Source organism: Antechinus flavipes, chromosome 4 (genome assembly GCF_016432865.1).
Source record: "Antechinus flavipes isolate AdamAnt ecotype Samford, QLD, Australia chromosome 4, AdamAnt_v2, whole genome shotgun sequence".
Classification (NCBI taxonomy): Eukaryota; Metazoa; Chordata; class Mammalia; order Dasyuromorphia; family Dasyuridae; genus Antechinus; species Antechinus flavipes.
Genome location: NC_067401.1, coordinates 41,188,774 through 41,296,159, shown reverse-complemented (window position 1 = coordinate 41,296,159; position 107,386 = coordinate 41,188,774). Strand labels below are relative to the sequence as shown.

Below are 107,386 nucleotides of genomic sequence, written 5' to 3'. Positions count from 1 at the left end.
ATCCTAGGGAGTAGGGTCTGCAAGACTCCGGCTCTGCCTTGGGGGGCTCTGAACTCCTGGACTTGCCCGCCGTGAGTTCTACTGTGCCCCCCTTTTCCCCATCCACCCCCACCTCCAAGTTCTTGTTCAGGGTCCGGCCGAGGACCCGAAACCTTGGAGCAAAAAGTTTGGTGCTGGGGGCGGGACTTACCAGCTCCGGCTCTAGGGATGGGGGAGGGGGCCCCGGGGCTCCGGGCGTGGGACCGGAAGGTGGGGTAGCCAGAGAGGGTAATCAACTGCGGTCCCGCACTCCCGCGCTCCCCTCCGCTCGGATTGGGTCCGGCAGTTCGGACACCGTGCAAGGAAGCTCAGTCCGGTCCTAGATTCCGGCCGGGGCCGCCTCCTTGCCGCCCCCCTCCGGGGCAAACCCGTCCGGGCCCGGGAGAGGGGGCGGTGCTGAAGGCGGACCCCGAGGCCGGGCGAGGAGGGGGGGGGGGGATTAACCCCTTCTATTGACAAATCGAGAGTTAAATCTAGGAGTCTTGAGCCTGGGGTGTAGACGTTCTCCTCTTCCCTATCTCTTCCTCCCCTAAAACTCCCATCCCTTCGAGCTTCGTGGAAGGAGAATGATGAAGACTTGAAAACTGGGGTGGAGGCGAGGGTGCGCATCAAGTACAGCAAAGGTCACCTAAAAAAGCTCGGGAAAGTCCCCATCCTCACACCTCCAGGCCATCCCACCTTCGGCTCCGCACACAGGGTTACTTACCTCGGTTACAATGTATCAGTGGACTCACCAGCTTCCTAAAAGCTCAGTTCTAGAGCCGGAAGCCACATTCTAATCCTACCACTTCATTTTACAGATAAGGAAACTGAGACCCAGGGAGGCTATGACTTGCCCAGACTAACAGATATAGGAAGTCTCGGAGGCATCATTTGTGCCCCGTGCGGCCAAAGCCCCGTGTTGTTTTCTAGATAGCCCCATGCCCATCCTACTGAAACCCTTCCTGAAAAGAAGCCCAGAAAGCTTTAATTATAGGGGTACCTTGACTGCCCCTCCCCCGAATACATACCTTTCCGAGGTACTCACACTTCTTGAAGGATGGAGGAGGTGAGGTGAATGTAGGGAAAACTTAAACTAGTTGGGACCTCCCCATCCTCTCTTGCTTCCCAGGAGGCTCTTCTTGACAGACAGATGTCACTAACTAGCTTCTTTCCTTATTGAAGCCTGTTTCTGACTTGACAAATAATTTATGGGCAGCCCTAAAAATTAGGTGGCTGGCTCTGTCAGCTACCTCAGTCTAAAGGCCATCTTTGATGACCATGTATTCACATCATAGGTGGACAGGAGTAGTAGTCCTTCTAGTATAGGACTGTAGAATTTCAAAGCTACAGAATTCACCCAGGCCAACTCCATATAGTTTATCCCAAAGAAGGATTTTTCCTAGCCACCATGTGGGATGCAAAGGAGTATCCTAGAGTTGATCTCCCTGTGGTGAAGGTTCGTTGGAAAGTCAGGCTGGATTTGGAATCAGAGGACCTGAGTCTATTCTGTTCTATCTCTCTCACCATTGTGTGATCTTAGTGAATCAATTTATCTCTCTGGGCCCCAGTTTCCTCATCTGTTAGATGAAGTTGACCTATTTGTCCCCTAAAAATCCTTCCACTGAATCATGCTCTATTCTGACATGCCCACCTCCACTCCCCCATAGGAGGGTAAGATAGACTGAGGACAGTCTAGCTCACTAGGTTCTGGAACAAGTTTTCTATAAAGATAGGTGGTACAGTGGATAAAGTGATGGGCCTAGAGCCAGGACAACCTGAGTTCAAATTCTGCCTCACATATTTACTAAGTGACCTTGGGCAACTAAGTCTCTTCACCTCTCTCTGCTTCAGTGTCCCCATCTGGAAAATGGGGCTGGTGATAAAGGCATTTCCCTCTCAGGGTTGTTGTGGGGATAAAATGAGACAATATTTCCAAAGTGTTTTATAAACCTTAAAGCACCATGTAAGTGCTATTGTTAATAAATTTTGTGTGGTACCTAACACATTATGTGTTAGCCCTGAGGAAGTCCTCCTCCCTTTCCAGATTTTCAGGTTGCTTCCTTTTGATTCAATCCAATCTAGCCAGCCAGACTCAAACACCTCATAAACAGAGTCATGTCCTGCTGCTTCTTTCAAGGTAATTTGTCTCCAATTCACTGTTTTGAATCCAAGATCTCACATTCACCCCCAGTACAGACAACACTTTAATAACAATCAGCCAAGCAGACAGGGTGAGGACTGGGATTACTGTGCCTTCCATTGAGGAAAAAGTTTATTTATAAAATGAATTCCAGCATCCAAAAATCTTAGATGTTTATTTTAAAATAAAATGGTATTTTAGGGTTTGGGATGTGGGGAGGACTACCAGCCATCCTCCTTTCCTCAAATCCCTGTATCCTGGTCCAAGCTTTCCAGAAACCCTAGAGGTTTGATTTCTATTACCAGAGCTCTTCCTGATTCAGTCTATAAACCTTGTTCAGACCCACGCCTCTAAAAAAAAAAAAAAAAAAAAAAAAAACTTTTACCTTGCTTCAGTTTTTTCTCCTTTTCATTTGAACTCAGGACATATAATGATGAATAAAAAACAAGCTCAAGCGCAATAGGAGAAATTCTATCGGGATGATCACAAGTGAGCAGGACCTATAGGACATTCTCCTTAGAGATGTTTTACCTATCTTTCCCACTCCTCCATTCTATCCTTCCTTCCCATTCCCCCATGGCTTAAAGCACTCTCCACCCCCAACACCCGAGCTGACCTACTCATGGACCACAGGAACAGTCCCTGGGGGGCTGATCCAGATTCGCAGCTGCTCCTCCCCCATCCCAGTCCTGGAGAAAGTAGCTGAACACACCCTACACACTCCCACAGCCCTTCTCCTTCAAGTATCACCTCCCCATTCTCCTCTCCCACTCTCTTACACACACACACACACACACACACACACACACCCTCTGTCATCTCCCATATGGAAATGTTTAAACCTGAAGCTTACCAGCCAAAGTACAGGCAAATGAGTTCTGTTCAGCAACACATCAATCCCCATTCCCCAACACATGCCAGCCACTGTCTTCACACACCCCACCTCCTCTTGGGATTCATGTGCCCCAAAGGCCTTTGGGGATTGTGTAAAGTGGATTTGGAGGAGACAGGCTGCAAAGATTCCTTCACTGTCAACCAAAGCCCTACTTAACCCATCAGATGATAGACCTGGGCTTGTGTTTTTATTGTTATAAGAAAATCCCAAGTAAGGAAACTCCTTTTACCAATAGAGAATAGAGAATAGACTTTAGAATTTAAGTGAATTGTCTGAAGTCCATATGACTGGTATTCAGAGACAGATCTTAAACCCATAATTTGGATTCAAGGCCAGCTCTTTATCCCCTATCATGTGCCTCCATTAGAGTTTGAAGGGACCAGTGTTGGGGCTGTCAGACCAACCTCCAAGGCTACAGGGGCCATACTCTCACTCAGCCAAATGGTAGCTTTGGGGGGGGGGTACACAGGAGGAAGTAGTACAAGTCTTTATAAAATAAAAGAAGCTCCATTGTCTTAGCTGAAAAAAGAACTGGTGGGGGATAGGAGAGCTGTCTACACTTCACTCTGGTTGGAACAGAAGCTAGTTCTCTACCTTGATGTCTTTCCACACTAGACAAAAAGCACATCGTGACTCAGTGGCCTTAAGGAAGAGAAGATACTGTAGTTATCTCCATATGAAAGTGTTGGCAAGAGAGTCACATCAATGACCTCACCTAGGGGGAGAAGTCATTTGTGGCTAATCCCAAAGGAGCTAGGAAATGCATGTCTACCCTGGCCCCAGACCAAAGAAGCAATGATAGAGAACACCATACTGCCTCCTGCTTTATTTCCCACAAAGCTGGTTTCTTCCATGCTTTTATTCTGGATCCATTCTTTCATCCAAGGTCTAACTTCTCAGATCTGAGGTTCTTCATGTCAGAGAAGTCCAGCTCATATCAGTGCTATGGGCCAGCCCCACCACCACCACACCATGTCCATGGTTCTGGCTTCTGATGCTGCCCTTGCCCTCTGGAAAAAAAAAAAAAAAAGGAGAGAACATTAAGAAGGAAACACACATTCTAGCCTTCTCAATCCCCTACTTCAATGCTCAGAGGAGACCCCTTTATGTATGAACTGGGATAACTAGGTGGCCCAGTGGATAGAGTGCTGGGCCTGAATTCAGGAAGATTCATCTTCTTAAGTTCCAACCTGGTCTCAGACACTTACTAGCTGTATGTCATTGGGCAAGTCATTTAACCCTGTTTGTTTCCTCATTTGTAAAGAGTCAGAGAAGGAAATGGGGAACCATTCTTGCATCTTTGCCAAGACAACCCCAAATGGGGTCACAGAGAGTCAGACATGACTAAACAATAACAATGTATAGGAACTGGAAAGGGGAGACTACCTTGTTTAGGGGCAGAGAAAGGAAAGAGGTGACCTTGGGATGAAAAAGGAGTTGGGGGAAATGTGAAACTCTGGCAGTCTTAGATTATACCATGGGAAATAGCACTGCCCCCTTTAATTACCACCAGCCTCCTTTTACTGACCATGTGTTTATACTAACCCCTTCACTACTACTACCCTAGATGACATCTTGAACTCTTACTCCACAATTAGCCACCCCCTCCTATTATCTCCACTAATCCAGCCTCAGGGCTGCCATCAATCTCAATCACAGATTGGGAAGAGGAGGGGAACCTCCTTCATCTCAATTTCCAAACTCTCTTCCCCTAATTCCAGCTCCTTTTCTCCCTATATCCTCATCATTATTACTAAAACTCACTGAAGAGAAGTCTCATATCCAGCATCATCCATGCGAACTCACTCCTGCATCTTGAGAATCCGTAGAAGTATCTTGTATACATCCTGTTCCATATAGCCCTGTGCACATAAAGAAAATGGGAGAAATTAAAAGAGCTGAAGGGGAGGAGGCAGATTAAATAAGGAAAGGGGCAGCTGACTTCATCCTTCCCAGAAGTCAGGCCCAATATCTCCTAACAGGTTTAAAACTGGTTCCAGTTAGCACTGAAACAGACAGGGGAAGGGACTAAAGGAAGAGCAAAGAACCAAAAAACTTGTTTCAAAATCTTAAAAGAGGATGATTCATAGAAAAATATTTCTCTTAAACACACCCAGATGCACACAACATAAACAACCAAGTACCCCCCATATGGAGATAGATGAGAGAGGGGTTCCCCAATACAGAATCCTGACCAGTCCGTATCCTTACCTGAGCAGCATTAAGTAGATGGTTCCTGTAGGTGGAAATGATTTCCTGATGGTTCTTCTGGGAATCCTGGGAATGAGCATCAATCAATTGAATCTTTCATCCTTACCTTCATAGTCCTCAGAAGCACAGAGTAGGAATCTTTTTCAAAGCAATTCATCTCAAACACATACTTTTTTAGCAAACACTCACTACTTGCAAAGAGCTGTATCAAGAACTGGGAGTTCTGTTAACAAAGTACTTGTCCTCATGGCATTTATAGTCTTAAATAGGGAAAGGAATTCAACACAACCCCCCACTAATAACCATCATGCAAAATAATACTCCTACATACATAAGAGACATGCAAAAAAAAATTTATATGAGATCATGGGCCAGCCCACACCAATTCCCCGGGGATAATTAAGGCTCTTCAGACCTATCATTGGCTCTGCCCATGGTCCTGCCAATCCCTGGCAAATATTTCACTCAACCTTCCTCACCACACTTTCTAGCCAGATTCTCCAGGATAAGACCAACCTGCAACTGTAGCCTAAGCCAGGTATTTTCCCCACGAACAGCAAGGACTTCAGCTGACATTTGTTCCAGTTTCTTCAGCAGCTCCCTGATCTGGGATCAGAGGTAGAAGAGGGAGCCAAGGTAATCAATCAACCTCAAAGTCCTGTTACCTCCATATTTTACTCCCCTCCCCACATACACATACAGGGCATCAGATGGCTGCTTAATACCAACTATAAGCCTTGATAGACAACATCAATTAGGTGAGGGCCAAAATACATGATGAGGACACTAGGATACTTTCTCCTCCAGTCCAGTTCATCAATTGTGTCCCCTCTCTTCCTTGAAAGCCTGGCTCAAAACTTGCAGGAAGCCTTCTGGGATAAACCTCACCCCATTTTGATCATTCTTTTACACTTATGCACTCTGTGGTAATATTAATTTACACTTGTTTGTATGTTATTTTCCTAAACTCTAAATTTATTTCCTGAACTGATCAAATAGGATTATAGTAGCTCTTTTAAAATGGCCTAGATTTGTTTTTTTCATTATACAAAAGGTTATGAACTTAGTAAGGGAAGTACTTCAAAGTTTGTAAGTCAGTTGTTTGGAATTCAGAACACATTTCCCCTTAAAAACAATGCTATAAACGATGGTTAGGTTCCCAGAGCCAACCCACAAAAACCCATAATGTCAAAATTATTTTAACCATACAGAGAGCTAGAGCTGGATTTCAGAGGTTAGTAAATTCAAGTTATTCATTTTTCTGAAGAAAAAACTGAGGTCCAGAGAGAATGTTATGTGTGTAAGGTAATCCTACAAGGCCAGGACATTTTCCACTATGGTCCTAATAGCATCCTTAAACCACAAATCCCTACAGATGCCACACTCACAATTCCCTCTCCCAGCAGTACCAGGATAGGGACAAATTCTTCAGTTTCCCTGCCCCAAAACTTCTTAAACTGTGGGTTGCAACCTCATATAGAGTCACATAACTCAATGTGGAAGATGTGGAATTATGATTTATTACATTATCATATGGTAATAATCATATTGTTACAATAAATGTTTCATTTGTATGCTTATTTTATATAATACATACAAATAGCTATATGTAAATATATGATTAATGTTATATATTGTGTTATGTATTATACATAATATGTAACTATCATATATTATGTTACACATAATATATATTAAATATATCCTATAGCTATAGCAGGGATCATGTAAAATTTCTCGGGAGAAAAAGGGTCTCGAGTGGGAAAAGGTTTAAGAAGCCTTGCTCTCCCCCAGCCATGACCCCCTGCAAGGACTCGGTCCCAGCCATCCCCGGCATTAAATGCCTCTTTTATTAGGAGAAGTGGGGGGAGGGCCGCTGCTGTCGGGGGTCTGTCCTTAGCTCATGCTCCCGGCAGCCCGCATTCCCGCTAGGTCTTCTTACCTTGGCCTCCTTTTCCCTGCAGGCCCCGATCAACTGCTCCATCTTCTCCTTCAACATCTCGCCGGCCCTCTCGAATTGCTCGGAGCGGCCCCTCATCTCACTGGCCCTGCGCTCCTGCTCGGCCGCCCGGGCGGCCAGCTCGCGGCTCCTCCGCCGCTCCTCGGCCACCACCTCCCGCAGCTGCCCGGTCTCCCTGCACGCGCCGTTGTACTTCTCCAGCAGAGCCTTGAGCTCCTGGCCCCAGGTCTGCGCCTGGGCCACCAGCGACGCGCGGCTCTTCTCCTGCTGCTTCAGGTTGGCCGCTTCCCGCGCGCGAAGCTCGGCCACCTCCTCGGTGGCCTGGTACAGCAGATGCTTCAGCTTGCCGATCTCCTGGCTCTTGCCGCCCATGGTGGCCTGCACGGCCCGCAGCTCCTCCTCCAGCTTGCCCAGGTCTTGCTCCAGGGCAGCTACCTGGGGGACGGCCCGGGAGGCCACGGCCTCCCGGCCGTTGCCCTTCAGCCGCCGGTTCTCGCCCTCCAGCTTGGCCAGCTCCCGCTGCGCCTCGTTGTATTTGGCCACCAGGGCGCCCACGCAGCCCTGCAGCTCCTCCAGGGGGTCCGGGGCCGGGCCCTGGGGGCTGCCTCCGCCCACCAGGTTGGGAGGCAGGCACTGGCGCAGCCCCTGCAGGCCGGTGCTCTGGGCGGCCAGGCGGCGCCGCAGCTGCTCCGCGGCTTCCTTCTCGGCCGCCAGCTCCTCGGCCAGCAGCCCCACGCTGCTTTGCAGCTGCTGCAGCTGGCCCTGGGCCTCGGGCCTGGGCATGTATTCCTTCTGCAGCCTCTGGCCCAGGGCTTGCAGCTCTCCCTGCAGCCGCTGCCGCTCCCGGCCCAGCTCGCTCAGCTCCTCCAGGAGGTTGCTGTTACTCAGCCTCAGGGCCGACACCTCCTTCTCCAGCTGTCCCTTCGCCCCAGTCCCTTCTGGGCTCTGCCCCGCTCCGGGAGCTCCGAGAGGCTCCCCCCGAGCTTCGTGGGCCCTCTCCTCCTTTGCCTTGCCTTCTCTGGCAGGGCTCGTCATCACGGTAATGGCTTTGGCTTGGGGGAGGGGGGCACCCTCTGGGGATCCCAGGACAGGAGGAACGGCCTCCACGTTCAGCCCGGCCTTCGCGCGATCCAGCCTGGCCAGCACCTGCTCTAAGCGAGCCTCCATCTTCTCCCAGGCAGCTGCTGCCGCCTCAGCCTGGGATGCCCCCCACACCCTGTTTCCGGCTGGTCTGCCCAGGACCCCTCGGGCAGCATCCTTGTCCCTCCACACGGCAGTCAGCTCCTCCCTCAGCTGCAGCAGGAGCTGGCCCAAGGCAACCATGCCCGCCGGCTCTGCACCCAGAGCCTTCCCTCTCTCCTCTTTGAGGGGAAGCACTGGGTCTCCTCTTCCCTGGCTGGACACAACTCCTCCCACATTCACCACCTTCTCTCCCTTGGCCTTCCGTGGGGCCTTCCCCGCTGGGCTCTGCGGCTGGGCCCTCTGCTTCTCCGCTGTCCCCTGGCTTTCCCCCTGGGGCCCTCGAGGCTCTGATCCTTGCGGCGCCATCGCCTCTTTCTGTCTCTTCAGTTCTTGTACCTGCTCGGCCAACAGGTCCAGAACACAGCCCTGCTCCATGCCGTCCCCCCCAGGCCGTGGACTGGAACCTTGTCCACCCGGGCCTCTAGACTCCCTGGCCAAGAGCACTCCCAGCTCTTGGACCTGCTCTCGCACCCGGCTCTCCAGACCCTGGCAGGCACTCTCCTGGGCCTTACACTCCTGGGCCTTTTTTATCAGCTCCTGCTGCAGCTGGGAGACTTTCTTTTTCTCTGCTTCATACTTCTTCCTCCACTCTTGAGGGCTGCATAGATCCTCACCCTCTTCCTCCTTTTCATCCTCCTCCTCCTCTGCCTCAGCTCTTCTTGGGCTCTTAGGAGGGGAGCCCTAGAATAAAAACAGAGCAATGCAAAGCTCTGAAAAGAATGGCACCCCAAGAGAAGCCCTTCTTTCCCAAGCTCAGCCCTGGACACATTCCCACCCTTTGGTGGGAAATAATGGTTGTTACAATATAGTAAGGTTGGAGTGTGGGGTTGAAGAGAATGGGGCAGAGATATGCAGAGGGAAAGGATTTGACTTTTTACCTGAGATGCTGAGTCAGGTTGTTGAGCCGGCTCTTGACCTGCCAGAAAACAGTGTCATTTAACACCTTTAGTTTATAGACTTTAACAAAGAATTTTAGGTGCATTGCCATATTTCATTCCATGGAGTTAGGTAAGACAAATGTTATGATCATCCCCATTTTACTACAGAAACTTAAAACATTAAGTGAAATTTGCTCCAATTAACATAGGTTGGAAGTAACAGACTTGGAATCTGAAACCCTTCTTTAAGAGGCATTGCCTTTCACTTAGTATCTATTAATAATAACAACTTTATATAGTGTGTTTTAAGGTTTAGAAAGCACATTCTCTCAGTTGATCCTCATAATAACTGAGATAAATGGCATTATTATCACCTTTTATAGATGAGGGAATTGAGACTTACTCAGAGTCACACAGCTAGCATATATACAAAACAGAATTTGAATCCAGATCTTCCTGATAGTGTTTTTTAAGGTTTAGAAAGCATATTATCTCAGTTGATCCTCATAATAACTCTTTGAGATAGGTAATATTATCACCTTTTATAGATGAGGGAATTGAAACTTACCCAGAGTCACACAGCTAGTACATATACAAGACAATTTGAATTCAGGTCTTTCTTCTAACATTTTATTCATTATACCATCTAGCTGCCTCAAACCAGAGATGTATTGTAATTCTCCAGCTAACAGGACTGTTCTAGGAACCAAGACCAAAGCTGCCTTAGGGTTAAACCTTTATTGGTTCAACATTTTGGCCAGAGATGGTCTTAGTCATTACTGCCCCTAGTGAAAGTCAGAATTGTATCAAATAATTTGCAGCCTTGTCCTTTGGACTTTGGAGCATTCACTGTTCATCATCAGAAAAAAATAGAATAAAATGAAAATTAAAATAATAAATAAAAATAAATCATAAATAATGATATAATAAATCATAAATATATTCCTAAGGCCTTGAGGAAGAAGAGTGTTTCTAAAAGGAATCTCCAAGGCTACCTACAATAGATAAGAGAGAGGCCCTTAAAGTCACAAAAGTTTAGGAAGAATTAGTTTGAGGATGGAGATGGGATGGGGGAAAGCTGGGCACAACTTGTCTCACCTCCGCGCTGGCGGCGGTTCAGAGCCTGGCGAAGCAGCCTCCATAGTTCCTTGTCTTGGGTACGCAGGGCATAGTATAAGGCATCATGGCCCATGCTGTCCACAGTCCCTACGTCTGCCCCATGACTCAGGAGCAGCTCTGCTACTTCGGCACTCCCCTTCTCACAGGCCAGGATCAGAGCGGATCTGTGGATATGTTACGCAATTGACTTTTTGGAGCCCTGATATGCTTTATTATTATCAGGAAATTTCCCTGGCTTCCTTCAAGTTAAATCTTTAACCTTTCTTAATCCTTAATCTTAGTGCCTTCCCTCTGAGATTACCCCCAACTTATGATATATACTATATAGAGATATATAGCTATATACACTCTATATAGAATTATCTTGTTTGTATATAATTGCTTGTCTGTCTTCTCCACTATTAGTTCCTTGGAAACAGATTTTTTTTTTTGGCCTTTTTCTGTATGTCCAGACCCTAGCACAGTGTCTGGCATATGTTGTTTTTTCAGTCATTTCACAATCTCCATGACCCCATTGGGGATTTCCTTGACAAAAATAGTGGAATGGTTTGCCATTTCATTTTCTACCTCATTTTACAGATGAGGAAACTGAGGCAAACAAGATTAAGTGATTTGACCCGAATTATATAGCTAGTAAGTGTCTGAGGCTGGATTGGAACTCATGAAGATGAGTCTTTATGAGCTGAACAAAAGATTCGGAGATAATGTGTCATAGAACACGTAAGAATCAACAAGTAAAAGAAATAAAGCTACAAGGCATCAGTCTCCCTAAGCAGAGACCAGGAAAGGGGGAAAGCACGGCTCAGCCATGAAAATGAAGAGGAATCATTTCACGTACATACATGCTTGCATATACACCCGCCCCATTCCCCATCATTCCTTCTATCTATATGAGACAAAGGAGGCTGGAATCTGGATTGGAGAAAAATAAGGAAATCTCACTTGTCTTCCTTGTCTGTGACATTAACCCTGGCACCTCTCTGCAAGAGCTGGGAACAAATGGCTGCATGACCACCCAGTGATGCAATCATCAGGGGAGTCCGTCCATCCTGTACAGGTGGGGAATGAGTATAGCTGAGGGAGCCGGGAAACACAAAAGATCTGCCCTATCCCCTCCTCCTGCCAACATTCCTGCTACAAGCAACCTGAAGGAGACAGACTTAAGAACTTCATACCCATTTCTCCCACACTGCAAATGTGGACCCATAGCTTTTCCCCTGTATTGCCTGGAGTCCTGACCCCTTAGAGAGGAACAAACAACTCCAAGACACTGAGAGTGGCTTCTTTATCCCCCAAACTAACAGTGCTCCGAGACAGCAGCCCCTTTCTTGGAGGCGTTGCCCCGGCTCCAGGGCGACACTCACATTATCGAGGACATCCAGAAAAGCTTCATGATCACACAGGAGCAAAACGCTGGAGGCGCAGCCAGATGAAGCTAGTACATGTGGGATTGAAGGAGAGTCAGAAGCAAGAGGAGAACCTCTTGGGATAAAGACCAACAACCCTATTTAGCCCAAGTTCCTCCAAGGATCCTCTACTTCTGCTGTGTCCACACCAGGCATTACCACCTCCCCCCACACCCCCCACTCCTGTATTTCAGAACCCCCAAAACTCACCAGCCCAGTGCAAGGGGCTTCGATTTTCTCCATCCACTGCATCCTCGTTGGCGCCATGCTAGGAAGAGTCAATACAGAACCAGCACGAACCCTGAGACATCCCTCCCAACTATTGCCACCATCCCTCACCTCACTCATCCACGTCACAGCATAATCTCATTGGACAAAGTACAGACCGGTGAGTGGAGGGAACAAAACTCTTAGAAACCAATTATGAAGAGTAGTTTGTTATAATCCGGAGAGAGACTAGGTTGTAACAAAAATTTTAGCACTCAGGGGTCCATGGCCATCACTGGCACGCCGGGAAGGGACTTTGAAGGGACAAGATAAACATTTTCCAGTGGTCAATGGTCTGTTTTGATTCTTCTGAGGTTGTTTTATAGATTGTTCTAATACGCTTTTCATGTTTTAGCTCCCCAGCTAGATTATGCCTTTTCAAAGGTCACCAACAAACTCCTAATCACCGGACAGAATTACCATTCTTCAATCAGTCATCTTCTTTGGCTTCTTTGCAGCACTTGACATTGTGAACCCCTACTTTCCTCATGAATACTCTCGTCTCTCTTGGCTTCAGGAATAGCATTCTCTTCTGACTCTCTTCCTTTTTCTACCTCTTTGATATGTTTCCGCTACCCCAGCTGCCCACTATGACAATTTAATAGGTATTCGATAAATGCTTATTTATTCATACTGCACTACTACCCCCATGAAACCCTACCTACATCACAGAAATTTACCTAGTCTGTATGATGGTGACTGTCCCAGGAGATAATTGGGAATTTGGTAGAATAGTCCTACAAGGACTTTCCCATACTCCATTATCTCCACATGCAAACTTACACTTTCTACCCCAGTATGATGGGGTTTTCTCATACCTGCAGGAGGACCTTGACACACTGGGGCTGGCAGGATATAGTAGCCAAGTGCAGGGCGGTGCTTCCTGCAAAGAGAGATGGGGAGGGGGACCCACACAGCTGTGGTGACTCACAGGGAGGGAGAGCAAAGACGCACAGATAATCAGAGGGAGATTAGACAAAACAGCTTACAGTGACACAAGGCCAGAAATTCCTGTTCACCCAGTGACTGGGTCCTTGCTGTGGGGTGAGAGTGAGACACACCCAGATTTATGGGGAGAGCCCCTGTAGGGACGTTGGGTAAGCAATGGAAGAGAGACATAACCATGGAGCCCACGGTCAGAAACCCTTGTTCTTCATCCTTTATGGGTTCTGGAAATACTCCACTGCCTTCTGCCAAGGAGAAAGGGAGTTGGAAAAATCAATCGGTTACTCACCATCTTCGTTCTTGCTGTTGATCTCGGCCCCATTAGCCAGTAGTACACTCAGACACTCTGTCAACCCCTTGGACGCTGCTAGGTGGAACCTGGCCATGCAGAAATAAGAGAAAGATAAGGTGGGAAGAGGGAGCCAGCCAAGAAATGGGTCATTCTTGATAAACTATCAGCCCCCACACCACACCCCCAAACCTATCACTAAGAGTGCTCTGGAACTAAACTGATTGCTCCAGAAAAGTATTTGCCAATTTGCCAAGGAGTCACATTAAAAAAGAGAGAGAGAGATGATAGAGACAAAAAGAGAAGCCAGGACTCCTATCCCCTAGTCAGGGGATGAAAGGGAAAGTGAACTTATTGCTTCCTACTTAATTGAGCATAGGAGAAATCCAGAGATCCACAGGTTTGCTTCTAGATGTACAAGCAACTAGAGGAATAAGCAAGTCAGAAATCTGAAGGTAATATGGAAAGAGGAGGGCAATCCTAACCTATCCCACTGCTGCAAATTTCATTGCATCTGAATTTGTAAATCCTAGGATTTTCTTACTCCACTCCTCAAATCCATTCACCCTTCTATTTGTTAGAATGAACAAACACCATGTTCTAGTTAATTGGTGTTTATATAGCAGTTTATTTTTAAAAAATTTTTTTGTATTTTATTTATATAGTAGTCATTATGCCCTTTATGCATCAGTCTGTCAATTTCCAATCTCTTAGAATAGTATTCCCTGATAGTCAGGAGCCATAATTATTGAACTCATACTCCAGTATGAGGAATATAGATAGATAGAAATAGATATAGATATGTATACATTTATATACATATAGATATATGTCTACACATGTATCTGCAAATATGGCACATAATATACATCCAGGTATATATGCATGTGTATATCGTGTATAGTACATGTATGTATCTATATATACATATACATACATGCACATGTACGTATCACCGGCTTTGGAGGGGAGCAAGAAAGCCTGGAGGGGCAGGAGGACTTACTTACGGGGACTGGCCGTGGGAGTCTAATTTGGTGGGACGGGCATTCTTCCTGGAGGCTAGGGCAGCCACCCGACTCACGTCTCCCCGCTGCACAGCTTCCAGGAGTTTCTGATCACGGCGGTTCCATTTCTCTACCTGTTCCAGAATCATAACATGAAAGTGGGGATGGAATTGGGGAAGAAGGAGGAAGACGAAAGGGGAAAAGAAATGGCAGAGTAGGGATAGAGTGCCAATTATAAAAATTCTGCCAATATAAGATAATTGCCAGGGCCAGCCCTTGACAAAATTATGAAGGATGTGGTTTGTGTTTTATAATAATAATAATCACTACCTCTGCCCCATTTTTCTCCATGTCACTGTAGACACAGAACTGAGAACTAATATGTTTGTACCTATCTATTTGATGTAGCTTACATGGCTGCATAATTTTAAGGTGTAAAGCTGTTTATTTATGTGATCCGATTGATGTGGGATCCCTAATGTTGGTATTCTCATTTTACAGAAGAGGAAACTCAGGCAAAGAGGTGATAGGACTTGGTAAAATCATTTCACTAGGAAGTGGCCGGCCCAGGACTCCAAGGGAGGCCTTCTGACTACACACGAAGCTCTCTCCATTACATAAGACTTTGGGGCCCCACCTCTCCCCTAATGACCTTGGTAAAATTTTACCCACTAAGAGTTGGACATATCCCCAGGTGCTGGCTTCCTAAGGAGGTATAATCATTCCTTTCCTTGATTGCCTTCCCTTCCTCTGGGTGGAAGCCTACCAGTCCTTATCTTTTCCTGTGCCCAAATTGTGCCCAACTAACCTGATGTATTAATGGAAGGAAGCTGGGAATCCCTCTTCAGCGCCTCAGGCAATACCTGAGAATTTGAAGACAATCTCTGGAAACAATGTCCCATTTTTTTTATTATTTAACAAGATCTGGAAACATACCTGACCACACAGGAGAGGAAAGGATGCTGTTGAGCAAGCTAATATAGGACCAGGCTGGGCTTCAAGGGGCCTGCAGTCAGGAATTTCTGAATTCAAATCCAGCCTCAGGTACTTACTAACAGTGTGACTCTGGGCCGGTCATTTAATCCTGTTTGCCTCAGTTTCCTCAAATGTAAAATAGGCATAATAGTATTTGTCTTCCACAGTTGTTGTAAGACACAAATGAGATTAATATCTATAAAGTGCTAAGCAAGCTTATTCCCTTTCTCCCAAAGTGTTTTGCAAACCTTAAAGTGCTATATAAATGCTGTTATAATTATTATTATTATTATTACCAAGAGCTGTGAGCAACATCTTGAGATGAAAAGTATGTGAGAGTTGATTCCAAAATTTTAACTGTATTTTTGGGGGGGGTAGATTTTTAAATTTAATTTGTACTTTGTTGGTTGAATGTTCAATCCCAGAGCAAGCCTCTTGCTATACCTGTCAGACCTTTCAGAGACAAACTGGGACAACCTGCCTAAATGCTTGGTCTGGCTCCACTCTGGTTTTGTGCCAGTTTCCTGGTTTGTTCCAGTACTTGTTTGTACTGTCAGTTCTCAGAAAGGTAAACTGAGGCACAATAACTCACGCAAGTTCACAACTTATTACTGATGCTCAAAGCTCTGGTTCTGGCTCAGATTTTATTATTCACGATCTTTAATCATTCTGTATTTCAGAGCTAGGGAAGGAAGTTCCAATTGTGTTTCTACTCTATCCCTGGGCCATTCTACCTCCCTCACCCCTACCCCACCTTGGTACCTTAGGAACAACAAACAAAAGGCAGGGATAGGTTCTTGGCTAAGTCTGGCAGGTGACTGGAAGCTCAGCACTCAGCTGTCCCAGACCACAGCCACACCTGGCCATGCATTGTTCTTCCACAAGAACTTTGGTGGAAATTATCATGGGAAGTAGCAACAGGGCGGGGATTGCAGAATTGGGTAAGAACACCCAGGGTGGCAAGCAAGAAGGAGCCTCCTCTGACATGAGAGGCAGATTTATGTATGGTTTCCATCTGTCTGGAGAAATTCACTTACAGAGGAATTTTTCAGCTGTTTCTGCCATCAACTTTTCAGTATGAAAGATGCCCTGATCATGCAAAGCATTCAGAATGTGTGAATCTAAATTAATACTACATTACCTTAATTTATGTCTATTATATTCTTTTGAAAAAAAAGAGATATATTTTATTTTTACATTGCATAAATTTCTCCTCCCAGAGAGTCAATTCACAAAACACTTTTTTTTAAAGAAAAAAAGATGAAGGGGGTAAGAAATCAGCAAAATTGAACAATACATAGAAAAAAAATTGACAATATCATTCAGTGTTCCACACTTGTGGACTCCCCATTCTGCAAAGTGGCCTTCGCTACATTTTTCACCTGATGCCTAATCTTAGCACTAAGGTAATCGGGGTTCCTAAAGGCTCTGCCAGAGAAGCACAAGCTCTAGCAAGTCCTATCAAGCTGGAGAGGCAAGGACTAGCAACAGTCTATCCTCAGAGGAACAGCCTCCCCAAGTTTGGCTGCCAAGTGAGGAAGGAGAAATACATGTCTTTTGTTTATTTTTTTTTCTCTTTTGCTTCTTCAGTTCATGGAAAGCTTGGAGGTTTAAAATCAGCATAAATAGGGAGGGGGAAAAAAGGACCAGTGCTGATAAAAATACAGATCTTTTGACGTGTTGAAAGAAGACTGGAGTGACATACAAATCAACATATTTAATTTTTTAAAACTACTTTCCCACCTCCTGCTCAGTTTCCCAACCACCCTCTGAAAAGATAGCAAGAGATAATGATACCTGCCCTAACAGATGGGTAAACACTCACTGAGTGGTGGTGACTTACCAATTCTTCATTTTGGATGATATGAAAATTTCCCTTTCCTCCAACTCCCAGTGGTGAACAGACTCCCCCTGGGACTAGACTCTAGGTTTCTAACTTCAAATCATTGGACCATACTAATTTTCTATTACGTAATTATGATAAAGGGTTAATTTTGGAGTCACCCAGACCTACTTGGATAATTTCCTTTCTAGGAAGACCCTTAAGAAAAAGGAAATCTTCGAGGTATCATGGTGCAGATTTTTAGAGATATCATGGTCCAGTGGAAAATGTGCTGACTTTTTTTCAGAGGGCCTTTGGGATCAAATCCCAGACTTACACTTTTCTAAATGACCTTACTTCTTTGGGCTTCGATGTCCTCATCTTTAATACTAAAACAGAGATGTCAGAGTCAGATTAAAATGTAACTGGGAAATATTTAACAAAATAAATAAAAATGCAATTAATCATACATAACAATACATTTTAAAACAATGTCAGTGGAGACTCTCAGGGATGCTTATTGATTGGTTTAGCTGCCAGGTTTCTCTTTGAATTTGACACCATTGCACTATATAGTCCCTTTAACATATTTTCTAGACCTACAGGCTGTTCATTAAACAGATTGGCTCTCAGAGGCAAAATAACTCAAACAAAAGCTAAGCCTTGATTCTCTTAGGCAATGATGGCAGGAATACATTATTAACTATCCTCAAGGGCTAGGACATCCATAGGAAAGGAACTAGGGAAAGTCCCTACCATGAAGTACTCCCTACAGCTGATCACAACTTGAAATTTTCCAAGGGAAGTTGCTTCCCAGCCTCTATTGGATATACATGAATTAATGCACGTGCAGTGCATTATAAACTTAAAATATATAATATTAATGTAATCTATCATGATTTTGATTGGCATTTGTTGAGGATTCTATAATTCTGGCCAGAAAGATTGGGTCAGGCCATTCACTGGAAAGGAGTTAGAAATGTTCGTTTAAAAAAATAATTCAGCCTGGCTGTGTCCATGGTAACGATGAATAAACTCCTTCTTAGCAGTTATCCAACCAAACTAACCCTTTATTCACTTCCTAGTTTCAGTTCTCATTTGTTTCCTTTAATTTCCCTGTACTCAAATTCACTATGTGTTAAAATTCTTTTTTCCTTCGCTATTTTGCCAAGGGTGGGTATTACCTTATCAGGCATCTAAAATAAGATTGTTACTAGGAAAAGCTTGGGTTTTTTTTTTTTCCTATGTTCATAATGCCTTTATCTGTTTTCACACAGAGAACATTTTCCCAAAGATCCTTTCCTTCGAGTCAAAGGGAAAAAACTGAACCTGATTTCAAGTGCTGCTACTTTCTTGGCTTTTTCTTCTCTCTTTACATGAACCTTGGGCTCCCTGAAATTTTTATCAGTTTCCTAATTCAGGAAGTTGTGGAAATTAATAAATTGGAGTCAGGTAAACTTATTTTCCTAATTTTAAATCTTGCCTTAGGCACTTACTAGCTGTGTGACCTTAACTTAACTCAACTCTTTGCCTCAATTTCCTCGTCTATAAAATGAGAAAGAAATGGCAAACCACACCAGTATTTTTGCCAAAGAAAATTCAAATGGGGTTATGAAGAGTTAGACATGACTGAACCCTAACAAATCAGTACTTTTTAATATTTCTATTTTCAGGCATCCTTGAACATTTATTAATTCATCGTGTCAAACTGCCAGGGCAGCATAGTGCAGCAGCAGGTATATTGTAACTCGCGTTCTGTAAACCTGGGTTCAAATTTCAGCTTTGTCATATACTATCTTGTGACCATGGCTCAGTCATTTTACTTCTCTGGGCTTCAGTTTCCTTGTCTGGAAAATGGGGAAAGATTAGATGAAATATTTTCTGAGGTCCATTCTAACTCTAAATCTGAGAATTTGAATCATGACATATCTCTAGACCAGGAAAGTAGTGGAAAGTACTTAGGAAAGCAACAGGAGTCCAAGATCCTGCTCCATTGCCCTTTTTAAAAAAATTTTTTAATAACTTTTTTATCGACAGAACCCATGCCAGAGTAATTTTTTTTTACAATATTATCCCTTGCATTCACTTCTGTTCCGACTTTTCCCCTCCCTCCCTCCACCCCCTCCCCAAGATGGCAAGCAGCCCTATACATGTTAAATATGGCACAGTATATTCTAGATACAATATATGTGCGCAGAACTGAACAGTTTTCTTGTTGCACAGGGAGAATTGGATTCAGAAGGTAAAAATAACCTGGGACCCATTGCCTTTTGTCAGCAATTCAGTAATTCAGTACCTGGATTGGCCCCATTAGAGTAGACATTTCTTCCACCCAGGAGGATCATAAAATATCTACTTTTTGTGAAATCCATGCCCAAGCTTTCCTATACGTTAAAGAGATCTCTAACTGATTTGGTCAAAACACTTCCCTCTGGTTCTCTTAATACTTTGTGGGTACCAGTATAGCATTTGGGTCATCCAACTATTAGCATTCACTCTCACTGGTCACTGATTGATCAATCTATTTCCATTTATGTCATCCTTGATAATTTCTTTTTACAAAACTTTTCTCATTCAAGCCAATGTTGGGAATGAATTTCATCCAACTTCTGCCCACCAAGTTTCTTTCCATTGCTCTTAAGGAGACTTGTAAAAGCCTGTAGGAAGCACCAAAAACTGTCACCAAAGCCCCAAGAGAGCACACGCCTGCCACAATAAGGGAGTTAAAGTTTGGGTCTTCCCATTCCAGATTCACTAGAATTGTCTGCACCCTCTCCTTATCTGCCTATCCATGACATCCTAATGAAGTGTCCTGGCAGGTAGAAAGTAGGTCTCACTGTCCCTGACAGGTTAAGATGGGAAGGAATGGATGAGCTAGCATTAGATTTCAAGAGTCCTTTCCTTTTAACCTTAAAACGATTGAGAACTAATGTAAATTTTAATCTAATCTGAGGTCAAAGGGGTTCTAAACTGAATTCCTGGCTCTTTTTATATAGTAAGTTCAGTAAATTATTTATAGGTCAGAGTGAGATATGCCAAAAGGCACCACACCTGGTTGACTGAAACCAAGTCACGTTTTTTCCTTTCTTTCTTTCTTTCTTTTTCTTTTCCTTTTTTTTTTTTTTTTTTTTTTTTTTTTTTTTTTTTTTTTTTTTTACTATCCTCCCTCCCTTTCAAAAAAAAAAGTTTAGAGTTTCTTAGATTATCTTCATGATGGTTTCTGCTTATGCAGTAGCCTTTTCCTCCAGGTAAAGAAGTGAGCTAGACCTGGATTCAAGGAGTAGGAGTGGGAAAGGGTAGCTCCTAAAATCTTTGGCATGACTAGGAAATCAAGCTCTGGGAGGGGCCAGGGAAGTTGTTACTCTATTTTCCTGACAATTGGGTCCAGAGCGGTTGGCCACCCATTGGGTGGAGGAATTTATGATGAGAAAGGTGTGGGGGAGTTTCATGAGGAAACCAACCTGGAGCTGAAACTGATCTGGTTTCCACCTTTCTGGTTCCCAGGCTTGACCAAGGACCCTGAGAAAATTTCTGGGACTGGAATGGAGTGGAGGAAACAGTTATCCTCCGTGCCCTGGACTAGAGGTTTCCCATATCTAAAGTGGATGTGAGACCACCGTTCTTCATGGAAAGGAAGACTTAGTGACCAGAGAATAGGCAGTGTTATCAACAATTAAGGAAACTAGAATCTAATCTCCTTGAAGGCAGGTATCACATCCACCCGTTCTCTACACTGGCAGTCTTTATCACAGAGATTCCAGTAAAACTAAAGCTTTACCTTTTGACTGAAATAGGAAGTTGCATAGAGAAGTCACTGTGAGAGGATTAAGAACATACCTCAGTAGACTTCTTAGTATTTTCATTTGATTCAATTACATTGAACAGATATTGATTAAACACCTACTATGTGTCAGGCTGGAGAAGAAAAGGACAAATCATTCCAGTATCTTAGCCAGGAAAACCCAAAATTAGTTCATGAAGAGTGAGATGTGACTGAACAAAAACAACAAAGTACCTACTATGTTCTGGCATTGTACTAAGCACTGGAGATTAAAAAAAAAAAAAAATAGTCCCTGCTCTTGAAGAGCTAACAGTCAAATGGGAGGAAACAATATATTAATATCTAGGAACAAATAAGCTATATACAAAATAAATTAGAGATGATGAGCAGAGGGAAGGCATGAGGATCGAGGGTCATTCATTGAGAAAGGTTTTGAGACGTGAAATCATGGAAGCTAGGACTTGGAGATGAAAATCAAGAACATTCTAGGGATGGGGGACAACTAATAGAAATGCCAGGTCCCTTCCAGCTATGAATCTATGGTCCTAATTATCTGGGCATTTCTCAGACTTGCTGATGGATAAATACCTCCAGGTCAGCTTAGGCAATTAATCACTTTACAAGTGACAAATTCACTTCTGAATTATTTGGATCAGTAACAGGACTCCTGTGACTAGAGTAGAACAAATTTTGAACAGTAGTTCCAATAACTGCACAATTTCATTCCCAAATGGAGATCTCTCCTGTTGGAGATCTTCCCAGGAGGAAATGCTATATCTTCTTTGTCAACCTTTTCTGGGGCCTTCTATTTCAAATTCTGCACAAGAAAAGAAGGAAGGATTTATCAGAGTGGAAATATCCTGACCTCAAACTCCCTTAGTCATTTCAACTTAAATTCAAATCAATGTTACAGGGGATAATAGATCCAAGAAGATACATAAGGGTTTGGGAAAGGGGAGGGAGTCAAGGAGGGAACATATAGAAGGCCTGCAGAGGTCTGGGGACCAGCCTCAGAGCCAAAGGCTGCAGGGAGATGTTTGGAGGAATATGCCGCAAGCAACTCATCCTTTACCTGGGCAGCAGCCAGGTAGACTGCTCCTCCTCTGGCACTGCCAGTTGGGCTGGCCAAACAGCAAGGTGAACCTGCAGAGAACTAGTGTAAAGAGGTGCAAGATACTGGGCGAAAGAGTGAGAGACTGGGGAGAAACAGACATCGAGAAGGCGATGGAGGGAGAGGGCACCCGGGGGACAGGGATCCTGGAGGAGAAAAAGAGGAAGAGAAAGGACCAAAGAGTCACTCGCTCCCCAGCGATGCCTGCAGTTACCGCGCTGCGCAGAGCACTAGGCATTTCCGACCCTTGACCCCTGTCTTGGGGATGTCCTCACCCCTATCCCCAAACCCCCTTCTCTACCCGGCAGCATCCACGGGATACCTACCGCCACCTGCGAACTGGAGCAGGAGAAGATCCGCTTCATGGCCGGGGCTGGGGCCGGAGCCGCCGGGGGAGCGGGGCGGGGGAGACGCGCAGGGAGCCGGGCCGGGCGGACCGAACCCACAGACTCAGCGGCTGCGGCCGCAGCCCAAATTGTCAGAGGCAGGAGGCGGAGCCCCGCCCCCATAAGTCCCAACCTATGGTAGGACGGCATCCCGCGGCACCTGGCGCGGGGCCCCGCCCATCTCCCTGGCTGACCCGGGAGGCCGGCGGGGCTCAGGCTGTCGACCTGACCCACAAGTTGTCTGGTTTCGTCTCGGATGAGACTGGCTAGGTCCGAGAAAACTCGGTTATAACGCCCGGTGTGCCCATGCAGATTGGATGCCCGATTATAACGCCCGGTGTGCCCATGCAGAGTGTATGCCCGATTATAACGCCCGGTGTGCCCATGCTGAGTGTATGCCCCATTATAACACCCGGTGTGCCCATGCAGAGTGTATGCCCGATTATAATGCCTGGTGTGCCCATTCAGATTGTGTGCTCTATCATAGCGCCCAGTGCCCACGCAGAGTGTATGCCCGATTATAGCACCCGGTGTGCCCACGCAGAGTGTATGCCCGATTATAACGCCCGGTGTGCCCATTCAGATTGTGTGCTCGATCATAACACCCGGTATGCCCATGCAGAGTGTATGCCCGATTATAGCACCCGGTGTGCCCATGCTGAGTGTATGCCCCATTATAACACCCTGTGTGCCCATGCAGAGTGTATGCCCGATTATAACACCCGGTGTGCCCATGCAGAGTGTATGCCCGATTATAGCACCCGGTGTGCCCATGCAGAGTAGATGCTCGATTATAATACTCAGGACTGTGAGCGCAGCAAACTGACGCAAGACTGAGCGTTGAGAGCATTTGAGGAGAGTAGAAAATTGAGGAGAAACCTGTGTCCCGTGGCAGAGAGTTTGAGGATATACAGAACAAGTGTATAGGTGGCAAATAGCAAAACTCACAAACCTAAGAGAAAAGAACAGAACTAGTAGCTAGAGCACTGGAATTGGACTCAGGAAGATGAATTCAAATTCTGTCTCAATCACCTAGCTGTATAGACTTGGGCAAATTATTTAATTTCTCTCAGACTCTGATTTCTCTTCAGTAAAATGGGAATAATAATAATAAGGCTGTTGTTCGGAGCCAATTAAATAATTCATCAAAGCGCTTCTCAAACATTAAAACACTAAGTAGATGCTAATTGCTGTGGTTGTGGTGATAGTGGAGCAAGAAGAGGAGAAATCTAGAACCAAAGAAAGAAAGGACAGAAATGAAAAGACAGAAAGAAGAAAGTGTCCTTGATGTCAACCTGAGAAAAATACTGGCTTGCTATCCATCATGCTGATATTCTTTTTCTTTGAAAGCTCATTTTTAATCTTTGACTTCCCCCTCCCCCTCTTACTTGTGGACTGTTCTTTCTCTATATTTGCTCTTGCTAAGTTTGGCGACTGTGTTTGGAGATCTCTCCAAAGTCTGGAACCAGAGATCTGAAGCTGGAAAGGATCTCAGAAACCAGCTAGTTTTACTCCCTCATCTTACAGATAAGGAAAATGAGGCTAGGGAAAGTTAAACTTGGCAGAGGAAACATATTTCATGTCAATGTACCCAATCTTGGTAAAGGAAACCAATGGGATGATCTGTGAAACAACAAAAAGAGCATGACTGATGACAGGCAATTTAAGTTCAAATTCTCCCTCTATTCCAGTGGAACCCCAAAGTAAAGAATTCACGTGAAAGAGTTTTTATAAAATCTGAGTTAGAAAATATATCAGGCATCATCTAGTCCAACTCATAGCTAACTTAGAGACTCTTCCATGATATTCTGGACAAATGTTCCTCAAAAACCTCTAATGTAGGAGAAAACTACTAGACCCTAAAGGAGTCATCCTACTTTTTCTCCAAGCTTTGTGATATTTGAGATTTTAATAAGTATGTTATGGCTATGAATTCTTAGTTTTATCCAAATCACTGATTAAAAAAAAATTATACAGTACAAAGTCAAGGACAGATGGGGGTGCACTTCACTGGAAACCTTCCTACAGGTTAACTTTGAACCATTAATAACTACTCTAGGTCTAGTCATTCAACCAGTTTTGATACTACCTAGCCATATTTTCTTCTAGCCTATACATCACCATCTTATCCACAAGTTAGCATGGGAAATATTGTCAAAAACTATGTTAAAGTCTAGATAAAGCATTCCACAACATTATCCTAGTCTACCAGTTCAATAACTTTGTCAACAAAGAAAATGAGTCTAATCTGGCATGACCTGAATTGTATATTGGGGGGGGGGGTTGTTTTTGGTACTTAAATGTTTTTTTAAATTGTTTTAAAATTTTTAACATCACAAATACAAATGCCCACTTCCACATATGCAAAGGAAAAAAAAAAGAGGAGCAGCTACATGACCCAGTGGATAGAGCACCAGCCCTAAAGTCAGGAGGACCTAAGTTCAAATCTAAGCCTCAGACACTTAACACTTCCTATCTGTGTGATGCTGGGCAAGTCACTTAACTCCAATTGCCTCAGCAAAAAGAAAAATGAGATTTTTTTCTAAAACCACATCTTTATTTTGGACATTTATTTTGAAAAGAACATGATTAATTCAATATGTGAGTTTCAAAGTTTATCTCTTTATGAATTTCCTTCTGTTCTCTTCTGTGCATTCTCATAAATGTTTCAATTACCCTATTTTCTTTGTTTTCTTATTTTTTTGCCTCTATCACTAACCTCTTCCTTCCAAATTTTTTTAAAAAGTTTATCTTTGTCAAGTATGACAAATCAGTTCATTGACCATGATCAGAAATATATTCTTGATAGTAAAAAAATCAATAAGCATTTATTAAAGGCCTACTATGTGCCAAACATTGTGCTAAGTGTTGACCTCTCATAAATACCTAAAGGAAAATTCTGAGCTCTCTATAAAGGGAGGCTTGGGGAGAGTTTATTGCTTAGCCCCACCATCACAAGAAAAAGGCAACTGAGGGTGCTGAGGAGGTGTATGTAGCATTAAAGTTGAATCAGCCTCCCTGATGATGAAATATCAGGAGATGAGCTTATCCTGGGGGGTGGGAATGGAACATGATGATTGTGGAGATGAAACCAAGCAGAGACCTGTTTTTCCCTTTCCTTTTCTGGAGATTTGCTAACAGCTTTAATATTAATTACCTTTAACATCATGTTCTAGAATTTTGCTAGTGTAGCACACGCTCTGTGTCAACTCTCTCTACTATTTTAACTCCTTAAAATGGCAAATCAGCTCTTCAGAGGATGGCTACTACATGTGTGCTCATAATTCTAAGGGGTGGTCTTGAAAGCTTCCAATCCCCTACTGTTGTGATTCATCTAACAATTATTAGTTGATATCAGTTAACCAGATTTGACTTAGCTCACAGGATGTGGCATTTTTACTAAAGTGATATGGTAAGAATATTTGGCATAAAACATCCCTAGAAAATCTGTGACAGACCATTCCTCTAGCATATAGAGAGATTCCAGGAGAGAATGGACTCAAGCTTAGAGAAGAGATGTTGCTAAGGGGCAACTTATAGTTCCTAGAAGTCTTTTTTTTTTTTTTTTCCTGGAGTTAAAATATTTTCCCTTTAGATGGGGTGTACACTTTCTGATAGTTTCTTTGTAGTATCCTTGAAATTGCCTTTCCTCAGCGTGTCAGTTGTTGCTGTTCTAGAAATATTGCAAAGAAGATGAATTAGAAACCTGAATTCTTTAATCATCCAAAGTTCACAAAGTTCTCAACTGGTCAAAATAGAGGTGAGATGAAATCAAGCCTTGTTTGTCTCCTCCCCTTCAAGTGTATCACAATTGAAGTTAAGGTAAACTGAGGCACAAAATTCTGAATGTGATCAATTTATTAGCCAGCACAAATTTGCCACTTAATAGGGTGTTGATCTCTCATCAATCCCTAAAATCCAGTGGGCCTTACAAATTATTTTTATAGACAAAAGGAAAAGCATCATAGTAAAAGGGTAGCATCATAGATGGGGAAAAGAGTATGATTGGTTATCATTTTTTGTTCAGTCATTTTCAGTTGCATCCAACTAATCATGACCCCATCTGTGATTTTCTAGGTAAAGAAAAAATGAAATGGTTTGCCATTACTTTCTCCAGCTCATTTGCAGGAAACTGAGTTAAACAGGGTAAATGATTTGCCTAAGATCACACAGCTAGTAAATGCCTGAGGTTAGATTTAAAAATCAGAAAATTGAGTCTTTCTGACTCCAGGCCTGGCACTCTATCCACTGTGCCATTCAGCTGCCCCTTGGGGAAAAGAATATGATTGATTGGAGATTGGGTATATTCAGAGCTATCAACTACCATCTCATTACTGATTGATTGTTTCCACCTGCAAGGTTAATCAGTAGTACATGGATAACAAAACAGACTTCCTTGAAGGACAGAGATAACAGAGCCGACTTCCTTGAAGGACAACTGTGTGGGATAGAGATAACAAATTTCCTTGACATAAGAATAGACCATTGATTTCAGAGAAAAACTGAACTTTTAAACTTAACTTAGAGACAATGGATAATTTACAGGAAAGCTGAACTTCTAAACTCAGAGAAACAATAAAACATGTCACAGGCAATTATAAAAATGTCAGTGGTGATACTGAATAAATTATAAAGTACACTTAATTTGATTTTTTCCAAGTGTTTGGCTGGGATGCTTTCACTTGTCTATTATCAAAAAAGACACTCAATCCCAAATTAGCTAGTTGGGTTTACGTAAGGCTCACAGAATATGACTAAGTCTCCTCAACCAATTCAAATAGACTTCCTGGGCATTTTCGATCCATTTTATCCAATGGCTTTCAAAAGCTTCTCAGTGGATAAAGGATTTTAAGCCTAACATCTTTGATCAATTGATCCAGTCTTGTTCATTTTAAACCATATTTGGAACTATACCTAGTTAATACCTTTGATTCAACTGAGATATGTTTTCAAACAACTATCAAAGTTTAGACTTTATTAATTATTCCAGTTGGGGGAGGATGTTGGTGGTTGATTCATTCAAGAGACCCCCACACTCAGTCACACATTCACATACTCTCTTATACAAAGCTAGTATCACTGCAGTTTGGACACTCTAATATCATTTTTCCTCATTTTTGAAAATGAAGATATTTGTATTTTTCTAATCCTGAAGCTCTTTTCCTGTTTTCTCATGATCTTTCAAAGATCAGTTGGTAGCTCAGGTATGACATCTGCCAAATCCTTCAGTACCATGGGATGTAATTCCTCTGAGACTGGTGACTGGAGCTCATTAAAGGCACCTAGTTGTTCTCATTATTTTCTTACTTGCCTTGGGTTCCAACTATCTATCTATCATTTTTGTTTTCTCCTTTCTAGTCCCAAGATCATTTTCTTTGACAGAGAAAACAAAAATAAAATAATAAGAGAGTGCAGTAAGATAGAAAAAACTCTGGTTGGAATCAAGGAACTGGGTTAGAATTCATGTTTTTACAGCTAGTATTTTTGACAAAGGACTTATTCCTCAAATATGTAGAGAACAGAATCAAAATTTATAAAAATACAGGTCATTCCCCAATTGACAAATGGTCAAAAGATATGAACAGGAAACTTTTCAGATGAAGAAATTAAAGCCATCTGTCATCATATGAAAAAATGTTCCAGCTCTATTGATCTGAGAAATGCAAACTAAAATAACTCTGAGGTACCCATTATGGTATCAGCTGGCCAATGTGGCAGAAAAAAAATAGAGATGATATGGAAAAACTGGGATGCTAATACATTGTTGGTGGAGTTGTGAACTGATCCAACCATTCTAGAGAACAATGTGGAATTATATCCAATGGGCTATAAAACTATCCATACCCTTTCACCCAACAATACCCCTGGTAGGTCTGTACCTCAAAGAGATTAAAGGGGAAGGAGGTTGGTATCTATTTGTAGAAAAATATTTATAGCAGCTTTTTTTGTAGTGACTAAGAATTGGAAATTGAGGACACATCCATCATTTGGGGAATAGCTGCCAAGTTGTAGTATATGAATGTAATGGAATATTATTGTGCTCTAAGAAATGAAAAGCGGAAAGATTTCAGAAAAACCTGGAAAGACTCATATGAACTGATGCTGAGTGAAGTAAGCAGAACCAGGAGAACATTATATACAGTAACAGCCACATTATTTGAGGATCAACTATGATGAACTTAGCTCATTTTATAAAATAATAATCCCAAGATTCATTCTAAAAGATTTATGTTGGAGAATGCCATTCACATTCAGAGAAAGAACTATGGAATCTGAATGCAGATCAAAGTAGATTATTTTTACTTTTTTGTTGTATTTTTCTTTTTTATCGTTTTTATCCTAATTCTTCTTTTAGACTAACGTGGAGCTTTAAGATAATTGTACATGTCTAATCTATATCAGATGGATTACTGTTGTGGGAGGTGGAAAGGTAGAGAGAAAACTGTGAAGCTCAAAATCTTATAAAAATGAGTATTTAAAATTTTCTTTACATGTAATCATAAAAAATAAAAACAAGGGGAAAAAAACAATTTTCCCATCATCAGAATTTTTTCACTTGAGTCTTCAGAACATCATTCTAAAGAAGTTATCTGGGGTTGATTTCCTATATAGACTTCCCATTAGGCCATAACTTAGTAGCTCAACAGTGTGCCATAGTACTTCTCGCCACCTCCCCACCCCCCAAAAAGCTAATATGATCCTGGGCTACTAAGTTAATAAAAATAAAGTGTCTAGAGCAAAGAATTTAATATTTTTACATTCTTTTCTGGTCAGAATATAGTCAGAGAGTTTCATTTTAGATGACATGGTTAGAATGTTGTATTCAATTTTGGATATCACATTTTAGAAAAGTCACTGACAAAGTGGAACAGATCCAGTAAGGGGCAAAAGACAGTCTTCTGTCCTCAGGAAGTTTACACTCTAGTGAAGGAGACAACAAACAATATAACAAAGCAAGCTAATAGAGGATAAATGGGGCAAAAATTAATAGATAAGGTCCTAGAATTAAGAGTGCTTGGGGAAAGGCTTCTCATAGAAGATGGGATTTTAGTTTGGACTAGAAGGAAACCAGGAAATTTCCTTTCACAGACACTGCTACAGCCAAGTTTGGCCTTCTTCCTATTTCTTCAAAGTAACTACCATTGTCATCGCCCTATCTTCGCACTGGCTGTACCCTCATGCCTGGAATGCATATTTTTCCTATCTCTACCTCTTAAGGTCAGCTTACAAAGCTGCTCCCCATCATTTACCTTCTATTTATTTTATATGTGCTCACACAGGATGTTCCAAAAGTCTTACTATAGGTTCAAGCTTAATGGAGAGTTGTAGGACACCCTATGTGTAACAAGGCTCTCCAGATAAAAGCAGGGATGATCTCACTTTTGCTCTTTTATACAGCACCCAGCTCAGTGACATGGACATGTCATGTACTAAATAAATATTGATTGATTAGCAACAAAGGGAAGAACTAGTATTAATGGGTATAAGTGGCAAGGAGAACGTCACAATTCCTCACAATCACAAATTCCTAACTCTAATTCCTTCTTATCTGATCTTAAAGTCTGTCTTCAGAGTCACTTCCTTTGGGTTCATGGGTTGTAGAAAGTGGCTGCTAATTAGTTAAACTATCCCTGGATAAGGCAGGAATGGTAATGGTTTCTCTCCAGAAAGCTGCTATAAAAATGGGAGAGGAAGAAATAGAAGGGGTGATGGGGGGAGAGATCTCTTCTAGTCTGTCATTAGCACAAATTGGTTTATCGGATTAGCTGTGACCATGGAATAAGCGGAAAAGCTCCATAGAAGTACGTTTGAATGAACAGTGGGCAGTGACAAGCCTATCTTGTGGTGGCTGAGGCTCCAAGGCAGGAACGTGAGCTGTGGATGGTGGGGTCAGTCTCTGGGAGGGTACAGGGTGGCCCAGTAGCTAACGTCCTACTTCATGAATACATTTTCTAGGCACAGGGGTCCTCAGACTTTTTAAATAGGGGCCAGTTCACTGTCCCTCAAGACTGTTGGAGGGCCGGACTATAGTAAAAACAAAAACTTTGTTTTGTGGGCCTTTAAATAAACTTCATAGCCCTGGGGGAGGGGGATAATCGTCCTCAGCTGCCGCATCTGGCCTGCGGGCCATAGTTTGAGGACCCCTGTCTAGGCCTTGCCTGCCAGAGTTCATCTGCTTTCAGGATCCCCGCTCAGTTCCAAAGTCTCCACAACTTCTCTACCCCCAAAACCCCCTACACTGATCCAACCCTCCAGTAAGCCTATTCCCAAGAACAAACTGAACTGGGATTCATTTAAACACAACTTTATTGGCTTCATTCGAATGATGCTAAACACTGAGATGGTCCAGGTCAGTTGGAGAAGCAAAAACATTGACCAGGATGAAGGTCCTCTGCAGTGCTACTGGTCAAAGGAAGCAGGAAGGGGGTGGCCGTGAGGGGCAAGAAGGTGGATGAAGATGTTTCAAGATATCCAGCAGCCCTCGAGGAGACAAGCGCTACAGCTGCTGACCATCTTACTTTTCCCTTTACATCTCTAAATGGGTGGGAGAGTTGAAATGCTGTGGGGCCTGCACTAAGAGCTGATTCCACAGGTCTCCACAGCAAACAGATTCTCACTGATTAGGAGGAATCCCACCCTGACGGCTGGCTAACAATCTGAGGGCAATACAGGGAATGAAAGCTAAGTTTGGGAATCCCTAGTGGAGATCAGGAAACGGCTGGCAGACTATTTCTCACAGAGGAGCCCTCTGAGGTGCGGCCGGGGGACCAAGGGGAGAATAGCTGGGTGCCCTGGAAACATTTCCCAGGGAGAAAACTCTGCTGCACAAACAACACTCCCAGAGCAAGTGAGGGCTTGCTTCCCAGTGACTTCACTCCACCCACTTCTACTTCTCCCCGGGGTGCGGACCCCCCTCGGTCCAGTCCCGTGATGCTCCCTGCCCTCGGGGCACTGGCTTGCCAGCACCGAAAAGCCGCTGCCTCTCAGCACCCTGGATCTCGGAAGAGGGCTCCCCTAAGGGGCCTGGCAGGGATGTGACCCTCGAGCCCTGCCTCTCGCACTGCACGCTGGCCGGCCGGGAGCTGGCGATCCCCGATCCGGCCACACGGAGGCTCCTGGCCCCCACAAACCACGGTGCCTTTACCCAGGGAAAGGGGAAGTGGGCGAAGCAGGGGGCAGCACCTGAGGGCCGGCGGCTCCAGGCTGACTCGGGTTTCAGGGGGGTGCCAAGCGGCCTGTCTGAGGCTCCTCTGTTCCCCGGCCTCGCACAGAACGTCTCTTGTGGCTTCCCCCCTCCCTCCTTTCTTCCTGTTGACTCTCCCCACCGGGCTCTGAATCACCAGGCTCCACAGGAAAGCGGCAGATGTTGACTTTGCTCGGGCAAAGCCCACGTCAGCTCCTCTGCTGGTGTCGGGTAGGAAGGCCCGGAGGTGAGGGGGTGGGGACTGGGAGGAGGCTAGGCCCGGTCGTTTCCAAACAGATGGGGGTGAGGAAGAAAAAGAAGAGGAAAGAAGGAGAGAGGGGGAGAGAGAGGAGGAGAGAGGGAGGGAGGAGGTAAGGAAGGAGGAAGGGAGAAAGGGAGAGAGAGACAGAGAGAGACAGACAGAGAGAGAGAGAGAGAGGAGAGAGAGAGAGAGAGAGAGAGAGAGAGAGAGAGAGAGAGAGAGAGAGACACAAACACACAGAAAAAGAGAGAGAGAGAGAGAGAGAGAGAAGAGAGAGAGAGAGAGAGAGAGAGAGAGAGAGAGAAGGAGGAAGGGAAGGAAGAAGGGAGAGAGAGAAAGAGAGAGAAGGCCTGTCCAGGCCAGAGGGCCCCGGGACCTGAGCCCTGGGAAGGGTGGAGAAGAGGCTGCCAGGGGAAGACGGGCTGAGCGGGAGGACTGTGGAACCAATTCGTCTTGGCAGAGGCTGGCCTCCCTTCTTGAGAGAAGTATCCCTAGGACCCAGAAGTCAGACTTGAAGTTTGGAGGAGAGGGCCAGTGGGCGCCTTTTGTTCCACTGGCTCCCCTTTAAGTCTCTAGGGCCCCCTGCAGAAGAGGCATTCACAGGGTCTTCTTCCAGCTTCATTGGTCCACCTTCCCATTTCCATCTTCTTCAGGCGCTTTCTTTCGGGCAAAGAATCCAAGCTACATGGGAGAGATGACGAGGGAGCTCTCATATTCCCCAAAGCCCCCATCTAGCCACAACTCAGTGACCACAGGCTGCTTTCTCATTTTGGGGAGTGGTACAAAATACACAAGTCTACCCTTTTCCTCTGCTCTTGCTCTTTCCATTAAGCCTTAGATCCCTAGTGAGGCAGCATGGCATGGGGGAAAGAAGGCTGAATTTGGAGTAGGAGAACCTGAATTGAAATCCTGGTTTTGCCACCTGTGTGAGCCTGGCTAGTCACTTTACTTTGGAGCCTCAGTTTCCTCCTTAAGGTGAGGGAGTTGGACTAGCAACTCTAAATATGTAATCATAAGATCCCCTACATACTTAAGAACAATCCCCCCTCCCCAATGTTTCATGGAATAGTACTCACTTTCCAAAGACAGAAAACAATGAGAGCCAATAATAAAAGCCCTCCTATGACGCTGCCAACCAGGATCCACAATGAGACAGGAACATGGCGGGCCTGGATTACCTCCAGGAGGCTCTGGAGGAAAAAGACATCTTTCTTTTCTGGATCCTCCAGTTAGTCCCCTCCCCTATTCTCTCTACCACAGCCCTTTTCCCCATTCTCCCCTCCAACCCACTCAATATTTAACATGAGCCTCCCAGGTAGATCCAACAACAGAGGGATGAGAAGTCTCTCCAAAAGGGATCCCTAAGCACCCAGCAGAAGAACCCCAGAGATTTGATTCCTATGACTCATTTACTCACTGGATCAACAGGATAACACTTTGCAGTGACAAAGCTCAGCCACGCTGCACTGGGTTCAGAGCACACAGACCCTTTACCCACCTCACTCCACTGGGAGGCCTCCATCAGCTGCAGGACACTGCCTTCCTCAACCTCCAGCTTAAAGGTGCTGACCACAGTCACAGATTTGAACTTGGCCTGTGGGGACAAAAGATGTGAAAAATATTAGCGTGAGGGATCTACGGCCTGCAAATTGGGCAGGGGAGGTGTGAAGCTCCTTGAGTGACAAGAAAAGGAAAAGAGGTGGGTCCCTGGATGCCCCACAATGGAAGAATGAAGAAGAGGAGGAAGAAGAGAAATGGCATCATGGAGGGAAGGAGGAAGGGGGATGGGGCAGCTGGCCTAAATCTCTTAAAATACTGCTTTTTAGCATCTCCTTCATTTGCCTGCTCAAGACCAATGGCTTCCTCTGGGATGCTGTTACTATGTCAAAATGTATGAGCCCAGTTGTCACAGGACTCCATCGTCTACTCCATCACTCACTTTGGGTAAATGCATCTCTACACATACAACTCCAAACAAGTCATACAAACATATACATACAAATACATATACATTTCCAAACAAGACACACACACACACACACACACACACACACACACACACACACACACACACACACACTGTTCCAGACAAGGCCTTTTCTTTCTCCCACAGATGCCATTCTCACCCCTGCTTCTCTACCCCCCACCCACCCACCATCACGACCAATGCTGTCCAGGCCACCTTTAAGTCCCACTTTCTATGACCATCTTAGCTCATAGTAATCCCTCTTTTCTATGAAGTTTTATGGCCCCCACAGCCTGAACTACATAGTTTAGCACCGAACAGTCCAAGTTTTGTCTTCCCCACTAGATACTGTAAAACCCTCGAAGACAAGACCTTCTCTTATACTATTTTTCGATCTTCTAAATTACCTCCTAAGGGGTGTTGGGTCTGGAAATAAGAGAGGCTTGAGTTTGAAGCTTTCACTACACATTTGCTGTCTGACCTTGAACACTCTCTGAACTCCAGTTTCCTCATCTGTGCAATGGGGATAATTCTATCTCTAGCATTTGCCTCAGAGTTACCAGGATCAAACAAGAAAACGTAGATCGGGAATAGTCAGTGCTGGAAGAGCTGTGAAAAGGCAGCTGTTAATGTACAAACTGGTCAAGAAATTCTAGAGAGCAGCGTAGAGCTGTGGCCATCTCTAGAGGTCAGCGATAAAAAGAAAAGTCCCAAAGGCACCAACATGTTTATGCTGGAGCTTTTTATTGTAGCAAAGAACTGGAAACAAAGTAGAGCCTGCTGACTTTTCCAGTGATGCAGCAAGTTGTGCTACAGGAATGCAACAGGTGATGGTGAAGAATACTAAGTAGCCCAGAAGTCCCATCACTGATGCAAAGTAAACAGAATAAAGAACGTGACAATGACTCCCGGGTAAGTAAAAAGGAAACAAAAGTTGGAGCTGAAGGCTGTGGAATACAATGGCCTCGGGGCTCCAAGGAAGCCTGAGAGAGCTTTCTCTTAAGTGGTCAGCATGAAGGCCACCGGCTCCTGGGCCCGTTTGTGTGAGTCAGAGGGACGGCAGGTGCTCAGTGAGAGGGAGGAAGCGGCTGCTGGGGAAAGGGGCGAGTGCCGGGACGGCCGCTGCGGCCCAAGGCTGCGGGCTCACCCTTCGGAAGAAGTCATCGTGGATGAGCCTCAGGAACTGCAGTGAGCTCTGGGACCCCCGGGGCAGGCGGCCAAGGCGGCACCGCACCACTTGGCAGCGGGAGTTACTGCCATTCTGCCGGGAGAAAGGGGTCAGCCCCATGGACAAGAGGGACCTCCTTCTCCCTTCCCCAGCCCCAGCGCCCACCAGCAGCCGCCCACCAGCAGGGCCTCCAGCGCCCACCAGCAGCCGCCCACCAGCAGGGCCCCCAGCACCCCCCAGGACCTCTGTTTCTGGGTCTCCCTCCCCCAGCCCCACTGCCCACCAGCAGGGCCCCCAGCGCCCGCCAGCAACCGCCCACCAGCAGGGCCCCCAGCGCCCACCAGCAGCCGCCCACCAGCAGGGCCCCCAGCGCCCCCCAGGTTCTCTGTTTCTGGGTCTCCCTCCCCCAGCCCCACTGCCCACCAGCAGGGCCCCCAGTGCCCGCCAGGATCTCTGTTTCTGGGTCTCCCTCCCCCAGCCCCACTGCCCACCAGCAGGGCCCCCAGCGCCCACCAGCAGGGCCCCCAGCGCCCGCCAGGATCTCTGTTTCTGGGTCTCCCTCCCCAGGGCTGGGGGCTCGTACCAGGCGGCTGACGTGCCGCAGGTCCTCGGAGTGCACCGGAGCCCCAGAGGGCTCAGTCAGGTTCTGCACCATGCAGCTGGCCTGGAAGAGGTGGACGGACAAGGAGAGGTTCCCTCAGGCCAGACTGCCGACCTCAGAGGACCCTTTCCTTCCCTCCCAAACCCGGGACCATCCATTTAGAAGCATAAAGGACCCGAAGAGTCCTGCAATCCAATGCTCCCATTTTACAGATGGGGACACAGAGGCCCCTAGAGGTGAAGGGGCTAGTGGGAAGCCCCAGGGGCCGGGCAGGGTAGGAACTCCAAGGCCAGAGTCCTTTCTGCCGTCCCACGCTGCCTCCCCGGCCTAGAAAGGGTCTGCTGAGTCCTGGGCCTGATCCAAGGGGCCGGCGTTAAGGTCGCCCGCGTCCTTCACAATTCTCTCCTTATTCTGCCAAGCTCATGGGTCAGCTTCGGCCGACACATGGGGGCAGGCAGGACCCGGGGTCTGGGGCCCGGATGGAGACATTCTGGGGAGGGTCCCACAGGCATCAGGAAGGAGGCGGCCCAGAGGCAGGCAGCTCCCACTCACGTTGTCGGCGATGATCTGGGACAGGGACAGGAAGTAACTGCCCCCGTAGGCCACGGCGGGAAAGAAGGCGGAAATCAAGAGGTCGCTGATGGAATAACAACCGAGGTTCTGTACCTGATGGAGTAAACGGGGAGGGGGTGAGGGTGCCCAAGGGAAGGAGGCTGCTCCCTCTCCCCCCAGCACGGGGGGGGGGGGGGATCTGAGGAGCCCGGAAGAATCCCCTCCACCAGCCCCCCCCCCGGGTCCACCCCCTTGCCCAGCCCCCTCCTGGCTCTCACCCTGAGAGTGGTTTTGAACTCAGGGCCAGGACCCTCCGGGAGGGCCCCATAGGGGTGAACCTCATATCGATGCAGCGTGGACTCACTTCAGGGCCACCCACATGGACGCCAAACCAGGAAGCAGAGGGAGCAGAGGGAGCAGATGGTCAGCCCGGGGACACTGGAGCATGGGAGGCAGGGCCGGACAGGGGCCCAAAGATGGGGGCATCCAAGAGCCACACAGAGGGCCCGGGGGCACATGAAGCATTGGCTCACGCGAGAACTCCCTCCCAAGCCCGCCCCAACCCCCCCAGCATGTCTGGCCGCAGCCTCTCCTGGGGCGCAAAAAGGGAGAGGAAGGAGAGGGCGGCAGGCGTCCGAGGCAAAGGTGCCGGGCTATGGACCGTGGTGAGGGAGGGCGGTGAAGGTCTGGGGGCCCAAGGTCAGGGCTGACCAAAGGGCAGGCCGGGCATCGGGCCATACCTGGAGACCAGGAGCTCAGGCTCATAGCGGACGTAGGCCGAGGCCTGGACCACGTTGTCGTGCAAAGTCTCGTTGGACTCCAGGCTGTTGCTGCAGAGGAAAGGGGAGAGCCACAATCCCTAACTCCTCTGGAGAGAATTCTTCCTAAAGAAGCATCAAACCCCTCCCCCTGCAGTGAGGGCTCTTCCCCCAATCCCCCCCTCCCCCTGAGGTGAGGGCTCTTTCCCCCACCCCCACTCCCCAGGCCAGGCAGAGAAAGGAGGGCCCAGAGGCTTACCTGGTCGCTGCCAGCCTTACAAGGGCTTGGCTTAGGAGGGAAGAGCAGCTGAATTCAAACTCCAAGACGAAGGTCACCTGGGTTGGGGGAAAAGGGGGCAAAGGCCATGAGGGCCAGGACCAGCTTTCAGAGTGCTGACCTCTGCACAAATCTGAAGTGTGAGCCAAAGACTCCCCGAGAGCCACAAGGGTCCCTGGAGACTAGGGGTCTGCGGACCCTATCTCACAATCATCTTTTTAAATGCATAAAATAAAGTACAGAGGATTACAAAGGAGGCTAGAGGTTAATTAGAGACGTAATTTATTTTCCATACAAGTTCCAGGTCCCTGGGATCTCTGTTAGAGGGAGTGGGGTCTGTGGTCCCAAATGAAGAAATTGTCTTAGATGTTTTCTCCCAGAACCCCTTCATTCCCCATCTACTCCAAACTTCTACAGGACCAGCTCCCTTGACTCTCCCATCTCACACTCACGCCAGTGTCCCCCAAGCCCCCCATTCCCAGCAACGTCCTATCCAAAGGAAGAGAGCTCTGGGCCCGGAAGCAGGAAAACCTGAGTTCAAACTTCCTCACTCTGTGTGTGAGACCCCGGGCAAGTCACTTACCCTGTTTGCCTCAAGTAGGTAACAATTGTCCCTACTTCCTGGTGGTGTTGTCAGAATCAAATTTCACACACACACACACACACACACACACACACACACTCTCTCTCTCTCTCTCTCTCTCTCTCTCTCTCTCTCTCTCTGTCTTTCTCTCTCTTTCTCTCTCTGTCTGTCTGTCTGTCTGTCTCTCTCTCTCTCTCTCTCTCTCTCTCTCTCTCTCTCTGTCTCTCTCTCTCTCTGAAAGCTCTTAGCACCGAGCCCAGCACACAGTAGGTCCTTTAACGCACGTCCCACTCCCTTCCCCCAAGTCACTCCCAGCCTTCCGACTCACCTTGGCCCCGGTCTGGAAAACAGGGTGCCCTATGCTACAGAGCTGGCCATGCGTGGAAGTGGCTGCACACTCCACCTTGACAGAGGGGTCCTTCTGGGGACAGAGAGTCAGGGTGTGAAGAGGCCCCAGACAAACCACTCTCCCCCTTCCCCACCTCTTTCACTTCCTCCCCACTCCTGTAAATCCCCAGGAAGGGGGAGTGACCAGGTAGCGGCTGCTTGTTCCATTCCCCCCTCCACCCAAGGGCCACAGAAGGGCAGCAGGCCGGCCAACCAGAACTTCTAGAACTCTCCTCCTTCTCCCCTTCCCCCATCTGCTCCTACCCGAGCCCGAGCACCTGAGGCGTGAAGCTGGCCAGGTGGAGGCTCCTGGAGAAGCTGAGGCTCAGGTTAGTATTGTAGGCGTTCTCCTTTCTGTTCTCCAGAGTAGCGGACGCCAGCACCTTCTGCCGCCCCCCTCGAACCACAAACGGCTTTTTCCTGAAGACAGAGATGGGAAACCAGGAGTTGCCGACAGGGGAGCTCCAGGGGCCCCAGAAGCCCTACTAGAATCTCACTTTACAGATAAGGAAACCGAGGCCCAAAGGAACATCAAAGGCTTGGACAGATTATGTACCAATTTGCTACTTGTCATCTCTAGACTAGGCTCCTGATTTTGAATGTAGCCATTATCTAGAACTATTGCATCCTTGGGAAGAGCAAGGACGGTTCTACTTTTGTCTTTGACTCTCCAGATCTTAGCCCAGCGCCTGGTGCATAGGAGGTGCTGGACCTGGTGCAGGAAGCCCTCCATCCCAAGTCCGTCTTCAAGCACCTGAAGGCTGTGTGACCTTGAGCAAGCCCCTTTACTTTGCCTAGCCTCAGTTTCCTCACCTGTAAAAGGGAGATAATAAAAGCACCATCTTCTCAGATATTATGGAGGATAAAATTTCACATGTGTAAATATTTACATATTTAAAGAACACGGGAAATCTTAAAGTGACGAATCAATGTCAGCAATTATGCTAATGACATGCTTGTTGATTGACTGACACGCCTCTCTTTGCCCCCTTCCCCTCTCCCCATTCTGTCCATCCACTTCCCTTCCATCTGGTCCCAGTTTGCTTCTCACACCTGGAACCCCGGATGTCCATGTCTACCTGGAGTACCAGGTCGGTATGGCATTCATTATCAGGCCCACAGTCCTTTGAAAAAGGTATCTAGAAACAGGGAACAAGGTGTAAAGAAGTTTAGGGGAATATAAATGGCCCAGAAGGCAGGAGAAGTCAGGAGCAGGGAGGCAAGAAGTACGTGGAGGGCAGTGGGGATGACTGGGAAGGACTGGACACCTTGTCCCACTCTGACCACTCCCATCTCCCCCCTCTCTCTCCTGCCCTGCGAGGAGATGGATGACAGTGGGGTGCGGGGGGCGTAACACAAGGCTGGAACAGAGTGTCAGGAGCCGGGGGGGGGGGGGGGTCACTAACCAGCTTTCGAAGGGAAGTGGGCGAGTCCTCATCGAGCACCGGCCTTGGCTTTGTGGCGTTATCCAGCTCAAAGGTCACCACCAGGGCCAGCGGCCGGAGGTAGTCGGATGCATCCTGAGGGGAGGAAGACCAAATGGATCAAGGGTCCCAGAGGCCTGACTCCTTTCAGACTCCAACCTCATCCTCCCCACTGGCCCTCTGACACCTGGTCTCAGGGTCTGACACTTCCCCCGGCTGCCTGCCACCGCCAAGCCCCTTCCTCACCAGCACGTGGAAATGCAGCTGCTGACAGGTGGTGTTCCCCACGCTGACCCTTAGCCGCCGCGCAGGCAGCCTCTGGCCAAAGCCATCAAATGCCGCCCGAGCCCCGGCTGTCCACTCGTCCAGGGAGGCGCTGAATCGGACATCTAGAGAGGAGAGGTGGAGGGTGAGGGCAAGAAGAAGGGGGGTGGGCTCACTCATTGCCCCTGGAGGTGGCTTACAGAAGCGGCGGTTCCAGCGGCCCGGGGTTCGCGAGGTTACTTGGAAGCAGAGATCAGCGGTCAGGCAGGCGGCATCCTGGCCATGTCGCTGACAATCCCGCTGCACCACACTGACTGCCGGAGGGGTCACCGTCAGCGATGGGGCCAGGTGGACGATGGGGCGGGAGCTGGTGAAGTTGAGGGAGAGACCCCAGAGGTGAGAAGCACATGGGAGCAGACCCAGACTGTCTCCCCATGATCTCCAATCCAGATGACTTCCAAAGTTCCCTATAAAACCTGATAGTCTATGATTCTATGCCTCATTGTGGCTCCTCCCTTTAAATACTAAGAGAAGGAAACAGGGGAGCCCCCTCTCCCCTGGAGAAACCTGGTACTTGAGCTCTGGACCCACACCTGAGCAGTACAGCTGCCCCCTGAGCCCCCACAGCAACATCCACGAGTTCATCCCCGTCAAGGTCCAGTCGTCCATCCACACTTCGGCCAAAGTAGCTGAGTGGCTGAGGCATGGAGGCAGCTGAGATGCGCTAGAAAGAGACGGGAAACAAGAACTAAGGCTCCTTCCTGTCTCTTGGAGGAGGCCTCGCTCCTCCCGGAGCACTCTTCCTTCCTGATCTCCTCCAATCCCCTCATTAACCATTTTCAGGACCGGGGATCGCAGCAACATCTCCCGCAGTTTTCCTAGCACCATTCCCCCTGCATCCCAGCAGTATTTCCACCCCAGCTCCACTCCCCACCAGCTCCACCAGGGTCTGAAGAGGGTCTACAGCCAGAAAATCTCAGGTAAATGGGACAGATTCAGGGCTTTCAGGGGTCTCGCTGGAGATTCTGGGAGATTCTGGGCCTCAGTCTGACATTCACTAACTGTGTGACCTTAGGATCCCCAAATTTTCCTGAGCAGGGCAGGTTGCCCCCCTTTCCCGACACAATGTTCCTCTGGCCCCCCTAACCTGCGCAGGACGGGGCCGGATGCCACCCTGGGTCCCATGATAGATGTACAGAGCTCCTCTGTGTCCATCTTCCAGGGGTGCCCCCACAGCCACATCTGCAAAGCCGTCCTGGTTCAGGTCAGGCAGGGCACCCATCGCAAAGCCAAAACGGGAGTCCTGGGGGGGGTCTGGCTGCAGGGTTCTCCAGAGGATCAGTGAGGGCTGTGGGAAAGCATGATGAGCGGTCTCATTGGGGTCTCCCCCAACCTTTCCCAGGTATTACTGTCTCTGCTTTATCTCCAGTGTGTCCTAACCCTACTCACTTGGCCCACTAGGTAGACATACACTCGTCCTGTCTCCCGATACTGGGGCCCCAGATACATAGGGGCAGCCACAAGAAGAACATCGGTCACCCCATCACCATCGGTGTCCAGGGGGCAGAGCTCACTGCCAAAGTAGGAGCCGATCTATGGGGAAGGAAAAAGAATGATGCTGAACGCCCCCAAGAGTGGGAGGGGATCTAACGCCCCTTTCTGCATCGGCCCAGTCCCCCGCCCCCCCGTCCCCCGCCATGGATGGATCTCAACCCCAGGAGACTTCAGAGGTCTCTACTGGATGGCGATTCTCATTGCCCCTCACACATGCTTCCTGCCGTGTCCACACCTGTTCCCCTTGGAGGCTCTGGGCAACGTTCATAGACCCATCTTTCCTGAGCTGGAAAGCGATGACCTTCCCTCGATGTTTAAACCGAGGGGCTCCTGAGAGAAACAGGCGTCGTCCACCCAGGAGAATCAGGGAAGAAACTGAGTAACCTAGAAGTGGGGAGATAGGGTTGAAAAGAAGGAAAGCAGGGAGCGATCGTGGCGTCAGAGTAGCAGAAGACAATGGGAAATTAATAGAGGGAAGACATTTTTGGATTCAAAAGGCAATGGAGGGACCTTTAAGTAGTATATCTTCTTAGATATAATTTACCTAACTCTCTTTTCAATTTTAGGGGCATCTAGGTGGTGCAGTGGATAGAGCACCAGCCCTGAAGTCAGGAGGACCTGAGTTCAAATCTGGCCTCAGACACTTAATGTTTCCTAGCTGTGTGACCCTGGGCAAGTCACTTAATCCCAATTGTCTCAGGGGAAAAAAAAAAAACAGAAAAAAAATTCAATTTTATTTTCAGTTCTGAATTCTCTTCCCCTTTCCCTACATGAAAAAGCCCATTACCAATATGTATAGTCATACAAGATAAATTCCCACATTAGTCACATCAGAGAGACAGAAAGAAATAGAGAAAAAGCGGTAGAGAGACAGAAATATCCTCAATCTGCCCTTGGATTCACAAGCTCTCTGAGATCCACCTAACACTCACCCAGGTAGGCAGCATGATTTTGGAGAGCAGTAGGGAACTCCTCTTCCAGGGCCGTGCGGGGTGGGAAAAGGCGGTGACCTTCCTTCAGCCACAGCACTGAGCCCCCCCAGTCATAGGCCCCCACCATTCCGAACAGGATCCCATCCTGTGGGAACGGGGAAATACTGAGCAGTCATAGGGATAACTGAAGAGGCAACAGGGAATCACAGGGAGACCTCCTCTCAAAGAGGGAAAGAGTAGCTGTCATCTAGAAGCTTAGCCCTTCAAAGAGAGGGCCAAGGTCGCAGTACAGGTGAGATTAGTGGGGCTGATATCACCTGGGCCAGAGGCTACAGGGGCAGCAGCAGTAACAGAGCATCTAACCTTTAGCTGGTGGGTAGAGAAGCCAATCTGGGACATCTCTAGTCCGAAGGAGCTTTCGTTCTCCCCATGGGAACCTGGGGTAAGAAAGAATAGCAGGAGAATGCAATGAGACAGACAGGTCTAGGCCAGGATCTCCCAATTCTTTCACTTCCCGTTTCTTCTGATCCATTAAAATCATGCTTTTTGATGCTTTAAAGTTAAGGAAGCTAGCTCAGCACTGGGAACTTCCTGTTCAGAGCTGTCCAAAAATGGGATGAATGCCTTTATCAAGCCTCCCCTTGATGGTAAAGGTTTTCAGAAAAGGGCTGTACAGGGACGCTGGGGAGAGGTTCAGGCTCTCGGAGAGGCACTGAATCACAGGACCTGGGAAGAGGACTCAGCTTCCACATCCTACCCTCCAGGCCAAAGATGCGGTCTCCTAGGGCATCCACGATGTCAGTCAGTGCAGCCTCATCTGTGACGTTGAAGAAGAATCTCTCATCCGGATCACTAGCAATGGCCCTGATTTCCCGGAGGAAGGAGCTAGGATCACGTTGCCTTCGAATGTAGTGACCCAGGACCTGGGTAAGGTTACAGATCTCAGAGCTGGAGTGGTAATGGAGCTTGGGGGGCAAAGGCAGGGTTTGCAGAGGTGTGAGGTGGCATTGCCCTCCTTTTTTTCCCTAAGGAAGTCCCTATTCCTCAATATCTCCACCTTCCCGACCCTACCTCCCACTGTTACTTACAGCAATCCCGTATCGGGTCACGCTGCCAGCTTCACAGGCCCTGAGTGCTGCTGGAAGTTCCTCCCCATCATGGGATTCCCCATCTGTGACAACAACTAGCAATCGGGCAGCCTCTGGCCGGCCCCCTCGAGAGGGACTGAATCCTTCTGTGCTGGAGTAGGAGGGAAGGAAAAGGAGGGGTGAGACACTGGGGTCTTCCGCCTTATTCCTTCAACACACACACACACATTCCAACCTAGGATAAACTGGGAGAAGGAGACAGAAATGAGACTGGAGCAAAATAAGTCTAAGTCAGTGCCAAGATTTAACTCTTACCGTATGCATACCTGTGTAGCAGGCACTGTGGAGGGAACTAAGTAAGTAAGTAAGACGCAGCCCCTAGCTTTAAGGGAATTGCAATCTAGCGGGCATACAGGAGGCACACTTTACTTCAGGTTGTCCGTTTTTCTTACCTGTCATACCCAATTAGTTTCCAAGCCCTGTAGATTTTCCCTCATCTATAACTCTTCAATCTACTCCCTATTTTCTCTTCCCACTATCCTATCCTACAACAGGTCTCATTATCAACCCCTTCACATCTCCATTACTCTTTCCCTTTCATTAGCATCCTTCATACCTCATCTGATTAATATTTTTTTATGCACAAAACTATGCATAAATGCACCCAAAGGATTTCAGTGGCACTCTAAGGGCTCCTGCAGAAGGGCCATTCTGGCCCCCCAGTAATTGTCTGCTGGCTCATCTCAAAGATTCAGAATAGTGCAGTTTAATAAGAAGTGCTGAACAATCAGTGCACAAAGTCCTGTTTACCCTGTGGAGAGGCTGCTTTAGATTCTTGTGACTGGCTGAAAAATTAAATCAAGAATTTAGGGGATGAACAAACTTGATCTTGTCTCTCCACAGGGTCCCATTTGTGTAGAGGGAGGAGCCCTTTGCTCAGAGAGAGTTACAGAGAAATGTTTTACCATCCAGCCAAGGTCATGAGAACAGGCTCAGCTCCAATAAACTTACAAAGTAGTGATGGGATAAGTCAAACCTGTCTCCCATATCCTTTGCTCCCTCAGTCAGTTATAATGCTAAAAGATTTCAAAGTAAGACCCTGGGAGCAAAGATAACACCTTACTTCTCAATCACTGCCCTAGAATCCCTGGGAAGTAAGGAAAATTAGTGAAATGTTACTGATAAAAGTCACAGGTGACAATTTCTATTTTTTATAAAGAAAAAGCAGTTACTTTGTTACTGCCTACCCATGAATTGACCTGATACTGTAGTTACTCTTTCAGATAGCTTAGTTGGGGCCCACTTCAAGATAAAGGCCTGAGAATTTATAGTACTTCCTGTCGTTAGCCTTTCTTGGTTGGTTATAAGAATGTCTTTGAGTAATCATATTTGGATATTTGCCTAAGTTCTCTTTTCTTCCTTTCCTAGTAAATATGCTGATTTACAGTAGGTGGAAGAGGAGCTGGAGTCAAAATGTTGAAAATGACTTTTTTTTAAAAATTGCAATATAGAGAGGCTTTGCTGCTAAATGTAGGAAGCAAAATGATTAGAATTTGATCAATTTTCATTTTTGTTTTAATGAAAACCTTGTGGACCTAGAAAATAGCAGCAATTATCTTACTTCATAAGGTTCAAACTGCTTTCCCTAGCATCATAGGTCCTGATTGATGCGGTGCCACTGTGTATATCCATGCTAATTATATATGACTTCCTCCCACATATTCTATGTCTCAGTCAAGTTGTGTCGTATCCCTAGAACATAATTGGAATCTTCCTATCTCGATGTGTTTGCTTCTGGAATGTCTTCTTTCCCTACTCTGGGTTCTCTTCTCTTTCAATGTACTTTTTCATACTTAATAAATACTTAATGTTATTTATTTATTATTATTATTATTTGCTGAGACAATTGGGGGTAGGTAGGTGACTTGCCCAGGGTAACATAACTAGGAAGTGTTAAGTGTCTGAGATCATATTTGAATTCAGGTCCTCGTGACTTCAAGGCTGGTGCTCTATCCACTGTATCACCCAGATGCCCCTAGTTGGTAATTTTATCATCTCCAATGGATTCGATAACCAAAATTGATTCCAAAATTTACATATAAGATGATAGATTTAAAGCTGCAAGGGACCTTAGAGGTTAAGTCCAACCCTCTCATTTAACAGATGAGAAAGCTGAAGCTCAGAGTGGTTACGTGATTTATCCAGATTAATAGTAGTCAAATTCCCAAGTAAGAGTCAAAGCTGGTCTTCTTGACTCCAAGTTAGAAGTTCTCTCCATTCTGCCATATGAAGTCCTCAACTCTCTCCTAACATCATCAACCAGTTGCTGGGCATCTCTACCTTGATGTCACATAGGCATCTCAACGTCAAGGTATCCAAAACAGAACTCACTATCTTTCTCACCAAAACCACCCTCCTCCTAATTTTTCTATTTTTGTCTAGGCCACTACCAACTTTCCAGTCACCTAAAAACAAAACCTCAGATCCACCTTAACTCTTCCTTCATCCTCTACATCCAACAAATTGCCAAGAGCAGTCAATTAAACCACCAAACCTTTCTCCAATTCATCCCTTTGTCTTCAGGGATCTCTAGGATAAAATATAGATTCCTCTCTTAACCTTATTTTTTTTTAAACTTTTTATATATTAATTTAAAAAAATTTTAATCTTAAAGCCTTTCACAATCTGATACCAATATATCATTCCAGCCTCAGACAGACATTAGGTGTTCCAGTCAGATTGACCTACTTGTTCCCCATACATGGCATCCCTTATTTTTTGTCTCCAAGCCTTCACACGGGCTGATACCCATGTTTGCAATGCTGTCTTATCAGTCTCCTTTCCTGACCTCCCAAATTAGTAATGGCCTTTTACTTGAAGACCCACATAGTTTGTTGTTGTTCACCTTCCTAGTACATCTATTACATGTCTATTTTTTACATTTGTCTATATATTTCATCCCCCTCCCAGATTGAGCTTTATGAGAACAGGGACCAATTGATTTATGCTTTACATTTTCCCTACCCTAGAAGAATGCTTGACAGAAAGTACACCGTAAATATGTTTGTTGAATTGAACATTAGCCACTTGAAAAATACATTTACACAGTGTATTAACTAAAAATGCTACAGTACGTTAGTGCTGAATGCACACAAAGGGAGGGGCTCAGGAGCTGATAGTGTTGATCAAGAAAAGCTTTCTGGAAAAAGTTAGTTTTGAGCCAAAATTTGAAAGAAGGGACAGAAAACACAGATTTTTGGAGAAACAGGGAGTGGGATGAACATCTGTTTGATCAGTCTCTGGTTTATTAAATCCATCTTTTGTCCCCTTGAAAAACAGAATTCTGACACATCTCTAGCCCTCTACTTCCTCTCCCATTTGCCACAGGGCCTCAAAGATCACTGAAGACTTTTCAGCAATCTAGCAAACAATTCAACATTTCTTCCCAAGTGGATTTCTTTGACAAAGAGACCTAACTCAGTTTCAATTGATAAATGATGGACAGAAGCAGCTACACCCAAAGAAAGAACACTGGGAAACGAATGTGAACTATCTGCATTTTTGTTTTTCTTCCCGGGTTATTTAAACCTTCTGAATCCAATTCTCCCTGTGCAACAAGAGAACTGTTCGGTTCTGCACACATATATTGTATCTAGGATATACTGTAACATATTTAACATGTAAAGAACTGCTTGCCATCTGGAGGAGAGGGTGGAGGGAGGGAGGGGAAAAATCAGAACAGAAGTGAATGCAAGGGATAATGTTGTAAAAAAAATTACCCTGGCATGGGTTCTATCAATAAAAAGTTATTATAAAATAAAATTAAATTAAAAAAAAATCTCTTCCCAACCTTCTTCCAAAGTCTTATTTCTGCTGAGAGCATTGCCTTAGATCCCACACTTAAGGTTGTAGCCTTACCTTCAAGCTTCATCTCTGACTTTTCCCTCTCCATCCCCACCCCAGCTCCATAGCCAGCGAACTGGTGCATCTTGTCAATATTCTGCCTTATTCCTTTCCAAGCATCTTTCACACATAGCACCTCCTCTCTAACTAGCCCATCATCACGTTAGTTCAGACCGTGCCTGATACTCAGTTGCACTAATTATGACCATAATAGCTTCCCAATGAGCTTTCCAGCCTCTCCAATTCCCCTCAAAAACCCTCCAGAATACTCCTTCTAAGGTAGAGATCATGCATGTCATTCCCCTGCTCTACAAACTATGGTTTTAATGATCAAACTCCTTAGCCTGGCATTCAAGGTCCTCAGCCATCACCTACTTTTCACATTATCCCCCTTCAAGCACTCTACATTCCAGTCAAACTGGACTAATAGTCCTTGAACTCAGCATGCCGTGGCCAAGCCTGATGCAGTCCCCCTGGCTAGGATGTGCTTGGAATGTACCACGGATCCTCATGTTCCCTCTCTAAGATTCTCTAACTCCCTCCAAGCCTGTGGGGCTTTCCTTGGAGCCATCAGCTATCAGAACTTTTCCCTCCTTAAACACGGGTAGAGGAGATTTCTCCTGCATCAGATTCACTACCTGGAATATCCCGTTCCTTGTGTCCTTATCTGTGCCCATGAACGTAAGCTCTTCGGAAACAGGGATCTTTCGTTTTTATGACTTCCAGTTTACCTTCTATTTGCTTTTATTTCTTTCCCACCCCCACCCCCTATCAAAAAGCATGACTCAAAAGTATGAGGATGTATGCAGTTCCCCTTACTCTCTCCCAGAATGCTTCCCAAGACTATTCCTCCCCAAGGCTCCCAGGACTCCCCTCCCCTCCCTCCATCGCCTCTCCCCCACCTCACCAAGCCACCATTATGGCCTGAGCTGTATGGGTTTCTCGCCCTTCTCTTCGGCTCAGGTTCCGGGCAGCTTTCACGACCTCTTCCTTGGTCCGGAAATCTCCAAGTGACCATTCATGTACAGCAGTCTCCCCATACTGAACCAACCCCACCTGGAGAGAGAGGTATTTTGTTGATACCTCTGTCTATTCCTGCCACCCATCTCTGACTCCCACCCTCACCCCTTCTCACCTGTATCTGTTCGGGGTCAATGAACAGCCTCCCCACCAGTCTACGCAAGAAAGTCTGAACCTCAGCCCAGGGGTAGATGCTGTTGGAGCCATCCAGGACAATGACCACATCCATGTAGGTGGGGCAGCCTAGATTTTGGAGGCAGCAGAATGGGGAAGCTAAAGCACATCAGGGCAAGAGTGTGGGGGCAGCGTCAGTGGGGGGGGGGGAGGGTGGCTGAATAAGTTGGTACGTGAAAGTAATGGGTTATTGTTCTAGAAAAAATGATCAACAGGCTGCTTTTAGAAAGGCTGGGAAAGATTTACACGAACTGATGCTAAGAGAAACAAGCAGAACCAGGAACATTGTACACAATAACAGCAAGACTGTGACATGATCAATTATGAAAGGCTTAGTTCTCGGTGGTTCAGTGATCCAAGGCAATCCCAACAAACTTTGGATAGAAAACACCATCTGCACCCAGAGACAGAACTATGGACACTAAATGTAAATCAATACATGCTATGTTTACTTCTTTTCCTTTTTCTTCTGTTTTTTTTTTCTTCTTGGGGTTTTCCCCTTTTGTTCTGATATTTCTATCCCAACATGATTCACAGCAAAATGTGATTTTAAAAAATGAATGTACATGTATAACCACAAAAAAAAAAAAAAAGAAAATGAGTTGGAAAAAAAAGTGTGGGGGTAGTACAAAGAACACTGGTTCAGGAATAAGAGAATGTGGGTAAAAAAACTAGCTTTGCTTTTTATTAGCTATGTGATCATGGGTAAGTCCTTTTTATTCATTTATAAAATGAAAATAATACCTATTCACAGTGTTATTATGAGGATCAAGTGCTTAGGCACAGAGCAGGGGCTTAATAGAGAGATAGACAGATGGATTAATGAGAGGTTTCCCTTCTCCCATCCCCTCCCCACCACTCACGCTGTGCAGTAGGTGCTAAGCTCCCCCAGGGTCGAAATGAGGCATCCACTTGGGCACAGATCCCAGAACTGTACACGGAAGTACCACAGGCACGAGACCACAGAGGGGCACAGGCCTGAGGAAGAGAAATGGCGGAAACGTCATTCCCAGATCCCAGGGCAGGATCCCATTCCCCTTCTCAAGCTGTTCCCGACCTCCTACCTCCCCCATGGTGTCCATCCATTTGGTCCTTCCCTATTCTCCACGCCATTAACTTTCGGAACTGCCCCCTCAGTGGATCCCTAGCATGGACCCCCCATCATTAACCCCCTCACCATAAAGCCCCCATCCACATCAGTTTTCAGCAGTGACATCCCAAGGTGCATGTTCACAGCCGGACTCGAGGAGTTTCCCAGTGGATAGTCACCTGGAGGTGATGGTGGGTCAGGAGAGGAGAGGGAAGGAATACTCAGACAGTGTTACTAGGGGGTGGGGAGTTTGAGGAATGAGGTCAGGAACACGGGGCCCAGGGTCAGAGAGTGCAGAAGAAGGCTGAAAGGGAACGGCCTCTGCTTACCCAGGTGGCCCTTGGCACAGGAGGCGTTAGGTCGCTCCTCCACAGGACAGAGATACACATCCCCTCTCCTGTCTCCTGAAGGTCCGTCCCAAGGGGCCCCCACCAACATCCTGCGAGACCAAGCCTGTGCGTGAGCATGGTTCCCCAGAGTACAACCCTAAAGACAAGCTGAAGAGGGGTCCCAATGCCAGAACCTCAGTATGTGATCACCCCAGTTTATTCCCCACTTTAAGCAGGACCCCAGATGTCTCATCCCTTCTGAAATAAGGGCAATTATTCTCTGATTATCGATGGCTCGCGGGGGACAGATAATAGTGGTCCAAGCTAAAGTCTACCCTTCTGTTTCCCCACCGGCTTCCCCTTAACCAGCGCCACCCCAGTGCCAGCCCTTGTCCTTCCTTCTTGCTCGGGTTCCCTTTGACCATCACGATACCCCGTGTCGTCCCAGGCTTCCCTCACCATCCTCGTCCTCCCCCCACATGCTGCAAGACACTGTATCCGAACTCGGCCTCAGGTGGCCCGTGAAACAGCCGAGGATGACTGTCGTCCAAGTTGAAGGAGAGGCAGAAACCTGGGAGAAGGAGGGATGGAGGGAGGGAGGGTCAGTCACGAGGTGAAGGGCTTAGGGGAAGCCCCAGGAGGGCTTGGCTAAGGGAAGAGACCTCGAGCTAGGACATGCTGGCCGGAGCCGTCTGGCCCTCTCCTTGTCTGGCTCTAGCAGCGTTTCCATCTGCGCCTGCTGGCCCAGGGGTGTCTTCTTCTACCTTGTTTCTATCCAGATGTCCTGTTCATTCTGTCTGTGGCCCTTAGCCACAATGACATGCACAGCTGTGGATTCATTCCCGCCCCCGAAATCTCTTTCACAGAATCAATCTAAAGGGTCGGGTTACTCAGCCCCGCTTTTCCTGCCTGCCCTCACCCAACCTGGGAGGCTCAAACAAAAGTAGGGGAATGGCAGCTTTCTGTAGCACCAGAAAAAAGTCCCCAATCCCTGTGGGGTCCAGGGATTAGACCTAAGCCTGAAAAGAACAGGACACTGAAGGCCGTCTGTCTCTCACAAGTCCCCCCTCTGTTTCTCCATCTCCCCAAGTCAGTGAGTCTCATGCAGGCGCACACAGATTCCTATGTCTTCGGACTCAGCCCCGGAAACCTCAGGAGCAATTACCGGGGTGGGGCAGCCTGCCCACACACAAACTTCTCTCTGCCCCCACCACAGGGGTCCCAAAGCTTCACCACCCTTCTGCCTTCCCAGCACAGCGACATCCCACTCCCTAACTAGGCCCCTGTTCACTTCCTGAATAATTTAGTCCCCTCCCAGAGACCCCACATCATGTCCTAGCTGGTCCTTTCCTTCCTAACCCAAGCTCTCTCCAGACTCAGAACGGGTATTTTGGGAAACATAGATTATAGGGGAAAGCCAAGATCCCCTTAAACTGTGGCCAAACCACCTCCGCCTTTTAGGGTTCCCTCCCTACTTCCCAGACCATCCCTTCCCCTACTCCCTTCCTAACAAATGCCTCTTCAGAACAAAGGAGTATCTCCTATGAATCTTCAGGCCCCCTGGACACTAGGAAGCCAATGGGGGGGTGGAACTGCATGTGGTCATTGGCCAAATATGATGCCAGCCACTCTGGCCAAGGGGGACCCTGAGGATAAGGGGCCACATGGAGCATTCTGGGTGCATTAACTGCCCCATTTTCCAGAAGTCTGGGCACCAATTCCAGATAACGAAGCAAAAGCTTCCACCAGCACCATAGGAAATCGCTCCTACTATCATCCTGGGAGAGGAGGGAATAATCAGTCCACAAGTAACATGGATTCAAAGTCACTTTTCAGAGCCCTGTCCTTAGGGGTCCCAGCAGCAGGGTGTCTCCTCCCTCCACAAAGGACATTCTTACCCCTAAGGTCCCAGCCCCAAGACATCCCACACACCTGCCTCCCCGCCAAGCCCCAAATGGTTAACCTCCCTCACCTGCCAGGAGCAACACGGGGAGAGGGAGGCGAGGGCTGAGGGAGAGCTCCATGTCTGGCCGCTGTTCTCTCTCTCTGAGGAGTCCTCTGTGCTCCTGTCCTGTTCTGTTTTCTTTACTTACCCTCCTGTCCCGCCCCCCTCCCATTGGCAGCTAAAAATAAAGTCAGACTGGCCAGGAGGAGGGATGCTGGGGAGGCTGGAGGGAGCCCCATGCCAAAGCAAGGGCCGTTACAGGGAGCTTCGCAGCCTCCCCTGCTGCCCCCTGGCGGCCTCATCAGGAAGGCCTGGCGGAGATTCATCCCGCCTCTCCCTCCCTTTCTCTTTGGGGGGGTGCTTAGGCTCCCCCAAGCTGATTTTATTCATCGGGGATAGGGAAGGTAGGAGGACCACGATGCTTCCCCACCCCAAGCAGATTCACTCTGTCACAAGCTGTGGCTTCTTGGTCTGATTCCGTAGATTAATCAACTGGGAGGGCTTTAGGAGCAAGCGGTGGCTCTAAGGGGACCAGTTCTCCCTGTGGCTCGTCATCCTGTGGCTATCCCAGCTGAGGCCCTGGATGACAAACCGGTCACAGTTTCCCCCCTTCCTTCTGCATCCCTAGCACCGAGCCTGCAACCCTGTGCCCGACCAACACAGAGAGCCTGCAGGGCCAGAGCAGAGGCCACAAAGGGCCCGACTACAGAAGTGACCAAACCAAAGGCCAGTGAGCAAGACTCATCTTTAATTTGCTCCCCTTTGAGTTGGCCAGCCAGCAGGGCTTTGGCCAAAGTTATTTACAGTTTCATTGTACAGTATTTACAATAGGATGCTGAACACAGCATCACGAGAGGGAGATAAAAGAGAGCTGAGAGACAGAAGCCATTACCAAGAGCACAGGAGTGAAGACGGAAAGGGGTAAGTCAAAGGGAGGTGAGATAACAGAGGAGGGAGAAAACCCAACTGGCTAAGGTGACACCATGGGAAACGGGCCGGGAGGAGAGGCTGTTGGGACACTCTCCAACCAAAAGGAGACCAAAGCTCTCAATCTGCCCATCATCCTCTGCACGGAAAGGGAAATGGCTAAGGCATAATGGATCTCTCCTTCCCTCAAGGAAAATATAGCTAATAACTAAATACTGGATGGAGAATGAGGAGGAATTTAATGAGTTTCCAAAACAAATCTGAGACTGGAAAAACAGTAAGAAGATAACCATCAATGTTTGGAACAGTGGTTTTTTTTTTTTTTTTTTCCCCTTTCTTAATGGGGGAATGGGAGGGAGAGAAGGAGGATTTTTATTGATTGAAAAAAATAAAATTTAATTTAAAAATAGAAGACTTAAAAGACATAAAGAATCAGTACAGTAAGAAAGGAAGAGAGTTATCCCATTGAATCCAAGGGCCACCCTTTCCCCCCACTCTTCATCTGTAATTTTCCAAACTTGAGTTGTAACTAAAAGGAAAGACAGGGTGACAATGGAACAACAGAAAGAACCTGCCCCCTCTCCTCATTCCTGGCTCAGATTCTCTTCCACCCTAATATTTTGGTTTTAGGGCTTGAGTCGGAGCCAGGGACAGAGTAGAGTAAGGATAGATAAGATGGAAGACACCAGACCACAGAGCCCCACAACTCCAGGGCCACAACGCCACAGGCCCAGCTTGTCCAGTGGGATGAAGAGATCGCAAGTATTTCTGACCACATCCAGCAGGAGGGGGGGATGGCCTCGTAGCACCCGGGCGAGGAGAAGAACTCGAAGCCGAAGCTGCAGGGCCAGATGGGGCAGACTGCCTCTTGGGTCACCCCCGGATTCGCCACCTCCCAGGTTTCCTGCTGTCGACACCTTCGGTCGACGCCAACAAGCCGAAGACTCCTGCTCCATTAGTAGTCGAATCTCATAGGCATCACGGCTCAAATTCATGATGAGGGAAAATAAGTAATACCTGAAACAGAAGCACAGGATAGAAAGGATCAGTAAGATGGAGGGAAATCAGATCTCAGTGTCCCAGGGAGCAGGTAGTAAACTTCTCTTAATTTGCAAGAAAATCAAATCAGACAATTCCCTAAACATATGCCTTTTCCCCATTATGGAATGTTTTCTTTCTCTTTCAGTACTAATTCAAGTTCCTCTCTACTTTTAAAACCTTACTCCAAATTAAGAAAACTTCAATAATAATCTCACCTAATTTGGCTCACTGCTATCAAAATTTATAGGTCTTTAACAGATGTTGACATAACTGAATTAAAAACCTTAAGGTGAAGGACTTCATCCCTTCTTGTATCTTATTCAACAGCATTTGGTACAGTGCTATATCAAAAATAGAGATTCTTACTGGCACTTCCACACTCAGTCTCTACATTGGCTAATAACTAGAAGTCTGAGAAGAGAGAAGGAATAAGGTGAAAGGGAGACATGTGGAAACAATTGAGACCAGAGATTGAGGACAGGGACAGTGAGAAATGAAAGGCAAAGGGCAATATCATAACCAAACTACACTACCCCCATTTTTTGACTCAATCTCGGATTTCATCAGTTTAAAAAAATCATTGTAGTGAAGATCAATGTAGATCTGCCTCTTCTCTACAACTTCTACCTTACAGAGCAGCCTAAGCACTGAGTGGTAACCTGCAGAGCCTGGGTCACACAACCAGTGTGTCACAGGCCACATTCATATCCAAGTTTTCCAGACTCAAGGTCACTTCGAGGTGCCATAAAACCGACTGTCTTATATTTCATAATAGTAGACATTTTAGGCATTGCCTCATATTGAAAAGAACTTTATACATATTATCTTTTTTCAATCTCATAAAAAATCCTTTTAAGTAAACAGTATTATTGTCCCTGTTTTTACAGTTGAAGAAGCTGTGGTTCAAAGAGATCCGGTGATTTGTACACAGTTGTAGTCAGTAACAGTCACAGCAGGATTTGAATCCAAGGCTTCAGACTCATGAGTCCAGTTCCCTATACCTTCCCCCTTCACACAGTGTCAGAGTAGAAGAATCGAAATGTGGTGTCTGGGGTGGCCAGCTCTTACCAAAGGCTTATTTCCCAAGGTCTTAGAGAGTCCCCAAGTGAGATGAAGTTCAAGGGCAGAGGGGTCTCTAACCTGAATGAACGTTGGGCCCACTTCTCCTGGTCCACAAGGGGTGCCAACCCAGCCTTTCCAGCCCACAAGACATTGTCACAGGCGAAGTACAGGGCTCGATTGAGATGGCTGACAGTGATGCAGAATCGAAGGACGACATCTGACAGATGCACAGCCCGTTTGGCTGACTCGAGGGCATCTGCTGAGTTACCCAGGCGAAGAACTGGATGGGAAAAGGGCAAAGGGACAGATGAGACAGGTGAGGCACATGCAGCAAATAAGGAGAGAGATGAACAAGACAGCCACGGGCAAACAAAACAAGATGGAGGACCAAGTGGGCCAGAGAGCAAGCAATGTTTAGACAAAAGCAAGGGGCAAGCAGAGGGCTGAGGCAGACAAGTTTAGTTTCTTCATCTTTGAAAACCTCAAACTCTAATGGTATCTCCATTTCCCTTTGATTAAGAGGCTTAACCCCTCCCCCATTCCTCTCCTTCCAATCTCCTGCTTGTACTTTGTTTCCTGCCACCTCGACTGTGAAACAAGAACAAGGGAGCAAAGCTATGGCTAGAAGAGCATTTTTAATCAAACAAGGGAGAAAGGTGATCATAAAAGTTAAAGTAGGTCATTCCAATTACATAAAACTTAAAAGTTTTTGCATGAACAATATTGCTAAAAGTAGAAGAGAAGCTACTGACTGGAATAAAAAAATCTTTGCAATACAAAGCTCTGATACAAGTAGCATACAGGAGATAAATAGGGAATTGATATAAATACAGAAGAACATTACCCAACAAATAAGTGGTCAAAGGATATGAAGAGGCAGTTATAAAAGAAGAAATTCAAATTATCAACAAGAATATATGTATTCCAAATCTTTAGTAAGAGAAAGAAGGACTAATTAAAAAATAGGGTCATCTCACAATCAGAGTGGCAAAGGTGACAAAAGACAAAAATGGTAAATCGTTTGTAAAAAGACAGGCACACAAGTCTACTGTTGGTAGAGCTCTGAACTGGTCTGTGTGAGAAAACAATTTGGTATTCTAGCAAACAAGTCACTAACTCGTATGTGCCCTTTAATCCAGTGATACCAGGACTAGATATACATACCAAAGAGGTCAAAGTCAGAGGGAAGACTCCATTCATACAAAAATATTTATAACAGCACTTTTTTGTAGCAGCAAAAAAAAAAATGGAAGAAAATGAGACTGCTGATGAGAGAATAGCTGAACTCAACGTTAAGAATGTAATACTTCAAAAAAGCATTACTTTACTGTAACAAAATCAAAGATGAAGAATTTAGACAAACTTGGGAAGACTCCCATGAACTGAGACAGTATAAAGTCAGGTCACTGACATGATATTTGATGAGGTCTTGAGTAACTAGGTGGGGTTGGCAGAGAGAGCCCTAAGTACTGATAAGAGCACTCCCTAAGGCAAGCAGAGAAGGGCACTGACCGGGAGCACCTCAACCTTACAGAGCCACTCCCCCATAAATCTGCCCTTGGCCTAGGCCATCTCCGCCTAACCCCGTTGGTATCTTTCCCCTATAGCTAACTACCTCTTTTGGGATGCTAAATACTCTTTACGAATTTAGGCTGCCCCCCAACAGCATATCCCCTTGGGGCATATTCCCTTTCTCCAGGTTATCTGAGTTCCCCTGGGGAATTTATCTTTTCCATGGTCACGGTTAAAAACCCTTCCTTGCTGACTATAAGCTCTCCCAAATCTATTTCATCTCTTCATTTTGTCCGTAATCTCTTATCACAAAACTACCTGTTGGCAACGAGAGCGGCCGCTGTGATTTGACCGAACCCCAACAACTGGTGCCTACACTCCTCAACATTTGGTATCTACATCAACCTCATCCATATTGTACAGAACAGCTTAAAACTCTAATCAGGGACTGACAGGAGCCCGCCTGATTCTGAGCGAGGGTGGAATGGAATAAAACGGAAGGTGATGGTTTGTTTTGCTTGGTCAAGGAAATCGTATGAAAAATTCACTTAGGGACAAAGATTTTTTTTTTTAAGTCTCAATAAAACATTTAAAAAGAGATCATGGGTGAAAACACCGGGAGGGGCTGAGAAGGGAAGTCGGTAGCAGTCCCCCTGTCCCGAGGAGGGCACGGGCCACTCACGCTTTCGGCCCAGGCTCAGATGGCCCTCCAACTGCCGGATTTGCTTCTGGAGCTCAGGACTTGCCCCGTGTTTCTGCAGCGCGTGGCCGAGGAGGGAACAGGCATACTGGGCAGCCCTAGGGGAAGGAGAAAGGGGCAGGGGTGGGGAGAGGCTGGCGGGCAACTCCGACCCGCTTCCCGGTTCTGCCCCGCAGGGCGCAGACGAGAGGGGGGTGGGGCTGGGGACTGGAGAAGGTTACAGGGAAGGGGGTGGAGAGCTGGTCGCGAAGAAGGAAATGGACACTGGAAGCAGGGCGTGGGAGGGATAGCCCGCTTCCAATGGAGAGGTGCAGGGGAGTGCTCAGCCCGCGGGCGGAGAGAGCAGTAGCACTGGGGACTCCCGGGGGCGGGGCGGGACTGCGGCGCCCTCCTCCCACGACCCGAGCCGAAGCCCGCTCCGCCCCTTGCGCAGCGGCCGAGCCGGCTCCTTTCTTCCTCCCCGCCCCCAACTCCTCCAGAATCACATGGGCACGAGACCACCTCCCCCCTCCCTCCCCCCAGGCCCAGCAGCGAACAGTAGGACCGGTAGCGAACAGGCAGTTCCGAATGGAAGCCCGCCGCGCAGCCACCCATACACACGCACACATACAGACACCACACACACACACACAACGAGCAGGGTCCGAGCCCCCCACGGAGGGGAGCCTGGTTATCGGAATCTCCACCCGTCTCTGTCCTCCCCTCAACCCATGCCTCAGTTTCCCCATCTGTCCTGCGGGCGGAAACGACTCATCCCCTCACAACTCGCCCCGCGCACTCGCTTAGGGGTCGGTCTCTCCCGGCCTCCGTACCCGGGGCTGACCCTTTCTGACCCCCGTAGCCCGAGCTGACCGCAAAGCTGTCTGCCCCCGCTCGCGCCACCGGATCCCGCTCGCACCTGCACAGGCGCTCCCGGGCTTGGCTCTGAGCACTGAAGCGGACCCAGCCGTCCATCCCAGCGGCACCAAGGTCCACTAACTGGCTCTGTGGCCTCGTCCTGCCCGGTTGGGCCCAGGATCCTTTCCCCTTCCCACGCCCACCTCCGCAGAGCCCGACGGCACCGCGCGAGGGACAAACTGGGGAGCGAAGCAAAGCGCGCGGAGGCCCCGCCCCTCGGAGCTGATGCCGGGCGGGGACCTGCCGGGGCCCGGCATCTCCGCCCTCACTTCGGCTGCTCCCCGAGAGTCAAGCACGACAGGAGTCACAGTCATTCCCACAGATTCTCCCGCGCCACTGGGACGGGAACGACTCCCAGAGCGATTCCGGGGGCCCCTGCAGCAGCCGCAGCCTTTAAATGTACTGCTCCCAGGAAGGGAGGGGCGGGACCGAGGGGGCGGGGGCTGGATGGGGGCGGGGCCTCGAGAGGCTGGCGCGCTGAACAGCAGCCGCAGTGACCTCCAGCAGTGGAGCGGGCGCTGTACAGCTGCATTCCCGGGACTGGATATCGGAGAGCCTCTGGGTCAGCCCGTCCTGGCCGCGGAGCCGGGAAGCCCCTTGCGGGTCGGACAAGTGGACCCTGAGTTCTGGAAAGCTGGGTGGCGCGAGACACGCGACAACTCCCTGGGGCAAAGATGGAAAGGGTCCCGGAGGCTGACCACGGATGCCGTCGGAGACCATGATGACCGGCATCAGCCCCTGGCCTGGAAGGGATGGGCTGCGCGAGTTGGCGGCTTTCCCCCTACAGCTATGTCCACGGGCAATGACACAGGCTGGGGCTCTTCTGTGGGAGAGGAGGCCTGGGCGGGGACGGGGGTCGAGGTGGAGGAGTCTGCGCTTCCCACCTTCTCAACCGCGGCCAAGGTCCGAGTAGGAGTGACCGCTGCCCTGTTCCTGTCATCGGCTGCAGGGAATCTGGCGGTGCTGTGGTCCGTGACACGGCCGAGATCCAGTCGACTCCGCCCCTCTCCGGTCCGCCGACTTTTTGGCCACTTAGCCGCTGCAGACTTACTGGTCACTTTCGTGGTCATGCCGCTGGACGCTGCGTGGAATGCCACGGTCCAGTGGCTCGCCGGAGATGTTGCTTGCCGAATACTCATGTTCCTGAAACTGCTGGCCATGTACGCCGCTGCTTTTCTGCCTGTGGTCATTGGACTTGACCGCCAGGCTGCTGTGCTCCATCCTCTTGGACCCCGAGGGGGTGGGCGAAAGCTGCTGGGGACGGCCTGGGGGCTTAGTTTTCTGCTTGCACTGCCCCAGGTGAGTGACCAAAGGAGTCCAGGTATTAATCTACCTCGGGAACTCGCGGAAAAGATCTCTTACCGCCTCTTTGCTCCGCAGCTTTTATTTACACACAATTTGCATAAAATTGACACGCAGAGTTGCCCCGCCCACCTCTTGAAAGTCTATCAGCTCAAGTCGGTTTATCATTTTTCTCTCACCTTCGCGTGAGTTCAGGAAACCCGTTTTTTCTCCTCTCACTTTCCCTCTAGCTCCGCCGGTAACGAGGAGCGGCTATAGCAGCTAGAAATAAGAAAGTGAAGTGAAGGAAGGAAGCTAATTGAAATCTTGATACGCAAATTTATGGTGCATAGCTGAACCTGAATGCTTCAGACCCTTCTGAAGATATCTTAAATCAACTTGGGAGCTTTAAAATTTTAGGGGGAGGGGGAAAACTAAACAAAGCAAAAAGACCCTTTAGCTAAAATAAATAAAATTAGTTAACCAGCTTCTACTTGCGGACAGACCAGAAAAAAGTTAGGATTCTTCATTTTGGAAGTAGTCTGAAGGAAAAAAAAACCTCATTTACAATTACTGCACTTTAAGATTAAGAGAATACTTTATATACTTATTTGAATCTCACAACAGCACTGAGTTAGGTGGTGAATTTGATGTTTATTAATAAATGCATGCTAAATGAATCTTCCCATTTTACAAGAAGGGAAAGTAACGCTCACAAGTATTAAGTTGATTTCCTCTAGTTCACACAGCCAATAAATGAAAAGCCTGAACAAACATCCAAGTTTTCTGATTCTAAACGTGCTATTTTTACTGCGGTAAAGGGATTTAAATCTACAAAATCATTAAAAGTCACTAATTTCCAAAATCTAGAAACTAGGTGGCATCTCAGATCTTGCAAGGATAATGGGAATACTGAAAGCAATTCTAATTATGGCTTTAAGACAAGTACTTTACTTTTGAATAGTCAGCATTCCAAATAAATCCTTAATTGTAAAGAAACCCATTGCTACAACAGGAGCAGTGTTTTTTCTTTTTTATAAAGTCAAACTTATGTACTGTAATTATCGACAAATCAATCATAGTAATTTTAGAGGTAGAAGTAGAATAGCAAAAAGGGATGCTTTGTCAGTTCCAAGGTACCTGGATAATTGTTAGAGGGTTTTTTTTTTTTTTTTGCTATAAGTTTTAAAGTAATTTTTAAATAAAATTTGACATTTAAAAATGTGTTGGTGTTTTAGAGTTTAATATGTATATCATGTTAAAAGTAATTAAAATGATTACTTTCTTACATTTATTAAGTTTCCAGGTGCCTGCAACATTTAGAAGGGGGTTCAGCAAAAGGGATTATGCAGGTATTGAAAGATTTCTTCTAACTTGATGTGACTTTGGGTAAGTCACTTTATCTCTGGATCTGAATTGCGTCCTCTAAAAAATGAAGGAGTCAGCCTAGTCTCTAAAGTCCCTTCCTGCTATAGGATTATATGAATCTGTTCATTGTGCAGAGGAAAGACTAAAAATCCTAGGACAGTGGGCAAATCTAGTTGCTATGGATTGCTTGGAGCCTTGATCTACTCTTAGAACATAGAGAAGGGTTAAACATGAGTTCATTCAGATTTACCCCAAATAATTTTCTACATACCCATTGGCAGCTATAGAAGAAACTAATATAGTTTGTAAAACTTGTGGGTTTTCATTTTCAACTTATTGAAGGGTTAGATCTCTGATCATTTGACTCTCCCCATTCTTTCCTCTTTTAAGGGTATTTTTTGAACTTTTTCAGAAAGCAGAATAAGAAAACTAAATGCTCAGGGGAAAAAAGAATAATCCATTTTTAGGTTTGTTTTCGCATTGATTATATAATTTAATGCCTAGAACTGTCCTGTAAATAGCCTAGGTTTTAGTTTGCTGGTCTGAGTCAACTCTTAATTTTCTTCTCAGCTATGCCATTGAGATTATGGGCAAGTGTTATTAACTTGTGCTACTTATTTCAGTTGTTTTGAGGGAAATGATTTGGTGATTTTTTAAAAAGTTGATATTACATATCCATTTACAATTTACTTTCCTTTTAAACCCCATGAGCTAGAAGGTACAGGTATTGGTCTCATTTTACATTCAACAATCTGAGAGGTTCCGATCTGTCCAAAGGTTTATATGGGCAGGAGGGGAGATGGACATACTCGTTTATAGCTATTATCATTTTACATCTGAGGCAGAGAGGTTGTGACTTGCTGGGGGCCAATTAAGTGTTAGAGGCTGGGTTAGCATTTGAACAAATTTGGATATTAACTTGTAGAGACAGAATGGAAATTCTGTCTTCTGATCCCTGGTCCAGTGTCCCATCATGACTTTAACATTTTTCTACTTCTCCATATCCAGTCAGCTCAGAATAGGTCAAAGTTCCAAGCAATTGATAACACTTCAGCTACTGACTATCCTCCTCTATGTGATATTTCCTCCCTTTCTGCTGAAACTACCTCCAAACATGACTTAAATCATTCCTTTAAGTGGCAGGTACTTTTGTTTCCAGTTGCTGGGGTGAAAGCCAACAACCCTGGAGTCTCCAAACAAAAACATGCAAATAAGCCAACACAGCATTTTTTTAAATGTCAATTTTTATTAATACTTTCAATATTTACAATAGACAAGTTCTTGCTCAAACATCTTGGTGAATAGATCAACTGTTTAAGTGGGTTTCTGAACAGCACCCTTTATACAATATTTCTTGTTCAAACAGAGTTTATTTTGTCCACACAGTGAATATTAGCACCATGGGTTGTTGGCTAGATGGCTAAAAAGAAAAAAAAAGTCTTCCTCATAGGGTCAGATGGTATTAAAATAATACAGCTAAGTTTATGCACACACAAGCCTCTTAAATAGATGGTTATACTCCAGCTAGTTTCTGTTGTGATTGGCATCATGGATATTGTTGCCCTAACCAACACTGCCCCTGTGTGGTCGGGTGAGGGGGGTGGCAGTGGGGAATCTTATGACCTAAGAAGGTGGAAGTCTCTTGTTTTGTACTCCACCCATTTCAGCTGTTCCTGTTTCATACTGTCCGCCGTGCTGGCCCAGTCCCCTTCATTCAGTGTGTCACCAAAGGAAGCTTCAAGGCCCGATGGCAAGAAATCGCCTATAACCTCTTCACCTTCTGTGGGCTCTTCCTGATACCTCTGATAGCCATGGCCATCTGCTATGGCCGGATTGTATTCAGTGTGTCCAGGCATCGAACAGGGAAAAGGGAGCATGGTGAGACTCCAATTCCTAGAGCCTGATCCTCATTTCCCAATCTCCACCATGAAAATCTCCCTGCCTTTAGCTCATAGTGAGATCCTTATCACAAAAGTACTATTTCACTCCAGCCCATTGCTATGGGGGAAATCAGTCAAGTCCAAAAAGGCCTAATTGTATCTGGTCCTTTGAAACCAAGGTCACAGGGTTTTAGCAGGTGATGATACATGTCACCCACCACCATCTCCATTGACCCTGGATAAGGGTTAGAATGGAGGGGGAAAAGATTGGGGCTGGATGGATAACTTTATATTCTAAAGCAGTACCCCATACTCTGGCCTGAAGTCCCTCCCTCAGCATGTGTCACCTCTCTAAACTCCATCTGGAAAGGTGATTCATACCCTCAGTGAGGTGTTTGTGCATGTACAAGGACAATAGTATTCATATGAGCTTCAAAAAGAACTGCAATATACATCTATCCATCTGCCTCTTTCCATCAGCTTGCCTCATGCTCACCTAGTGCCTAGAAAGGGAATTGACAATTATTCATCTCTAACTCCCCAGCCCCTGCTGGTCAGTTCGATCTTCGCCGTTCCTTTGACAATCGTCCCCGTGTTCGGCTTCGGGCCCTTCGACTATCCTTACTTGTCCTGCTGACCTTCGTTATCTGTTGGACACCTTACTACCTGCTGGGTCTGTGGTACTGGTTCTCTCCCAGCATGCTAAGCAACGTCCCTCCCAGTCTCAGCCACATTCTGTTTCTCTTTGGTCTCCTCAATGCTCCCCTGGACCCTTTACTCTATGGGGCCTTTACCCTTGGCTGTAGGAAAGGGCACCAGGAACTTGTTATAGATTCTTCCCGGGGGCAAAGGAGTTCTTGGAGAGTCCCTCAAAAAGCAGTCCAGGCACCTAGGCAGCTGGAAGTGAGCACTGAGGTTAGTGGGAAGACAGGAAAAATGGAGGAGACATCTCTATAACTCTTGCTGAGATCCTTTTTCTTCACTCTATCCCCAGGCTTCCAACCACAAAATTTTAAAAAGTTAACTTTTTTTTTTTAATCCCTACCATATCCCTATAGCCACTCCCATTCCTCAACCACCTACCCCAGCCAAACAGAAAATATGGAGGGCACAAAAGAGTCACCTGGGTGGAGAAGATTCTTCTTCCACCCCTAGTAAGGGAAAGAATAAGAACATTCTAGGCTTCAGTAATTCAATACTTGAGAGAATATCACTGATATTCCCCTAATTGTTACAGCACATTTCACTCCCTTAGCTGGAAGAATGGGTTTTTACTACTTAAAAGAGTCAGAAAAAGTCTGTGTTGCCTCCCTAGCTTTTTACCTTATATGTTTGACTCTCACATATAGAAAAGAAAACTAAACTGTTTATTCACAACGCAAAAGAAACACTTAAGGAGGCGAAGAATAAATCAGAGTCCCATCCCAGGCCCTTTACTCCAAGGCTGGATGTGGATAAACTGATCCTCTGGAGGGAACATCTGAGCAGGGCTGTCAGCGCCGCCTCCGGTCTGGACTCCTGCTTCGCCTTCGCCCACCTCTTCAAAGAAAAGGAAGGAGAGTCAGTCCATCAGGATGACTAGATAATGAACCCAATATTGTTCTACTTTTCTCATCTGCATACCTCCAACCCCTTGGTCCTTCCTTACCTCCTTTTGCCTTTGGGTGGCCCTCGAACAAAACACCAATCCACACTTATTGGCTGCCCCATCATATCCTGGCCATTGAGTCCCTCCATGGCTGCCTGGGCCTCTTTGTAAGTTTCATATTCTACTAGCGTATACCCCTTGGGGAAAGAGAAAAAACTATCAGACATCCCACAGCCACCCAAAGCACGGTGAGAAATCCCTGGCATTCTTCCTCAACCCTAAACTCGGATTAATTATCACGCACACCAGACCTGTAAGCTTCCATTTAATGAATGCACTGCATGAACTGACCCCAACTGTGTTCCTGTCGTTTGTTACACGGTCTGCTGGGCTGCCTATGACTAACTTTCAGGGATGCACCGTTTGGGGGTTGCCCAGCCCGCAGCTGCACAAACTCCCCCCTTACTTTGAGGTACCCCGTGCGCCGGTCCAGGTTGAGGTGGATATTCTTGATTTCCCCATACTCCGCAAATTTGTCGTGAATGTCTTCTTCAGTGGCCTCCTCGTGCACGCCGGTCACAAAGAGAATCCAACCCTCCACCGCTGGGGGTCAGAGCACCAAAGGGGGGAACGTCAGAGTCTAAGCTGCTCTGGGGAGGTCTGCTCCCCCAGACGCCCCGCCCCCATCCCAGGGGTTGTCCCTCCCCACCTCCTGTCACTCACAGCGCTGAGGCCCTGGCTCATCTCCATCCTGCTCCACACTGTCATAGTCCTCCCGCATTCGGGCCCGGGATCCTTCCTCTGTAAGCACAGGCAGCGCGTTTCAGAAAAACAGGTGGGCCTTCCCGCGGCCCAATGCCGACCCCGCGCCCTCCTACCCCGGCCTCACCTGAACCGAAGCCTCGACCCTTGCGTTTCTTGGCCTTTTCCTTCAGTTTGTGAATACTCTCTGGAGGGAGGGAAAAGCTGGGTCAGGGAAGGCGGACCGAGTTCCCGCCTGGGAAAGGGGCGCGGGGCCTCCCATGGCTAAGGCCGGTGGCCCGGCCCGGCCTCCCTCCCTCCGGGACTGCTAAGGAAGACAGACTTGCCTCCCAACATCTCCCCATCCGAGGCCCGGCCCCTCGCGCCCTCTGCCCATCAGCTCCGCACCGTCCCCATCCTCGTCCATAGCGAAGTCTTCGCCTCCGGCCTCATGAAGATCCAGTACGTCTGCCATCTTGAACAGTTCTCAGGCTCCTCCGAGCGGTTCTGCAGCAAGGCACGGTGGGAAACAATGGCAGGGAAAAGAAACGCCCCACGAGTTGTTGTTGACTGTTTGGATGGCCAATGAGATGACTCGAGTCTAAGATTCTCTCTTCTCTTTGGTTGAGAGGCAGCACGCTTACGTAAGTCCAGCAGCCTCCGGGGTAGAGGATTAGGAGAGGCGGGATCCGGAGGAGAGGGTTTCCGGGGAAGGAGGGCTGGAGAGCAGATCACGTGGTTGGGACGGGGATAGGCCTCGGCCGCGCCTGCGCCTGCCGATCCCTGTGCCCCGCCTCCTTCCCAGACTTCAAGTTCTTGATGGCCGGAGTTTGCCGCCTTCCGCCGCTCCAGGCACCTCCGGCTTCTTTTGCCTTTTCTGCGGTTCTTCGCTTGGTGGCGCTCTCCTTTCTTCTGTCCTGAAAGATCCAAGGGGCGTAAGAGGGCGCCCTCTTCATTTCGGAGCCCACTCTCCTGCCAACAAGCTTCTTTCTTCGCCAAAGAAAGGGGCGCACACTTCCCAGCTCCCGCGTAGTGGCGCGGCGGGGGTACCGAGGGGCCGCGGGTCTCGGTAGTCCAGGTGGGCCCCAGCGCGACTTGGAAAAGAAGCTCGCGGTCCCAGTGACTTCCTCATGTAACCTAGAACTTTCTCCTGTGGGGTACCCCTAAAGGGGTGGGTGGTGGTCTCAAACTGAAATGGACAAAGGACTGGCCTCCCCTCCCCTCCCTCAGTCTTAGGTTAAAGGGCAGAGAAAGGTCTGCTCAGCCAGATTAAAGGAGGTGTTTTGCACTTCAAAGTGCCTGCTCAACTTTGAGGGGTATCTGTTCGATAACCCTGACCTATAAACTATGTTAAACATCTGCCATTGTATCTTTTGTCCTGTAAAGTCGAGTCACTGTTTAATGTCAGAATGTAACAAGCCGAACAGAAATGCTTAATAAGGCTGTCCCTACTTCAGTTGGGCACGGAACCATGCCGGAATCCTCCTGGAGGTCCATCCTGGCCATGCACACCATGTAGGCCAGTTACAAATAAATTATTTCTGAATTATGAATTACTATGGCTGTCTTGAATTTTATTGCCTGGGCTATTTCAAAACTACTTACTTGGCCTTGGAGTCTTTTCACTTGTGATTCTACCACACTCTTTCTCCCAAGCCCAAACTTCATCCCTTTCCCTGCTCAGTTGATTCTACATTTGTTTTCCTCGATTTTCTTCTTCCTTTCGGGATTAACTCGGCTACCACACCTCTTCTTCTCAAATCCTCATCTTTGTCAACAATTTCTCCTTTGGCTCCAAATATAAACACCTCAATTCAAGTTACATATCTACTCTCGAGAGCATCTAAAAAGATAGGCCATCAAGATTTAGAATTCCTAGCATTTTGCAGATTTAAAAAAACGGAAATGACTTTTGGCAATGGAGTCCCCATCCATACTACTAAAAAGGGTCTATGATCACTATTGAGCCTCTGATAGATTTCTATTGCAATTCTTTAGCAATTGATACTTGGTATCTTCTGGCCCCTTTGTGATACTCGCTCTTTTCATTTTCCTACTTGGACTCTTTTTCCTGGGTCCTCATCCATCACCATGAATACCATCGGTCTTCATTCCCTTTTGCATCTAGCATAGGCTGTCTTTCTAATATTCTTTCCTTTGGGAATTTCATTTATTCCAATTACTTCAGTCATCTTATCCGAGCAGAAGTCTCCCAAACTATTTTCAGCCTTTCTGCTTGCTCTTCTGTCCTGTTTTTCTGTGTTCTTAGTTGATGTCTCCATTTGATTGAACTTTAGAATTGATTGTATAACATAGGAGACCATCCAGCAGAGAGCAGAATAGGTGCTGTGCTCTAGGAGCAAAGCAGAATTGAATTAGCTCAGAAGAAACTCAGAGGTTCTCCAAGTTAGAGAATCCATCTCAAATGTTCATAGGGACTGTTTGTCAGACCTGTAGCAGAGCATTCCAAGCTCTTGGTTTTTCAGTCACAGTGGACACTCTATAACAACTCTAATATAGTGATATTTTGGTCCTACTGGAGAAGGAAAGGCAAAAACCAAGCAACTAACCCACTATAGTGCAAACTTAATCTATCCAAAGTTGAACTCATCTCTTCACTTCCTAAACCTGATTCTTTTTTATTCTTAATATATATATATATACACATACACATATACACACATATTTTCCCAGTTACATGTTGAGATAATTTTTTAAAGCAGTTTGATATGTTATACATGTGCAATCATGCGAAATATTCCCATTAGTCGGGTTATAAGAGACACTGACCAAAATCCCCCCAAAAAACCCAAGCCAAAAAATAAAGTGATGTAGGCTTCAATCTGCAGTCTTAGTTCTTAATTGTCTTGAGTCATATTATTGAAATAGGTAAGCCATTTACCTATTTGTACAATATTATTGTTGCTTTAATAATATTCTTTGCATTTTACTTTGCATTACTTCATGTAAGTCTGAAATCATCCTGCTTTTCATTTCTTAAGTCACTACAGTATTTCATTACAATCAAACACTACATACAGCTTGTTCAGCCATTCCCTAATTGGTGAGAATCGCCTATTTCCAATTCTTTGCCATCACACAAAGAGCTGCTATAAATATTTTTGTTCAAATATGTCTTTACCCCACTCCTGCCCCTTTAAATCTAGGAACCTAGAAATGGTATTACTGGAACAAAGGGTATGCACAATTTTATGGCTCTTTGAGTATAGTTCTAAATTGCTTTCAAGAATGGAAGGATCAGTTTACAATTCCATCAACAATGCATTAATAATGGGTAAAGTATTCCTTGTTCTCCTAATTTGCTTATGGTATCATCCTTTATTTTATATTCTAAAATTTGGCTAAAGTTGTTAATTATTTCAACTGCATTTTTAGTTGATTGTCTGGAATTCTCTAAGTATACCATTATGTCATCTGCAAAGAATAATAGTTTTGTTTCCTAATTTCCTTTTTCTTCTCTTCTTCCTAGAATAGAATAGAAAAACAGAATAAGACAGAAAAGAAATATAAAACAAAATGAAACAAGAGAATATTGTCATGTGTGCAGTAGAACATCAGAGAGGATTCAAAATATGTAACAACAAATATTAGTTCAAGAAAATATATATAATAGTAGAAGAAATTACAAGTATTCATCTTTTCTTCCTTGTAAATTATTCTTTTGTTCTCTGCTGTGCACCTTTTTTACTTTATTATTTTGTCCCCTTTTCATCCTTTCCTCCTACACCCAAGGAAGCTATAGTTAAGGATATATTTAATATATATATATGTAGATATATATACATACACATACACACACATATATCTTTCCTATCCCTCTTGACCCTTGCCTTAATTCTGCTCCTAATTTGCCTTATTTAACCTCCTCCCATCCATGCATCCTTCCCTTGTCTTCTACCAGAATGCTTTGCTTTCCTGTCCACCCATCCCTCCCCGCTTATTTTTTAATAGATTTTGGAGGATGATATGCCATTCACAGTATGTAAATAGTGTTACCTATTTAATCCATTCCCAATGTGAGTAGGTTTACAGAACTAAGAATCTCTTCACCTCTCTAAGCCCCTATTGTTGTATTGTATTGTGTTGTATTGTATAAACCTATACTATACATTTCCCATATTACAAATATAAACAATTTGTCCATTTTGAGTTCCTTGAAATTGATCTCTGATTTCAGCTCTTATATGTTAAGTTCAGGTTTGGTTGCTAGGAAGTCTTGAAAATCTTCAAATTTGTTGAATATCCTTTTTTTCAATATTATAGATAATTTTGCTGGATATATTTTTGGCCACAGGCCTAGTTCTTTTGATTATCCATAGATGTGATTCCAGGATCTGCAACTGCTAACATTTCTAATGCATTTCTACATCTATTTCTGTTGGTTTTGTTATTGATATAATTATGCTGATAGCTTTCCTAATACTGAACCAGCCTTGTATTTTTGGTATAAATCTCACTTGATCATAGTGTATGATTCTTGTGATATTGCTGTAAACTCATTGCTAGTATTTTATAGCAATCTGTCACAAAAATAGATGCAGAATTTGATAAATATCCTATTACCTATGATATTTGATATATTTGATAAATATCCTATTTCTATGCGCAAGTCTGCATAGAAATTTTTGCATCAATATTCATTTGGAAAATTGGTCTATAGTTTTCTCTCTTTTTTCCTCCTGATTTTGATATGAGCAATATATTTGTGCCATAAAAGGAATTTGTCTATTTTCCCACATAGTTATAAACTAAGTGTTTGGTAGAATTCATTTGTGAATGGCTTGTTCAGTTTCTTTTTTTAAGATGGAGTTATTAAATATTCTACTTCATCTTCTATTAATCTGGGCAATTTTGTAAATACTTATTTCATTTAGATTTTCAAATTGCATGTAATTGGGCAAAATAGCTCCTAATAATTTAATTTTCTTTTCACTATTGCAATTCTATCTCCTTTGCCTTACCATTTTTTACATTGGTAATTTGGCTTTTTTTTAAATCAAATTAACCACTGGTTAATCTTTTTTCTTCTTCCTAAAGTCAGCTCCTAGTTCAATTGTTTTCTAACTTTCAGATTTTTTAATTTCACCTTTGATTTTCAGGATTTCCAATTTGTTATTGGAATTATAAATATGTTCCCTTTTCTGGTTGACTTTACTTGCATGCCTTTTACCTTTTGTACCTTTTAGCAAGATGTAGTTTCCTTTTTTAACTTTCTTAATTAGATTTGTTTTTGTTTTTGCTTTGTCTGAGATTATGACTGCTATCCTGTTCTCCCACTTTTTTTTTTTTTAACTTCAGCTGCAACATAATAGATTCTGTTCTAGTCTCTTGCCTTTATTCTATGTTTGTCTCTGTTCAAATGTGTTTTTTGTAAACAACATTATTATAGGATTCTGGTTTTTAATCTACTCTGTTATCTGCTTCTATTTTATGGGTGAGTTTGTCTATTTTTAAGAAATTACCAAGGTAAGCTGCCCTGATGTCCTAGAATTAGAAGATAAACTAGAAATCGAAAGAATCCACTAATCAACTCCTGAAAGAAATCCTAAAATGAAAATTCCCAGGAGTATTATAGCCAAATTTCAAAACTCCCAGGTCAAGGAGAAAATAACTGCAAATAGCCAGAAACAAACAATTCAAATATCATGGAACCATGTCAGGATTACACAGATTTAGCAGTTCCTACATTAAAGGATGAGAGGGCTTAGAATATGATAATTCTACAAGGTGAAAAAAAAGATTATTAACTAAGAATCATATACCTAGTAAAAACTAAGCATAATTCTTCAGGGGAAAAATAAATATTCAATGAAATAGAGGATTTTTCAAGCATTTCTGTTGAAAAGACCAAAGCTGAACAGAAAATTTGAATTTCAAATAGAAATTCAAGAGGCATAAAAAAGGTAAAAAGAAAATTGAAAACATAAGGGATTTAATAAACTTAAACTATAAACAATAAACATCCCTACACAGGATGATGATACTTATAACTCTTAAAAACTTTAGGGCAGTTAGAAGGAATATTATGTAGAGGGTGTGAGTATATGTTGACCTTGATAGAATGATTTCCCCAAAAAACCCAAACAAAATTAAGGGGTGAGAAAGAAGATAATACTGGCAGAAGAGGGAAGGGTGAGGATGAATGGGTAAATTATGTCACATGAAAAGGAACAAATGACCTATTATAGTGGGATGGAAAGATTGAGGGGTGGGGGGTGAAATAGGCAATATTTGAATTTTGCTCTCCTCAGAATTGGCTCAAAGGGGGCATAACATGTACAATCAAGTATAGAAAACTATCTTACCTTATCATGAAGAAAGGAGGGGCTGAGAGAAGGGGAGTCTGATAGAAGAGAGGGCACATTGGGGGAGGCTGTGGTCAGAAGCAATACACTGACAAGGAGGGCCAGGGTTAAAGGTGAAAGAGACAGAAAGAGAGACAGACACAAAGACAAATGGAAAAAATAGGATGGAGGGAAATATACAGTAATCATAACTATGAATGTGAATGGATAAATTCACCCATGAAATGTAAGCAAACAGCAGAGTGCATTAAAAACCAGAATTCTATACCATGTTCTTTACAAGAAACACATTTTAAACAGAGAGACAAACATAGAATAAAGATAAGGGGCTAGAATAGAATCTATTATGCTTTAGCTGAAGTAAAAAAAAAAAAAAAAAGCTGGAGGGATAGCCGTCATAATGAAATATCATATCCAGATTCTTTTTTTTTTCATTGTGGTCTTCAGTAGCCCAATATTTCTTTGATTTTCTCTCCTACATCTGTTTTCTAAGTTAGTTATTTTTACAAAGAGATATTTCACATTTTCTTCATTTTTTGTTGTTTTGATTTGTTTAATTCTTGATGAATATAAATATAAATGTAAAAAAGTGCTAAATTAGTCAGTATTTACTAGATTAAAGATTGTTCCCCCCAAAATGGGAAGCAAATGGGGGCTCTTTCTATATCACTGATAAAACTTATTGCTATTCTGCAACCCCTACCTACAAGAAAAAATAATCGAAAAATGTCTTTGTAGCATATCTAGAGGATACTTAATTAGAAGGATCACCTGGTAGGGATCTTTGGGTGTGGAAAAACTCCATGTAATGTCAGACATGGTTGATATATTAGTTTTGTCAAACTTTTTCCCCCTCTAATCCTTTGTTATAAGGAATGTATGTCTGTCTGGAAGGGGGAAGGATATAGTTAGAGATGTAAATGATAAAAAAATAGAAGTTATCAATAAACATTTTTATAAGTTATGTTAAGCTCCTCAGAGATGGTTTCAAGAAAGAGTCAATCTGGCTGGCTACAGAAAATTGATTTTTAATTGTATAAAAGTGTGCATACAAAATACATAGAAAGTAGTACAAAGTTATGACACATAAAACTGTAGACAGCATGAGCACTGTCTTAACCTCATTGGGATCTAACTAGTAAATGAAACAAAGACCACCAGTTGTGGCAGATCCAGGGACCAGCTCCCTATTCTTTCCCAGGGAGAAAGGAACAAGTTAAAAAGGGACTCAAATGAGGAGACAAGTAATTTGGGATTTCACCAAAAACAAACAAATAAAAAAAAAAAAAACAAGTAGAGGCATTCACACCTCTGAACTAACCCAGAGTAGGAGCTTTCTACATATGTCTATATTTGGGGGAGAAGGGAGTAGGACCTCAGGAGTGAGGATGCTCATTCATTCTAGGTGCTAGTAAAGTTGGCTATCACCTCTATTTTTGAGCCCATATACAATAGTTACCTATACAGCTCCCAAATAAAAAGAGTTTCTCATCTCACCTGAAGGAGGAAGTTGGGCCACCCTACCTAATTTTCCTAAAAGTGAAGATTATGACTGAGTAAAGATTAAATGATTATCAACCAATCACAGGGAAATAGCTATAAAACAAGCTAATTTTCCAAATCCAATTTAGAAAGTGCATTCAAAGTAATATATATTAATGTAAAGGAGGTTACGGAAACAAATCAGAAACACATCTTAGAGAAACCTCCAGGCCATAAGGATGATTCTTTAGTTCTGTTTTAGAAAATCCCTTCTATACTTTCTCAAGGGAGAATGAGGCAGGAGAATTCAATTCATAGTGAAAAGAAACAAAATTAGAATTTCACAGACAAGCAGTTGGTTCTGGATCTCTTCTCTAAACTTTTCAGAAAAGAAATCCAACCAGATCTGTGTCCAGTTCAGTTTCCTGAACAACTCATTCATATAAGTGAGAGGAAGAGAAAGACGTCTGAGTCCTGGTAAGAGATAATATGATCTAAGTGGGCAATGGCCCTGGACTTCAGACATGGATTCCAACTCCAGCTCCAACTCTAAGCCTTGGTTTCTGCATTTAAAAAAATAGGGATACTATTACTTACACTACCTGTCTTAAAGGATTTAAGGAAAATGCTTTATAAACTTTAAAGCATCATATAAATGTGTGTAACTACAACTACTATAATAACTGATCAGTAGCTTCTGTCAGTCGGTAAAACAGCAGCTATTTGAGGGAAGAAGAAAAGTCCTCCACAGGTAAAAATGTATCTTTTCTTAAGTAGCAAAGTGATGGAAGGAATAGATATCATAGGTATGTGTTTCATTCAACATACGAGTTATATTGTCTTCAGGAAGCAAAAAGGCCCTAAGCCAGCATTGGTTGTAAATTAAAAGGGAAGGGGGAAGAAGAGGAACAGAAACAGACATTTCAGAACCTACCACCCAGCTCTATAGTGTGAACTGTATCAAAAAATCTGGGTTAGAATAGGATGGTAACATCTTGGATTGGTGAAGACCGACCCCTAAATTGTATTTATGATCACTCTTCATTTCCCTTGGCCTTGTTTTCCACCAGCTTTTCAGGGGCCACTAAGTATAATTAAACATCCCTGTCTTGAGCTAGAATGCGAGGGGATCTTAAAATAAAGTGGTGTGGCAGGATATGATCGAAATGAATTTGGTCTTGAAGAGGTCCTATCCAAGGCAATCCAAAGCCAGAAGTTTCATACTCTTATGTACCCTGTTTAATTCAAAGGGGAAGCAGGAATTGGAGCTGGGGGAGGAGGACAGGGAGCTCTTACTCAAAGTTGGCTGTGTTTTTCAAAGGCAGACAGAAATCCCCGTACCAGACAAGCCAACCAGAAGCTCCAGAAACACTTTGTTCTCTTAAAGAACTTCTTTTCAGCAAAATTGAGAACCCGGTAGTATGAGAATCCATAGATGTCCATAAGCAGCCTCTAGACGCCTCAATGTAGTGAATAAGTTTCAAAGGAAGCAATTGTAGAAAAGATCAGGAAAGAAGAAAATGATTTTCCTAGACAGATAGGAAACCAGACCTAGATTTAGTATTTTTTTAAAGTGTAAAAAATGAGTAAGTCTGTACAGAAATTGTTCCAAGTCTTAGAAAATAGATGTGCAAACAGAGGCTTGGAGGTGTGGTAGGGGTGGGAGTGTCTAGCAATTAGAAGAATGCATGGTTCCCAGTTGCCCAGCGGCCAGCATGAGAATGTCCTTCTTTTCCTTGTGGAAGCGTAGCTCTTTGCCAGCCAGCCGGGCCTCGTCCAGCTCCCTCTCAGTGGATGCCAGCTCTCTGGAAAGTGCTCCTGGCACACCCTGCTCCCGGCTTACCCAGTCCAGTGCCATCTGGTGGCGGATGTCATCATCGAGGGCTCTGTGTGAGTAATGAGCCAGCACCTCCTGGGGAAAGGGAAATGGAACGGTCACATTTGTCAAGAGAGAGGTTCAGGATACCTTGATCCAACTAAGTGCATCTTTGTCATGGAATCTTTAGGAGGGATTAGAACAGACTTGAATTTTTAAATGGAACAGAAGGGGACAGCTCCCCAAAGTGGGAAGCCGAGAAGAAAAAAATCCAAGGTCAAGACTAAGAAAGAGAGATAAGGGAAGGAAGCAAGAAAGCCAGCATGGGCTTTGGCATTCCTAGTCTGGCCAAGATAAACCTGCTCAACTTCAGATCAAAAACAACAGAACATTTGAATTACAATTCTGCTAGTCCATTCTTTTCTTGTGATCTCTCCTTACCTGTCGAGAACACTGTCTCTCCCTCATGGCCTTCAGGCTGCCATTCCAATGCAATAGTTGGAAAACTGTCATCAGCTCCTGGGGGAAAGAATGGGACAAAGTAGGGAAAAGCACTTTTGTTGTATTTTTTGAAATCTCTGAGAACACAGAACCTAAAATTTCGACATATGTGAGAATGAATATAGCTGAAATGGCCTTTAAAATCTAATCAAACTATCCAAAAGCAAAGACAACTTTAGGGAGAACAATTTTTATATGTGGAAAGTTTTACAAGAGAAAAATAAAATCAACTTAAAGTTTGTTTGATGAAGTGTTGGAAGAAAGTCAAAAGTTTTGCATGGCTCATTGTTCCAAGATAATCCATCCCTAGGATGGAATCATGGTCCAACCCTGTAAGGGAGAGAGAACAGGGCTACAAAAAGAATTTTCCAGGAGACTATCTTTAGCATTTATAGCATGGGGAGTGAAGAATTGAAGAATAAGAGTAGCCTAGCTCTGAGTTAGAAATGTTATGTCATGAGTTGCTAAGTAGATAGGAAATCAGAGAAGCAAGGAACCCCTACTAAAGAAAAGGAGAGTAGAATAGTTGGATAATGAGGACCCTTGAATCCCAGAGCAGAAGTATTCTAGCTGGAGAAACAAGAGGTATTTGACAAACATGGTACCTGGAATTCCAGCATAGACTTGCCCTTGTTGGACTCAAGCATGAAGCGGAAGGCACCAATCCCTGTGTTGGGGTTGTCAGCCTCCTCTCTGTTTCCCTGATAAAAGATACATACAAAACAAGTTTGTGTTTCCAATTTACCACAGTCCTAGGTACAATGTTTTGCTAAAGATCTCAAATCTGTCTCTGATTTTAATTGCAGATAAATAACTAAAGCCTTTTTTTTTTTTAAACATTTATTAAACCTGTGTATCAGGCACTGTGCTAAGTGCTTTACAGATGCTCTCATTTGATCCTCACAACAAACCCAGAAGGTAGATGATATAATCCCCCAACTCAGACTAAGGAAGAATTAATGACTTGCCCAGGAACAAACAGGGAGTAGGTTGGATTTGAACTTCCTGACTCTGGGCCTGATTCTGGGCCATGGTACCACCTCAATGCCTTTGCTTCACAGGGGGAAAACACAAAGACAGAGGTGAAGACTTAGGCTGCCCCAAGGGCTAATAGCTTCTGACAAGTGGGCTATGAGTATGCTTGCTCTTGACAGGGGAACAACGAGGCCCCGTTTTCTGGAAGCTATCTACAATGGATATATTAAGGGCATTTGCCTGAATCTGCTGAAGTGGAAATAAGACTCAAACTAAAGAGGTAAGGCTATCTTAAGGCAACTGAGACATGCTATTCTACAAATAAGAAAAACAGCAATCCTGCCGTTTTCAGTTTGCAGGAGCAGAAAGGAAGGCCCAATCCTAGAAACATGGGAGAGTTTAAGCCCTCTTCATGGTCTTTGAAGTGGCAGGGATAAACACTATCATTCCCCACCCACTCCCCTCATCCCTGTCCCACTAATTCCTTTCTACCTCTTATAAGTAAGTAAAAAAAAAATCTTCCCTATATCCAGATTAAAAAGCAACTGGAAAGGGTAAAGGAATGGGATTATGAATGATTTGGTTAGGGCTGATGGGCCAGAAGAAGCGACCATTCCTTTCCTCCCATCATTAGATTCAGGCTCTATTGCACCTTAACTTTTACCAAACCACCTGTTGCAATCACTTCAAAGTTATCAAATTATGGTTTTTTTTTAAATCTGCAAGAGATTTTAAAATTCATCAAATTCTCTGGTTTTACAGGAGGAAAAGGAAGCATACAGAATGACTTGTCAAGGTCACACAGTTGGTACTTGTGGCAAAACTTGTGCCAAAAATAAAAGGTTATCTTATATCAGTATCTGGGGCTAATAGAAAGAATATAAATTTCAATTTTGCCTCTCTAAACAATCTGGAATTATGCCCAAAAAGTTATCAAATTGTGCATACCCTTTGATCCAACAGTGTTTCTATTGGGCTTATATCCCAAAGAAATACTAAAGAAGGGAAAGGGACCTATATGTGCCAAAATGTTTGTGGCAGCCCTATTTGTAGTGGCTAGAAACTGGAAAATGAATGGATGCCCATCAATTGGAGAATGGCTGGGTAAATTGTGGTATATGAATGTTATGGAATATTATTGTTCTGTAAGAAATGACCAGCAGGATGAATACAGAGAGGCTTGGAGAGACTTACATGAACTGATGCTAAGTAAAATGAGCAGAACCAGGAGATCACTTTACACTTCGACAACGATATTGTATGAGGATATATTCTGATGGAAGTGGATTTCTTTGATAAAGACTCAGGTTCAATTGATAAATGATGGACAGAAGCAGCTACACCCAAACGAAAGCAGCTACACTGGGAAACGAATGTGAACTATTTGCATTTTTGTTTTTCTTTCCGAGTTGTTTTTACCTTCTGAATCCAATTCTCCCTGTGTAACAAGAGAACTGCTCGGTTCTGCAAACATATATTGTATCTAGGATATACTGCAACATATCTAACATATATAGGACTGCTTGCCATCTAGGGGAGGGGGTGGAGGGAGGGAGGGGAAAAATCGGAACAGAAATGAGTGCAAGAGATAATGTTGTAAAAAAATTACCCTGGCATGGATTCTGTCAATATAAAGTTATTATAAAATAAAATAAAATATTAAAAAAAATTTTGCCTCTCTGAACTAAAAACAAATGGGAACTATAGTCTGAAGAGTGAAGTTGCTAAAGGAGATAGTAATCTATCCAATTCTTGGTTATTTGTGCTCACTGAAGGAAATGGTAGGGATGAATATGATCATTTATTTGTTGTGGGCTTCCTAATTATTTTTGTATTCCCTTAGCACACTGGGATTGAAGGAAAGTGCTATACCAAGTCACAGGGGAAAAATCTAGTGATGAAAAATGTGCCACAATTCAGACTTCATTAGAATCAATTTGGTGTTTTTTTCTTCACCTTGATCACAAAGCAATGACAAGGATGGAAAAAAACATGTTATTTCATGGCTACAAGAGAGGTAGCTAATTAATTAGAGGGGAGTAGGGTAGTATGAAAGATTGTATCTATGGTAAAGTTATCTCATAGACCAAAAAAGCTTATCTGAATCATGTTCCCTTTAAAGGATAAAAATAGACTCAATGTAGGGTCACATAAAAGGATTCCTTGTTGGAGTTGGCAAATTAAACAGGCAAGGTAGAGAGATTAAAGGGAGCAGGAAATGTCTCAAACCAAAAAAAGAAGCAAACAGAAGTTAGTTTTTGTTTTGGAATATCCCTAACATTTCATAATTCACTAGTCAACTTCAGAGGTTCTACATGCCAGACAACCAAAATAAAAGGAAAAAAGCATACAAATACAGAGCAAAAAATCTAAAAAACCACGAGACCAGACATGAATAATGAAAAACAAAAGAATAGAATGAAAGAGCAGGCAGGCAACGAAAAGAAAGCTTCTCACTCTGCTACTCTCCCAGGCCCAATCTCTTTCACTGCAATTCCAAATGCTTACATTGAAAGATGCCAGAGCCTCAGAGACACTCTTCTCAATGAAGTCATCTGTGATTCTTCGGGAGGGATGCTCGTTAAACACAGAGTTCATTAGTGCAATCTTTGCAGCACTCCGACGGGCCTCGGCTTTTGTGGGGCAAAACTGGGCAAGAAGAAAAACACAGAGTCAGTGTGTATGTGGATGCTTGAGAAAGGGAAAAACAAAGGGAGAAGGAAAGGAAAAGAAAACAAATGGATGGAATTAGTTGTGTTCAACACAATCAAGTTTTCCTTGCAAAATGGCTCTGGAGCTTGGAACCATACACAATTTTGCCTCCACATCCTGAAGTCATTAAGAGGGAGCTGGAGACTGCTGTAATCCACACCATACCGAATACAAAATAAAGGAGGCAGCTGAAGTCAGCATATAATCACTGCACATGAAAAATGCTCCTCTTCAAACTGTCAACAGAATTAATTACTCAAAAGCCAAACTCTGGCCAGCCTGTTAGGAATCTGTCTTGTTCTCTGGCTTTGAGTATGGAGATGGGGGTTGGGGATTGGAGGATATTTTATCCTCCTTCTTATTCTTTTTTTGGGTTCAAAGAATTCAAGACAAGAATAAAATCCCACCCTGAGCTAAGGATATTGTGGCAAGACTCGCTACCCTCTGGGCTCCTTTAGTCCTAAAACTGTAGGAAGGCCAAAGCTAAACAGGACTTCTAGAGCCTATAGTCTGAGATTACACATAAAATGAAGTAGAAAGGAAATAAGTGAGGTTAGTGTGTGTGTATGTGTGTAGTTTCTTCATGTGCTTCACACAAGAACCACATCCAATCTGATTTTTAAAATCCAAATAAACTCCTCTGTTTTGTAAATGGCCCTTGTACTTCAGCTCCCCAAACTGATCACAATGACTATCCAAATGTCACTTTAAAGAATCCAAATGCCATTTAAGTAAAATTTAAAATTAAGGCAAAAGAGAAGGCTATATGTCATTATAAAATATTCGAATCCTCATCAAACCATGTAAGGATGTGTAGGCGGGCAAAAGTAATACTTTGTATTTACTTTGTAAAAGAGAACACAAAAGTTAAATCTGCTGCTTAGCCTCTGTGTGTGTGTGTGTGTGTGTGTGTGTGTGTGTGTGTGTGTGTTTCCTTCTCTGAAATAATTAAGAACGGGGTGGGAGGTGGGAAAGAAGGAAAGTATACTTAATAATCTAATATGAATTATGAATTTACATATTCTTTTAAGACTTTATATTTGAAGCTAGAATTGAGTTTGTTGGGGTTATGCAAATCATTAAACACAGAACAAAGATATGTTTTCTGACAACTCTCACCCAAATTCCTTATCCACAACAAAGAGCCACTTACAAGGCTGTCTGCTTCAAAGCAGGTATAAGCAAGAGAATCTTAGAAAATCACTCCATTGGTAATATTTTACATTTAAAGCTTTATCCAAATGGCCACAGCATATTTGCTTTTTGAAAAATCATGTATTATGTGCTTCCTATGTGCTATGCCTTTTGTAAAGTTGGAGAAAGAGAAGAGGTTGCTACCTTCTCCACGTAGGAATCACTGTCCTCATGTAATATATTTACCTAGAACTGTGGAATTTTAGAACTGGCTCTAATTTAGGACAACCCCCTCTTTTTGTTCCAGACGCAGTGATTTGCCTAAAGTCACAGGGCTAGTTAACGATAAAGCCAGATCTCATAATTCTTCCAACAGTGTTTTTTCCATCATACCTCACTGCCTCCCTTTCATCCCTTAGGATCCTCAGCACTGAGCCAAGTATAGCTGACTTACTTTCTTCAGCAGTTACACAGTAAGACCAAGCCAAGAAGTAAAGGAAAAAAAACCCTGCAATGCTCCAGAAATAAAGATGGCAGGGAGTTAGGACATACTGATATACAACAGGCTTGGCTTTGTGCTAGAGAACCGACAACCTAAGGAACAAACTAGCCATTATGGCCCAGATTCAGGTTTGGGAATGTCATCTCATTCCGACACAAGGAAAGTTTAGAATCTCAGAAAATGCAGGCAAAGTTTAGTGCCCCTTAGATTCTTTTAGTGGTAAAAGTAAGAACAACCAAAACCCTCAAATATTCACCATATTAACTTGGTATTAATCCCCATATGTGTACTTCTAGGTAGGAATTTAAATAGCTAAAGCATAGCAATCTCTCGACAGGTAGGAGTAGCTGAGCTTTCATTTTGGCTACAGCCAAATCTGTGAGCTCTTACCTGGAAACTGCCAAAGCAACTTCCTCCAGGAAGAGTGACATAACAAACATATGGGGGGCTGTTGGAGGGTACCATCTCATAAACCACTAGAGCCCCATTCTTCAGGTCAGCTCCACGGGACTGCTTCATCTGCCAAAATTCCTGCAGAGCCTCCACCACATTCACTGTAGAAAAAGAGGAAGCCAGCTTCAGGAACATCTCCAAATCTTGAACATATGCTAGAATTCTATTTCTTAGCTTACCACCCCATCTTTAACTAATTTGCTTAGCCTGTGGCACTTCACCTATGGCAAGTCCATGCTTGCCACCAGCAATTCCATAATTTTATCCCAAGAAATACATCAAATAGCCATCATATCCCTTTATTCTTAACTACAAAGTATGGCAACCTAAACCCAAGAATAGTCATCCCCTGCTATTCCCATCCTATTTGGCAGAAATTTGGCAGAAAGAACATATTACCCCACTGAGCCACTGACTTTGGGGAAAATCTGAATTCTGGCAATATTCATTGTATTTCTGGAGAACATCTTAGCAACCTAACTGGACTCTTCCTTTACTCTGGTTGCCAGTGCTATTTATATGAATGAATATTTCTTAGAGATCTAGAATTTAGAAGTGGAAGATATTATAGAGATCAAGCAGATTAGTCAACTCAACAGGCACTTATTTATTAAATCTCTTGCTTTAGAGATAAAGTGCCAGAGGATCAGAAAGATTGGGTAACTCGTCTAATATCACACAAGGAATTGAGCCAGAATCCAAATCAAATTCTCCACATTGACATTCCCACTATACACTACTCTACCTTTGAATTATTTCTCTAGAGGGTACTGAATCTGTTTTCCTGGGCCAATCCTGCTGGCACTTTGCTCCCTTACCAAAATCTTGTTACCTAATTTACTTTCTCCTTTGCTCAGAAAGAGTTCTTATTTCTATTTCTTCCACTATATTTCAAATGATGCTTTGAAGATTTAAAAAAAAAACAATTTCATATTTTAAGATCTCTGCACAACCTGAACAGCACCTACTCCTTGATCCCCATTACAACATGTACATACAAATCCTATTGTCATAGCCATTAACCATTTTGCAAGAGTACATAATTTTAATGATAAATATATTTTTAAACATTTTATTTAAAAACTCATTTAACTAGCAAGTTAAAACATTTTGGTTTTAATTCTAAATATGATATAGAAGTTCTGCTCATCTGCAATTTCACAGCAACAATCTTCAAGAATAAGTTAAAGGTCATAAAACAACCCAAACTTTAATTGTAGACTGCTTGATTTTGATTCCTGGTGGCTCTCATTCTTACATTAGGGAACCTTGCAAAGTAGGGGAAGGATTTGCTCATTTACCTGCCCTAGGTCCTGGCCATCAGATCTTTCATTCTGTTTTTTTCCCACCCTTAGTATTAAGAAGGACTTTTCTAAGGTCATTTGGGCCCAAACTGCTTAGCCATCATTGTTCTTTCCTTCTGGTCTTTTCAGTCCCAGTTCGCTCTCTGAGAAGACTGCACAATAGGGTGGGTAGCAGCTCTCTTGACAAGCAAACAATGGGAAGAAAGGGGAGGAGAAGGACTATGGTGAGAATACAGAAAGAAAGATGATTCCATTAAAAAGTTCACATCCACTCTCAACTTCCAACTATGTCCTTCTTGGCACAAGATTCAGATCTACTCTACAAATATAGCTTTGTTTCTTGCCTCTAACAAATTACCTGCTAAATTCTGCTTTTGGAGAAGTCACTCAAAGCTAAGGGAAAGAAAAAGGCTTATTTAGGGATGACTAATAAATGCTAACAAAATGCTAATAGGAAGGGGCTGTTAATGTTGCTTTTTATTTTTTAAGTGCAACAAGACTGAAAGAATTAAGTAATTTTTAAAAAGGCACATGTCTATCAACAACTCACCTGCCTATTATATGTGGTGGGCAGACATTAGAAATGAGACATGAGAACAATAGTACTAAAAATAAAAGGAGAGACACTCATAAAAATTATTTGCTAAACAAATAATAATATGTGACACACTGTGATGAATAGTGTGAAATACAGTGGCAGAATTTTTGTCCTTTAGAAGTTTACAATCCAAAATAGACTTTATTAATACAAAAAGACATGTAAGACATACATACATAAAGACAAAATGATAAAAATATGAAAAAAATGAAATATTTGTATCAAATACAGGTATATAAATTTTGGGGGGTAGAGTGGGCTAGAATGGGTGAGTAAATAATGTAATTGGGGAAAAGTAAAAAAAAAAAAAAAAGCAGTGATTGGAGCACCCTCACTATTGTTGTTTGGCCTTCATTTTCAGGGTACCAGTAATTATCATGAAATATCACAGGAACTGGATTTAAGTGAAAAAGCACTATACAAAGTCATCAGCCTCAATTCCAATAGACTTGAAATAAAAAATGCCATCCACATCTAGAGAAAGAACTATAGATACTGAATATAGATCAAAACATACTATTTTCACCTTGCTGTTATTGTTTGCTTGTTTTTTTCTTTCTTGTAGTTTTTTTCCCTTTTGATTTGATTTTTGTGTTGTGCAGCATAATGAATATGAAAATAAATTTAGAAGAACCACACATGTTTAACCTATATTTGGTTACTTGATGTCTTGGGGAGCAGGCAGGGAGTAGGAAGGAGAAAAAAATTGCAATGCAAGGTTTTACCAAGGGGAATGTAGAAAACTTTGCATGTATTTGGAAAAATAAAATACCATTAAAAGAAAAAAAACTCTGCAATCTCAAAAAAAAAAAATTAAGAACAATGAGAAAAAAACAAAAGTCATCAGCCTTACTCTTTTTTCCAGAATCATCAAAATCCAGTGTCAAAACTGACACTAAGAGGAAACCAAATTACAGCTTAGAGAAAATTTTGATGAGAGTTAAGACCACATTTCTTAATTAACTTTTCAGGGTGTCATTCTCATTCTCTTAGCAGAATGCAGAGGCAAAGAAAACTCCAATTCCAGGGTCCTCCTATCAGCTGATGCCATTTAAAAGGGAAAGAGAATATGATCTCCATAAAAATCTCTTTGATCCATTCTACAAAGGCCGCTTTTCAAGTTTCAAGGACTTGATTATATATAATGACCTACTAAGTTGTATGATATTTTGGTTGAGCATACATAGCACCATATGACAAGATTTTAGATAGGAGCCATAAAACATATTAGACTCTTGGATGCATAGACAATAACCTTAATACAAACACAAAGATTTACTTGTGGCACATGAATGTAAGTTCAGAATATTTCCTAGTGAACAAAGGAAAAACAATTCACTCAGTAACAAATGGTAGGGTGGATTTAGAAAGACTCTTGGGAAAGGAAGCACTATGTAGAAACCGTGAGCTGAGAACTCCATCAAAATCTAATCCAGAAGTCAATTTCTAAACTATGGAAACCCTTGGATCAGCAAGTTTAATTCCATAGCATTTAATAAACCAAGAATCTGGCTGTAAGTCAGACATGACAGAAACTGTATTAAAAAAGGAAAGATAGAGGAGAGAAAAAATAAATTTATGTAGCTTTAGGGATTTGTAGATTAGGATGATGGGATTTTTTTCATGCTAATTATGCAAAAGTTCCAAGCAGATTAGTAGTATCATAATCATAAGGGAGAGGAATCAGAGGAGGGAACTAAGCAAAGTTACATAGCAAAGTAAGGAACTTAGCCTCCCATCCATCCAATTATACTCATTTTGAAGACTCAGCCAAATAGGAACATAAAAGGATGATGTACTCTAGTGAATTAGAGAACAAGGGGGAATACTAAAATACTGTTTAATCCCCCATATTGTGCAGAGCTCAATCCGAAGAGTATGTATTTGTTGTAGGGGAGAAAAACAGGAGAGAGAAGAAAACTTAATGAGAGACTCAGGACACAAAGGAGAAATAACTGAGAGCTTATTTTATTTAAGGACTGAAGTCTAAGATAATGTTATAAGGGAATATCTCCTGAAAGAGAGGGAAGTTTAGAAATGAGGTGAAGAACATAGGTGACCAATAGGAAAGGCCAAGCAAAGAATGACTGATGAAGAAATATGAGCAAATTATGTTCCAGAAACAACTATTCCAGAATCCATCAGGCCAGCTGCTGAAGGCCAAACCCCCAGTCACTGGAAACATGGGTACAAAGCCATTGGCAGCTTCACCTATGAAACTGAGATAGAGTGTTTCCATGTGGCCTGGAAGGACTCACTACTTACAGTAGACACTTCTTACTTGAGATAACACTACTTGCCAAATTCTACCAGACAGATATTTTCTGGATACCCAGCTAGAATTAGTTTGGGAATTCAATCATATCCAATCGTAAAGTTTTTTCTTTTCTTTTTTAAATATCTTTCTTTTTCAAAATACATGCAAGGATAGTTTTCAACATTCACCCTTGCAAAACCTTGTGTTCCAAATTTTTCTCCCTCTCTTCCCCCATCCTCTTCTGGCCAGTAAGTAATCCAATATTTTGGATTAAATTCTTCTAAACATATTTCCATATTTATCATGCTATGCAAGAAAAACCAGTCAATCATAAAATCTTAAGATTGGGGTACCATGGTAGGATGGGGAGGATGGGAGATAATGAATAGAAGAAGAAATGTTAGGGATTTAGGAAGAGAAAACTGCAGTCTGAGAGCTGATTGATAATCTGTCATCAGTTTCCTTTGATTCTTCCTTCCTGTTCCTTTTTTGCATGTTAAAATTGTTTTTTTTTTTAATTAACATTTATTTTCTCCACCTCCTACTTCACCCTCATAAAAATAAAAACAAAACCATGCAATGAATGTGTTTAGTTAAGCAAAACTGCCATATTGTCCTCATTGGAAATTTTATCTCATTATACACCTGGAGTTATCATTACTCTTTTGGGCAATGGGTAACATTCCTTAGCATCTAAACTCTGGAATCCAGCTTCCTCATTGCATTGATCTAAGTTCTTAAGTGCTTCAAAATTACTTATTTTTTAAAAATGCTTGCTCTAGTTTACATTTTTCTTCTGATTCTGATCACTTCACTCTGCATCAGTTCATATAAATCTTCCTAGGTTTCTCTGAAATTGTTTATAAAACAATTGAATTTCATTACATTCAAATACCATCATTTGTTCATTTTCTAGTTGAAGGGAACTCCCTTAGTTTTAGGCAGCTGGATGGAGCAGCTGATCCAGTGCTGGGCCTGGAATCAGAAATCAGAGAAATTCAAGTTCAAATCTGGCCTCAAATACTTACTGGCTATGTGACTCATCACCTATGTGACACTTAGGTGACAAGTCACTTAACCCTGTCTGCCTCAGCTTTGTCATCTGTAAAATGATGGCTGCTTCTTTATCAGGTGGGAGTAATCTCCCCAGGATGGAATGCTCAGTAATCTATGAAGACAAACGTTAAGGAGGTGACAGATCTATTAGGTTACAATCCTAACTCAATTCATAAATTAAGCTGAGTTAATTCCCACGTTTCTTAACTAATGAAAAAAAATTAGTCAAAAACAGTTCAGGACTTGAACAATTTTGCCTTTCCTACTTAACTTTACATGGTTGTGATTAAGAAGACTAGCGGAAAAACAGGACGTTTCTTTCTTCAAACCTGCAGTTACTTTTCTACAAACCACCAGACATATTCTAGGAACCGAGCCTCCATTCAATTCAATGACTATTTCTTAAATGCCCCCGACGCTGAAAGCAATGCCCCTCCTGGGGATGCGGCCCAAGGCTCAGTCCCCCCACTCCCAGGTAATTTCTCAGTTCCCCCGGGCACAAGTGCCGTCAATTCTTAGGTCGTGGCGACCAGCCCCTGCCTTTCCTCCGAATCTGTGCCATCGCAACCCAAATGGGACACAGTCCTTGCCTTCAAGTAGCTTAAGCTAAACTCCATTGGCATCCGATCAGAACCACGGGCAGAAGTGGGGCTCACCCAAAACTGGACATGGGAGCCGCCCAGGTAGAGACCGGAGGACCAGCAGCTCCTGAGCCAGGGAAATGGGGCCGGAGAGAAAGGAAGGCCTCACCGGGTCTCAAGGTTCACCACCTTAAAGACCACCCAGGAACTTGAGTGGCAGGCGGCTGGAGTGGGCCTTGACACGGAATGCTGGCTGGCACGGGTTAAGGGCCATGGCCTCTCTGCCGGCCTCGAGTGGGAAGCCAGTGGGACCCCCGGAGAGAAAGACCCTGCTGGGCCCCCAGACTCACCTCGGCCGTAGCCTTGCGTGTGCTTGGCGAAGCTCCTCACCACGGCCTCCACCGCCTCACGCAGCACGGCGGGGCTGCCCGCGGCTCCAGGGGGCAGGGGGAGCCCCGCGGCCCCGGACAGCAGCAGAGGCGGCGGTGGGGGGGCGGGCGGCGGCGGGGCCGGCGGAGAGGCCCCGGGGGGACTGGCGGCGGCGGCGGCCCCGGTCACTCCCGGCCGCAGAGCTCGCAGAGTGCCCATCCCGCCGCCGCCGCCCACTCCGGGTTGCAGTCGCTGCGCTCGCATCGTCTCCATCCCGGCTGGCTCCCCTGCCCCGCCCCGCGTCCAGCCGCCAGCCCAGAGAACTCAGTAGCGGCCTCCGGCCCCCGAGCTAACGGTCTACGAGGTCTGGGACAGCCCGGGCCGCGAGTCTCGGGGCGGGGAGAGCGAAGAAGGCTGCTCTGGCTGTCAGTCATGAAGGGGCGGAGTTGAGCCTGATCCGAGCCAATCACAGCCAGGGGGTGGAAGAAAAAATCCTGCTTCACCCCCACTCCCCCGTAGGCACACTACCACAGTGGGTGGAGCTACTGCCGTAGCCATTTGAGGAAAAGAAAAGCGGATCCTCACCAATAGGAGCCCAGGTGTCTTCAAGGAAGGAGGGACAAAATCTGGACGCCTCCAAAGAGGGTCTGCATCTGTGGGTTAAAGGAGGCGGGATGAGGCGGCAGCGAGCTACGGCGAAACCCTGGAGTGTGGCGCTTCCGCCCCTCTTTCCCCTTCCTGGGGTCGAGGAGCAGCTGGCAGTTTTGGCTTCGCGGTTTCTTTCTTGGTTAAGACTGGGGAAACAGCTGAATGCATTTATATTTGGGCCTGTAACCCACGGCCCTGAGAGCCAAAGAATGGCCCCTAGCGGTCGCTGGGCTTCCGGCCAAAAAGCGGGAATCTTCGGGGTACCCTGAGCTCCTCGGGGAACCTTCTGGAAGGCTCCGAGGCGCCCAGGGGAAATCAGAGGCTGCAAGCAGGGACAGCAAGGACCGAGGTTCTACAGGACCAGATGCCGGAGTCCCCCGGGAGAGAGGGAGGAGAGTAGAACTGCTCCCTGGGGATGGCCCAGTCCCTCTTCCCTGCCTCGGTATGTGAAGAAAGTGGAGTCCCGGACAAGAGACTGGGGACTTAGCTGGGCGGGGGAGAGGCGTGTTTAGGGAGCCTGCTCAGTGGGTCCTAAGCATCCTAAACTAAGCAGTGGAGTAGAAAGAGCACAGGAGGCCTCTAGGAGCGAATCATTAATTTTCTGTTTATTTACTAATATAATCCTAGGAAGTTCCTTTAGCTCTCCAACTCAGTTTCCTCATCTGTAAAATGGGTATAACGTTGCACTACGTTTCTCATGATGCTGTTTTGCTACAAAAAGCACTTTGTTAACCTTAGCCACTAAATCAACATGTTCTTTCCTTATCTTTCAGTGAACCTGAGATAGTTAGATCCTAAGGATCCAAAGGAAAGTGAAAGGAAAAAAATTGAGATTTCAAGAAGAGATGAAAGTTGTTAGCTTGCCCTCTACTACCCTTCTTGGGCTTTCACTGATCCTACAAGTTATGGTCATGATTAGGTTCAGTATTGCCCATCCCATCCCCTCCTCCCAAGTGAGTTGGAGAGACGTGGTTGAAACTTCTGAACACCTTTATTTTGATATGTCAAGAGGGGAATTAAGATTACTACCCTCCTGCCTTGGGGAGGATAGCAGCTCACATAAAAGAGCAGTTTGGACTGCATGCCCCACTTCTCCTGGGAAGACAAGACAACTTGATATAATCAGTTGATCTGGGGTTAGGAAGTATCTGGACTGTTGGAGACAGGGAGGGAAAAGTTGAGGGATCAATGAGGGGAGCAGCAGAACTGGTGCAGCAAGAGGTTCCCTCCCAGAAGGGGAACTCAGGGGCTGGAAAGCAACATTTTCCCGAGTTCTGTGGCTTAGAGAAGTCGGGGAGGGAGAGCAGAGGATCAGGAGAACCCAGTCTAGTGGGTGGGTTAAGGGGGATCCCAAAAGAGTCAAAGACATTTCCACCGGGATTGGGTGTGTAAAGAATGCATTATAGGGCATGTGCCACTGTACCTAATAGAAATAAATAATTGCAAGCACAAGAAGATGGAAATTTGAGAGGGGAGGGAGAAGAAGGGTGTTAGGCACTGGTCATTAGCAGGTAATATCACTGCCCATGAACAAGTGCAAATATGTTTGGGGGCCCATGTGCTGATGAGCACCTTTGACCTCATGATGCATGCAAGTGCATAGTGCCTGTGAGCTCACGCTGATCCCACGTGCAATTGCACAGTTGCATCAGCCACACAAATGACCCTTCTATATGTGTGACTGCTCAGTACATGTGAGAAGCCTGGTGACCTTTCAGTTAAAGTGCTCTGTGCCCGTGAACATGTGCATCTCTGCCAAGAGTGCACCGTGCAGTGCCTAGGAGCAAAATACAAGCAGCCTCTAGTGTGTGTATGGTAAAAGTGAGCTGGTGGCCTCACCTGCCCTGCCATAGCCTGGTCCACACTATTCCGAGCTCTTCCACCCCCTCAACGCCCTTGTTCTCCTGGTCCCCCTAGACTCTGGAAGCCCCCTAGCTGTCTAATCTGCTCTGTCTGCATGGAATGACGTCTCACTAATTTCCGCTTGGCCCTGGGAGACCCAAGGCCCCCGGAATGATGGGGGGCGGGGAGGGATGGGGCCCGACACCCTGGCAGAGGGCGAATGTCTGGGATGGGAGGGTGGGGGCTAACGTTGAGTGGAGGCAGGAAGCCAGGCCGGGTGTGGGAGATGTGGTCCAGAAGCAACGTTCCGGAGCCCCTCCGTTCCAGCAGCCCGGGACTCCGTCTCCGCCCACTCAGAGGAGACACGGCCCCCGGAAGGCTCTCTTGGGATTGCCCGGGTGAAGGAACGGAACCGGCCGGAGGGAGGGTCAAGGGGGAAGCGTTGTAGCGGCGGCGCTCCAGAGACAAGCGACTGGAGTCCGCAGAGTCCGTGCCTAGGTGGCTGGGGCCGTCTAGCTCCACCGGCTCCATGCGGCTCAGCTTCTGCTTCAGCCCCGGCAGGGCAGCCGATTCTTGGGCCTCCGGCGCGGTATTGCGCCGGGAAAGGGCCCCTGCCCCTGTCACTTTTTCAGCCCACGGGGGTGGTTCCTCAGGCCCCTCCGTGCTGTGGCGCCTGGAGAGCCGGGGTCGACTAGTCAGCGCCAGGCCATTAAAGTCGGCAATCAATCGCTCAGTCGCGGGTCGCCCCTCCCCTGGCAGGAGCGGTTGAGGAGGGGCGACTAGCCCCCAAGGCTCGGAGTTGAGCCTCTTAAGAGGTTTGGGTGGCGGGTGGCGGGGTGGTTTGGGGAGGGGCTCGGAAGAAGCAGGGTCGTCTGGGGGCTTAGGGAGGGGGAATTCGAACACGTCTCGCTTCTCCTCCTCCTCCTGGGCCCGGGGAGACAGCACTTCTGTTCCTCCCGCTGCAGTCTGCAGTTGGATTTCGGAAGGCGACATGCAAACCCCCGGGGTGGGGACCGGGGTGGGCGGGTCTTCGACCCCCGGGGAGGGAGGAGAATTGAGATACTGCCGGGTCTTCTTGGTGCCCGAGGGCGAAGTGTCCGTGGTGATGATGATGACTTCGGTACCCTTGGCTTTGCAAGCTTCCAGCAAGGCTGAGAGAGTCTCGCGATCACCACGGTCCAACGCGTGCACCAAAGCCGAGGCGCCGGCGTGGTCGCGGGCCGACGGGTCAGCGCCGTGGGCCAGCAGCAGGGTGGCTACTGCAGCTCCCCCACCTCCGGCGCAGGCGTGCATGAGAGCCGTGCGCCCTAGCCGGTCCGCTATGTTGGGGTCGGCGCCCTGCTCCAGCAGGTAGCGTACCATGCGGGCCCGGTTCTCGGGGTCGTCGTAGCGGGCCCGACAGGCAGCCATCAGTGCAGTCTCCCCCTGCGCGTCGCCCTCATTCACGTAAGCACCTCCCTCTAAGAGCAACCGAGTCAAGCGCAGCTTTCCCTGCCCCACTGCCCGCAGGAGAGCGTGCCCCTCGGCGTGCAGCATGGCCGAGGTGGCGGGTGGGAGAAAGGCAGCGGCTGAAACTACCCCAGAAGAGGTGGAGAGGGAGATGCGGGACAAGGATGGGGACACTGCCTAGAGAGGAGGACTGAGGCTCAGCAGCTACGGTGCTCCCTGTCAGAGAGATAGACCAACATTGACAGACACAAGCATAGAGACAAGACAGGGAATCATAGAGATTTGGAGTGGGTCACCGTGGCACACACTTCCGTCCTCTGCCCCATGCCCCCCTAATGCTTGTCTGGAAAAAAAAAAAAAAGAGCTCGCGTGCACCCGCCCGGATAAATGCTCGTGCAAGTGCGTGTGTGCACGCGCGGGAATGTCCGCACCCCAACCTTCACCTCAGCACCCGAGCCATTTCCAGCTACCGATTTTCCTCATCCTCTCTCCAAAATAGCTCTTGCTAGAGCGCAGACCTCCCCTCAGTAATCACCACTTCCCCCTTCCCACGCGCACACCCATACATTCCCAGTGGCTTCCCCCTTTCCTCGGAGCTGCAGCTCTGGGAGGGGTCGCGGCTCGGGTCCAAGGGTCTTAAACTGGAAGAGGGAAGAGTTCAGAGTTCCCTTTTCCCCTGCTGTGTTCCCTATCTCCCGCTCCTCGTTTCCCTCCCAGGCGGTGTGCCCAGATACCTGTATGTCCGCAGGATCTCCTCCCGGCCAGGCCCTGGCCTGGGACCCGGACCAGGGTGCAGTCTGGGTGAAGAAGCCGGGTTACCAAGCACCCACATGGTGGGGGTGGGCCTTTATGGCCCCCACTCTCTCTGTGCTCGAGCCTAGGCGCCCCTGCTCCAGATCCCTCCTCCCGTGCGCCCCGGGCGCAGCGCCGGCTCTGGGAGGGGGGGGGGCGGAGCTCGGCGGAGCTATTTATAGATGTGTCTCTGCGGGTGGGGGTGGCAGGCACCAAATCTGCTGCTTTTCTAATCCCCCAGAAAAAAAAACCCCAGAAAACAAAACCCACTACCTCAGGTTAGCTAAGCCTGACTACCGTATCTTAGCCATTTAAACCTAGCTATTTGTAGAATCCAGTCCCAAATTGGGTATCCCTTCTCTCCCTAGCCCCATCAGGGTTGCCTGCACAAATTCTAGCTAGGCTTCCCCAGCTACCAATTTCCAGGACTTGACGTGTTGTGGTGGCTGTGTGCTAGACCTGACAAGTCAGTTGTACATGACACAATCACACTCCCAAAGGTTGTACTCAGACGTCATAAATCCAAGTTCTATGAGAAGAGAGACGAAGTATTCTTAATGTGTATATATTTAGGTATGCAGGCTCTATAAAGGATCCCAGCATAGATATCTGATATCTGGTGTGTACCCCTCCTTTTTAAAAGGGAGCATAGAGTTACAGAGATGTGGAGCCAACTCTTCCAGGTTGGTCTCTTAGGTAGAACTGGGGATGGTAGGTCGGGTTTTTTTTTTTTTTTTTTGACACAAAGTAAATCTTTAATTTCTTCTTATTCAATCTAGGGGTGGAGGGTGGGGAAGAGGAGGCACAGAGGCAAATAGAGAGGCTGAAAACTGTAAAAACAGGTTTTTAGTTCCCTCTGATTCTGTATTCTTCCTTCTTTGTACTTTGCCAACCTTCCTGGTCATCTCCCTGTGCCTTTTTTCTCCTCTCTATCTCTCCCTCTGTCTCTGTCTCTCTCTATGTCAGTCTCTATCACTGTCTGTCTCTTTCTTTCTGCCACCTGCCCTGTCTCCATGGTTACCATGACTCCCATCTGTGCTGTTTGGGAATTAGTATGTGTCCAGCTGGGAGGTAGCATGGAAAGTGGGGGGTTTGGGGAGGATCTATAGGACTCGGAGAGATTCACATGGTCTTTAGAACAACTAGGGAACAGGGGGCTGTCAGTAATAAAAAAAAAATCAGACATTCAAGGACTGAATGTTGGGGGAGAGGAGGCGCTCAATTTCACCCTTAGGAGTCCACTATTATTCCCACTCCCCAGACAAATCATTTTTAGGTTTAACTTCCTGTTTTAACCTGAGCTCTCTGTTCATTATTCATAGAGAAGGAGAATAGTAGGGACCCTCTTGTCTTTAGAGTAGTCCCTCACACATGTCCAGAAGAAGCAAGAGAACAGGGGACAAGAGCCTGGGAATCCGAGCGTCCAGTCTGTTGCCACACCAGTCTTGGTTCCCTGATCTTCCTCCTCTTGCCAGCTCTCACCGACTCTGCAGCAACCCACAGAGAGGTATTTTTAGCAAGGAAGTGAGGGGGGAGGATTCATTGCGTGCAGAATTTAGAGAAAGAAGGGTGCTAGATGGGGAAAGGAGTAGGGCGGGAGGCGGGACGTTCTGCAGCAGCCGGCAGAGAAAGACAGATCTTTGAAGGGCTGATTTCTGGGGGACTCCTTGGGGGAGGCCCGCCCTGCGGGAGCGCTTTAGTGATATTAGGGCAGCTCTCTGAGCTCTTCACGGTTTAAGAGCCCTCACATTCTGGAGCTGCATACCAAAATAACCTGACCCCAGTTCCCCAAGCTTTTCAGCGTTCTCTATGTCCCCGGATTCCCAAAGCCCACACAGATCTATTACTACTCACGGCCCTACCTCCTCATCTGCATGTGTGCGGACGCCCCGCCCGGCTCCTCTTCCATTGGTTCAGAGAAGTCACCAATGGGGAAGGCACAGAGGTGGGCCTAGAACCCAGCGGACCGGCTGACCGGACGCAGGCTAGGCGGCTGCGTGGGTACCGCGTGGGGGAGGGGCTCCAGGTAAGAACGGAACCGAGACTCCGCGGTACCCGGGTCCGCCGTTCGGTGTATTTCATCCTCGGGCCGACTCGCGGGCTCTGGGTCAGAGGGAGGGCCGGAGCAAACACGGGTCAGTTTCCTCCAGCTTCCCGACAGGCCCCCTGCTATGCTCCCTCTATGTGTCTGTATGTGTGTCTGGGTGTTTGCGCGCGCACGGGTGATCTGGGTGTTGCGGCGGGAGAAAAAACGCGTGCGCGCGCGCGTGTGTGTGCTGCATGCGTGTGCGCGTTTTGACAGAGACACCCAGGAAAGACCTGTTTCGTGCTGGAGGTTTGCCCTCTTTCTTTTGCCCACTCGAGGATTCATATTGTGTCGCGAATTTAGAGTTGAATTCAGACGTTAGTTAGTTTAGCCTCCACATTTTACAGATGAGTAAACTGAGGCAGAGCCCTCTAGATGTTAAGTGACTTTACCAAGCCACGCAAGTAGGAGGTAGTAGAGTTAGGATTTGAACTCTTGTTACATGACACCAAATTCAGAGCCCTCCCTCTCCCTCACGAACTCCTCCCCGGCTGCCTTGGCAACTTCCCTCATCCCCTTATTTTGAAAGAGAATTGACCACACCAGGGATCAATCTAACTTTAGATCATGTGATAAAACACTCCGAAACTATCGGGATTTCACAGATGAGGAAACTGAAGGGCAAGTTTGAAGTCACTTTGAAGTCCCGGAACTTGTACCGTTATGTGCTTAACACTAACCTGTACCTAACAGGTCCCGAGAATCAGGACCTTCAGGGCTTGCAGCCTAATTGGAGAGAACAGATTGAGATGCATGAGACAATTAAAAGCCATTAGACCTTTAAAGACAGCTATAATCAAGAACCATCCTTTGTGATTCAGACAAATGCAGTGCTGGCAGTGGTAAAAGATTATTAAAATTAGGGAATGAGGAGAAACCAGTTTGGAAAAGTGAGCAGGTGAGATGGAAGTCCTTAACTGAGTTAAGAATGAACACTTTAGGGCAAAGGCCCAAGAGAACGCTTCCTGTTGCTGCCTGAACCATATTAAAATGTAATTGGGAAATACTTAACAAAAAATAAAAAGACAGTAGAACATAGATAATGTTAATTTGTGGTTTTCTACATCAATATGTATCTTGTAGAGGGATTATATGGTTTAGTGCTCCCATTTATAGTTGATTTTGACACTAGTGCTCTAAGACTATCTAATTGTAGAATAATTACAGGTTTGCACTGGAAAAGGGAATTTCTTCACCAAGAGGATCTAACCCTGCTGAAATTGAAGAAGCCCTTCCCCACAAACCATGCAGCAGTGTAATCATAATCACCAACGATAGCCAAATTTACGTAGCCCTTGAAGGCTGGTTATCTCACAGTCGGTGTATAAGGCTGTGTTAGTATGTTCCAAACAGAGGCCTAGAGAGGAGACAAGGAACACTGGATCTGAATTCTGACTGCTGCTACTTGGGTGAACTCCAGCAAATTATGAGCCTCAGTTTCCTCATCTGTAAAATGAAGGGAGGAAGGATGGATTTGTTAGCTTCTCTGGTCATTTCTTGCTCCAAAGTATTTATTCTATGAAGGGAATTGCCTGGTTAGTAAGAATCAAAGCTAGAATCTTAAGAACCATCCACAAATTGAAGATTGGAAGCAAAGATGTCCAGTTATAAGATTATCAACAGTAACTCAGACCTAAGATGGTAAGGGCTTCAATAAAGATTGTAGGAGGAGGTAGAGGTAGAGGAAATATTATAAAATGTGAACGATAATAAGCTGGATATAGAAGCAAGGGGAAGAGAGGGATGAAAGAACACAGACAGTGATGTGATATGAAAATATAATTTTTATTGGTTTTTGGAATACAGCAAAAAAAAAAAAACATTTAGGATGAGTGGGGGTAGATTGAGGAAAAAGCCAATGCAAGAAGGACCTGGAACAACAGGCCTTGGCATAATAGGGGGGTTTCATCTCAGGCTCACAGTGGCTCTTTCTCTTTCTTTTTATCAGGATTTTCCCATCTTATCTCTCTACAGCCAGGCCCCCCCTACCATGGCCAGCCGGGGTGGGGGCCGAGGCCGGGGCCGGGGCCGTGGTCAGCTCACCTTCAATATGGAGGCTGTGGGCATTGGGAAGGGGGATGCCCTGCCCCCTCCCACCCTGAAGCCCTCCCCACTCTTTCCTGTGAGTGTTATATTTAAGACTGTCATTCTATCCTGGCAATAATCAACTGTTCTTTCTTATGACTGCCCACAGAAAATCACAGAATCCTAGCAGTTGGTGGAGCCCACCCCCCTGAAATTTTCATACTCTTTCCCTACATGTTCTCCAGGGAAGAAAATGCCATGTCATATCTTGCTATGCCCTTAGACTCCCCCACTTTTTAGTGTGTCTCTGTTGTAGTCCTGGCCCCTCACCTTTCAACATTACAGACACAGAGACATACACATACACACACCCACACTCCTCTCCTTTGTTTTATACTGAGACCCTTCAGATCCCGCTTTCCCTTCCCATTCCAAAGTACTGTCTAGTTCTTCTCAGCCCTAACCATGCTGACCTTGCCCATCCTGCTCTACTAGCCCCTGGAATTCCGTCCAGTGCCTCTGCCCTCAGGTGAAGAAGGTGAGTATGTTCTGGCGCTGAAACAGGAGCTACGTGGGGCTATGAGGCAGCTTCCCTACTTCATTCGTCCAGCCGCACCTAAGAGAGGTCAGTTGGAATTTCACTTTTCTATCTTGAGTAAGTCCAATATATATATAGCAGCCCTCGATGAGCCCTGGGTGGAGAGACAAGGAAAGGGACAAATATAAACAAAGGAAATAAATTCATATCTACATGCATGTGTAAAACACACATCTACACACATGTATGTTTGTATCTGTACGTATATGTGAAACACACCTATGTAATACCCATGTATGTACATGTTTTATCTATAGTGTCTGAAATATATATATGAAACATATATATATACACACACATGTGTATATATATCTATCTCTAGTATACATATATATATATATATTTTTTACACTCACACTTGTATGAGAATGATGCATTTCATAGCCTTGAAGACTTCACAGTACAAAAGTGAATAAAACATAGTCTTTGTTCTTGGAGTACCCACAGCCTAGTGAAAGAAAAGGAAACAAATTTAAGGATACTTTACAAAGTTCGATGCTTGGTTATCCACACGCATGGAGAAGAAGAGACATGGCTAAATCAAAACGGCAGCTAATCCATAATCTTCCTTTGGGCAGTTATATTTTTTACAGAAGATTTCCTTTCTTAATTATGCTGTAGGCTGATAATAAATGTGTCCTCTGAACACATACAGAATAATAATGTGGAGAGAGCAGCCAGAACAGTGCTAGGTGGGGCAAGCTGACTCCAAACTGAGATCCAAAATTGACCCTTAATCAATCGGGATTGGTTCCGTAGATTAGAAATTGAGATACAGTGCATCTGAGAGCATGGGGGGAAAGGGGCCATTAAAAACAAAAGTACTTACTTAGAACTGAGTAGATTTGATTATTCTTGGAAGACTGGCGTTTTAAGCCAGGTTTTCTAAACAAGGAATGAGGAATTTTGGCAAGCTTGAGTAGGACATTCCAGGAGATATTTGGGAATGAGTCAAGACATTAGGAACATATTAGCTGAGCTGGAGTACAGACCTATCCCTTTGTATTTTTGGAATGTCTTGTATAATGTTCCATGGAGTAGATAATAAATAGATAATAAATGAAAGAGCAGAGTCTTTGTTGGGGGAGTGAGGAAGATGATGCTGATTTGGGAAAGTTAGTGGGAGAGCTTTTAAAGAGTATTTCTGAAGCTTTTGAGTGTCATCAGGAGAGGGACAGAGTGCCCAGGTGCTATGGAAACTTCCTCGCCAGGCACACCATTCCATTCAGGGTCCCTGAAGAGAAGAAGCCTCTGATTCCTGGTCTTTGATCCTTCAGATGTGGAGCGTTATTCAGACAAGTATCAGATGTCAGGGCCGATTGACAATGCGATTGATTGGAACCCTGGTAGGTGATGGACTCCCACCCAATTTCTTCTTCAAAAATCCTCAGAAATCCCGCTCCCCCCAATTCTTCTAGACACTCCTAAGTTCTCCTCAAACCTCCCAGACGTTCAGATACTTCCCTGAAAACGCTTTAGCTAGCTGAGCCCCTTGTGAAACATACCTCCTGTTCTGTCAAATTGGTCCTAGTGCCCTCCTCAGCTATTTTAACAGGAGAAGGTGCAAGCCTGGGCCCACTGACCTTTGTTTCCCCTGTCCCTTTTCCCTAGATTGGAGGCGTCTTCCCAGAGAGCTCAAGATTCGAGTTCGAAAATTGCAGAAAGAACGTGAGTGTTATCAGCTGATTGGGAAGGAGAACAAGTATTCTCCTCCAGCCTCCCAAAGGCTTCTGGGGAACCTACAAATGGCTCTCCCTCCCTCTGTCCCACAGTCTATCATATTGACCACTCAGGGGCAGCAGAGTTCCATAGTGGCTGCCTGGCCGGATCTGGGAGGTGATTCTGTCTGATGTCCTTTCTTTCCTTTCTGCCCTTACCCCTCCAGGGACAACAATCCTGATCCCCAAGAGGGCCCCTAAAACTCCAGCCGAGAAAGAAGAAACCATTCAAAAACTGGAGGTGAAGTGTGTGTGTATGTGTATGCTGGGAGGGCGGCGCTGGAGTGGGGAAGAACACAAGGAATAGGAAAGGAGGAAAAAGTATGAGCCCAGCCAGTTCTCAGCTCCAGTCCCTCCTGCTTGCCCTGTCCATACCTTGATTTTGCCTTTTGGGGGCTGGGCCTGAGTCTCCCTCTTATTCCCCCTTATCTATCTCTTCCCCCAAAAGACCTTGGAAAAGAAGGAAGAAGAAGTGACTTCAGAAGAGGAAGAGGAGAAAGAAGAGGAGGAGGAGAAGGAAGATGAAGAAGAGGAGGAATATGATGAAGAAGAGCATGAGGAGGTGAGAGAAAATCACTCTTCATCCAAATTCCTTTTCTTTCCCCATCAGGGGTCTCAAATTGCTTCAGAGGGATGGGGGAGGGGAGGAAAAATTAAATCCTGGAAGGAATGAGGCTGAAATAATATAATATAATAATATCTAATATAAATACATTATAATTATATTATAAACAATAATAATTAATATAATAAATCAACATAATAAAATAATATAAGGTGTTCTGTTATCCTATGTTTTTTTTCTAATAAGTGGCAGTGAGTGACTTCTATGAAACCTGAAATCTCAGATAAGAATGGCAAAAGCCCTTCTCATTCTTCCCTTTTACCTTTTTTTTGCTTCTTTCAGGAGACAGATTATATCATGTCATATTTTGATAATGGAGAAGACTTCGGGGGTGACAGCGATGACAACATGGATGAAGCAATTTATTGAAGAACCATCTTGGATAAAACTCCCACTGCCCCGACTTTCTCAAGCCCTAGGGATTGAGAAGCTGCTCTAGCCATCTGTGATTATGGGCACACCATCTTTCCAAACCCAGCCAGAATCAAGAAGCTGCATTATCTCCTTGAGGGGAGGAACAAGGGCCTAGTAGCTCTGGCTAACTCTCCTCCCCCAATTATGGTGGCTGGACTTTACCTCTTGCTTTGGAGAAGAGGTAAAGGACTGAATTTTTTATTATTTTATACCTTGAGGGAAAGGAGAGTGGGAAGAATCAGTACAAATTACAACTGCCTCCCTTTCCCCTGCCTACCTGTTCCTATCCTGAATAATTTTCTCTTTTTTGGAGAAAATTGGGGGTTGGGAAAAGTAGGGATAAGGCCAGTTTTATGGTTTTTAAATAAAGTTTTGTTCTCTATATTTGCCTTTTGTACTCCAGAAAAAAAGGAGGTGGGAAGGAGGAGGCTTATAACTGGACCCTTGCCCTAGCTGGGATAATCATTGGTTAAGCCCCCATCATTGTCCAACCATATGTCATGGTGAGACATCTGTCTTCACTCTCCCCCTCAGTAGCCCCACTACATCCTCCCTTCCACCAAAGTGAAATCCATATCTCTACCTCATCCACCCCCGAAAAGAGCATTATTTTGGAGATGCAAAAACATCCCCAGTGAAAGAACACTGAGGTTACACCGACTCTTGGACTCCCCCTTCCCCAGGAGAATCCGGAAAGCCAGCCTTCTCTTTCCCACACTTGCGTTTGATTTCATAGCTTTGGGAGAGGGGAGGAGGAAGGAAAGGTGGGGCCCTAAGAATGGAGACCTTCCTCTCCTATCCCTGGGGAAACCCTTCCTAGGCTGGCTTAAGTGTCCCCTGATGTAGGAGGTGAGAGTTTAGGGACTTCCCATCATTTAGTCTGTTCTTTCTCCATCCCCACACCCCTTCTGTTCACCTTTTGTAACGGGGGAGGGGAGTGGCAAGAGATATTCCCCGAGACCGCTCTGGAGATCTGCTCACTGCCCACGCGGCTCACCCCCCCACCCGAGGGGGGGGGGTGACTCATTTCCTCAGAGTCTTGATTGGCTAATGAGGGAGTCCCGGGCTATTTTATTGGTTGGGGCAACTGGACACGCAGCAGCCACGGGCTGCTAGCATGACCGGCCTGGGGACTGAAACTGAAACAGATCTGGAAATAGAGAGATAAAATAGACAAATCCCACTGAGCCTGCAAATCCTGAAAAGGGAGTTTGGGGGAGACAGAGACAAGAGACACCCTTGGAGATTTCACCCACGGTCCTGGCGCTGAGTCCCGAGCTGCGCCCAGGGCCACACAGACAGGCAGATTTGTCTATCTCTTATTTGGGACTTTGGTGGGGGGAGAAGAGGGCCAGGAGGGGAATTCTGTGACTCAGGGATCAGGAGGCGAGACTGAAAGTTCCTTATTGGGGGGAACTCCTCGGACACAAAAGTGGGTGTGGGTAGGGAGAGAGGGGAACCGAAAGAAGAAACAGGAACCAAAAGTGTGCCCTCAGGAGCCAGTGAGCAGATGGGAGTAGGGCTCGGAGCTTTTGTGATTACCTCGGCGTTTCTCCGGATCCCTTTCCCTCTTAGCATTTCTCTCTCCCGTAGGGGAAGGGAAGGGCTTTCAGGGCCATCTGCGGTCATCTTGATCTGGCTCTGGAGGGGAAAGCGAGACCCGTGACTTTGCACAGCCTCTCCCTCACTTCAATCCAATTCAATCGCATGTCATAGCATGGCCTCCCTGCTGTCACGGTCCTCTGAGAATAAAGGACAACCACTGTTTGGGGATAGGCTTTTGTATAGCACCTACTGTGTTGGAATAGACATTTCTGTAGCTCCTACTGCATGGAAATAGGCATTTATATAGCACCTACTGTGTTGGAATAGACATTTATGTAGCTCCTACTGCATGGAAATAGGCATTTATATAGCACCTACTGTGTTGGAATAGACATTTATGTAGCTCCTACTGCATGGAAATAGGCATTTATATAGCACCTACTGTGTTGGAATAGACATTTATGTAGCTCCTACTGCATGGGACCCCATCTGAGATTAAACATCTTCAGTTTATGGCACTATGAAATGCTTGTGGTCAGGCCTCCCAGCCCTAATTTATATCAATCCTAGTGATCAGAAAGGATGGTTGCAACCAGAGGGACTGAGACATAACAATTCAAGGAACTGAGGCAGAACAATTTAGGGAAACTAAGGCAGAACAATTAAAGGAAACTGGCATTATCTTCCAGAAAATTACTTTAAATGTATTTTAAATACTTTTGCTTGTATAGAGACAGAATGAGGTGTGGTAAATAACAGAAATCTCCTTAGCATAAAGACTTGGATGCTGGGGTTCATAGAATCATGGATCAAAATCTACAAGGACTCCTACTGACCCTCTAGTTCAGTCCCTTCACTCTACAAATGGGAAAACTGAGGCTCAATATGGTTAAGTGGCTTAGTCAGGAGTCACACTAAGACCTTCACTCCAGGTTCACAGATCTTCCTATTACATCATCCCATCTCACAAGCAGCTTGTCATTTTTGAACAGCTCTTCTTATTAGGAAATTTGTCCTTCTGTGGAGCTAATATTGGCCTCTAGGCAGCTTTTAACTGATACACTTAGTTCTGTTTTCTTCTATTAAGCAAAACAAACCTAATTCACCTTTTCATCAAATAGAAAATGCATACATGTCTGGCTCTGACCTTGAGCAAGCTCCTCTCCAAGACTAAATTGTTGAGTCTGTGCCAGTCTTCACCCATACTTGGAGTTTTCAATGCCAGTGTAATCACAGGTCTGGTTCAATAAGAACAAAAACTTTCTTGTGCAGTCCACTTTGCACCTGTCCTGCCTTTCACCTCCACAAAACAAAGTGCCCCTCCCTGTATAAACTCATCAGCACCAGGCTGCTCATTTAAGCCTCCATTGCCACCACTTCCCACAGTTTCTTCCCCATCTGATTGGAAGGTTGCAGGGCAGAATACCAAACTTCTCCCAATGCCTTTAGGAAGCACAGAAATAGGACTCTCAGATCCCTCCACTTTGCATCTGCTACTCTTCCTGGTTTTAATTCAATTAAACAAGATACCTTCGTTCCTTACCTCAGCCTCCCTTTCCTGATTCCTTTTGCATGTTATCTCTTCCTTTAGATTGAGAGCAGGGACTTTCTTTTTATTAATTGTACCCCCGATTATTTGGCACAGTGCCTGGCATATAGTAGGCACTTAATAAATGTTGATTGTATCAGATTGGATATATATTATTTTCCTGGATAGAAGGCAAACTTCCCGAGGGCAGGGTCTGTTTCATTTTTGCCTTTATTCCAGTAAATAAAAAGTGTGTTCACTTGTATATATAGAAGTGATGCGGGATAATGAATAGAGAGCTGGTCTTGGAGATGAAAGGCCTAGATTGATGTCCAGCTTCTGACAGTATCACTGTGGTAAATCATTTAGTCTTTTCAGAGCTAGTCAGCTCTTTCTAAAATCATAAAGTGTTGAGAAAATGCCATGCTAGTGAATTGCAGGTTCAGTGGCTGGCATATGATGGGCACTTACTAAGTGTTTCTTGAGTGATGATCTCAATAACTTATATTATTATCAATAACAAATTATGGCACATAATTGCAGGTGAACTTTCTATTGCATCATCCCAATTCACAAATAGCCTGTCATTTTTGGACAGCTCTTATTGTTAGGAAATCTATCCTTCTATAACTGTGGTGATTCTTTTTCTTCTTTAAAATATAATGAGAAGGTTCACTCTGGGGGAGAGCAGGTTTCTTGGGGAGGTTTTCTTGAGGCAGCCTTAGTATCAGTTCAGGTCAATAATTACCCCAAATGCAGCCAGCTGGTAAAAATACAAATGTTTATTTCTCCTTCCAAGTCTTGTCTCTTTCCTTGGGCCCGGATAGCTAGATTCTTAGAGGCCTATCTCTCTGCTTGGTTCCAAGAGCTCCTTCCGAATGTCTCCAAATCCAAAGGTTCTGTCCTTCAGCCTCTGCCTCTGCTTTCTTCAGCCTCCAGCCAGCACAAAGATGGAATGACTCTCTTGTCTCCTTGCCTGGGGCTCAGCTAGCTTTCTGGCGAGTCTTTCAGACCAGCTTGGTCTCAGTGGGGGAAGTGCAGCAGCCCAGCCACCACAGTGGTGTGAGATGAAGCTCACTCTGGTTGTGCCTGAGAGAGCCTTCTCAGTCTTCCACTGAACTCTCGACTCGTAGCTTCTTCCTCTGAGAACTCTTCTGACTGGCCCCTTTGAAGCTCTATTTATTCGAGAGAGAGGAATTGTGGGATGTGTGAGAGAGGGATTATGGGTTTCTCCCATAGTGCTCTCTGGCCCTAAGAGCTTCAAGGGAGTGTGAATTCACAAAGTTACACAGTTAACTTTGGGAATCTCCCATACTTGTGAACTCCAATGAGTAAAGGTGTGAATACAAGCATTGTATCAATTAGTTCTACTTAGTACCTTGTTTCAGGTTCTGGCCCAAAATATCTCCTTGTAAGATCAGATCAATAATCTATCAACTCTAATGAGTTAGCAGTTTGTAAAGATTCCAACATCTCCCCCTTTCTTTTGTTTTAGAACACAGGGTGGTCATGACCTCCCTGATTTCTCAAGGAGGTGAGAACCCCCCAAAAAGGTGATTCACGCCTTCCCTGACACCTCAGGAAGGAAGATGAAAACACCAAAGGAAATAGGAAATCAAATCAGATTAGCGGGTTTCTGAAGGGGCTCACTTGAAACAGGTACACATAAATCCATCAATATGGGCCAGAACTTGAAACAGATATATACATGGTATACATAAATCCATCAATATGGGAGGCATTATACATAATTTACATAAGCACTTAGCAATATAACACAGGCTAGTAGTAATGTAACAAATAATATGAATCAACCTGAGAATTTACACATGTCCATAAGTCCTAGAAATAGTCCATAAATAATCCATTGTCCATTAGTTCATGTGCCAGGAATCCAATAGTTCCTGTAAGCTCTGAAGTACTGCAAAAGTCTCATCAACAATTTTTCATCTCAAGGAATCCAATGATTCTTGCTGGTTTTTCAAGAACTAAAACAGTCTCATCTTGTGTTAGGAAATCCAATGATTCCTGAAGATTTTAAAAGTCCTTTTAACAGTCTCATTGTCAGCCACGCTCTTTCAGTGTCAGATGCCATCTCAGGAAATCCAATGATTGTTGCTGGTTTTTCAGGAACTAAAAGCTGAAGATTTTAAAGTTCTTTTAACAGTCTCATTGTCAGCCATCTAATTCCTTTTCCACCTGTGGAAACATAAGCAGACCCTCTTCCCCAAGCAGTTAACCTATCTAATTCCCTTCCATTTACTACTTTGGGGATTTCTCCTCATCATCTGGTAATTACATTGGAGCTGTTTGCACTGGATATTGCCTTGTTGTCTTAAAAGGCCTGTATTCTTCCCAACTGTAATCCTGATTGCTTTTCTGTTGGTTGATGACATCAGAGTCCCGAATTTCTAAAGTCTCTCTGGGTGTAACCTCAGCTGCTATCATGCTCCACCTGTCCTTTGATTGATACTTTGGAGCTGGGCCCTGCCTCTCATTCCTCTGGGTCAATATACATTTAGAGGCCCAGTGAAAGCCTCGGTTACATTTTGGACATGGGGTTTTGGGTTTTCTCTCACCCTGTCTTCTCACTCTATCTCCATTTCTACATTGGGCTCTTAGATGTCCAACTTTTCCACACTGAAAGCATCGATTAGTTTCTCTAGAAGTCCCTTGCCAAGAAGGACCTTGTCTTTCCATGTTCATCAGAGTTTGGGCATAATAAGCATTTGTGCCCACTGTGGCACAGTGTCTTATGATCTCCTCTAAAGGAGCATTTTTGTCTAGCTTCCATATGATTCTTTTGCAAACCTCATTGGCATTTTCCTTAGCCAAATGTCTAGTCATTATTTCTGTTGCTGCACTGTCTCCAATGGTTCTTATTACAGCTGTTTGCAAATGTCCCACAAAATCTGCAAAGGGTTCATTGGGACCTTGCTCTATTTTTGTGAAAGTTTTCCTTCCATCCTTCTGTCCAGGGAGAGAACTCCAAGCTTTTATTGCAGCCTTAGAAATTTGCTCATACACTGTTATGGGATAATAAATCTGTTCTGAATTTTCTCTATACTGACCTTTACCAGCTAGTTGGTCAAAAGTGATTTGTCCAATAGCTCCTGTTTGCCTGTTGCATTGGGCTTGAATCCTACATAATTCATGATACTCCGAAAGCCACAATAAATTTTGTCCCGGTTCTAGACATGTTCTCGCTATGGATTTCCATCATGGACTTCATAAGACAAATTATTTAGTAACATCTTCACATAAGAGGATGTAGCCCTATAAAGAGTGCAACCCTTTTTCAAATCTTTAATTTTTTCCAAATTAAAAGGAGTGTATGTATTATGGATAATTATATTATGTTACTAATCACACATTATTATATATAATGCAATTAATGTTAGTCTAAGACCAAATAAGAAGTGGTTTTGTGGTTGGTGCTATTGTTATAGACAAATCACTCATGCTAAGTTTGCAATCCCTTGTAACCCTGTTTATTTTTTTTCAATCAATTGTCATCTGACCATTTGGAACTTGCATAATAGATATTTTGAAAATCAGTTCACTTGTTTTATTAAGTTATTGTCAGCCCAACTTTCTAGCCTCTCAGGGCCTTATTGGATCTTTGATAGCACCTGCTATATAGCAGATATTTATGCTAGATGCAGAGAGATACAAATAAAAGTCTTCAAGGAGCTTTTCCTATTCAGGTTCAACATATAAAAACATATATAAAATAAGGGCAAGATAATTAGAAGGAGGAAGGCCTTTGCTGCTGGAGGAATCCTAAAAGGCTTCATGCACAAGGTAGCATTTAAGCTAAGTTTGGAAGGAAATCAGCAATTCTTCGAGAGGAGGGAGTGGATTCCATTCATGGGGTTTAGTCAATCAATGCCAAAGCACAGATGAGTGAGATTCTGTGCCCTGAGAGAGGAACAACAGTAAGAAGGGCAGAAGATCGGACAAAAGTGTATTGAGGGGACTAATTTATCATGAGATTGAAAGAGAGTTTGGGGCCAAACTGAGAAGGGTTCTAAATGCCAACTTTTTGTGGCTGTTGAGTTGTGTCCCACTCTGTGATGGGGAACTTGAGAGTTTTCCTGGCAAAGATAATAGTTTGCGGTTTCCTTCTCCAGCTCATTTTACAGGTGAGGAAACTGAGGCAAATATGATTTGTCCAGAGTCCCACAGCTAGCACACGTCTGCCACTGACCTTGAACTTGGACCTCTCTGACTCCAGGCTCTGTACTCTATTCACTGGATCACTAATTGCCTTGTTTTAAGCTGACTTTCATTATCTCTTCTCACTGCAAGATAAGCATTCTTCCCACTCTGCTACTGAACTTAGATGAGATAAGAGTTCAGGGGTCAGGAAAATGAGGGATCGGGAATGTTAGGACCGGGAGGGTCAGAGGCCAAATGGGAGTCCAGATTTGGTCACTCTCCTGGAGTCGTCAGAGGACATTTTAGAGACTCTCCCCCTCCACGACAACCAAGGATACCAGAATCCGCTATCTACCTGGAACTTGTTAGTTGACCATCTGACTAGGAAAAGAACAGGTACAGGTAGTTAACAATTCTATCCCTTCCAACAGAGTGAAGGGATCCTTGGGTACCCCAAACTCCCTGGGACTCAGGGACAAACAATTATTCCCCAACTATTGAGAAGTGGGTCAGTAAGTGACCAGGATTGAATGTTACAGTTGGGATGGAGCGGGGAGGAGGAGATGGATGGAGAGAGAGGAGGATGGAATATTTTCCATTTCTCCTTGCGTCACTTGCTTGGCTGGAGGAAGAGGGGATTGTGAGCATTTATAAATGAAGCAGACAAGAATAGCCCAGCCAGTTAAATCTGGCCAGACTGGGCCTGACCTTTTCCCCACTGACCTCTCCCCCACTAAGAGCTATTTCTTCAATACCTCTCTAAGACCCCAGAACGGGGAGCAGAGCCCAAGCTTTCCAACAATGTTCTAGAAATGTCTCCCTCTGATTTCTACTATATCTGAGTTTACCTCTCTAAATGGAAGAAAGAGGGGTGTTTTTTTCCCTCCAAAGTGGGTATTGAATGGAGAAATAGTGAAGTAATAATAATTTCTCCTTCTCTTCAACCAACTAGATATACAGAATCTGAAAAACTTAACTC

General features: G+C 45.3%; 8 protein-coding genes and 1 long non-coding RNA gene across 17 annotated transcripts; 3 read left to right on the top strand and 6 right to left on the bottom strand.

Moving 5' to 3' along the window:
• Nucleotides 1-3,867: 3,867 nt before the first annotated feature.
• Nucleotides 3,868-22,551, bottom strand: ANKRD35 (ankyrin repeat domain 35). Of its 2 annotated transcripts, none has more exons than XM_051992831.1 (14): nt 22,393-22,551; nt 14,381-14,511; nt 13,374-13,462; nt 12,958-13,022; nt 12,083-12,140; nt 11,831-11,901; nt 11,409-11,515; nt 10,446-10,630; nt 9,348-9,385; nt 7,210-9,150; nt 5,784-5,873; nt 5,268-5,333; nt 4,863-4,918; nt 3,868-4,066 (listed from the first exon to the last, which is right to left on the bottom strand). In XM_051992831.1, exons 1-14 carry the CDS (start codon nt 22,429-22,431, stop codon nt 4,000-4,002), a joined length of 3,003 nt encoding a protein of 1,000 aa, XP_051848791.1. In that variant the 5' UTR covers nt 22,432-22,551; the 3' UTR covers nt 3,868-3,999. The 2 variants fall into 2 exon arrangements, with proteins under 2 accessions (XP_051848791.1, XP_051848792.1); XM_051992832.1 differs by having other exon boundaries at nt 4,821-4,918; nt 22,393-22,550.
• A 9,637-nt stretch (nt 22,552-32,188) lies between these two features.
• On the bottom strand, nt 32,189-51,907 carry ITGA10 (integrin subunit alpha 10). Of its 5 annotated transcripts, XM_051992825.1 has the most exons (28): nt 49,969-51,907; nt 49,727-49,818; nt 49,413-49,527; nt 48,491-48,618; nt 48,263-48,411; nt 43,453-43,603; nt 43,122-43,287; nt 42,728-42,801; nt 42,365-42,509; nt 41,668-41,816; nt 41,328-41,471; nt 41,026-41,226; nt 40,472-40,602; nt 40,079-40,245; nt 39,861-40,003; nt 39,597-39,710; nt 39,244-39,329; nt 38,469-38,610; nt 38,132-38,224; nt 37,203-37,279; nt 36,926-37,015; nt 36,464-36,548; nt 36,186-36,299; nt 35,616-35,696; nt 35,012-35,125; nt 33,397-33,492; nt 32,975-33,088; nt 32,189-32,579 (listed from the first exon to the last, which is right to left on the bottom strand). In XM_051992825.1, the coding sequence occupies exons 1-28, from the start codon at nt 50,075-50,077 to the stop codon at nt 32,517-32,519; spliced, it is 3,333 nt and encodes a 1,110-aa protein (XP_051848785.1). In that variant the 5' UTR covers nt 50,078-51,907; the 3' UTR covers nt 32,189-32,516. The 5 variants fall into 5 exon arrangements, with proteins under 5 accessions (XP_051848785.1, XP_051848783.1, XP_051848782.1 ...); XM_051992823.1 differs by lacking the exons at nt 32,189-32,579; nt 32,975-33,088; nt 33,397-33,492 and having other exon boundaries at nt 35,033-35,696; nt 49,969-50,078; nt 50,428-51,907; XM_051992822.1 differs by lacking the exons at nt 32,189-32,579; nt 32,975-33,088; nt 33,397-33,492 and having other exon boundaries at nt 35,033-35,696.
• Nucleotides 37,003-39,138, top strand: LOC127559166 (uncharacterized). The gene is made up of 2 exons (XR_007953071.1): nt 37,003-37,099; nt 38,556-39,138. It is a non-coding gene; the product is annotated as an uncharacterized LOC127559166 (long non-coding RNA).
• Nucleotides 51,908-52,641: 734 nt separating the features above from the next.
• On the bottom strand, nt 52,642-58,146 carry PEX11B (peroxisomal biogenesis factor 11 beta). Its single transcript, XM_051992830.1, has 4 exons — nt 58,054-58,146; nt 57,138-57,253; nt 55,022-55,223; nt 52,642-53,857 (listed from the first exon to the last, which is right to left on the bottom strand). Exons 1-4 carry the CDS (start codon nt 58,107-58,109, stop codon nt 53,467-53,469), a joined length of 765 nt encoding a protein of 254 aa, XP_051848790.1. The 5' UTR covers nt 58,110-58,146; the 3' UTR covers nt 52,642-53,466.
• Nucleotides 58,147-58,277: 131 nt separating this feature from the next.
• LOC127559163 (uncharacterized) lies at nt 58,278-60,109 on the top strand. The gene has a single exon (XM_051992828.1). The coding sequence runs from the start codon at nt 58,278-58,280 to the stop codon at nt 59,541-59,543; it is 1,266 nt and encodes a 421-aa protein (XP_051848788.1). The 3' UTR covers nt 59,544-60,109.
• A 3,818-nt stretch (nt 60,110-63,927) lies between these two features.
• RBM8A (RNA binding motif protein 8A) lies at nt 63,928-65,445 on the bottom strand. Its single transcript, XM_051992829.1, has 6 exons — nt 65,319-65,445; nt 65,059-65,118; nt 64,893-64,970; nt 64,636-64,772; nt 64,230-64,366; nt 63,928-64,120 (listed from the first exon to the last, which is right to left on the bottom strand). The coding sequence occupies exons 1-6, from the start codon at nt 65,383-65,385 to the stop codon at nt 64,075-64,077; spliced, it is 525 nt and encodes a 174-aa protein (XP_051848789.1). The 5' UTR covers nt 65,386-65,445; the 3' UTR covers nt 63,928-64,074.
• Nucleotides 65,446-67,471: 2,026 nt separating this feature from the next.
• On the bottom strand, nt 67,472-88,030 carry LIX1L (limb and CNS expressed 1 like). 2 transcript variants are annotated; one of them, XM_051992818.1, is made up of 7 exons: nt 86,958-88,030; nt 80,749-80,912; nt 78,519-78,659; nt 75,641-75,736; nt 74,976-75,053; nt 74,562-74,630; nt 67,472-68,396 (listed from the first exon to the last, which is right to left on the bottom strand). In XM_051992818.1, the coding sequence occupies exons 1-7, from the start codon at nt 87,247-87,249 to the stop codon at nt 68,337-68,339; spliced, it is 900 nt and encodes a 299-aa protein (XP_051848778.1). In that variant the 5' UTR covers nt 87,250-88,030; the 3' UTR covers nt 67,472-68,336. The 2 variants fall into 2 exon arrangements, with proteins under 2 accessions (XP_051848778.1, XP_051848777.1); XM_051992817.1 differs by lacking the exon at nt 67,472-68,396 and having other exon boundaries at nt 72,245-74,630.
• A 179-nt stretch (nt 88,031-88,209) lies between these two features.
• Nucleotides 88,210-91,748, bottom strand: ANKRD34A (ankyrin repeat domain 34A). Its single transcript, XM_051992816.1, has 2 exons — nt 91,650-91,748; nt 88,210-91,131 (listed from the first exon to the last, which is right to left on the bottom strand). The coding sequence occupies exon 2, from the start codon at nt 91,000-91,002 to the stop codon at nt 89,512-89,514; it is 1,491 nt and encodes a 496-aa protein (XP_051848776.1). The 5' UTR covers nt 91,003-91,131; nt 91,650-91,748; the 3' UTR covers nt 88,210-89,511.
• A 1,061-nt stretch (nt 91,749-92,809) lies between these two features.
• On the top strand, nt 92,810-99,555 carry POLR3GL (RNA polymerase III subunit GL). Of its 3 annotated transcripts, none has more exons than XM_051992821.1 (8): nt 92,810-93,214; nt 95,742-95,915; nt 96,314-96,443; nt 97,694-97,762; nt 98,028-98,084; nt 98,302-98,375; nt 98,583-98,696; nt 99,042-99,555. In XM_051992821.1, the coding sequence occupies exons 2-8, from the start codon at nt 95,784-95,786 to the stop codon at nt 99,126-99,128; spliced, it is 663 nt and encodes a 220-aa protein (XP_051848781.1). In that variant the 5' UTR covers nt 92,810-93,214; nt 95,742-95,783; the 3' UTR covers nt 99,129-99,555. The 3 variants fall into 3 exon arrangements, with proteins under 3 accessions (XP_051848781.1, XP_051848779.1, XP_051848780.1); XM_051992819.1 differs by lacking the exon at nt 92,810-93,214 and adding an exon at nt 93,619-93,733; XM_051992820.1 differs by lacking the exon at nt 92,810-93,214 and adding an exon at nt 93,740-93,842.
• The last annotated feature ends 7,831 nt before the right edge of the window (nt 99,556-107,386 follow it).

What these genes read in the sequence shown, in the direction of transcription:
- ANKRD35 (XM_051992831.1), bottom strand. Translation starts at nt 22,431, where the DNA reads ATGAAGCGGATCTTCTCCTGCTCCAGTTCGCAGGTGGCG. An exon ending in GTCACAGACAAGGAAGACAA is followed by an intron (nt 10,631 to 11,408) that starts GTGAGATTTCCT and finishes ACATATCCACAG; the next exon opens with ATCCGCTCTGATCCTGGCCT. An exon ending in CGGATTCTCAAGATGCAGGA is followed by an intron (nt 4,067 to 4,862) that starts GTGAGTTCGCAT and finishes TTTTTTTTCCAG; the next exon opens with AGGGCAAGGGCAGCATCAGA.
- ITGA10 (XM_051992822.1), bottom strand. Translation starts at nt 50,077, where the DNA reads ATGTTGGTGGGGGCCCCTTGGGACGGACCTTCAGGAGACAGGAGAGGG. An exon ending in TCCGGCCCCGTCCTGCGCAG is followed by an intron (nt 40,603 to 41,025) that starts GTTAGGGGGGCC and finishes GTCTCTTTCTAG; the next exon opens with CGCATCTCAGCTGCCTCCAT. An exon ending in AGTTCAAAACCACTCTCAGG is followed by an intron (nt 36,300 to 36,463) that starts GTGAGAGCCAGG and finishes TTACTCCATCAG; the next exon opens with GTACAGAACCTCGGTTGTTA.
- PEX11B (XM_051992830.1), bottom strand. Translation starts at nt 58,109, where the DNA reads ATGGACGGCTGGGTCCGCTTCAGTGCTCAGAGCCAAGCCCGGGAGCGC. An exon ending in TCTGAGCCTGGGCCGAAAGC is followed by an intron (nt 55,224 to 57,137) that starts GTGAGTGGCCCG and finishes TTTCCCATCCAG; the next exon opens with TTCTTCGCCTGGGTAACTCA. An exon ending in TGGGCCCAACGTTCATTCAG is followed by an intron (nt 53,858 to 55,021) that starts GTTAGAGACCCC and finishes CTTCTGTTTCAG; the next exon opens with GTATTACTTATTTTCCCTCA.
- LOC127559163 (XM_051992828.1), top strand. Translation starts at nt 58,278, where the DNA reads ATGCCGGGCGGGGACCTGCCGGGGCCCGGCATCTCCGCCCTCACTTCG.
- RBM8A (XM_051992829.1), bottom strand. Translation starts at nt 65,385, where the DNA reads ATGGCAGACGTACTGGATCTTCATGAGGCCGGAGGCGAAGACTTCGCT. An exon ending in GGCGCACGGGGTACCTCAAA is followed by an intron (nt 64,367 to 64,635) that starts GTAAGGGGGGAG and finishes TCTTTCCCCAAG; the next exon opens with GGGTATACGCTAGTAGAATA. An exon ending in CCACCCAAAGGCAAAAGGAG is followed by an intron (nt 64,121 to 64,229) that starts GTAAGGAAGGAC and finishes TTTTCTTTGAAG; the next exon opens with AGGTGGGCGAAGGCGAAGCA.
- LIX1L (XM_051992817.1), bottom strand. Translation starts at nt 87,249, where the DNA reads ATGGAGACGATGCGAGCGCAGCGACTGCAACCCGGAGTGGGCGGCGGC. An exon ending in CACGCAAGGCTACGGCCGAG is followed by an intron (nt 80,913 to 86,957) that starts GTGAGTCTGGGG and finishes CTTTTTCTACAG; the next exon opens with TGAATGTGGTGGAGGCTCTG. An exon ending in AGTCTATGCTGGAATTCCAG is followed by an intron (nt 75,054 to 75,640) that starts GTACCATGTTTG and finishes TCTTTCCCCCAG; the next exon opens with GAGCTGATGACAGTTTTCCA.
- ANKRD34A (XM_051992816.1), bottom strand. Translation starts at nt 91,002, where the DNA reads ATGCTGCACGCCGAGGGGCACGCTCTCCTGCGGGCAGTGGGGCAGGGA.
- POLR3GL (XM_051992821.1), top strand. Translation starts at nt 95,784, where the DNA reads ATGGCCAGCCGGGGTGGGGGCCGAGGCCGGGGCCGGGGCCGTGGTCAG. An exon ending in AGCCCTCCCCACTCTTTCCT is followed by an intron (nt 95,916 to 96,313) that starts GTGAGTGTTATA and finishes CTGCTCTACTAG; the next exon opens with CCCCTGGAATTCCGTCCAGT. An exon ending in AAACCATTCAAAAACTGGAG is followed by an intron (nt 98,376 to 98,582) that starts GTGAAGTGTGTG and finishes TTCCCCCAAAAG; the next exon opens with ACCTTGGAAAAGAAGGAAGA.